Source organism: Phocoena sinus, chromosome 10 (genome assembly GCF_008692025.1).
Source record: "Phocoena sinus isolate mPhoSin1 chromosome 10, mPhoSin1.pri, whole genome shotgun sequence".
Classification (NCBI taxonomy): domain Eukaryota; kingdom Metazoa; phylum Chordata; class Mammalia; order Artiodactyla; family Phocoenidae; genus Phocoena; species Phocoena sinus.
Genome location: NC_045772.1, coordinates 93,061,455 through 93,205,633, shown reverse-complemented (window position 1 = coordinate 93,205,633; position 144,179 = coordinate 93,061,455). Strand labels below are relative to the sequence as shown.

At 45.4% G+C, this 144,179-nt stretch overlaps 3 protein-coding genes across 3 annotated transcripts; 1 reads left to right on the top strand and 2 right to left on the bottom strand.

Moving 5' to 3' along the window:
* Nucleotides 1-15,041: 15,041 nt before the first annotated feature.
* On the bottom strand, nucleotides 15,042-40,372 carry HEBP1 (heme binding protein 1). Its single transcript, XM_032645263.1, is given in 5 exon segments — nucleotides 15,042-15,642; nucleotides 29,459-29,639; nucleotides 31,402-31,486; nucleotides 31,488-31,541; nucleotides 40,219-40,372. Coding segments are annotated over 5 exon segments (576 nt in total). The 5' UTR covers nucleotides 40,297-40,372; the 3' UTR covers nucleotides 15,042-15,464.
* Nucleotides 40,373-80,892: 40,520 nt separating this feature from the next.
* FAM234B (family with sequence similarity 234 member B) lies at nucleotides 80,893-117,243 on the top strand. Its single transcript, XM_032645262.1, has 13 exons — nucleotides 80,893-81,018; nucleotides 91,391-91,789; nucleotides 95,267-95,365; nucleotides 98,908-99,096; nucleotides 100,561-100,691; nucleotides 105,583-105,730; nucleotides 106,059-106,200; nucleotides 107,207-107,350; nucleotides 107,523-107,604; nucleotides 110,033-110,188; nucleotides 112,325-112,442; nucleotides 113,951-114,171; nucleotides 114,753-117,243. Exons 1-13 carry the CDS (start codon nucleotides 80,982-80,984, stop codon nucleotides 114,756-114,758), a joined length of 1,872 nt encoding a protein of 623 aa, XP_032501153.1. The 5' UTR covers nucleotides 80,893-80,981; the 3' UTR covers nucleotides 114,759-117,243.
* Nucleotides 117,244-117,891: 648 nt separating this feature from the next.
* On the bottom strand, nucleotides 117,892-133,424 carry GSG1 (germ cell associated 1). Its single transcript, XM_032646977.1, is given in 11 exon segments — nucleotides 117,892-118,062; nucleotides 118,064-118,200; nucleotides 118,203-118,257; nucleotides 118,259-118,367; nucleotides 120,293-120,404; nucleotides 121,281-121,433; nucleotides 122,248-122,295; nucleotides 123,819-124,140; nucleotides 132,077-132,251; nucleotides 132,488-132,639; nucleotides 133,395-133,424. Coding segments are annotated over 11 exon segments (1,332 nt in total). The 3' UTR covers nucleotides 117,892-118,023.
* Nucleotides 133,425-144,179: the final 10,755 nt, after the last annotated feature.

Below are 144,179 nucleotides of genomic sequence, written 5' to 3'. Positions count from 1 at the left end.
TAGGGAAGCAACGCTTTAATGCAATTATAGTCTGATATAGAGTTTGTGATTCAGCTTGATAAAAACACTGATATAAATTTCCAACACTTTCAATTAGATCAGATATGAGTGACAAAAGGATTTTTTTCTTTTTTAAAAAATATATTTATTGGAGTATAATTGCTTTACCATGTTGTGTTAGTTTCTGCTGTACAACAAAGTGAATCAGCTATACATATATATATATATATATATATATATATATATATATCTCCCCATATCCCCTCCCTCTTGAGCCTCCCTCCCACCCTCCCTATCCCACCCCTCTAGGTGGTCACAAAGCACCAAGCTGATCTCCCTGTGCTATGCGGCTGCTTCCCACTAGCTATCTATTTTACATTTTGTAGTGTACATATGTCAGCGCTACTCTCTCACTTTTCATCCCAGCTTACCCTTCCTTCTCCCCTTGTCCTCAAGTCCGTTCTCTACGTCTGAGTCTTTATTTCTGCCTTGCCACTAGGTTCATCAGTACCGTTTTTCCTTAGATTCCATATATGTGCTTTAGCATATGGTATTTGTTTTTCTCTTTCTGACTTACTTCACTCTGTATGACAGACTCTAGGTCCACCCACCTCATTACAAATAACACAATTTTGTTCCTACAAAAGGATTTTTTTTGTGGTGTTTAACTTTACTCGCAACTGTATTAGATATGGTCTCTGAGTTGGAAAATATATATATATATATTTTTAAATAAATTTATTTATTTATTTATGGCTGCGTTGGGTTTTCATTTCTGTGTGCGGGCTTTCTCTAGCTGCAGTGAGTGGGGGCTACTCTTTGTTGCAGTGCGCGGGCTTCTCATTGTGGTGGCTTCTCTTATTGCGGAGCATGGGCTCTAGGTGTGCGGGCTTCAGTAGTTGTGGCTCACAGGCTCAGTAGTTGTGGCTCACGGGCTTCAGTAATTGTGGCACGCGGGCTCTAGAACACAGGCTCGGTAGTTGTGGAGCACGGGCTTAGTTGCTCTGTGGCATGTAGGGATCTTCCCGGATCAGGGATCGAACCCACGTCCCCTGAATTGGCAAGCAGATTCTTAACCACTGCGCCACCAGGGAAGCCCAAAAGTATGTTGTTAATTCAGCTGTTTAAACTGGAAAACTGTAGAGGAATTACAAGCTTAGACAACAAATATGACCACAAAAAAGGACTAACAACCATGGTTTATTCATCATGAAGCTTTGGCACCTAAAGAAATTTTACTTGAACCTCACAAATTTATTGAAATCAAATGAAATGCCAGTGAGCAAAACCTTTAGACATATTTTGTTCAGATGTTGGAGCTGGCTATATCCACTTACGTACATGGTGGAATTCCTGGTTGCCAGAAGGTAAAATACTAAGCTAAGCATAATACATACACTCAGAAATAAGATGTAGATTTCTTGGATTGAAAAACTGTCTCATTTGGCAGATATATTTGGACATGGTATTCGGATAATAAAAGTGCACGTTTAACTGATTTTGGGACATTCTTAAGTACAATTTTGGAAGAAAATCATGATATATTTTAACATGTCAAACACATTCAAGGATTCCAAAAGATGTGGTGGTTTTAAAAGATGGCTGTAATTCATCAAGAGATGGGGTCGAATTCCCCTCCACTTGAAGCCCTGGCTGTCCTTAGTGATTCTCTTGTAACCAATAAAATGGGGTGGAGGTGATGATGTGCAAATTCTACCAAGGCTAGGTCAAAAGATGCCTTGCAGCTTCAGTTTTGGTCCCTTGGAATGCTTCGTCCCTGGCTGCTTTCTCCTGAGACACAGTTGCTTTGTTCTTAGAATCCCAAGCCACACAAGAGACCACATGTAGGTTCTGTGGTCAACAGCACCAGCTGAGTCCAGCCTTCCAGCCATCGTGGCCAAAGCACCAGACGTGGGAATGGAAAAGCTAGTTGGGAAATGGATCCTCTTGTTCCAGCGGTTCAGTTAAACCTTCTCTAAACAGGATTTATGTACATGTCAAATACAAGACTTACTTGCATTGCTTTGAGTTTTCTACAAGTTAAAGTTTATTTCTATAGAGTTCTAAAATAGCCTAGTCGAAGCCAAAGGCACACATCTTTATAGGATCAGGTAATCTCAGAGGCACCAGCATTCCATCAAAAGGAAGTTCATTCCAAAGTCTTTAAATTTTCCTTATAAAGAAGGTAATTCTAGCTGCTGTATGTTCCCAACATAATTGTAACACATAGAATGGAAGGTTATAAAGTCAGTTTGAATGAAATAAAGTTAGAGATATGCATTGCTACATTTTGCTTTTCTCTCAAGGTCACAATCATTACTTTTTCGAGGAAAATATGAAGCTTGAAAGAAAAATGTTTGAATAAAAGATCCATTTGAGGGACTTCCCTGGTGGTGCAGTGGTTAAGACCCCGCACTCCCAATGCAGGGGGCCCAGGTTCGATCCCTGGCCAGGGAACTAGATTCCACATGCATGTTGCAACTAAGAGTTCTAATGCCACAACTAAGGAGCCTGAATGCCACCACTAAGGCCTGGCACAACCAAATAAATAAATAAATATTTTTAAAAAATCCATTTGCTTTTCAAAACTGTGAATCAATAATTGAATTAAACTTGAACAATCAAGAGAATAAATGATTGCAGTTAATTCTTATACTGAAGAATGATAAAAAGACATTATGTTTATCATGTGGATTAAGATTAAAGAAAAATTTCCGGTGCTAAATAGAGAGTATTACTATATTACTAATCACAACAACCTATCTGGGTGAATTTTTAGGGTTTTCAATTTTGGTTGGATTTAAAAAGGGAAAGGACCAGGTCCAACAGTGTACCAGATGTACACACTGCTTTCTCCTCTGGTAGTCCATAGAATGAATTTACAAGCAGGTAAGCACATTTGTTCACTAAATAAAAATCATGTCTAAATTTTTGTTTCTGTGTTGTTATTTAAAGTTTTTATATTCTATATGAATAAAATACTATGCAATGTTGTCTCTGCTATGCTTTTTTAAATGACTTTTTATTATTTATTTATTTATTTTGGCCATGCTGCACAGCGTGTGGGATCTTAATTCCTCCACCAGGGATTGAACCCACGCCTCCTGCAGTGGAAGCACGGAGTCTCAACCACAGGACCACCAGGGAAGTCCCTAACAGACTTTTTAGAAAAAGCAGTTTTAGGGCTTCCCTGGTGGCGCAGTGGTTGAGAGTCCGCCTGCCGATGCAGGGGACACGGGTTCGTGACCCCGGTCCGGGAAGATCCCACATGCCGCAGAGCGGCTGGGCCCGTTGAGCCATGGCCGCTGAGCCTGCGCGTCCGCACACGGGAGAGGCCACAGCAGTGAGAGGCCTGCGTACCGCAAAAATAAAATAAAATAAAAGCAGTTTTAGGTTTACAGAAAAATGGAGTGTAAAATCCAGAGTTCCCATCCTCCCCCTTCCCCGCCTCCTACTCCAGTTTCCCCTGTTATTAACACCTTGAAATAGTGTATGGTACGTTTGTTGCTATTGATGAACTAATATCGATACATTATTATTACCAGAAGTCTATTGTTTCTGACGTTTACATTTGTTCTTTGTGTTGTAAATTCTATGGATTTTGACAAATGTATAATAGCGTGTATCCATCATTACAGGATCATATGTATCGTTTCACTGCTCAAAAAATCCCCTGTGCTCCACCTCTTCATCCCTCCCTCTCTCCCCTACTCTGCTTTTACTTTACCATTGGTAGCAATGGGAAATACCCTTTCATAAAACATGTGTTACGTGTGTGTGTGAGCGCTCGTTCTGGATTGAAAGGTAAAATGTATTTCTGATGCTGGGTTGGGATGAAAAAGAAGCTTGAAAAATACTAGTCTCATCAAATGAGCACTTGCTCACCCTCTGACTTGAGTTGGATGTTTGCTATGATCTTAGGCAAGTGTCTTGATTTCTTTAAGCTTAATAAATGTTTCCTCTTCCCTGTGGGTATATCTACATAACGGAAAAACTGATTTTTGTGATCATTTGATCTGGGCTGAGTTAGAGTTTTGAAAGCAACATGATGGTATGAACCACACCAAAAGTTAAGTAAGACTGCTTAGGCTAAGAGTACTACGAATTTTAAAGGACTTTTATACCTTAATTATCAGCGTGCAAAGTATTATGTTAAACTTGAATGTTAGGTCTTACACATTAAAGTAGCCCATTTATTTACTCCTAGAACCTCTCCCTAGAAATGTGTTGTTGGCATTAACTCACTCATGGGCTTGTTCATTCTTCTAATGACTTTTTAAAAATTTTTATTTATTTATTTTTGGCTGCGTTGGGTCTTCGTTGCTGCACGCGGGCTTTCTCTAGTTGTGTTGAGCGGGGGTTTCTCTTCATCGTGGGCTCAGTAGTTGCAGCTTGTGGGCTCTAGAGCACAGGCTCAGTAGTTGTGGCGCACAGGCTTAGTTGCTCCGCAGCATGTGGGATCTTCCCGGACCAGGGCTCGAACCCACGTCCTCTGCATTGGCAGATGGAGTCTTAACCACTGCGCCACCAGGGAAGTCCTTTCTAATGACTTTTTATGAGCATCTATTTTGTGCCAGACACCATGCCTGTGCTTGAGCTATTGTTACCAGGTCCAAGCTCATACTGCTCGCCGCATGACAGGCCAATAAATTGAGAGACGAGATGTTGGGGCAAGTAATAGCGACTTTATCTGGAAACCAGCAGACCAAGAAGATGGCGGACAAGTGTCCCAAAGAAACATCTTCCCCAAGTTAGAATTCAGGCTTTATACAAAAGGGGTGGAGGTAAAGTCCTGGTGCCTGCCAGACTCTTCCTGCAGCCGTTCAGATGTGGGCCTGGTTAGTATGTTTCTTGCAAGCTAAACAAAGGTGTCTTAGCTTAAATAAGTTCATTACCTGGGAGGCAGGGTTCCAAGAGATGGGCCATTTTATGTAATTTAAGCTCATAGGCAACATCCCTTTAGTGATTAACTTGTAATAGAACATAAAGGTTCTTCCCTATTACAATATCACATCACAAGAGGCTTAGGGCCCATCACCTGTATTCAAGTTGCTTACAGACTGGGGGTGAGTAGAGGGTAAGCAGGTAATGAAAACAGCAAATATTTTGTGTGTACACCAGTGAGGGGGTCAGAGAAGACGTTTCAAGAGGGAGAGATGTCTAAGCTGAGGGAAGCTATATGAAATGAGGGGTAAGAGAGCTCCAGACAGAGGAAACAGCCCCCATGATGACCAACGTGAGCCATGGCGAGTAGGTGAGTGTGGAGGAAGCACCAATGGTGTGAGAGAGATGGAGACAGAGGGTCCCAGGCCTTGTATTTTAAGGAGTACAGATGCTATTCGGAGAGTAATTTTATGTATTGTGTTTAAGCTTTATATTGCGTTGCATTTAATATATTTATTTATATATATATTTATTTACACATCATTATGGAGCATCTCTATTTCTTCTGCCGACCTGTGGCTATAGTGATGAACAAAAGAGACATGTTTCTCGTGCTCAGTGAGCTTACAGTTTGGTGGGAGAGCAGCCAATAAAACAGCAAAAAAAAAAAAAGAGTATATGTATGTATATATTTATATATAAATATTTACTGATTGTGGAAAGTACTATAAAAGATACTGTGATGGGGAAAAATGGAGAGGGGTGCCTCTGTTAGGGGGGGTCGGGGGGGCCTCTCTGAGAAGCAGAGACCTGGAGGATGGGGAAGAACCAGCCATGCCCATGCAGAGGGGGAGAAAGAGCGTTCCAGGCAGAGAGGTCAAGATGGGCAGGAGCCTGGAGGTGCCAAAGAGCGTGGAAATTTGAGAAATTGCGAGAAGCCCATTGTCTGCATCACGGAGGGTTTAGCAAAGGAGGAGGGTGGAGATGGAAGTGGGCATCAGATGCTACAGGCACTTGCGACCCAGGGAATAGAGTCTGATGTCACAGGAAACCACTAAAGGGCATTAAGTAGGGAAGATGAATTGTACTGTGAAAAAAATCACTCTGGCTGCAGACTGTGTAACCTCATAAGAAACACGAGGCATTTGAGAATGGATCAGGGGATCAGGATAGGAGGCAGGAGGCTGTCTCAAGAGTCCAGGTGAGCTGTGATGGCGGCTATGAGTTTCCTAGGGTTGCGTGGGGATGATAGAGAGAGCCAGTAAGATTCAAGAGACACTTTGGAAATGGACTCTCTGTCTGGCTGGTGGTTGGGAGACAGAGAATGAAGGAAAACTGGGCTCCTGATACCCATAAACCTGTTCCACCAGCAGCCTTCCAGCATTTATCGTAAATCCATCCTTCCAGTGGCTCAAATCAGAAGTCTTGGACTCATGTTGACTTTTCTCTTTCATGCCGCATGTATAGATCCTGTTGGTTCTATCTTGAAAATATATACAGACTGTGATCACTTCTCACCACTTTGATGTCACCAGCCGGGCCTAAGTCACTACCATCTCTTGTCTGATGGCTGCAGTGGCCTCCTAACTGGCCGTCTGCTTCCACTTTTGTCTCCCAACTGCAACCCTGACCCTAGACCTCTTACAGTGTATAATCAATACAGCAGCCAGAGGGGTTCTTTAAAAAGTTGAGTTTGATTATGTCAGCCCTCTGCTTAAAATCCAGTAGCAGGCTTCTCTATTTTATAAGAGGAAAAGCCAGTCTTTAAAGTGGCCTTTAAGGGAGTTCTCTGGCGGGCCCAGTGGTTAGGATCCGGTGCTCTCATTGCCATGGGCCTGGGTTCAATCCCTGGTCTGGGAACTAAGGTCCCGCAAGCTGCAGGTGCAACCAAAAAAAAAAAAAAACAGAAGAAGAAGAAGTAGCCTTTTAAGGCCTTAAATGACCAGGCCCTTCTCATTACCTTTCTGACCTTAGCCTTTGCTTATGCCGTTTCAGCCTCTCTGACCTGTTCCATAATGACACGGCTCGCCTTTCTTAGGGTCTTTGCACTGGCTGTTTCCTCTGCCTAGAATGTACTTCCTTCCCCCACAGGGCTGCCTTCAAGGCTTTGTTCCCTAAGAGGCCTCCCCTGACCATACGCGTCAAAGTTTCACACAACCCTCTCCATCCTGTACTCTCTAACGCTGCCCAATTTCTTATCCCGCTCTACTTTTTAAAAAATTTTATTTATTTATTTTTATATTTATTTTTGGCTGTGTTGGGTCTTCGTTTCTGTGCGAGGGCTTTTCTAGTTGCAGTGAGTGGGGGCTCCTCTTGGTTGCGGTCCATGGGCTTCTCATTGTGGTGGCCTCTCGTTGAGGAGCAGGGCTCCAGAGCGCAGGCTCAGTAGCGGTGGCTCACGGGCCCAGTTGCTCCGCGGCATGCGGGATCTTCCCGGACCGGGGCACGAACCCGTGTCCCCTGCATTAGCAGGCAGATTCTCAACCACTGCGCCACTAGGGAAGCCCCTCGCTCTACTTTTTAATTTTCCACAGCCTTTATTGCTTTCTAAAATATAACGTAACAAAGACTTGTTCACTCTCTCTATTCCCTACCCTACAACGGCAAGGGTCTTTGTCTGCTTTGTTCACCGATAAATCTAATCGCCCAGAACAGTGCTTGGCCTATGGCAAGGGCTCGGGAAATACCCGTGAAATGAATGAATGATGAGAAGGAATTCAGAAGGTGTTTAGCCAGAGGGCGAAGCCAAATATCACAAACAATAAGCACAGGCTAAAGCAGGGCGAAGGGGGAAGACTTAGAGGCGGAGTCAGCAAAAGGCCTGCGCGCGTGCGCTCTCCCAGAGGCCCACTCCTGACCGGGCACGGCTGGAGGCCCTGCGGCTGACTTCCTGCCGCAGGAGAGGGTCCCCACTCCTCCCCACCCGCCCCTCCATCTCCTGGAAGAGACGCTGGGAGGCCAAGCCATCAAGGTGAAATGGGGGCTTTCCCGGGGAGGGGGGCGGGGAATGGCCCTGTTGGCAGGAGGAATGTTCTGACCTCAGATGATAGCTGCGTGGGGAGGGGAAACTGCCTGAGGACAGTCCAGCAAATAAGGAAGATTTGTCTCTTAGGATGAGTTCCTGTTTTTGTTTTTTTGCGGTACGCGGGCCTCTCACTGTTGTGGCCTCTCCCAATGTGGAGCACAGGCTCCGGACGCGCAGGCTCAGCGGCCATGGCTCACGGGCCCAAACGCTCCGCGGCATGTGGGATCTTCCCGGACCGGGGCACGAACCCGTGTCCCCTGCATTGGCAGGCAGACTCTCAACCACTGTGCCACCAGGGAAGCCCCGGGTTTTTTAATTTTTATACTTATTTTTTTTGGCTGTGTTGAGTCTTCGTTGCTGCGCGCGGGCTTTTCTCTAGTTGCAGCGAGCGGGGGCTACTCTTCGTTGCGGTGCTCGGGCTTCTCATTGCGGTGGCTTCTCTTGTTGTGGAGCACGGCCTCTAGGTGCGTGGGCTTCAGTAGTTGTGGCACGTGGGTTCAGTAGTTGTGGCGCATGGGCTTAGTTGCTCCGTGGCATGTGGGATTTTCCCGGACCAGGGCTCGAACCCATGTCCCCTGCATTGGCAGGCGGATTCTTAACCACTGTGCCACCAGGGAAGCCCTGATTTCTGGTTTTTTGACTTGAGCAAGTTCATGAATGGTGGTGCTATTTAGAGAGTCGAGGAAGATGGAGGGAGGAAAAGGTTTGGGGGGATGGAAGAGTCTGAACCGAGACTTTCTGTTCTGGGCATGTTGAGTCTGAGAAATCTGTGAATTACTTGTGTGGATACATCAAGCAGTTCGTTGGATCTGTGCGTCTGGAGCTTATAGATTTATTTCTGCCTTGTTGTACTTTTTTTATGTCCAACTTCCTGTTGGCATCGTAGATATACACCAAGCTGGATAGCACACAGGTGGACTGGCTATCCCTCTCCATCCTCATTTCCCAGCTTGCTTTCAGCAGCTGCAAGAATTGGGAAATACAATCATTCATTTATCCATCCCACAGTCATACACTGAGCTTTTACTGGGAGCTGAGAGAACAAAAATGAATACTACTGAGTATCAGCTCTCAGGAAAATCACATTGAGTTGGTGAGACTTGCTGACAAATACTTGAGATTTATGTACTCTGAGATGTGCGTAACTTAAAGAATAAATTAATACTTCCACCTCCTGCCAGAAAGAGACCCTCAAAAGAGAATGGATCTTAGCAGTGCCTTATGAGACCTTACAAGTGGTTATTTCAAAGTTTTTATGCTTTTTGTCACAAAACATGCAGGACAAAACTTGAGGGACAGTTCAGAGTATGTCTGAGCAATGAACCCATTTCTTATTTCTGCATGCCTGAGGGTCACATTTTGAAAGGAGATGGGATGCATTTAAAAAATCAAGTCAGGAAAAGAGATGGGCTGGAAATGAACGCTTGGGAGTCACCGGGACATGGATGGTCAGAGAACCAGTGGGTGTGATCTGCATCGTCACAGATGGGCTCATCTTGGGAGAGTGTGCAGAGTGATGTGATGCGGTAATAAGAGGACAGAGTATGCCATCCTCCCTTCCCCCACCTTGGAGAACGCCAACATTTAAGGGCTGGGCGGGAGACAGAAGCCAATGAGGGAAGTAAGGAAGTGGTCAGAGGTAGGTGCACCTGGAGATTGACAGGTTACAGGTGCCAAAGGAGGAACTCAAGGGGGAAGGAGAGGTGTCAATGTCCGCTGGTACAGAGGAGCATTCAACCCAGTGGGGACCAAAATGTGCCTGCTGGACTTTGTGGATGTAGATCAGTTTCAGAGGAAGTACCTGTCTATGAATGGAGCGAAGGAGACGGACATTCTGTGCACGGAGTGACTTGTTAGGCAATTTGTGGGGGAAATGAGAGCCCTGACATGGTGCCTGGAAAGCCAGATGGGACTGAGGCAAGGTTTTCGTCTGTTCACATTGGAGCGTGCGAGTGGGCATGATTATGTGGTAGGAGGAAAGCGCCACGGAAGAGGGAGAGACTGAAGTCATGAGGACAGAGTAAAACAGACGGGAATTCCGAGGGAACGGAGAGAACTGGCTCCCAGCACAAGTGACAGGATTCACCTTGGCTGGCAGGTGGGACACCTCATCCTCGAGAGAGGCAAGGAGGCAAGGAAGGCGTACTCCACTGTGTACCAAGCTGCTTCTCCTAAGAATGAAACCGACTCCCCAAACCCTCCTTCCTCCACGGAGCCCTTGCAGATGCGTCCAAGTGCTGAAGGATCCTCCGGATTCTTAGAGTGGCTGAGGCTCTGCTGGGCTCTGCCTCTGCTTTAGGAGACCCCGTTCATTTGTGGGTCTGCGCACACGGCAAATACCCTGCGTGAGTCCACAGCGTGGCAGCTCGGAAGAAAGGACTCTGGAAGTGGAGACAACATGATTACATACACGCATTATATGTTCAGAGGCACGTATGCCGTGGGGTGGGGGGAGAGGGGATTGGATGAAGGTGGTCAAAAGGTAGAAAATTCCAGTTATAAGTAAGTCCTGGGGATGTCATACACAACAGGATAAATATAATTCTCACTGATGTCTGTTACACAGGAGAGATGTTAAGAGAGTAAACCTGAAGTTTTCTCGTCACAAGGAAAATATATATATTTTTATTTCTTCAACGTTGGTTCTTTTTTTCTTTTGGCTGTGCCACATGGTTTGTGGGATGTTCCCCGACCAGGGATTGAACCTGGGCCCCGGAGGTGAAAGCCCAGAGTCCTAACCACTAGGCCACCAGGGAGCTCCCATTTCACGTTGTTTCTATATAAGATGATGGATGTTCGCTAAACTTATTGTAATAATCATTTCATGATGTATGGAAGTCATTATGCTGTACATTTTAAAGTTCTACAGTGCTGTATATTAATTATATCTCACTGAAACCTGAAGAAAAAAGAGTCCATATTTTGTAGACATTATTTAAGGTGGGACAATGGTCCTGTGTTAGTACACCAGAACTTCTTTTAGCTCACTTTTTTTTTTTTTTTTTTTTCGGTACGAGGGGCTCTCACTGCTGTGGCCTCTCCCGTGGCGGAGCACAGGCTCCGGACGTGCAGGCTCAGCGGCCATGGCTCATGGGCCCAGCCGCTCCGCGGCATGTGGGATCTTCCTGGACTGGGGCACGAACCCGTGTCGGCTGCATCGGTAGGCGGACTCTCAACCACTGCACCACCAGGGAAGCCCTCACTTTTAATCTATAGAGGGAGAGAAGACAGACAGGGCTGCTGCTGTGACAGGGAGCAAATAGGTTGCTGCTGGGTCTCCGTGCTGTTTCTGGAGTTGTAAGTTCATGGAGTTTGTTTATCTACATTCCAGGCAGTGGCATATGCCCTAGGGACATAGGGATTATATCACTGCCCCTGTGGCTGAGCCTCAGAATAAATGATACAGGGAAGAGGGAGCACCCACCCAGTACACTCACTTGTAGAGTCACATTCTGCCTCATTTCCTATCTTGCCAGACAAGGAAAACAGACATTGAACTGAGTGTTTAGTAGTATTTGGTCTTGGAGTTAAACTGCCTGCGTTCCAGTTCTGGCTCAGTTGGGTACCATCTGTGTAGCCTGGAGCGTGTTAATGAACCTCTCTGAGCTGCTCCAGTTCATCTGTAAATGGGGAGAGATGACAGTGCCTGGGACTGCCTCATAGGACTGTGGTGTCTAATAAATAGGGTAATTCGTGTAATGAGTTTGCACAGTGAATGCTTAATAAATGTTAGCTATCAATAACTCTTATTTTTAAAAATTCAAATGGATCTACATTAAGAAGACTGAGCGTCTACTGTACACATTCCCTTATGCTAGGGGGTGACGTGGGGACTCTAAATCACTAGGAAGAGGGGTGTAAATGGAGGGATCAGGGAAGAATTCAAAGACTCTTGAGCTGGGACTCGAGGGATGGGTAGAGGATGGATAGGGAGACGTGGGGGGGGATTCTAGGTGTGGGAACAGAGCGAGTAAAGGCGAGTAAAATGGGGGACAGTGCAGGGGAACCAGCATTTATTCTCATTCTGCTGGAGGGTAAGGAACCCAAGAGAGAGGAAGAGGCATGGTATGAGAAGCGGCTGTGTGGGCCAGCTCATAAACTGACTTTTTGATGAGGGTCTAATTAATTCATTGCCAGGGAAAAGGTAATTCAAGTTGTACCTGATGCTTGATTACTCAATAGCTCTACACAGCCCACACCAACTCCTGCCACACCTTCAGTCGACTCTGGCCATTTTCACCTTACACGGATTGGTTCTTTTTTCTTTTTAAGATATTTTTGATGTGGACCATTTTTAAAAGTCTTTACTGAATTTGTTACAATACTGCTTCTGTTTTATGTTTTGGTTTTTTGGCCACGAGGCAGGTGGGATCTTAGCTTCCCGATCAGGGATCGAACCCACACTCCCTACATTGGAAGGTGAAATCTTAACCACTGGACCACCAGGAAAGTCCCCATGGATTGGTTCTTTTATTTTTTTGCAGTACGAGGGCCTCTCACTGTTGTGGCCTCTCCCGTTGCGGAGCACAGGCTCTGGACGCGCAGGCTCAGGGGCTATGGCTCACGGGCCTAGCCGTTCCGCGGCATGTGGGATCTTCCCGGACCGGGGCACGAACCCGTGTCCCCTGCATCGGCAGGCGGACTCCCAACCACTGTGCCACCAGGAAAGTCCCCTTGGATTGGTTCTTGATTCTGCATTTGTAGATACTGCTTGAGACTATCCCCTAATTCCTAGAGAATTCTGGTTATAATAGAAACCAAATACTTCAAAGGAAAAACCTAGAGTTTGTCAAGGATATAAATTCAAAGGCAAAACCCATGGCACTCGACCAAATCAATACCCATCCACGTGGCATGCTATGAAGCTCTAATTACTGTGTTCAAGATCAACGTAACATTACTCAAGAGTGGAGAAGCCAAATGTAAATGAGGGAGGTCTTCCTTAAACAGGTGATGACCAACTCCCTGAGCTCAGCCAAGAGTCTCACGGTATTTATACACAATCACCTGACGGCCTGTAAGCGCTCACATAAGCAGGAAGGTGTAGAATTGTGGTGTGGTACGTGCAGGACAAAATTGGAAGAGAGGCAGCAAAGTGCTCCCGAGCCATTTGCATGGGCTCGGAAATGAAAATGCAGAATTAAAACCTTTAAGATCCTCTGCAACCTGGCTTCAACCCATCTCTCCAGCTGTCTCTCACTTCTCACCTTCCCTAACTCTTTTTTTTTTTTTTTCGTTTAAGTACACCTATAAACCTCACATAAGGAGCATTCAAAGACAGCACTACTGTTATCGATGGATTAGTATTAGAATCACCTAGATGGCCTGCTTCAGACTGACTCAATAACTGCAGATACTGCCCAGGAATGTGTATTTTTAAAAAGCTTCCCAACAAATTCTGATCCACAACTGGGATTAAAGATACTTTAACCTTTTTTGCCTTGATGAACTGGGACTTTTTTTTTTTTTTTGCGGTACGCGGGCCTCTCACTGTTGTGGCCTCTCCCGCTGCAGAGCACAGGCTCCGGAGGCGCAGGCTCAGCAGCCATGGCTCACGGCCCAGCCGCTCCGCGGCATGTGGGATCCTCCCGGACCAGGGCACAAACCCGTGTCCCCTGCATCGGCAGGCAGACTCTCAACCACTGCGCCACCAGGGAAGCCCCCTTCCCTAACTCTTGATTCCAGATGTACACACCTAGTCATCATCCCTTTGCAGAAAACCCTGGAGATTAGCTACCCCAAAGCCATTCTGAAAATCATTCTCCTCTGCTGCTCCCCACCATAGAGGCTGAAAAGCCAAACACACACACTTTCTCCATCTCCGTGGCAGGTACGGGTGGCTCCAAGTGTCAGTTCTGGTCCATTAGATGTAGGTGGAGATCTGCTAGGGCAACTTCTGGGAAAGCTTTTGTTTCCTCATAAAATGGGACAGAAGCAGCTAATACAGCCTTTCCTTCGCTCCCCTTTTCCAACCTGGAACATGGATGGGATGGCAGGAGCTTGCAGCCATCTTGTAATCATGAGGGAAAGAGCAAGGCGAGTACAGAGACGTAAGCACTTAGCCACTGACCTATCTCTAGATGTCCTGCTCCATGAGAAAATAGAATTTTATTAGCTTAAGCTACTGCTGATTTAGTTTTCTGTTACTTACAGCTTAATTCATTCTTAAACAATGGATGACCCTGAACTGAGTGCTGGGGATATAATGGAGAACAAAGCAGGTGCGGACCTCTTTCCTATCAAACATATTATCAAGTGTGAGAGATGGAAAAAAAGGAAATGAGTAAGTCCAAACATTACAAATGTTGGGACTCTCAGCTCCTCATGTGCGTGGGGGTCATGACAGCACCTCCCTCATAAGGTGTGCATGGAAGGCACCCAGCATGGCCTCTGACAGCAGTCAAGGCCGGTAGCCACTGTGATTTCCCAATGATCTTCAGAAAGGGGGAAGCCCATCCCCTAGAAGAGAACACTGTTTTGAAAGGTGGCCAGGAAAGGTGAAGACATAGCTCTCATTCCTCTTTAGCAAACCCCATGGAGAGCTGTTGACAGGGGTGGTCCTGAGCACCCTGGAAGGATGGCACGCCCTCCCAGTGCTGTGACCCACTGGCTCTCATCCTTACTGGCTCACCCAGGCACTTGGTTCCAGCTTAGCTACTTTCCCCACCGCCCCTCACAGCCTCGAGTCCCCTTTCCCTCTCTTCTGGCCAAGATGCACATTGATTCTTTCACTTCTATCCTCTTCAGTTAATGAAACTGGACCCCAGATTTTCTAACCTCATCTCATCATCCTGCATAAACCCTCTGGGCAGGTCTCCAACCCATTATGCATCTGGGGTAGTGATTTTTCTTCTTGGTCTATCTTTGTGGTCCCTGGAACCCTTTGTGGCCCACAGCTGCAAACAGTTTCCTCAACTTCAGAGCGTGGAACCACTGTGACACGGTCACGGTAAGTGTCTGTGGTTTAGAGACGATCAAGCATGTGGTGCGTGTCCTCCTTCCCTGGGATCTTTGGGCTTCTATTCTGAAGGACTTTGGAACTGTAAACACGGGATTCCTGCGACAGTAAACACCATCAATAGTATCTATACACCTGTGGAATCTTGGAAAATAACTACACTTAGGATTCGTCTCAGCTGTTTAAGTCAAAGATCTTTATTTCCAGTTTCTTTTTAAAGAAAGTTCTTATAAGAATCAGAGATGAAAGATCACACGTAAATCACACTTCTTCCTCAATAACAAAAATACGGTTTCAATAATTTTTAAAAATCAGTTTTTAGGGATCCAGAGAGCGGGGAAAATGCTGCTGGGTTTTTCTGGTCTACCACAGAATTTTCTAAGTCATTTAGAAGGACGCATATGTATCGTGGGTGCCTTATTTCTCTCCACGAGAACAAGAGCCTCAGGATCTGGAACGTGCTTATTTCAGGAAATTGGCAGTGACTGATTGGCTCTGAAGGAAAGTCGGCCCTGCTGGAGCTGCACAGGGAACTTCATTTCCTCCTGGAGGAAGTGGGCACAGACGCAAGCATCCAGGGAGCTCTAGTTCAGCCAATTATTCATTGCTCTTCACCAGCCAGACCTCGTTGCGACGTCCGTAGGGCTTCATGGGAGGGTCATACCCAGTGCAGAAGTAGAAGTCACTCCTGCAGGTGGCTGTACCCTCCAGGGTGGCGCGCAGCTCGGCGGCATGAGCTACGTAGTCAGTTGCCTTGGCATAACCGCCAAACTGCCTGAGGACACAAAGCAAGTCACTGGTTCAGAAAGAACAGGGTCTCAGAGAGATGGGGGGACTTCAAAAGAGTCACTCACTACTCTTATTATGACAAGCATGTTCTAGTTGTTAAGACCTCAGATCTGCCCCTTCCTACAGGGGTGGACTGAATCTCACCGAGCATGAGCCTCGTTTGTAAAACAGGGATATGTTTCCTTTTTCTTCCAATCGGTTATGAGCATTAACTACAATCACGGATGTAAAAAACTCTAACGCAGGGCCTGAACCACACTACATTCGGCCCTCTGCATCGGGGGGTTCTGTACCCGCAGATTCAACCAACTGCAGATTGAAAATATTTGGGGGGAAAAAAACGTTCCAGAAAGTTCCAAAAAGCAAAACTTTAAATTTGCCACGTGCCATCAACTATTTACATAGCATTTACAGTAATAGGTATTATAAGTCATCTAGAGATGATTTAAAGTAGGTGGAAGGACGTATGTAGATTATATGCGAATACTACACCACTTTAGATAAGGGACTCCGGCATCCTTGGATTTTGGTATCTGTGTGGGTCCTGGAACCAGTCTGGAACCAGTACTGTAGTCGGTACTATAGGCGAGCTTCCCTTCCCTTTCTGAAATTTCCTGAAGGGATGGGAGGCTGACTTTTCCCAAAGCCATGTCTTTACCCTTTTCTCTAGCTTCCCCTGCTGCCCCAGTCGTCTCTCTTCCTGTAGCCAGCTGGCGGGGAGGAGAACCAAGGGAGTTAAGGTGGAGCTGGAGCTCAAGTTTCTCCCACTGCAGAGCAGTTCTAAGGACAAGTAGCAGCTTTGTTAAAAAACAGAGCTACCTTGTGACCACCTAGAGGGGTGGGGTAGGGAGGGTGGGAGGGAGACTCAAGAGGGAGGAGATATGGGGATATATGTATATGTATAGGTGATTCACTTTGTTATACAGCAGAAACTAACACACCATTGTAAAGCAATTATACTCCAATAAAGATGTTAAAAAACAAACAAACAAAAGAAAACAGAGCTACCAAAGGCAGGGCCCCTAGGCAAGCTTTAAGCATGCCTACCCCAAATAAGGAAGTCACTTCAGGGCTTCCCTGGTGGCACAGTGGTGGAGAGTCCACCTGCTGATGCAGGGGACACGATGCGTGCCCCGGTCTGGGAAGATCCCACATGCCCCGGAGCGGCTGGGCCCGTGAGCCATGGCCGCTGAGCCTGCGCGTCCGGAGCCTGTGCAAAAGAGAAATCACTTCTAATAGATCCCTTCTCCTGCTCAAATCAGGAAGGCCTTCTTTTTCTAGTAAGTAAAGATGATTTTTCCAAATCAGGCTTTCTCTTGATGGCAGAAGGTGGAGATAGAGAAGCAATAAAGTTTGTCTTTTCACGACCATTATTCTCTACGTCACCTGCCTTCGCTCCAAAATTCATCCTGTGACCTACCCTAAACATACCACTCTAAATCTGGGGCTGCATTACAGTCTTTACTAGCGTCAAACACATCCCCATTTCTAACGAGCTTTATGACTCAAAGGTCTGAATCTGCACCAAGCCAAGATTCGGCCAAATGCACTATTTTGGGTGGGGTTCTCTGACTCACGCTTTGCTCTTTTATAAGCGGTTAGTCATGCTCGCTAAGCATTCAGCACATTGATTACAGGGTTACTGCTTTGAAAATACCCAGGATTTCATCTCTAAGGAGTTGGTTATTCTAATGTCTAGACAATAGCTACAGAACATGGACAGGGCTGAGACCAATTTGGGAGACAGGAGGCTTGGTCCTTCAAGTCTTTTGAAGAAAGATTATAAGGCAGATGGAGAAAGGTGAGTCCTAGCTTCATTGAGGCTCAAATGAGATAAAACTGGATTAGGAGGCAGGGGATGAATATTAAGGAAGGATTGTTCTGACAATAAAAGCCTGTAAGACACTGGGCTTATTTTTGAAGAATGTCTATAGATTGAGGACCGCCTGTCTGAAACGAATCAGATGCTGGATGGGGGTGGGGTGATCAGGTGTTAAATGCCTCTGCAGCCCCCTCTCACGCTGTGATGCTAAGCTGTTTTCTGTGTAAATCGATGATGTTGGCTCTTTTAGCTACTGGTTTCTACAAACATCCAAAGGAGTGGTCCTCAAATACCTTCATTCATCAGTTGAGAGGCAAAATGGCTAGTTGTGTGCTCACATCCTACCTCTGCCACCGTCTAGCTCATGGTCTTGGGCAAATGCTTGCAGTTCTCTAACCTTCAGGTCCTTCATCTGTTCAGTAGGAATGAGGGCATCAATTTCAGAAGGCTGTTGTAAAGATCAAAAAAGAGAAAACTACCGCAAACTCCTCACTCAGCCTCCTGCTGTCATGTGGGAAACGCACAGCAAACAGTAGCTATTGTTACTTTGCAATTTGCTCAGAACAGTCGTTCAGTTCCCTGATGCCCGAGGTGAGAGACATAATGGTGATGTAAAGTAACTAGCAAGAGAGCTTAATGATGAAGAACTGGCTCAATTAACAACCTCATCTTCTCCATAAGGTCTCCTCTAAAAATGCTTTCAATCTTGTAACCCCACTCCCCTTCCCCATTCCTCCTTTCCCCTCCCTTCTTTCTTTCCTCCCTCCCTCCCTTCCTCCCTTCCTTCCTTCTTTCCTCCCTCCCTCCCTTCCTTCCTTCTTTCCTCCCTTCCTTCCTTCTTTCCTCCCTCCCTCCCTTCCTTCCTTCTTTCCTCCCTTCCTCCCTCCCTTCTTTCTTTCCTCCCTCCCTTCCTTCCTTCTTTCCTCCCTCCGTCCTTTCCTATCCTTTTCTTTCTTCAGAATGTCTCACCTTCTAACATACTATATAAAAGTTATTCATTGTTTATGATCTGAGGCCCCTGGTAGAATACAGGCCCCAGGAGGGCAGGGATCTTTGTCACTCTTTGGCCACTGGTGTATTCTGAGCACCTAACACACATATTAGACCTCTTGGCTAAATGAACCGTCTGGGAGAAATGACGGAAGTCGCTGTCTTCATGTTGATAGGCCTAAGGATGAGGGCAAAGTCTGTTGGCCTCCATCTTCACTCACCCACAGAATAAAATCTGAAGCACCTACTAAGGGCACAGTGGTGGGGATTCAAACAAAGTGGATGGACTGGGGCCGTGTTGGAAAGGGCCTTGAAGGGCACGCTAAGGACTCTGAGCCTGACCTTAGATGCAGAGATGGACTCAGGAAGGGGTTTTAAAGTTAAGGGACTGCCGTGATCGGACTGTATTTTGGAGAGACCCCTCTGGGGTTGGGCGGTGGAGGGATGAGGGGAAGGGAGTCATGGGAGGCCAGGAACAGCTGCCGGAGAGATGACGAAGGCCTGGACAAAGGCCAATGTGGGAGGTGAGCGTGGGGCGGGGAGAGGCCAGGGCGGGGGTGGGGTGGAGGGAGTCAAGGATTCTCCAGGGCTTCCAGTTAAGTCTCTGAATGGAAACTGACACCGCCAACCAGAAGAGGGAATCAGGACGGGTGGGTTTTTCATCTGGTTTGGGGCATATTTCTATGAAGGTGCCTCGATGAAACGAATTCGTGCAACAATTATTGAGCCCCTAAGTGTGTGCTGGGCACTGCGAAATCTCCCTAGACTTGGGCAGGAACTGGAGTCAGAGATACGACAGGGGAAAGAGACGGGTCTAGCGACAGAAACTTGGGCGTCACCTGTGAGTAGGTGCCGGCTCTGGTCACAGCAAAGAGGGCGATGGGGCCCAGGTGGTGAGCGTACAGAAAGTCGGCAGGCTGTTCTCAGAGATCCTAGTCCCCCGCTGCTGGGAGGAGGATGAAGACTCGCAAAGGCCGCTGAGAAGGACCCGCCTGAGTCCAAGGAGACCCGTCAGAGAGTGAGGCGGAGAACGTCATCATTCAGGGATTCTTAATCCATGACCACAAAAAAGAAAAAAAAACCCTTGACTTTTTCTATTTTTTCCCAGGCTGACTAAGATGCTGATAATGGGATGAAAATGTCCCTATTGCTTCATCAAGGAAGCATTCTACTGGGAAACGAGCAAAGCTGGATGAGCTGCGGAACAGATCCGCGTGTGCTCCCCGCTGCCAGTCTAACCAGCTGACCCGAACCACCAACACAGAACCGCACAAACAAGCCAGAAAGCCAAACCCTCCCAGGCGCTGAGCCCTAAGATGTGAAGGAGGCCCAGCTCTGGCTGCCTTGTTCCCCAGGGCTCAGCTTCCACGCAGCGCTCGGAGGATAACCATGCTGCACCCCCAGCTCTCCAAGTCCACAGGCACATCTGAGTCTGAGTTAAGGAATGCTCGTAAAGTGCTCTGAGCTTCTCAAAGGAAAGAAACAGGACGTCTGTACATCATTTCTGCGAGCCTGTTAACCAGTGTCTAAGTCTCCCTCTTCAAAGCCGCTCAGCACCAGGGCTCTGTAGTCAGAGCTCAGTATTCCCAAGAATTTGGTTACCATGGGGACCGAGGAAGGACACACATGCCCTGGATTCCAGAAATACAAAAGGAACTGTCTATGTCACGAAGAACCTAGGGGTAAGACAGGAATAAAGACACAGACCTACTAGCGAATGGACTTGAGGATATGGGGAGGGGGAAGGGTAAGCTGTGACAAAGCGAGAGAGAGGCATGGACATATATACAGTACCAAACGTAAGGTAGATAGCTAGTGGGAAGCAGCCGCATAGCACAGGGAGATCAGCTCAATGCTTTATGACCACCTAGAGGGGTGGGATAGGGAGAGTGGGAGGGAGGGAGACGCAAGAGGAAGGAGATATGGGAACATATGTGTATGTATAACTGATTCACTTTGTTTTAAAGCAGAAACTAACACACCATTGTAAAGCAATTATACTCCAATAAAGATGAAAAAAAAAATAAAGGAACTGTCTAAACAGGTCTGGAAGAGTTGGGGTGTGGGGGGGATGATGCAGGTGTCATTGAGGCGGGTTAACTGACGGAGACTTTGGTCCGAGGTCCAAAAAATCAGAACGTGTTATCTTTTAGGGAGTGCTTGGAGCAGGCAGGCAGCGAGAAAGAGGAGAGATGGAATGACTCTGAGCCTGACCATCCGACGTGGCCTAGAACCTTCACAATCAACAGGTCAGCACAGATCTGTGGAGAGTCTGCCACGCACATGGCCCTGTGCTAAGCAGGAGAAGCATAAGCCGAAGAGCTGGTAATTCCACATCAACAGGAAAGAAGCTTAACACCCTGTGGCATTTCATTCAGTCAGATTGAACCAGGCTTATCGAGTTGAGCATCGCTCAAGCGGGAAGCACACGCTCTCGAGAGCCATAGAGCCGTAAAGACGACGGGGAAGACTGTCTACCCGGGCGAGGTCTCACTGTAGTGGCCAGGACAGAGACACACATAAAGATTAGGCAGGGCAGGAGAAAACACCAGAACGGAGGTACACACAGAACGCTCTGGGGGCAGGGAACAGGGACGGATTGGTTCTGACTTAGAACATGAAGGGGAGGATGCTACGGACGTGATATCAAGCTGCTATCTATCTCTTGAGCGTCTCTTCTGATGGCGGCAATGAACAACGACAAAAATTCCTGCCCTCACAGAGCTTGCAATGAGCAGAGGTTGGGGAAGGGCTGAGAGGAGCTGGGCGAGTGAGTGAAGGTCTGGGAGTGGATATCGTATGTGTGTGTGTTTGAGGCAGGGCTTGGGAGGTGTGGGTGGGATGCTCTGAGGCTAGGCGGACCCCTGGAGTGGGGCTGTGTTGTGGAGGACAGTACACGCCACAACAAGGCATTTTACTAGGCTTCACTGCCCGGCGGCCAAACATTTGGGGACCCAACCCAAAGTCCACCCATCCCCCTTCTTATTACTAGCTTGGCCTTGGTCCCAAACCTCAGATGTGCCTCGGGCAGAGCCCAACAGCAGGGGGAAGTAGTGCGGTCGGTCCTGTGCTTTAGGGCTGCCGGAGACAAAAGGACCTCTCAGCAGAGGCAGAGCTGGAGGGACGAGAAACGCTAAGGAGGCCTCGTCAACGGTTCAGGCAAGAGGTGATGAGGGCCGTGGCCGTGCGGATCGAGGGGAAGGCACAGCCAGGAGGTGACCAGGACTCGGCCAACACTGAAGTTGAAGACGAAGGAGTCAGGATGGATGTGGACGGGATGCGTAGGATGGAGGGGCCTCTGGGAAGACAGAACACTGGGGGTCAGATGTGGGAAGGAATGTGAGTTCCATTCGGACATGCTGATTTGGGAGCCGCCCCAGGAGGTTTACACGGCGATGCTGCCCAGGGAGCTTGGGATAAAAGGCAGCAGCACTACCGTGGTGATCGGGTTCAGCCACCTGGAAATAGTGACTGAAGCCCCTTCCAAGTACTAGACTAAAGGGACAACTGAGCAGCTGTGGGGGGAGTGAACGGTGATGGATTAGGTTTTAGTTACAGAATCTTATCCCTGGCGGGGCGCTCAGAGGGGAAGGGGCTTAAATAGCAGAGGTACCCAATAAACGTTTGTCAAATCAGCCAAACTTGCCACTTGGGACAAATGTTGCGTGCAGAACTGTCGCACATCCGTTCAGATGGTATCTGAATTCCTCCAGGGCTAGGGCTTCAGCACCTCATCATCTGTCCATTTCACTCTGAGACAGATTATGCCAGAAGGTATCTACACACGTATTTATTGATTTTATTCTACTTTTTGTTTTGGCTATGCCGCATGGCATGTGGGATCTTAGTTCCCCGACCAGGGATCAAACCTGAGCCCCCTGCATGGGAAGTGTGGAGTCTTAACCACTGGACTGCCAGGGAAGTCCCGAATGTATTTATTTATTTATTTATTTTAATTTTTTTTAGATGTTGGGGGTAGGAGTTTATTAATTAATTAATTTCTGCTGTGTTGGGTCTTCGTTTCTGTGCGAGGGCTTTCTCTAGTTGTGGCAAGCGGGGACCACTCTTCATCGCGGTGCGCGGGCCTCTCACTATCGCGGCCTCTCTTGTTGCGGAGCACGGGCTCCAGACGCGCAGGCTCAGTAGTTGTGGCGCACGGGCCTAGTTGCTCCACGGCATGTGGGATCCTCCCAGACCAGGGCTCGAACCCGTGTCCCCTGCATCGGCAGGCGGACTCTCAACCATTGCGCCACCAGGGAAGCCCCCGAATGTATTTATTTTTGAGTAGAAAGAGGCTTTCCTATAATTTCAGTTCAGATACCACTTCTTATCTCTGGAATGACGCTGTCCTGAAATATCTCGAGGCATTTGCTTGTTGTCTGTTTTCCCCACTACAATGTTTTTCCCACCTCAAGGGGCAGACGCTTTGCTCGTTCCCTGCTATATTTTCAGCACCTAAAACGCTTCCTGGCACAGAGTAAGTGAATGATGAAGATGTGATTTTTCTGAATGAATGAATGAATGCGTAAATGGCCTCACCTTTGTCTTCACATTGAGTCTGAGGAATGGTAAGACGTTTAAGGGAGCTGGATGGAGGTCAGGTAGGAGAGTTACTGATGGAAGGGTGACAGCTGAAGCTATCGGGAGGGGCCGAGATCTTGAGGGAGGAGAGCAGGAGGCAAGGTCCAAGACTTTCATTCATTTACTTATTCATCAACTTTTCTGTTTTTAATTTAAAAAATTTTTTTAAAGAGCCCTCAAATCCCCCTTTTTGTTCTGTTTTATTTTAGTTTTACTTTTTTTGGCCGCATGGCTTGTGGAATCTTAGTTCCCAGAGGAGGGATTGAACCTGCGCCCTCGGCAGTGAAAGCGCAGAGTCCCAATCACTGGCTCGCCAGGGAATTCCCCTTATTTACCAACATTTTTATTTATTTTTTTTGTTTGTTTTTGGGGCTTTTTTTTTTGCGGTATGCGGGCCTCTCACCCCTGCGGCCTCCGCCGTTGCGGAGCACAGGCTCCGGACGCGCAGGCTCAGCGGCCATGGCTCACGGGCCCAGCCGCTCCGCGGCATGTGGGATCCTCCCGGACCGGGGCACGAACCCGTGTCCGCTGCATCGGCAGGCGGACTCTCAACCACTGCGCCACCAGGGAAGCCCTGGGGCACTACTCTTACCCCCATCTCACGGATAAGGACACTGAGTCACACAGAGGCTCGGTGAGATGCCAAAGGTCCTCTGGCCATTAAGCGGTAGAGCTGAGCGTGGAGCACAGGTCACCCCGACAATGAGCTCCTTGTTTCCAACTCTTTCCTTTATACCCAGACATTTCATTAAGATCATGAAAGTCCTGTTAACACCATCGAACGTCTCCGGCTGTGGGTCTCTGTTCAGTTGCACTGAGGAGGCTGAGCTCTAACCTAAGTGGCCTTTATAGAGCACAGAGGGAGGACAGTGGTCTGGAATGAGGCCACTCATCGAAGTGTGAGGACAACTCTGTTGCCTCTTGTGAATACTGAAAAAACTCTGATCACGTTAATTTTTCATAGCCTTCTATTCATTTAAACAGTATTGGTAATACTGTTTAAATTATTATCCGGAGTACTTTGGTAAAGTACTTTGGACATCCCTTCACAAGGTCATAAAAAAGGAAGACTGAGTTAAGGATGCACTGTGTATTTGAAACAGCACTTGTGCCTTTTATTATGTCAACTCTGCCTTCCACAGGAAGGTACTTTTAAACGCACACTTGACTGTGCAGTGACACCTAGTGGCTAGTTGAGGAATGAACAGATGCTAACTTAGGAGCAGATGCTAACAGGTTAAAAAGAATTCATTGAGCCAGGCTAGATGCCGCCTTTGTCACTCTCCTCTCTGTTTAGGTTGCAGTAAGGAAACTTCGACAGACCTGGCTTGAATAGTAGCTTTTAAAGAGATTCCCGTTTGCACTATAAGGAACCAGGGTTCCTTGGAGAAATGGCTAATTCCAGCTCTAGAGCAAGAAATGTCAGGATGCGCTTGAAATATCCTGTCCTACCAGAAACCAAGGAAGTTACTGAAGATTACCAGGGTCATGTCAAAAGGACCAAGAAAGCAACTTGAAGAGGTTCCCACTGGCCAAAGATGGGACAGTTTGAGCATCAGTGAGAAGAATAACCGCAAAGAACTGAAACACATCAATTATGTTTGAATTCATATGTTTATATTGGTACTCAAAAAACAGAGATCAACACTGCCTCCCCTTTGGAGGATGTTAAGAAATGAAATCATTATTCTGAAAACTGATAAAGAGAAGGCATCAAGCTAAAGAGAAGGTATCTGGCCTTTTTTCTGCAACTCTATCTCAGGGAAACCAAATAGTGGATGAAGGGAAGTTTCTCTTTACCAAAGTACTCTGGCTAATAAATGAAGAAGGAAAAACAGAGAATATTATCATTTGACAACCTCTAAGGAAACATGGCGTCTGGGAAATGGTGATCTAAGGTCACTAATATCACAAAAACAGAGGCAAGCATGAGCCCCTGATGGAGATACACAACACCATCTTTGAAATATCCTTGCCCCAAACTCAAACTTGAATCTGATTATGCCTCTAGTTCTGACTACTAATTTCAGGCAGTACAGGGACAGAGAAACATGTTAAAATGCCACAGTAAGGAAACCAGCAAAATTCAGACTGTGGGAAACACTAGGATAAATGATCCATAAACGGCAAGGAAAAATGAAAACGTGTGGTGGTGAGAAAACCAACTGATAAATAAAAGCTTAAAAGATGTACCAACCAATTGCAATGGATGCATCTTATTTGGAGCCAGATTCAAACAAACTGTAGGAACAAATTATGAGCCAGTAGGAGAAAACCGAACACTGGATATTTAAAATGATTATAACAGTAATGAATTGTTAAAATTTTAGGAATAATAAGATATTATTTTTCTATTTTTAAATAGTCTTCAGTAGTCACAATAAAATATTTATGAATGAAAAATATAATGCCTGGAATTTGCCTAAAAATAATTTAGGGTCGGGACCAGGTTGAAATTGTGAGGATACACATGACACAAAATTGGCCTTGAGTTAATTATCATTTAAGATGAGTGATGGGTACGTAGGGTTTCATTTTCTTATTCTATCTTTCTATAACTTTGAAGATTTCCCTACTAAAAAGTTAAAAGGCAAAAGAAAAAAATGGGACCAAGTTATTATCCTGGGTTTGGAAAAAGAAATTGATTAGAAACTAGTCCGTTCTGCTTAAAGTCTTATGTGACCTGATTTAATCATGTCAACCTCCTTTCTTGTGAAATAAGAAGGGGCAAAGAGAAAGAATTACTGAAACCTACTACAGGTCATACACATTAAGCAGTTTATAAATAGCATCTCAGTAAATACTGCAAGATAGTCTCTAACAATAATACTATGAGGTAGATGATATTACCAGCACTTACGAGATGGGAAAACCAAGTCTTATAGAGGCTGAGTAACTTCCCAAGCGTCATCCAGGATTCAAACTAAAATATACTTGTTCATCATATTACACCAGGCTGCCTCCCAAGATGCAGGAAAGAGGATGGAGAGGATAGAGTGGGAACTAGGATGAGATAGCTGAGACGCCTGGGGCTCAAGATTTAAGGAGGTACTCACTCTCAGGGCCACCCCTACATACACTTGGACAACTGTGAGACTGAGTGTCTCCTTAAATTTTGCACAACAGGTGCGCCCGCTTCCTTACCCTAGTCCCAGCCCTGGGAAAAGATAGTCTAGGTATTCTTTAAATAGAGTTTGCTTTCTCTGCAGCCTCTGCAGTGAAGGCTGGAAAGTCTGAATGAGGGCTGGAACAGAAGAGGTGGAGGCTGCTGTCACACAGGAGGATTTTAACAACTGGGGAGTCACTGATTATCTAGAAGAGACCTGGCTTCTGAAGGGAGGTTGAGGCCTAAAGGATAAAATCATGCAACCACTTGCACCTGCTATTCTCTAAAATCAAGGGAACTGGACCCCAAGTAAAGCCCTGGAAACAGAACTAGAACAATAGGAGGCACATGTGCTCTGCTGAAAGGCCACAGACCATGAATAACTAAGGCGGTAGCAGTCCGGCTCTGGCAAATGCTCCCTGCCCTTCTGCCATTCAAGGGGAGTGTGGGGTAAAAACGAAGTATCTCTAGCCCTTTATGCTCCCCAGATATTCATGACCCCAAACTACAGATTGACTTAGATATTCTCTGAATCTCCCAGAACCCTGCTGTGGCTAATGTAGATGTTCAGCTTAGGCTGAGGGGATATTCTCTATATCCAAATCAGTTTGGCAACTAGCAAAGGCGTTTACTTAGATACAGTGCAAATGTTTGTGTGCTGTAGGCTGAAGAAATTCAAGAAGAAAGTCAGTACTCAGAATTTCTTAATTCGTCAATAATATGAATTTAGAAAGAGAAATTAAGAAATAATCCTGGGCTTCCCTGGTGGCGCAGTGGTTGAGAGTCCGCCTGCTGATGCAGGGGACATGGGTTCGTGCTCTGGTCCGGGAAGATCCCACATGCCGCGGAGAGGCTGGGCCCGTGAGCCATGGCCGCTGAGCCTGTGCGTCCGGAGCCTGTGCTCCGCTACGGGAGAGGCCACAACAGTGAGAGGCCCGTGTGCCACAAAAAAAAAAAAAAGAAAAAAAAAAAGAAATAATCCCATTTACAATTGCATCAGAAAGAACAAAATACCTAGGAATAAAATTTAACCAAGGAGGTGAAAGATCTTTACACTGAAAACTATTAAGACATTAATGGAAAATCTGGAGAAGACACAAATAAATGGAAATATATTCCATGCTCATGGATTAGAAGAATTAATATTGTTCAAATGTTCATATTACCCAAAGCAATCTACAGATTTAATGCAATCCTTATTAAAATTTCAATGGAATTTTTTACAGAAATAGAAAAACAATGTTAAACTTTGTATGGAACCACAAAAGACCCTGAATAGCCAAAGAAATCTGCAGAAAGAAGAACAAAGCTGGAGGCATCATATTTCCTGATTTCAAACTATATTACAAAGCTATCATATCAAACAGTATGGTATGGCATAAAAACAGATACAAAGATCAATGGAACAGAACAGAGAGTCCAGAAATAAACCCAGGCATACATGGTCAACATAATTTACAACAAAGAAGCCAAGAATGCTACCATAGGGAAAGGACAGTCTCCTTCAATAGATGGTGTTGGGAAACTGGACAGCCACATGCAAAAGATTGAAACTGGACTACTATCTTACACCATACACAAAAATCACTCAAAATGGATGAAGAAAGACTTGAACATAAGACCTGAAACTGTAAAATTCCTAGAAGAAACCATAGAGGGTAACCTCCCTGACATAGGTCTTGGCAATGACTTTTTTTTGTATTTGACTCTGAAAACACAGGCAACAGAAGCAAAAATAAACAAGTGGGACTACATCAAGCTAAAAACCATCTTGCACAGAAAAAAGGAAACCATCCACAAAATAAAAAGGCAACATATTAAATGGGAGAAAATTATTTGCAAATCGTATATATGTAATGGGTTAATATCCAAACTATATAAAAAACTAATATAGCTTGAGAATTAAAAAACCCAAACAATCAGATTAAAAGTGGGCAGAGGATCTGAATAGACATTTTTCCAAAAAAGATATACAAATGGCCAAGAGGTACATGAAAAGGTGCTCAACATCACTAATCAGCAGGGAAATGAAAAATCGAAGCCACATGAGATGTCACCTCAACACTTGTTCAGAATGGCTATTATGAAAAAGACAAGAAGTGACAAGTGCTGGCAAGGATGAGGAGAAAAAACGGAATCCTTAGTCACTGCTGGTGGGAATGTATATTGGTGCAGCCACTATGGAAAACAGTATGGAAGTTCCTCACAAAATTAAAAATAGAACTACCATATGATCTAGCAATTCCACTTATGAGTATATATCTGAAGGAAATGAAATCACTAGCTTGAAGAGGTATCAGCACCCCTATGTTCACTGCAGCTTTATTTACCATAGCCAAGGTGTAGAAATGACATAAGGGTCCATAGACAGATGAATGGATAAAGAAGATGTGGTACATACATACAATAGAATATCATTTAGCCATAAAAAGAAGGAAATCTTGCCATTTGCAGCAACATGGCTGGACTGTGAAAGCATCATGCTAAATGAAATAAGTCAGAGAAAGGGAAATATTGTATAATCTCACTCATATGTGGAATTTAAAAAACAACAACTGAACTCACAGATACAGAGAACAGATTGGAGATTGCCAGAGGGTGGGGAGGTGGAGGGTGGGAGATCTAGCTACAGGTGGTCAAAAGGTAGAAACATCCAGCTATAAGATAAATTAGTTCTGGGGATGTAATGTACAGCAGTGACCACAGTTAACAATATTGTACATTGTATCATATATTTGAAAATTACTAAGAGAGTGGATCTTAAAATTTCTCATGGGGACTTCCCTGGTAGCACAATGGTTAAGAATCCACCTGCCAATGCAGGGGACACGGGTTCGAGCCCTGGTCCGGGAAGATCCCACATGCCGGGGAGTAACTAAGCCCGTGCGCCACAACTACTGAGCCTGTGCTCTAGAGCCCATGCTCCGCAACAAGAGAAGCCACCGCAATGAGAAGCCCGCGCATCGCAACGAAGAGTAGCCCCCGCTCACCGCAACTAGAGGAAGCCCGCATGCAGCAACGAAGACCTAATGCAGCCAAGTAAAAAAATAAATAAATAAATTTGTAAAAAAAAATAAAATTTCTCATCTCAGGAAAAAAATTTGTAACTTTGTTTAATGAATGATGTTAACTAAATGGTGGTAATCATTTCATAAGATAAACATGTATCAAAGCATTATGTTGTATTTTAAACTAATGCAATATTATATGTCAATTCCGTCTCAAAACTGGAAAAAGAAAATGCAAATGCTCACTGCAGATGACTCAAGTGCTACCCTACGCCTAAAGAATAGTTTTCCTTACGTGGAATAGACAGTGATGCCTTCTCTGTCTTCGATCTTAATGCTGTCATCGCTGGGAGCCGGTGGGTCGCTTTGAAACTCATTTGGAATCCGGAACCAGACTTTTAATTTCTTCTGTAGGGACCCATCGGCACTGGGGAATACGGCAAAGGAAATAGGAACTGTCATCCCCATCCCGATTCCTGAAAACACAAAACCCCACAGAGGGACGTGGGTGTTAGAGACAGAACCTGCTCAGGCCCGTGGACCATCTGCTGGTCTCATTCTTCTTCCAAGACGATATTTGTTGTTCTTGAAATTCATAATAAGTATTTCAGGCATTAAAACATATCAGACACAGACAAAATGCCTCTTGTTTGTATATATTGGAGGTAAGAGCATAGTGATTCCACTCGTCTGGAAAAAATTATTTGGTAACATATATTTAAGACTGTAAAGATATCAGTATCTAATTACTTCCTATCTAACTGTTGATTTTAATGAAATAATCCAAGATACGGAAAAGGCTATAGGTAATAGGATTTTCCTTGCGGCAGAATTTATAATTGTGAAAAATTGGGATTCATGTAAATGTTCAAAATAGGAATATGTCTAAGTAAGTGATAGGCACACGATGCAATTTGATTTATCTATTAATGGTTATGCTTAGGACTGTTTAGCTACAGTATAAAATAATATGAAATATGTGACAGAAGCAGGATGTATTGCACGAACACTATGATTACATTTTAAAAACCTATTAAAAAAGCCCTAAAAAATACATTTGAAGACGACAATGATTATATTAGAAAAGATGGATTAGGGGTGCTGTTTTGTTATTTTCAAAATTTTTTAATGAGTTTATAATTTTTACACATATTTTCTTCTAAAGAAAATGTTATGACAGGTGCTAAGAAGGAAGAGATTTCTTCTTGACCTCCTACTGGTCAACTTATGTCAAAGCTGATTACTTTGGTCCTAGTAAATGTTACTAAGGTTAATACCTAGTTTCTAACTTTCTCAATTATCAACTTGAGATATATCCTAAAATTCAACACATTCTCTCTTTTTTCACCTTGTGTTCTGACCCATTTTGGGTTTGCACTGATTCCAAAGTGCAGGACAAATTAGAGACCTAAAGAGTTAAATTCGTATTTAACTATTGGTTTACATGCTAATAGGCACACTGACAACTTCAGGCCTCTCATTTTAAAAACAAGGAGGCAGCCAGCACAGACTGCCGAAGTCTTTTTATTTTATTTATTTGTTTGTTTGTTTGTTTATTATTTTTAGGCCATGCCATACGGCTTGTAGGATCTTAGTTCCCCGACCAGGCAATCGAACCTGGGCCCCCGGCAGTGAGAGCGCTGAGTCCTAACCACTGGACCGCCAGGGAATTCCCATGGACTGCCAAGACTTTAGAGGGGGAGCAGCCTAAGAATCTCAGGCTCTTTATTTGCCAGAACAGAGCCAGGGACCCTCCATAATCATCACTCACTGATCCTCAGTATCCCCACACAATCTGAGCTACCAGGGGGCTGACTCTGGAGATTTCCAGCGTGGGGGCAGAGGTCTCATGTCAGAAGCTGGCCTTGTTTCTGTGGCCATGGCTTATCATGGGCACACCTTACCCAGTCCACTAACCCCCAAAGACATGATAAGCACTGTAGGGTTAAAAAAATACAAATAAAAGAAACAAACAATCAGCGTTGTGTCTCCACACCTGCAAGAGAAGCATGAACTCAATGCTACTGAGTGGGGATCCCACAAAGTCGGGGGAGACTGGCATGAAGTCCCGTGGGTCTCCCCAGAGCCTCCCTGCCCACGGAGCACAGCAAGTTCGCGTGCCACTGAAACAGGTAGTGACAGGGGCCTTGTGGTCCCTCCCCTGTGTTTTCCATCGAGGACGTGAGACTGTGCAGCCCTGGCCTATGAGACCAGAGCCAATCCTTCAGGGATACTCACCCTTGTCATTGGTGCCTCCCACATACTTCATGACTTTGGGCATTGCTTCCCGTAGTGCCTCATCCACAGGCTTATCAGTCACTTCCCACTGTGGCAAACTTCCCACCTTCACAGGCCCTCTCCTCATAGGAGACCTCTCCCTACAGGCAAGAGAATATGCAGCACTTAAGAGATATAAAGTAGCAACCTGTGATGACTCTAGAAACAGTGAAAGTCCAGTTACCAGAGGCACACACTGCTAAGGAACCTTCCATAAAAGCCCAACTAGGGTGACAGGCGAAGAGACAGGCCAGAGTATGAAGGGCCATGACAAACAGATTCTGAGATTTCTTACAGATGTAGAGACAGCAGAAAAAACTTCATATATCAATATTCACAGAGAAATAACAGAAGATATTACAACCCAAACACCGAGAACATCCCCAGAATGCTATAAAAATAGACCAAGTTCTGAGATCAAAGAGTCTCTGGAAATTAAAAATATAACAGACAGGAAAAATTCAGTGGAAAGGCTGGAAGAGAATATTGAAGGAAATATTCTAGAAAGTCAAGTAAAAGGCAAAGAAGTAGAAAATAGAAAAGAAAATCAAAGGATCAAGCAAGAGACCCAACCTCTGAATAATAGGAGACCCAGGAAAAGAGAAGAGAAAAATTGCGAAGGAGGAAACAAAGAAATACAGCAACCATCCCACAAAACTCTATGGCCCCAAGATTAGCCTCAATCTAGTAGAAGGGCCTGCAATTCAAGAAGAATCAGAGTACTTCTTTTCACACTGTTACTCCCAGATGCAATTCCTCTTCCCAATCTGCCCCTCAATGACCAGCTGCACTGTCACTTCCCCCGCAAACCCTTCCTCCTGGCAGTGATCCCCTCCTCTGTGTTGAGTCTCTGTCCTAAGGTCATTACCCTTTCCCTATAGACCCACACAGCTCTCTTTCACCCCTCTTCCTCTTCTTCACCATTTGATGTCTCATATGAAAAAATTTTGTATTCCTGAACATACTGTAAGGCAGCGCTTTCAAACTTTAAGAAAAAAAACACAATCCATAACAAGAAATATATTTTTACACCACACCCTATCATGAACATACACGTTTGAAGCAAAGTTTCACAAAATAATACTTTACCTTTATGGACCGGATGCATTATGATACATGTCTTTTCTTTTTTTTTTAAATTGAAGTATAGTTGATTTACAATGTTGTGTTAGTACAACAAAGTGATTCAGATATATATATATATATATATATATATATTCTTTTTCAGATTCTGTTTCCTTATAAGTTATTACAAAATATCAGATATAGTTCCCTGTGCTATATAGTAGGTCCTTGTTGGTTATCTATTTAATACATATAGTAGTGTGTATATGTTAATCCCAAACTCCTAATTTATCCCTCCCCCCACCTTACCCTTTGGTAATCATAAGTTTGTTTTCCGTGCCCGTGGATCTATTTCTGTTTTATATATAAGTTCATTTGTATTATTTTTTTAAAGGTTCCACATATAAGCGATATCATATGATGTATATCTTTGTCTGACTTACTTCACTTAGTATGATAATCTCTAGGTCCATTCACGTTGCTGCAATGGCATTGTTTCATTATTTTTTATGGCTGAGTAATGTTCCATTGTGATATACACTACACCTCATTTATCCATTCAACTGTCGATAGATATTTAGGTTGCTTCCATGTCTTGGCTTATTGTAAATAGTGCTGCAGTGAACATTGGGGTGCATGTATCTTTCACAATTATGTTTTTTTCTGGATATATGCCCGCGTAGGATTTCAGATCACATAGTAGCTCTATCTTTAGTTTTTAAAGGAACCTCCATACGGTTCTCCATAGTGACATGCCTTTTCTTTCTATCCTGTTTATTTCTATTCTGCTCTACTCAAGTGAATTTTAGTCTAGTCCACTAAAAGAAAAAAAACCTTGATCTATATTAATTTTACTATCAGGCAATGGAACACCAGTACAGTTTGAAAAATCTGCTAGGTCTTTGTGGACAGAAACTATATCCCAGAGCTTTACATGTTAGATGCTCAAAAGATATTTATTTATTGATTAAGGAGGTGCCTCTCTTACTAATGATTATAAAAAATAGACACATGATAGAGGACCTGGCTGCCCTGGGCTGGTCAAACAGGCCTTCCTACAACATCTTAGACCGAAGATTCAACTTCCAAGGGGATATAATGAATCTCTAGAGGAGGGTAGGACTGTGAGTGGCCTATACAGTCTGAAAAAGTACACTTAATATTATAATCTTATACCTAGAATGCAAAAACACCTATTGTTTTTGTAATGCAAAATTGAAGGAGAGTAGTGAGAAAGGGTCAGGGAAATCTGAACATAAACCCTGAGTGCCGATTTTATATACTTCCCTCCACATGGGGCAGGGGAAATTGCACCAGACCAAGAATCGAGAGGCCACAAATTGGCCTCGACTTTGGGGCACTGTGCCTACTAATTCTGAGGACTGCTATGAGGCCCTCCCCTTAGTGAGTCTGACACTTCCAAAGAGCCTTCAGTAGCAAATTGTGTTATGTAAACTCGGGGTATTTTGCTCTTTCTGGCTCCTTCTGTCATAGCAGAGACCAGACCCAGCCTTCTTTGGTGGTCCCACTGAGTCTTTGCCACTTAAAATGTTTTAAATTCCAGAAGTGTCACTCTGTGAGTCACAGGATTTCAGCCTGAAAGAGGTTTCAGTGTTCATCCAATCAAACTAATTTTACCAAAGAGGAAATGAAGAACCAGAGAGACTGAGTTGCCCAAGACCACACAGCTGCTGGGTGGTGAAGCTGGAACCAGAATTCAAATCCCCAAACTCTGGTCTAATGCTTGCCACAAGGCTCTATGCTCCACAGGGGATGAATTGGGTATTTTTTTAAACCTCTTTCTGTAGCTACTGAGGTAGTTATTTACGACAGACATTTGTAGGTTCGTGTCACACTCAGAACAGGGCCATCAAAAGTCATTCAATGCAGCTTCTTCTCTTACAAATGAAGAAACCAATGACCAATTCTCACGGGAGAAAGAGCTGGCTGGCTCTCTCCTTTGTTTTCTTTCCTTCCTTTATTCATTCAACCAACAACTAAAGAGATGAAAGACATGGTCCCTGACATCAGGAGGCATGGTCTAATAGAAGTAGCCAGGAAAACAGGTTATAACCTGATAATATGTTTAAGGGGAGAGGCGCTCCAGGGCAGTGTGGGAGCATGGGAGAGGACCACCTAGGTTAGTCTGGGGGACATGGGTGTCTGTCGACTAGTTTGGGTAGGCCAAGCTGAATTTGAGGTGCTTACAGATCATCCAACTGGACATTCAGTCACCGATGCATTGATTCATCGAATAAACATCTACTGAAAACCTCTGCCAAGTGCTACAGATTTGGAGATTAATATGATACGGGCAGTCTCGTTGGATGGTGAGAAGCATTACATAATTATTATATGGTGTAGTAAATGCTCTGATAGTTTAGGGAGGGCAATTTCAGGTAGCGGGCACCCTAGGGGTAAAAGCAAAGAGCTGAAGAACTTTATGATGACAGTGAAAAATATAAGTAATTCACTGCCACTGGAGCAAGAACGGTCCAGCAGGGCATGGCCAGAAAGGAGGCCGGAGACTCTGGCAGGACCCAGATTTCCGAACATCTGAAGGCTCTCACAGGGAGTTGGATTTTGGAACCATTAGTCCAGTGATGGTGATCTGACAGCAAGTTCATTTCATCTACCCCAAATTAGTTCACCCTACTTTTGTAATCTAAATATAGGGTTTTGCAGGTGTGTCTGAGTCTTGAGTGAGCATGTTCTCAGCTTGTTCCCCGAGGCAGAAAAGTCCACGGCCAGAAAGGAACGGCTGCAGAGAAAGGAATCCAGTTTGATTCGGGGAGCCCAGCCCCCATGATAAGTTTACCATCCTTTAAGGCTGAGCTTAACTCTACCTCTTCTTCCTGAATGATCTTGCCTTCCCATGAACTTCAAAGACAGGTGACACTAGAGCTGGAAGGGTGCTTACAAATCCACTGGTTTATCTGTCTCCTGTTACAGATGAGCAAACTGTCCATTGTACAGTTGGACACATGGGTCTGGACTCAGCAGGGGCCTGGCTCAGTTAGGATGCATCAGCATAAAGGGCAACCAAAGCTGTGAATGAGGCTGTGTTGCCCGGGGAACATACACAGAGCATTCTATATAAATTAATCACGTTAATTAATCCCCCGCCTAAATGCTGTCATTCACCAAGTTCTTAACTTATCTGTGATGGTCCAGGCACCACTGAGCTTCTTCCTACTTTGCCGGCCATACCCAGAGCACCTCCTCACTGGCCTTCTGCTATTTGCTTCAATGCCACGGTCATTCCTGCCCCAGGGCCTCTGTACCTGCCTCTTCCTCTGCCTGGAGGATTCCTTTCCTGTCTCTGCCCAATGAATCCCCACTCACCCAACAGGTCGCAACCTAAAAGTCACTTCCTCAGAGAGGATCCCAGTTTAAAACAGGTTCCCCATGATATTTTTATAGGCCCTTGTATTTTCACAACATAGTATATTGTAATTGTAATTACAATGGAATTATAGTGGAATATAATTACAATGGAAATTGTAATGGAATAATAGTGTGTTTAATCTCCAACTGCAATCGTAAGCCCCATGGGGTCATGGACTGTCTGTATTGTGTACCGCTGTATCTCCCAGCATCTAAGACCACGTCTTACACATATATATAGTAGGCCCTCTCTAAGGATTTGTGGGAAAGGAGGCCGTGGAGTGAAGCCTGGCTTTACTCTAATGAAAAGGAATATGGTAGCCATAGCTGGCTGGAGAGATGAGAACCTAGCCTAACTATATATATCCATCCTGGAGGAAGGTCGCGCCACATTGTCTGAAGGTGGTTCTCCAACAGGTACTGCCTGTTTTCACAGCATCTGTGTCTGTAACTTCTCATTTGAACCACTGCATCACTATGAAAATTTAGCTTTGAGAGATGGATATTATCCAACTATTCTGATTTTCCAGGGAGCTGAATTTAAATAGAGTCCTATTTCTGCAGAAAACAAAGCACCTAAGTTAACACGGTTAGCACATGTGATTCTTCAAGTTTAACATCTTGACTGCATTTCCTTGTTACGTGTAACAAAATAATGGCATAATGGCCTTCCCTCACCCCACAATCAGCTAGCTTGTGCTCCCACGTCAGTAACTAGATGAGGATGTCAGCCAGTGGCCACAAATAGAAGTTTTCAGCATTCAGTTGGAACCCTGGTCAAGTTCAAGTCCCAGACAGAGATGTTGCAAGAATGCCTCGCAAGGTCCCCTGCAAGGCTGTTTTTTTTTTTCTCTTGCCACCTGCTGTGGTTGGTATACATGCTGATTTTGGAAGCCAGCTTTCTCACTCTAAGAAAACAACAGTAATTATTATAATAATGATCAACCTAACTGAGTACTTTCTATGTGTCACGTATTATTTTAAACAACCCTGTGAAGAAGTAAGTGTTTTTATCTTCATTTTCAGATGAAAACAAGAGGTTAAGTAACGTGCCCAAGATACAGTGGCAAGAGGTGGGGTAAGGATTCCAAGCCAGGCAGTGGGGTCCTAATCGATGTGCACAGGCTGGAAACAAATCCCATAAAGATGTCCATTACTAATATCAGTCCTACTCTCAGTACCCACAAGACCCACCCAACCCCACACAGAGAGCTGTGCATCTTTCTCCCTCCCCAAGAAATGCAGAAGGACCTGATAAGGTCTGCAGCAGCCTGGGCCTCCCCACCAGGTGCCTGGAATCAGCCCTGAACATCTGGTTGAGTCTGACTTTGAGCTACGTGGGGCACCCTGTGTAATATATTCATTTACCCAGGAAAGTGAACAATGGTTTCTGACCCAGACTCTTTCCAGGAAGAGAGAGATCATTTCAGAAAGAGGCTCTCTTCACAATAACAACACCCTGAATTTGTATATTTTTTTTAAAAAAAGATTACAAGAATCTTTGACTGTTTAATTAATTGTCACATAAGGCACTGTCATTCTCATCTTGCAGCTGAGGAATTTCAGGGTTCAGAGTGGTTGAGAGGTTAAGTAACTTAACCCAAATTACCTGGAAAACTAAGGGCAAGTTAACAAGTGCTAGGTATTTTGTTGAACAATTTATAATTGGTTTTCTCCTTTAAATTTCAAAACAATGTTATAAGACGTGGATTATTATTTTCTCTCATGATTAGCATCAGAGAGGTTAAGTGAGCTGTGACCACGAAGCTAGTAAGAGTGGAGCTGAAATGAGTTCCAACATAATATTATTACATTTGTAGGGTGTATTAGTTTACAAATCATTTTCATGTTTCTTAAACAATTTAATATTTCTAGCAACTCTGGGAGTGGATGGGGAAGATACTTTGATACCCTTTCTACAGTTGCAGGAACTGAGGTTCATTCAGGTTAAATGATCTGCTTCAGCCTGGTAACAATATCCCGTATGGCTCCATATTCTTATCAAATGTTGAGGGGAGATGCTGATCAGGGAGCTGCATTTATCCCTGGAGACACCAAATCAGTGGCAGGTGACACTGTACTATAAGGGGCTAACAGAAAACCAAATGGCTGGAGTATTCTGAACAGAGGCACCTTGATTCAGAGAACTGATTTCACAGATCATAAAAGAGCTGAGATGCCCAACAGGGACAGTGAAGCAACCCTGAGGTTAGTAAGCGCCCTACAGAGGTAGAGGGAGGGTGATCTTTTACCTGAGTTCAGATACCTGGATCACTTGGTGAGAACCCAAACCATGGTGGCCTGGCTAGCAAGAACTGGAGCCCCAGAGAAGCTCCTGCTTCCAGAGACCTGACAGGGAAGAAATACCCTGGCCTCTCCCTTCTTCTAGCCCTCCTATCTCTCTCTAGTGCCTCCCACTGGGAGCCCAGACCCTCAGCCTGCACTGCAAATAATTGTTAACGCCAAAGACAAAGTGAGCCCAATTCTACTACAGAAAGGAAAGTTCTCTGCAAGCTGTGGGTAACACGTGGATTCCTGTGCTCCGCAACGGGAGAGGCCACGGCAGTGAGAGGCCTGTGTACCACAAAAAAAAAAAAACCTGACACAGTTGTCCTACTTAAAACCGTAGCCTCACCCCTAACACTCTCTAGTCCCTCCTCCCCTTCCCTGCTTTATTTATTTTATTTTTTAATTAAAAAATTATTTATTTATTTATTTATTTATGCGGTACGCGGGCCTCTCACCATTGTGGCCTCTCCCGTTGCGGAGCACAGGCTCCAGACGCGCAGGCTCAGCGGCCATGGCTCAAGGGCCCAGCCGCTCCGCGGCATGTGGGATCTTCCAGACTGGGGCACGAACCCGTGTCCCCTGCGTCGGCAAGTGGACTCTCAACCACTGCGCCACCAGGGAAGCCCCCCTGCTTTATTTTTGATCACAGCACTGATCACCACCTGATATATGAAACATTTGACTTACTTGTTCACTAGTCGCTAAAAGAGAAGTTCCATGAGGACAGGGATTTTTGCCAGTTTTGTCCACTGCTTTATCCCCGATGCCTATAAGAGTACCTGGCCCACTCAACAGTTATTTGTTGAATGAATAAATTTTAAATTTAGAGATTTCACATGAAGAGTCTGGATTGCTGGTTTTCCTTAAAAACCCAGCAACCCTGGTTCACATCACTGCATGACAACTGCCTGGAATTACCCTTTGCAGATGGGGACTTGAGTTCTCTGTCTCCAACTTGCCTCAGTTCGCACCCTGCCTTATAGTTTGTCACTCATTTTCATTATGTGCCTGGCTGCTTGTAGGCACCTGAATAGGTCACCTTTGATCAGGGCTAAAGTGCTTATTCTATGTAAGGCTAAGGAAACAGATATAGACAGATGAAGTAACAGGTCTCTGGCTATAGCTGCTTCAAGAGTCCAGACTCTAGTTGAGGGCTTTTGTGTGATGATCAATGTAATGGGCACCTGACTTTGGCCCCCTAGACAACACGGTCCTTTAACAGACGAAGCACTGGGCAGGGAGCTGAGTATACAGCCGCGAGGTGCGCAAAGTACCTGTCCACAGGAGATTATCATCTAGTGGCAGATTTGTTTTCAGGGGGCAGTCCAATTTGCCTGGGTGAGCACTAATGTTAATTTGGGGGAAAACTGCAATGATGCCCTCCTCACTCATCCTGTATTCTAGGACTCCAACTCCCATAGGCCAACAAGCCATTTGACAGCTCTGGGCCTTTGCACGGGCTCTTCTTGTTTCTGTGCATTCCTGCACATCCCGGAGGCCTAGCTGACGGCACCTTCTCTGCGCAGGCCCCACTATCACCCGTTGGCTGAACGCACTGCTCCTTCGCCTGCGCTCCCGGACTTGAACAGTTTCCTCCTTCGCAGGGCAGATCTTGTTCTTTTATATTCAGTTCTCCACCAAGGACAGTTTGGGAGTTTCTCAGGGACAAGCACTTTTCCAGTCTTTCCTGCAACCGAAGGCCTCTCAGCGAACAAATATTCATAAAGTTTGGAATGTTTAAATGGACGCATGCACTCAAGAGGCGCAGTCCATCTCGGTAAGCTGGGATTCTCCCCTCAAACCCATCCTGCCTCACTGTCTCCCCTCCTCCCAGCAGAGCCCTTCGCCTCGCTGCACCCGACCTCCTACTCCCCTCCTTCCCAGTCCAAGCGCTGGGCATCGGAGGGCCGTGGCCACGGCAGACGCCAGAACGCACAATCCCGGGCACGTTCCTGCCCCACCTGTCCACGCTCCAGCCGTGAACAGGGTGCGGTGGGCGCGGCCCCCTTCCGGTCCCCGGCAGCCCTGTGGGCCTACCTTGCCCCCTTTGCTCAGGATCTGCCAAGGCCAAGTCTCTACGCTCCCAAACAACGAGTTCTTGATCATGCCCAACATGGTGTCGCCGCGGCGCTCTGGATGCACGGGTAGAAGCTGGGTGGCCGCTGCGGCTGGCGTCAGCTGGTCTACCCGGAGTGGGTGGGGGGGAGGGCGGGGCGTGACGGATGGGCGTGGCGACCGGGGAGGGTGTAGCGTGTCGAATGGGCGAGGCGGGCGCGGGGTGGGTGGGCGGGGCGCCTCGGGCTCCGCCCCTCGGAACGCGCTCGGGGAGGTGGGACTCGGCGGGAGGGGCGGAGCAGGGGCCGCGCCCTGCCTCCTCGCGGCCGCCCGCCGGGGTCGCGGATCGGTGGGAAAGCCGGTCGACCTCTGCTCGCCCGTACTGACTCTGACCTCTTCCCTGGCGGCCTGAAACAGATGCGCCCCGGTGTGGGATTTAGGCAGAGGTGGTGAACACCCCTCTGCCAACCCTCCCAGACTGTCCCCCGCCGTGTCCTCTCTCAGGTACCTGGGCGCTAAACTGCAGAACTTTCGGATTCCTCGCGTGCTTTGCCGGGCCTCCACCCTCAGGCCCTGTCCCCAGGCAGGTGTTATATCAGGTTCACAGGCTTTGTAGCCGCCGCCCTTAGGGACTCCTGGCTGCTGCATCTCCACCGACAGATGTCCTATTTTGCCCTCCGCCCCTGCCACCTCTCATCCAGACGATTGAAAAAGCATCTTAACTAGTTTTTTACTTAGCACTTTCTCCAGCCCGTTTTAATCACAGATTCTACGTTAATTTCCCAAATCATAGCTTCGCTTCTTCTGTTCAAAACCTTCTAACCAATTTTATTACCATTTATTGTCTGCTCTTCCTGCCAAATATTTTACAAATATTCCCTCTCCTCCTCACAGCACAAAATGTAAGTATTTTATAGTCATTTGACAAAGGAGGAACTGAAACTCAACATAATTATGACTTTCCCAGTAAAGTGACTTTAAAAGAATAAAGTGACTTTCCCAAGATCAAAAACCAGTGTGAGGTTTGGTCAGGATTTGAATCTGACTGTGGTTCAGTGTCCATCATGCTTTTGTGGCACCCCTGTCACCCAGACTTTTACAGATCTCCATACACCCTCTGAATTCTGCCACTGTGCCACGCTGCCGCCTGCATCAGGACGTCCTCCCCTTCTAAGTCACCCCTTGAAATTCGACTTCTCTGAAAATACAATTTTCACTGTGTTTCCAGGAACAATGTGCTCTTTCTGTCTGAACTCATTGTACCATTTTGTTTATTCAAATGTTCTGTCCACATAAGGGTTCTTTTTGCACATTTCCCCACTGGTTACACTGTCATCTGAATTTGTTAAACTAATTGTTAGCCTAATTTGTGCAGGCTGCTCTGACCCAACGCTGAGGAGCCTCTTGCTGTGCCTGCCTCTTGGGAAAGAAGACCTTGAACCTGAGCCAGACAGTAGGAATCAATAATGGTGATACTGATGACCTCCAGTTTTGTGGTAACAGATATTAACTTTATTACCTACGGATAAAACGATTTACTTTTTGGCAAATATTTGTTGATTGCTGTTAAAGAAATGGCTATTTAATTATTTTATATTTTCTTGGCTCTTATATAAGAGGCTATTGATTATAAGAGGCATGTTATTTTATGTGCTATTAAGATAGCAAACAACTGCTAACAAGTAAACTGTGATGTTCAATTGATTTTACAGCATCCAGAGATATTAAAATATGAAGTAGCATGCAGCTTACAATTCATGAGAAACTATGTTGCTTTGTAAGAGTCCCTGAGTATTTTTGCTGCTCATAGGTATGTCCCTTTATTACAGACGAAGCTCTTAAAAGGGCAAAGATCTATTTTTCTTTAGCCTTTTCCTCTCTTACCACACCCAGGTATTGCTTAACAACTGTTGAATGATTAACAAAACTGTTCTTGATATTAGAGCTAATCATCTATTTTAGTTACTAAACTAGGTACAGTGAAATGGGGCCTAATTCTCCCTGGCGTCACGTAGTGAAAGCATTTGGAAATCAGAGGACATATGGTCAGAAGATTACAGGCCTCAGTTTCTACACCTGCAAAGTTGGGGTAATAATGTCACCTCACAGTACTGCAGAGTGGATTAAAAGAGCCTGTCAGGCACTTAAAAGCACTGTGTACACTGTTAAGAGCTAGACTGTCTCCCTCCCCTGGTTGGGTTGGTTCTGCTACCAAGAACTGAACCCAGCTACTTCAAGAGCATGGCATAAATGCAGCATTTTAAAGCACAGATTATTAGGTATTTTCCTTTATCTAAAGACTTTGATGTGGTATGAGACACTTTCCTTTGCAATTTATTAGGTGTTATGATTGAATAATGTTCAGTGTGTGTGTGTGTGTGTGTGTGTGCTGTAGGCACATGTATGTATGTATCTGTAGACAAATGTATGTATTTTTGCAATAGTTTTAATAAAAATATTATTACAATGAAGCAGAATTTGGTAGGAGAGAAATAATAATAACTTATACTTATTGAGGGCTGGGTATGAGCTGGTAAGCATCATAAGTGCTCTATTTGCTTTATCACATTTAACCTTCACAGTAAGCCTAGGAGGAAGGTACTATTATTTCCCCAACATTGCAGATTAGGAAATTGGGACTTAGAGAGGGTAGGTTATCTACCTAAGAGCAGGCAGCTAGTAACAAGCCTGTGCTTTTACTCAAAGCTTCTCTCACTGCCTAGGGCTGTCAGGGCAGGAAGTTGAACTCCAACTTTCAAATCACCAAGTGCTGAAAACGGTGGGAAAAAAGACACCAGAGGACTTTACAGTTAATTAGAGCAGTTGCTGCAACTCTTGTATTTGTTTCCTTGGAAATGGTACCCAGGGAAAGAGATTAGTTCAAAAGATCAGGGTTGAACGAAATAGTGCCATTTGCAGAGATGTGGATGGACCTAGAGATTGTCATACAGGGTGAAATAAGTCAGAAAGAGAAAAACAAATATCGTATAACATCGCTTATATGTGAAATCTAGAAAAATGGTGCAGGTGGACTTATTTGCAAAGCAGAAATAGAGTCACAGATGTAGAGAACAAACTTATGGTTACCAAAGGGGGAAGGGAGGGATGGGATGAATTGGGAGATTGGGATTGACATATATACACTACTGTGTATAAAATAGATGACTACAGAGAACCTTAAAAAAAAAAAAAGACCAGGGTTGATGTCTGCAACAGAACCCACTCCAAATATGGAGCTTGAGGGGAGGAACTTTCAGAAGCAGAGCCTACCTAGCCCGAGAGTGAAGTCACAGAAGTCGTAATATGTATGTGTAAAGCAGAATAAAGCAGAACTCTGTCCATAAAGCTGCATGCATGTTAGTTGTCTACGAAAATTTTACAAGGGGAAGAAAGCAAGACCGTGATGATCTTCCTATGGGAAGAGATGCTCAGGGGTGAATGTGGTAAGGAGAGAGAGGGAATTCAGCTGCTCAGGAGAGAGGAAGATTTTGAGGCAAGTGACTGGACAGGGAAGCTTTCCTTTCTGATACACAAGACAATTGCCTCCTCTGTCTCTGTGGGAAATGTTCATCAAACCGACATACTTTCTCAAGGCAGTGGGGTTGTATGGGGCCAAGTTGAGACTGGCCTTAAGAGGAGATAAAATGAGCAGAGAAGATTCAACCACTTTGGGGTTACATCTCGTCGACCTTGATTTTTACCTTTATTCTTCCTTTGAGTTGAAACTTAAAAAAGGCTATCTACTGAGGTGGTGCCATTTTATACGGTCTTTCCCCCTAAATAAGACTGAGGAATGAAACCTTATTCTTCCATTTTTGTCTGTTATTGCGATCAGGCCTGATGCGCCGTTTCCCTTTTGGTTTCCCCCCTTTCAGAATGGGCTTTAATGTACTGTTTTAAAAATCGCTCACACATTAAAAAATTGACATTTTAGTTGCCAATTTTTATTCATGATGGGTGGGATGAATTGGGAGTTTGGGATTGACATATATACACTACTATGTATAAAATAGATAACTAATGAGAACCTACTGTATAGCACAAGGAACTCTATTCGGTGCTCTGTGGTGACCTAGATGGGAAGGAAATCCAAAAAAGAGGGGATATATGTATAAGTGTGGCTGATTCACTTTGCTGTACAGAAGAAACTGACACAGCAGTGTAATGCAACTATAATAAAAAAAACCCAAAAAACAAACAAAAAAATTCACAATGAATATGCTAACAACACCACCAGTAACATCAATGCAATGAAAGTAGACCCTAACCTTTGGCGTCTTTACTATGTGACAATTATAACTTAGTTTTCCCCAAGAGAAAATGTGCTGCCGCTCTGAGTGTGCTGGTAAACCAAGTTTCTGAGCCTCAAGAGCTGAGGCTGAGAATTAGGCTCAGGACTGTGGTGTCCCAAGGGAGAGATGTAGGTTGGAGAAATCGATATGAAAGTCATCAGCATCTTTGGCTAGTCCCGGGCACCTCGGAAGTGATGAAATTGCCCAGGTAGAGTATGTAGAATAGGAAAACAGAGCCTAGGACGGGGCACTGAGGGATGTCAGCATTCAAGGGGACAGGCAGCGGGGCACAACTGCACTAAGGAGGAGGAGGAAAAGTGGTGACACAAGGAGGGGGAAATCCAGGGAGCCACTGAGCCAAGTCCAGAGAAGAGGATGTTCCAAGGAGGAGTGATGGACAGTGTCGAATGCTGCCAAGAACTCAAGTGGGAAAAGGACTGGGAAGTGGTGATTGGATGTAGCAGTGAGAATGCCTCTGACCTTGGCCAGAAGAGTCACAGTGCAGGCTGGTGGATGCAGACCCCAGGAGTGAGTGGATGGTAAAGAAGTAGACTCAACACAGTTTGGCTGTTAAAAGGAGGAGGGAAACACAAAGCAGCTCAATGAAGAGGTGGGGCCAAGATACTTTAAAAAAATTTTTTTTAACTTGGGAAATACTGATGCAAGCTTTAATTTTCTTTCTTTCTTTTTTTTTTTTTGCGATACGCGGGCCTCTCACTGTTGTGGCCTCTCTCATTGTGGAGCACAGGCTCTGGACATGCAGGCTCAGCGACCATGGCTTACGGGCCCAGCCGCTCCGCGGAATGTGGGATCTTCCCGGACCGGGGCACAAACCTGTGTCCCCTGCATCGGCAGGCGGACCCTCAACCACTGCGCCACCAGGGAAGCCCAAGCTTTAATTTTGAAAGGAAGGAGCTAGGAAGAAGGAAGATGTTAAAGATTCAAGGACAAGATGGTTGACTGAGTGATATTCCTGAGAAATTAAAAACAAATGTGAATCAGAACATGGGAGGTTGGATATAGCTTTCATTATAAAAAGAAGACATACAGATGGCTAAAAAGCACATGAAAAGATGCTCAACATCACTAATTAGTAGAGAAATGCAAGTCAAAACTACAGTGAGGTATCACCTCACACCAGTCAGAATGGCCATCATGAAACAATCTACAAACAAGAAATGCTGGAGAGGGTGTGGATAAAAGGGAACCCTGTTGGTACAGCCGCCATGGAGAGCAGTATAGTGGTTCCTTAAAAAACTAAAAATAGAGCTCCATATGACCCTGCAATCCCACTCCTGGGCATATACACAGAAAAAACCATAATTCAAAAAGATACATGCACCCCAATGTTCATTGCAGCACTATTTACAATAGCCAAGACATGGAAGCAACCTAAATGTCCATCAACAGAGGAGTGGATAGAGAAGATATGGTACATATATACAACGGAATGTTACTCAGCCATAAAAAAAGAACAAAATAATGCCATTTGCAGCAACATGGATGGACCTAGAGATTGTCATACTGAGTGACGTAAGTGAGATAGAGAAAGATAAATATCGTTTGATGTCACTTATATGTGGAATCTAAAAAAAACTGTACAAATGAACTTATTTATAAAACAGAAATAGAGTTACAGATGTGGAAAACAAACTTACGGTTACCAGGGGGTAAGGGGGATGAAGGGTTTAATTGGGAGATTGGGATGGACATATACACACTACTATATCTGTAAAATAGATACCTAACAAGGACCTACTGTATAGCACAGGGAACTCTACTCAATACTCTGTAATGGCCTGTATGGGAAAAGAGTCTAAGAAGAGTGGATAGATGTATATGTATGACTAAATCACTTTGCTGTACACCTGAAACTAACACAACATTGTAAATCAACTATACTCCAATAAAAATTAATTTTAAAAAAAGGAGGGAAAGAGGCACAGATGCGTATAGGTGTACAGACTTTTGTAGTTTGGAAGTGGGAGGTTTTGGGAGCTCATGTTGGAAGCCTTTCATTTTCTCTGTGAAATAGGTTATGATGATGATGGAACAGGTAGGAGGATAGAACAGGTACTGGCTGTTCTTTCCATATTAGCAAGGCACAGGCTAATCCAACAATAATTGGCAGTAAGGCATCAGAATACGGTTGTCCTAATACTAAGAAGGCCAGAATTTATTGTCAAGGTGATGGGGATCCATCCCTCTAAGATGTTTACATTTTACATGGCTAAATAATTGGTATTCCTGCCTCACATTAGCAGAGAGTGTCTTCTGGTGCCACCAGGACTCTTGGAGAGCGCCGGTCCAAGAGTGTGAAACCCAGGGAGGGAGTTCCCGCCTCATTACCCTCTGTCCTCCATCTGCACGAAGCCTACCTTCCCGGTTGGTCAGCGTTGCTTATGCAGCACGGGCTTTGTACCTGGTGTTGATTATGGACATGTTGCAGCCTTCAGGAGACACCGCCTCCCTGGCCATCACAGTAGTGCTGGTCTCACCTCTGTCTCCTCTTAGAGAACAGTGTGTGATCAGTACCACAGACATCCATTCTCCAGGGAATCACCTCCTTTCATTTTTCCTTCCAAATTACAAGATGAAAGTCATCTCCTTTAATTTTCAGTGCTTCTTCAGGTCTGGTTTGTTTAGTCTTAAATTCATTTCACATGTTTGTCTGTTTGCTTGTTTATTTTTAAAATTGAAGTATAGTGGATTTACGATGTATTAGTTTCAGGTGTACAACAAAATGTTATACATATGTATATGTCTATTCACTTTTAGGTTCTTTTCCATTATAGGTTATTACAAGATATTGAATATAGTTCCTTGTGCTATACAGTAGGTCCTTGTTGTTTATCTATTTTATATATAGTATGTGTATCTGCTTTTATAACACTATAAAATAGTGTTTGGTACACACTATTTTATATATAGTGTGTACCAAACTCTTGATGTATGCCTCCCCGAACCTTACCCTTTAGTACCATAAGTTTGTTTTCTATGTCTGTGAGTCTGTTTCTGTTTTGGGAATTAGTTCATTTGTATCATTTTTTTTAGATTCTACATATAAGTTAAATCATATGATATTTGTCTTTCTCTGTCTGACTTACTTCACTTAGTATGATAATCTCTGGGTCCATCCATGTTGCTGCAGATGGCATTATTTCATTTTTTTAATGGCTGAGTAGTATTCCATTGTGTATATATACCACATCTTCTTTATCTGTTCATCTATTGGAGGCAACTTAGGTTGCTTCCATGTCTTGGCTGTTGTAAATAGTGCTGCTATAAACATTGGGGTGTATGTATCTTTTCAAGTTAAGGTTTTGTCTTTTCTGGGTATATGCCCAGGAGTGGGATTGCTGGATCATATAGTAGCTCTATTTTTAGTTTTTTAAGGAACCTTCATACTGTTCTCCATAGTGGCTGCACTAATTTACATTCCCACCAGCAGCGTTTAAGAGGGCTCCCTTTTCTCCACACCTTCTCCAGCGTTTTATTATTTGTAGACTTTTTGATGATGGCTATTCTGACCGCTGTGAGGTGGTACCTCATTGTAGTTTTGATTTGCATTTCTCTAATAATTCGCAATATTAAGCACCTTTTCATGTGCTTGTTGGCCATCTGTAGACGCGTTTATTTAATACCTGCTATGTTCTCAGGTAGGCTCTGGGGTTATAAACTGTAGCAATGAGCAAAACAGACAAAAATCCTTGCTTTCTTGGAGTTTACATTTCAGTGCAGGAGACAGGCAGTACATAAGTGCACTAATAAATATATAATAGGTCAGGAGGTGTGGGTAGAGACACAGGTGTGCCAGCATATGCCGCTTTAGGTGGAGAGGTGACATCTGAACCCAGACCTGAAGAAATGAGGGCATAATCAAGGAGATAGCTGGGGGAGAAGTTTTCAGGTCAGTGAGAAGTGCATGTGCACGGTCTTGTGGGGGGAGGATACTGGTATGTTGAGGAAAGTGGGGAGGCTGGTGTGGTTGACGTGACAGAGAGGGAGAAGGTAGTAGCGAGGATGGCTAAGCCTGGACCCTGGAGCCTAGCTGCCCAGGAGCCAAGCCCCAGTTCTACTGTATGAATTGGGAGTCGTTGGGCAAGTTGCTTGCCTTCTCTGTGCCTCAGTGTTGGCATCTGTAAATGAGGATAATGATAATATCTTCCTCATAGGCTTGTTACGAGGATGGATACTTGTAAAGCCCTTGGAACGGTGCCTGGCACATCGTAAGTCAAGGAAGATCTGTATGTATCTATGTATCTCATGTAGGTTCATTTCTCCAGAGAGCCCTGGCTAATACAGATGGGGTGCAGGGCGGATCTTGTAGGACCTTGTGGGTGTGAAAGGAAAATAGACTTGGAGTCGGTATTGCTAAGAGAGCTCTCTCTCTAAAATGGAGCCAGGAGGCCATAGAGGAAGTATGACTTACGCATGTCAGCCTGGATGGAATCTGGCCTTTTGACCACTTATTGTCCCCATGCAGGCATCCAGAACATCTGCAAAATGTTCCAGAAGCTCAAGATACCTATCAGGCCCTTACCCTAAAGTAACTTGTGACAGTCTACCTGCTTATTAGACCCGTACCCTAAAACAGCGCGTGGCAGCCTACCCCTTAGGACAAATATTTCTTTTTTTATGTCAGGCTATAGCTTTGTGGATTAATAGGCCCCCGCCTCATCTCTTCCCTGGAACACTCTTTCAGTTTTACCCTAATTTGTGTCTCCTGAATTGCAATTCTTAAGTCCCCAGATAAACGCTTTTCTTATTTGCAGCTTTCTGTGGGTTTTGGTTTGTTCGCTTCGTGTTATTTTTTTTTTTTTCACATAGGTCATTCATAAGGACTTTGGCTTTATTCTGAGCAGGATAGGAAACCACTGGAGGGTTTAAAAGGGCCTCTGTTACCCCCTAGGCGGTAGGGGCAAGGGCAGAAGCAGAGAAACCAGGAAGCCAGCCCTTGGGTGATGCAGTGAGAGACACTGATGCTCAGACAAGGGTGGGGTCTGTGGGGATGGTGAGGAGTGGCTTTGCTCTGGATGGAACAGCTAATAGGATATTTGCTGGCGAAATGGGCTGTGAGGTGTTGCGGGTGACTCCAAGGTGTTTGACCTGAGCACCTGGAAGAATGAAGAACTTTAAAAATCCGGCAGGTGGGACAGCAGTGGTGGGTGATCTTTACAGCCCTTCCTCAGCAGTGGGTGCCGATGCTGTCTGTCCGTCTCCCTCTCCTGAATTCTTCTTTGCCTCACATATTCACCTCTGGGTTGCAATTGTTCAAATAAGGACAAATAGATCTCCCCCAAATAGCCATTAGTTTTTAGCTACAGTACAGTCTAAATGGACATTTTTCCCCCCGAAAAGAGATGGTCTACAGAGCCAGCCTCGGCTCACACACCGACCATGCATTTTCTCAGTGCTCTGACGTCTGGTTCCTGGGAGTCGCAGATCCTCAAACACTGTCGTTTCCCACCACGGTTTCTGCTTCACGTTTGCTAATCTAAGTTGCCCATTTGAGCAGTTTTCCCCAACATAACAGTCTGCACCAGGAGGGCATTTGAGCCTCTAAGGTAACACGCACACACTCACACACACACACACACACACACACACACGTTTGCAGTGTTTGTAGTGAGTCTTTCAGTATGTACCTTTCCTGATAATGGTATTTAAATATTTTACAGTCAGATTTCAGCCAGCGTTCAGTCTCTTCTCCACACCAGCAGTCATAGCAAGGGGCACTTTGTCGGGAGTAGCTCAGCCCTGAGGTCATGACCGAGAAGGCCGCTTCCTCCCTGCCACTCCCCCTCCATGTTACATCTTTGCCCCCTGAGTCGGTGGCCTGGACACTTCGTGCCGTGAGCAGGCTCAGCCCAGGACTTTGGCTGACTCGTGTTCTGGAAGTCTGCCCAAGTTCTAGTCCTCCCTCAGGGGTGACATTTCTGAGTCTGGACAGAACACAGCACAGCCACGACCTGCTGCAGAGGGAGACGATGTGCGTACATGGTTGGAAGTGAGGACCCAGCAATTCGAGAAAAGTCGGTGAGCTCGATGTGCCAGGTGCTGGAGTAGAATCACCACCCTGCATGTGCATCCAGGAAGCTTCTTGATCACGGAATTTCATGCTTGTAAGAATTGGCGAGGATTTATGTTCCCTCGTCATAGACTGAAAGAGACACAAGACATGGCAACCAAATGCATTGTAAATACTGTCTTTAGACCCTGATTTAAACAAAAAGTTTGAACATTTTTCCAAATAACCCAGAAAATGGAACCCAGGAGTTATTGTCTCTTTTGCTGGGTATAAATTAATGTGTTTATGTTTAAAGGGTTCCTTTGATGAGGAGTAAGATATCTACATGCTCTCAAAGTATCATTCCACAAAGAGTAACAATGCAGTGGAGAAACCAACAATACCTTCCCCCAAATAATCACAATTAACATTACCAACAAGGGATAGCGTGCCTCTGGATTGATGCTCTGAGAACACAAAATCACCCATGGGGCTTTCCAGCCATAGATTTGTAACCTGAATCTAACTATAAAGACATCAGTAAAACCCACATAGAAGCAATGAGCTTACTTACAAAACAAACAGTTACAGTTGTATCAATAGAAAACAAACTTATGGTCACCAAGGGGGAAAGGGGCGGGGGGAGGGATAAATTGGGAGATTGGGATCGACATATGCACATTACTGTATATAAAATAGATAACTAATAAGGACCTGCTGTACGGCTCAGGGAACTCTATTTAATACTCTGTAATGGCCTATATGGGAAAAGAATCTAAAATAGAGTGGATAGATGTATATGTAAAAAGAAATTTAATAAATCCAATCTGAGATAAGCTAAAAAAAGCAAATTCTATGAAATTACTGACCTGTATTCTTTTAAAGTGCCAATATCTTAAAAAACAAGTGAAGGCTGAGGAATTGATTCAGGGGCAAGGAGACGTGACAACTAAATGCTGTCTGTGATTTTGGACTGGACCTTGGACCAGAAAAAATGCTATAAAGAACCTAGTGGAACAGTTGTTTACCTTGGAATAAGGACTGTGGATTAGAGAAACGTATCAATGTTAAAGTTCCTCATACTGATTACTGTATTGTGGTTGTGTAAGAGAATATCCTTGTTCTTAGGAAATACACACAGAAGTATTAAGGGGTAAGAGGCCATGATACATGTAACCTGTGATGCAGTGGTGTAGAGGTGAGTTATAGTACGTATCTACACACGCAGCCGCCTTCTTTTATCTAATATTTTAGTATCCTCCTCCTAGTTTACTGTACTCCACCCGTACTGATCTTTGCACTCCTCAGGAACGTAAGCATGCTGGAGATTAGAGCTTTTGCACTCACTCTTCCTCTGCTTGGAATGTTCTTCCCCCAGAAATTCACGCGGTTAGCTCCTCTTCATTCAGGTCTCAGGTCACCTCTTCAGAGAGACTTTCCTTTGACTACCCAACCTAAAGTGTTCCGTCTCCCCCAGAGCACTTATTACTACCTGAAAATATATAATTTATTTCTATGCTGTTTTCTTTTGTTTGCCCCCTTCCACTAGAATGTACACGTCATGGGAGGAGGGACCTTGATCAGGACTCTGTCCCTGGTAACTGGAATAGCGCCAGAAACATAAGTTCTCGGTATATGCTCGTTGAACGAATGAAAGCGGGACAGGATGGGATGGTGTGGGAGAAGCAGGACGCTAGGAGGAAAGTTAGCACCATGAACATGGCTATTGGAGAGATTCGTGTGTGTGTGTGTGTGTGTGTGTGTGTGGTGTGTGCGTGCCAGTGTCTGCCACTCCATCCTATGCCAAGTACATTTTTTAGAAGGGAGAAGGAAAAAAATTGTGCACAATTCTTATTTGAACCTTAAAGGTTGATCATCATCAGCAATTTTGGAGAAAAAGAGGAATCCAAAGAGAGGAGCTCTATTGACATGTCTGTAACTTAATTGTCACATCAGCTATTTCTTTCTGATGACACAGTCTATATTAAAATTGCAGTCAGAGTGGAGAAGGGATCTAGTTCTCATTTACATCTGCCTGGATGGATTGTCCTTTATTTTAGAAAATTCCCCTTCCATCTTATCCTATTGAGGACAAGGTTATAATTTCCCCATTCTGAGGGACGAGAGCCTGGATGTCATCTTTGGTTCTCTTCATCCTCATTTCCTTGTGCTTCCACTTTTATAATAATTTTATATGTGGACCTGTGAGGTGGATTTATGTTACTCACGGTGTGCTCCTTGCATCTCCTGTATCACTCGGGAAACCTGTTAATAATGCAGATTCCTTGGCCCCAAATCAGAATCTCTGGGAGGGGACAACAGGGAAACTAACTTTTAAAATTCCATATATTTTTGGAGTAAAACATATATTTCAAAAATTAAAAACATACTGAAGGATGTGTAGTAAAGAATTTCCGTCTAGCCTCTGTTTTCCAACCACCCATTTCCCTTTCTCAGAGGTATGTCTTGTTATGTTAGTTTCATATATATTTTTCCAAAGATTTTTTTGTACACAGACAAGAAAATACATGCATATGTTTTTCTCCCCTCTCCCTATTACACAGATGGTAGCCTACTATACTCATGGTTTCTGTACATTGTTTTCTTTCTGTGTGCCTATATATCTTAGAAATTATTCCATATTGGTATATGAGAACTGTCCTCATTTTTTTCTGCAGCTGTATAGATTCTCATGTGTGGATGTGCCATACCTTACTGAACAAGTAGTCAATCAATGGACATTTACAGTGCTTTCAATCTTTTGATAGTAAGAACAATGCTGTAATGAATAACCTACTACATATATCATTTCCCTTGTTTACAAGTTTATATAAATAAAAATTTCCTGGGCTAAAGGATAGGTACATTTAAAATTTTGATAGATCTTCCTAAATTATCTTCCATATAGGTTATTGAATTCACCAATGAAGCCATCTGGGCCTTGTGATTTATTTTTTGGAAGGCTACTAATTATTGATTCAGTTTCTTTGAGATAGGACTATTCAGGTTATTTATTTTTTCTTGTGTGAGTTTTGGTAGTCTGTGTCTTTCAAGGCATTGGTCCATTTCACCTAAATTATCAAATTTATTGGCACACAGTTGTTCATAGTCTTCCTTTATTATCCTTTTAATGTCTATGGAATCAATAGTGATGAGCTCTCTTTCATTTCTTTTTTTAAAAAAATTTTATTGGGGCTTCCCTGGTGGCACAGTTGTTGAGAGTCCGCCTGCCGATGCAGGGGACACGGGTTCGTGCCCCGGTCCGGGAGGATCCCACATGCCGCGGAGCGACTGGGCCCGTGAGCCATGGCCACTGAGCCTGTGCGTCTGGAGCCTGTGCTCCGCAACGGGAGAGGCCACAACAGTGAGAGGCCCGCGTACCGCAAAAAAAAAAAAAAAAAAAAATTTTTATTGAAGTATAATTTATTTACAATGTTGTGTAGTTTCAGGTGTACAGCAAAGTGATTTAGTTATACATATACATCTGTCCACTCTTTTTGAGATTCTTTTCCCATGTAGGTCATTACAGAGTACTGAGTAGAGTTCCTCGTGCTATATAGTAGGTCTCTGTTGGTTATTTTATATATAGTAGTGTGTATATGTCAATCCCAATCCCCCAATTTATCCCTCCCCCGCTTCCCCCCCGGTAACCATAAGATTGTTTTCTACATCTGTTAACTATTTCTGTTTTGTAAATAAGTAAGTATGTACCATTACTTATACGGTATGTACCATACCAGTAAGTATGTACCACTTTTTTTAGATTCCACATATAAGTGGTATCACATGATATTTGTCCTTCTCTCTCTGACTTACTTCACTCAGTATGACAATCTCTAGGTCCATCCATGTTCCTGCAAAAGGCATTATTTCATTTTTTATGGCTGAGTAATATTCCATTGTATATATGTGCCACATCTTCTTTATCCATTCCTTTGTCGATGGACATTTAGGTTACTTCCATGTCCTGGCTATTGTAAATAGTGCTGCAGTGCACATTGGGGTGTGTGTATCTTTTTCTTTCATTTCTGGTATTGGTAATTTGTGTCTTTTTTCCATAGGTTGGCTAGAGGATTATCAATTTTACTAATCTTTCAAAAGAACCGGTCTTGGGCTTCCCTGGTGGCGCAGTGGTTGAGAGTCCGCCTGCCGATGCAGGGGACACGGGTTCGCGCCCCGGTCCGGGAAGATACCACATGCCGCGGAGCGGCTGGGCCCGTGAGCCATGGCCGCTGAGCCTGCGCGTCCGGAGCCTGTGCTCCACAACGGGAGAGGCCACAGCAGTGAGAGGCCAGCGTACCGCAAAAAAAAAAAAAAAAAAAAGAGAACCGGTCTTTGGTTTTGTTGATTCCCTTTATTGAGTTCCTGTGTTCAGTATTATTTCTTTTGTTCTTTCTGCCTTAGGATCAAATTTTGCTCTTCTTTCCCTAGTTTCCTAAGATGGAAGTTCAGCTTATTGGTTTTAGAGCTTTCTGCTTTTCCAACATGGGCGTTCCGTTTCCCTATAAGCACTGTTCTTGTTGCATCTCTTAAATTTTGATAAGTTGCATTTTTATTTTCATTTAGTTCAAAATATTTAAAAATTTCTCTTGAGACTTCTTCTATGACTCATGTGTTATTTAGAAGTGTGTTTAATTTCCAAGTACCTGGGGGATTTTTCAGCTATCTTCCTATTGTTAATTGCTAGTTTAATTACACTGTGATCTGAGAAATTCTTTTGTGTGATTTTTAGTCTTTTAAATTTGCTAAGATGTGTCTTAGGGCCCAGAACATGTTCTTTTGAGGTGAATGTTCTGTGTGGGCTTGAGAAGAATGTCTGCTCCTGCCGTTTTGAAGGCAAATGATCTATAATGTTAATTAGATCAAGTGATCGACAGTGCTGCTCAGGTCAACTGTCCCCTTACTAATATTCTGCCTGCTTGATCTACCAATTGCTCACAGGAAGATGCTGAAGTCTCTGACTGTAATAGGCAATTTGTCTGTTTCTCTATTCAGCTTGGAGTTGAACAGCTTTATGATTGGTATATCTTCTTGGAGAATTGATCCCTTGATCATTACGCAGTACCCCTCTTTATTGCTGAAAATTTTCCTTGTTCTGAAATCTGTTTGTCTGAAATTAATAAACTCTTCTAGCATTCGTTTGGTTAATGTTAGCATTATCTATATAAATATATCTTTCCATCCCTTTACTTTTTTTTTTTTTTTTTTTTTTTTGCAGTACGCGGGCCTCTCACTGTTGTGGCCTCTCCTGCTGCGGAGCACAGGCTCCGGACACGCAGGCTCAGTGGCCATGGCTCACGGGCCCAGCCGCTCCGTGGCATGTGGGATCTTCCCGGACCAGGGCACGAATCCGTGTCCCCTGCATCAGCAGGCGGACTCTCAACCACTGCGCCACCAGGGAAGCTCCATCCCTTTACTTTTAATCTACCTGTGTCTTTATAATTAAAGTGGGTTTCTTGTCCTGTAGACAATATATAGTTGGTCTTGTTTTTCTTATCCACTCTGACAGTCTCTATCTTTTAATTGGTGTATTTATAGATATATTTGCTTGAATATCCACTATGTTTGTAACTGTTTTCTATTTGTTGCTAGATGTTTCTTTTCCTGCCTTCTCTAGTTTTGACATCTTTGTTTTTTGGCCATGCTGCTTGGCTTGCGGGATCTCAGTTCCCCGACCAGGGAATGAACCTGGGCCACAGCAGTGAAAGCCCGGAATCCTGACCGCTAGGCCACCAGGGAACTTCCTGCCTTCTCTAGTTTTAATTGAGCATTTTATGTTATTCCATTTTTTATCTACTCTCTTAGTCTATCAATTATACTTCTTAAAAAATTTTAATGGTTGCCCTAGAGTTTATAATATACATTTTGACCTGTCTAAATATACCTTCCAGTAACACTAAACCATTTCCTGTGTAGTGCAAGTGCTGTCCTTACGTTATGGTAATTATGCAACTCTGGGGGAGTTTTAGAGGTAAAGGAGTGGGAGAAAAAAATGATCTACTTGTTCTTTCATGGGTGGAAAAAGGTTAAAAATTCCCACTGCTATTGTGTTTCTACCTATTCTTATATCACCTACAGGTTTGTTTGATGACTGTTTGTGCAATGTGATTTGGTGCATAGACGCTGGTAATTGTTATATCTTTACTGTGAGTTACATCCTTTATCATTATAAAGTGCTTTAAAAAATCTTAATATTGTTTTGTTCTGAAATCAATTTTTATATTAAGATCATAGCCTCAACTTTCTTTTCAGTTGGATTTTTCTGATATGCTATTGCCATATTCTTTTTTTAAAAAAATAATTAATTAATTAATTATTTTTGGCTGTGTTGGGTGTTTGTTGCTGCGTGCAGGCTTTCTTTAGTTGTGGCGAGTGGGGGCTACTCTTCGTTGCGGTGCGCTGGCTTCTCATTGCAGTGGCTTCTCTTGTTGCGGAGCACGGGTTCTAGGTGCGCGGGCTTCAGTAGTTGTGGCACATGGGCTCAGTAGTTGTGGCTCGCGGGCTCTAGAGCTCAGGTTCAGTAGTTGTGGCACACGGGCTTAGTTGCTCCGCGGCATGTGGGATCTTCCTGGACCAGGGCTCGAACCCGTGTCTCTTGCATTGGCAGGTGGATTCTTAACCTCTGCGCCACCAGGGAAGTCCCTGTCATATTCTTATTTTTAACTTTTCTGAATTTTGAGCACACATATTTGAACTATGGACAAAGAATCCTACCTCTGGCTATATTAATGCACTTTATAACTGAACTCACACTCTTCATATATACAGAGATGCATTCATAAACATATGATCAGCACCAGAGAAGTTTCTAAGTGAATTTGTGACAGACGATGTTGCATATTCAATGGTAATATGGGCCAGGTCATCTTTTTCTTGGCTTAGCTCCTACTTAGCAACTCAAGATTCATTTTCAAATAGACAAAGCAATAGACACTAGGATAATCCTTTTAGGTGTGTCCTTATGCGTAGCAGAATTTTATTCTGTGATCCAATCTGAAAACCTTTTCTTTCAAAAGGTGCATTTAGTCATTTCACATTAAGTCAAGGTTAACGTTTGTTCTTGCTTTGTCATAAATTTTTAAGTGTATTTTCTGTTTTCACAATTCATAGATAGCATCTTTGTTTTTATGTGTGGGTTTCTTGTGTTAACACTCAAGTATTTGTATTTTTATACAAGTGGTTTACTTTATAACACACCGTTTCACCTGTATTTCTTGAGATAATGCCAGTTAATTCCCTGCAATGATCAATGGTAAATTTAGTATATTGGTTCTTCCACCTCCCTTCTTGAATTAGTGTGCTAGGGCTGCTGTAACAAAGTACCACAAACTGGGTGACTTAAACAGCAGAGGCTTATTGTCTCATAGCTCTGGAGGAGAGAAGTTGAAGATCAAGGTGTTGGCAGGGCTGGTTCCTACTGAGGGTTGGGAGGGAAAGATCTGTGCCAGGGCTTTCTTCTAGCTTCTGGTGGTCTCAGACATCCTTTGGCAGGTAGATGGCTTTCTCCCTGTGTTTTCACCTCATCTTCCCTTTGTATGTGTCTGTCTCTGGTCCAAATTTCCCCTTTTTATATGGAGGCAGTCATATTGGATTACACCCCAAATTACTTCATCTTAACTTGATTATAATTCATGACAAAACGTTTGGTCTAAATTTTCATCAGGTCTATAGAAATATTTTTCTGTTGTTTTTGACTCCCTCTTTTTTCTGTTCCTCTCCTCCATTTTTTTCCTTGCTGTGTCTCTGTACAGCTGCTATCCTAGTTCCAATTCGATTACTCAATTTTGAATGGATTTCCCACACCTTCTCACCCCCATGCAGTTGTATATATGAGAGATGAATGCATTTCTGTCATAGATGCCATAGAAAAAAATTTCAGGATGGAGAGCTTAAAGGCATTTCAGTTAAAAACTGACAAAGACTTGCGTAGGAATGTCTGCCACTGTGCCACCTGAAAACAGCCTGGGGCCTGATCTTTTTTGTCTCTGGGCCCCTGTCTCTGGATACAGGAAGGCTGAATACTATTTTGGGGGATTTTTAAGATTTTAAATGCAGCATCAGAGAGAGAGAGTCGGAAGTACCAGTCAGTGAAATCAAAAGTTGATTCATTGAAAAAATTTTTTGGAATGGATTGAGTTTTTACTGGATCAGCTGTTCATGGAATGTCAGTGAGAGAGAGGGGTAAGAATATGTATCAAGTTAGGGATATTTAAAAAAGCAATTCGGAGATATATGTGAGAATTCATTTGGTCTCCCCCTCCACTCCTTTCTAACCACATGAAATCAGTTCACAATGTAACTTGTCTCTTTTCTTACTTCCTTATGGACTGAGATGATGATGATGATGATGATGGTGATGAAGAGGAGGAGGGCGGGGGAACATGCCCAGTCCAAGGGATTCTTCTTTAAACCTACAGCCTATATATATATATTTTTTTTCTTTTTTTTTTTTGCGGTACGTGTTCCTCTCACTGCTGTGGCCTCTCCCATTGCGGAGCACAGGCTCCGGACGCGCAGGCTCAGCGGCCATGGCTCACGGGCCCAGCCGCTCCACGGCATGTGGGATCTTCCCGGACCGGGGCACGAACCCGTGTCCCTTGCATCAGCAGGCGGACTCTCAACCACTGCGCCACCAGGGAAGCCCGAACTCAGCCTTTGAGTCATCCCAGCCCAGGTACCAGACATGTTGGTGAAGAAGACTCCAGCTTACTCCAGCCTCCAGCCATTTGCGACATCCCCACTTATAAGGCTTTTCAATTGAGCGACCCAGACATTGTGGAGTAGAGACAAGTTATCCTCACTGTGCTCTGAATTCTTGATCCATAGAAGCCCTGAGAATAATGAAATGGCTGTCGTTTTATGTCACTAATTTGGGGGAAGTTTAGTCTGTAGCAGTAGACAATCAGAATGCCTTATGATACTGAGCGACCCAGACATTGTGAAGTAGAGACAAGTTATCCTCACTGTGCTCTGAATTCTTGATCCATAGAAGCCCTGAGAATAATGAAATGGCTGTCGTTTTATGTCACTAATTTGGGGGAAGTTTAGTCTGTAGCAGTAGACAATCAGAATGCCTTATGATACTTTTGCACAATAAAACTTGAGGACTGTTGTTTATAATTTACATGGAACTCAAGAATGTTGGTGAGGTGTTTGAACCTAGCTAGAACTGCATTTCTTAGAATTTCTTTCCCTGTGTGGTTCCAGGTTGGGGTTGGTGACAAAAGAAACTTGTCCAAGTTTCTGAAGGGTGGAGGGGAAGAAGCAGCCATTTTTAATGCTCTCAGGGTCAGTGTAGGGCGTCAGCTGATACTGCAACTCAGATGTGTTATCCCTGATCTGCTGGTTTACCTTGTTGGCCTGGAGCAGAAGCCTGTATCTCCTTCACCTTCTGAAGGACCTTTTCCTTTGACTGGGGTGTTTTGGGTGTAGGAAAAAAATGCAGCTCCATGATGAAAGATGCCAGAGGCTGGGAGAGTGAGCATACCCCTGGGACAAAACAGTGAATGAGTACTGCTGTCCATCCCACATAAAAAAAAAAGCTTTTGGTCCTCTTTATTGCTAGGAATTGAAACGAATGCGCTTGCCAGGTCAGTTGTGTATACCAAGTGAGAGAAACGATGTTGTTCTGTTTCAGTAAAGGTATCACATCTGGTATAGCACTTGTGATTGGGACTACCCCTTGCTTAAGTTTATATCAGTTTATGGTAGTGAACGAGCAGCTGTTTTTTTCCTTTTCTTTTTTCAGGATTAGAAAGGTAAATTAAACTGGGACGTGATGGGGACCACCGTCTCTGCTTTCTTTAATACTTTGAAGGTGGTACTAAGTTCTGAAATTCTTCCCAGTATGTGGTATTCTTTCTGATGTACTATCATGGCTGGAAGAGGAAACAGGTAATTTCAGAGGCTTTCACTTGGCCATTTCTACCATAATGACTCTTACTGAACAAGTCAAGGAATAAATATGAGGGGTTTTCCTGTTTCTAAGTATATCCATCCCAGGAATGCACTCAGGGACCTGACAACATGCATGCACACATTGTACCTACCGTGAGATGAACTTGGGCTAAGACACCATTTCTCTCCTCGCTTTCATAAGCTTCACTCTCACTTGGGAACTATGATGGCATGTTAGGTCCCATGACATCACTGTCACTCCAGACTGTGTATCCAGTAGGTCTGGGTATTCCCCTTTCCCTAGTGTGTCTAGAAAATGGCTGCATATTACTTTGGGGAAGGAATAGGGAAATGCTTATGTATGTATTTGATGTGGCACTGCAAGGACTTTTATCAAGGGGATTAGGCATCCTTTTCAGTCAGTAGGCTCTAGGTCTCAGGACTGTCCTAGAACTGATAAATGAGAGTGTAAGTAACCATTGTAGTGACTGCTATCAACCTTTTTCTCATTAGCTTTCAATTTTTGTGTGGTTACATAAACCAAGTAATATTCCAATCTGTTGTCCATCTGTTTTGTTCCTAGTAACACCCTGGTCTATTAGCCATTGCCACAGGTCCTGGTAGTGATAATAGAGAGTTTGACTCCGTGGCAGAATCTCCTGCAATCAGTGGTGTCGTACAGGGGCCGCTTACTGCTGGACTTCTCGAAGATGCTGGTGCCCCATGACCAGTGTCATCTCTTGTTGCTCTTGTGATGGGAGTGCCCTCTGGGCCTTCCTGGGGGACCTAGTTAGGTATCAGGTTCTCCGAGTCGTATAGCAATCATTCTAACATTTCTACTTTCCTGAACCTTCCTCCACACTCTGTCAAGGCAGTTCTAGCATTTCTATCTCATGGCCAACCAACACTGTGTTCAAGCTTGAAGGAGTCATCCCAGCAGCATTTGAGGACGGATTCAGGTGCCCTTGTCAGGACAGTAAGCCCCAGGTCATGAAACAGTGCTCCCATGTCAACAATTGCTCCCTTATCCTGCCTTTCATCTTTCCCTCTCTGTCGAACACCCTTGAGTTCCATGTCCATACATGCCCCAGCTCCTGTTGCTATATGCTGGCCAGGTATTCATACTCACAGAGTGCGTATACAATATTCTTCCAGAGGAGTAATTCCCCACTTGGGTTCCACTCGGACCTGCCCCTAGTCATGGGTTTGAAGGCAGGTAGGGAAGATGGAGCCAGATCTAGAAGAGAACAAGCATCATTTTGTGAACTACCTCCTCAGGTGTGGTCTTTTGGGAGTCTCCATTTTAATGGAGGCTGTTCTCCTTTAGCAAGGGAGGAGGAAGCTGCTTTTGCCAACCTGGAAGATTAAGAGGTATCGGGGTTCAAGGTGGTTAGGCTCATGCACCCAGATATCCCCATGGTAGGTCTCTGATTCTCAGCATCAGGATATCGGATCCTTGAACTTGATGTGAGACCTGTTTAGACTGTTGTTCAGTACTCTTTGAGCTCTGCTAGCCTAGCACTTAAATCCTGGACTTGATTTTCAGGCCCCTGTGAAAAAGGGTAAGAACCTCTTTAAACACTACCATGGAGGCTTTCTCACTTTCACAGTATGTCTAGAGTTGTCTGGTTAACCTGAGCCCATCTTTTTAAATTTTTTTTCTTCAAGGCCTTTAAGGCCATGAACAAAAGTCAGCCAAAGCCATAGTCTTTCTTACTTATCACCAGTAGTGGAGTCATTACTGACGTTTGACCTATCAGTGACCCAGTTCCAGAATCTCCTTCTGAGGGAACAACTTTTTTTTTTTTTTTTTTTCTGTGGTACGCGGTCCTCCCAGTGCTGTGGCCCCTACCGCTGCAGAGCACAGGCTCCGGACGCGCAGGCCCAGCGGCCATGGCCCACGGGCCCAGCCGCTCCGCGGCATGTGCGATCCTCCCACATCGGGGCACGAACCCACGTGCCCTGCATCGGCAGGCGGACTCTCAACCATTGCGCCATCAGGGAAGCCCGGGAACAACTTTTGAAGAATGCTAGGTTCTTCAAAAAGGCAGAGCCTGCGACAAGGACTTGCATGATGGTCATTGTTTTGGGAAATGATCCTCCAAGGAGCAGAAGAAGGGAGACTGAAGCAGGAAAGGAGGAAAAGATAACCTGAGAGCACCTCACTGAGTTGATCCCGCTGTGGGGAACTAAAAGTTCATCCTGCTAGGGACACCCTGGGAAGTCATGTAGAGTGCCCGTGAAGAACTGTTGCTTGAAAGAGAAGAAAGGGGTATTTACACTGACTCCTGTCCTTGTAGGAAGCTTGCTTCGTGGGGTATAAATTCTCTTGCATTTCCAGTTTTTAGAAAAATTATTTGGTTCTTTTGTATCCTCTAAAGGTGATCAATGAGGTTTTTAAAAAAGTATCATTATAAACTTGTGGATTTTAACATATTTTATATGTTTCACTCTACTACGATCATTATTCTTATTGATAATGTTCCATCTTTGGCTATTGGGAGCCCCTGCAAATTGTTTCAGTTTTGACCATTGGGAGCTCCTTCAAACTGGTTCCCGTGGACTTTTTTACATGACCCCAGTGAACTTTAATCGCTTCCTGTTTTCTAGTATGACTAGGTATTCCAGGCTCATTCCTGCTTCTGACAGGAATTCATCCATTTTCCCAAGGAGCCCTGGTTCCTTTTCACGGGAAATGTTATTTAGAGAATACAGTCTGGGCACTAGGGGTCCTCACTGGCCTGGTCATTGCTTCTAGGTCGTTTCCTTGGGCAGAGCTAGAAGCATTTATTCTTGTATTCTAAGTTAATACTTGTATTTCCAATTCAAATAAAATATCACATTTTCAAAACCTAACTTCTTTGATTTTATATTTGTGTCTCTTTATGCTTACTCATTAGCATAATTACTTAATTTGCCTTAGTTTATTCTATGTGTATATTAATAGTTTCAAACATCATTAACGGATTACTTGTTTTATCCTATTATATATATGTGTGTTTAACAGTTCAATTTTCAGGATTAATATTTTCCTATCTTGATTTATTTTTGTTTTATAATTACATAAACCATTCACATGGTTTCTAAGTTAAAAGCTATAAAGCAAAGTATATTCAGAGAAGTTTATCTTCTAACCCTGTTTCCTCAAACCTGCTTCTTCCTTCCTCCTAAAAGTAGTCATTTCCCATTTCATTTTAATTTATTCTTCCATTTTTGAAAATATATGCATTTTCTCATTTTGCCTCCCTTTTTAGGTAAAGGTTCACACACTGCTATACACTATCCTGCACCTTGCTTTTTTCACTTAGCTATATGCATCATGGAATCACTCCGTAGTGGTACATAGGAATCTTATTTTTTTCCCCACAGCTGCATAGTTCTCCATTGTATGAATTTATCCAGTTATAAATGGAGGACAGCACCAAGAGATTTGGAATCAGTATCTAGAAGAATAGAATTATCACTTACTGTAATGGGGAAGACAGCAAAAAGAAGAGGTTTTGGGGGGAATATCAAGAGTTTGGTTGAGGACACATTTTGTTTGAGATGCCTATTAGACATCCAAGGAGAGTTATGAGTAGACTGTTCTGGATAGACAAGTCTGGAGTTCAAGGGCAAGGTCCAGGCTGGACATATAATTTGGAAGTTAATAGCCAGGTATTATGGTGAAGGGGTGGAGGAGTAAATGCTCCAGGCTGGTCACGTCACCCCTGTGTTTGTTAACTCCTAACTCTAGCTGAGATTTTGGTTGCCTGATTTTACCCCCCGGACCCCTATTTCACTGATTTCCCTGATGGACAAGAAGGCAGTCATTGCCTCAAAACAGAGTGTGGAAGAGGCAGGAGGGAACGTCAACTTGTTTTCACTAATGTATTTCTCCCAGCCAGTCTTCTGCCCCAGGCTCTAGCCAACCCATATGCCCCCACCCCTTTCAGGTAGATAAACCACATAAATGGTTTATGTAATTATAAAACAAAATTAAATCAAGATAGGAAAATATTAATCCTGAAAATTGAAAACAAAAAAATCAAATATATCAAGTTGATAGCTTAACTATACAGAAAAGAATTAATTCAATAACTTCAAAATACAGCAATGTGTACCTTCCTTGTAAGGTATAGTCTAAAGGAAAAATAGAATTCCCTTTCAGGTGCACTGCTTCTACCTCCCCAGAGGTTTCTTACTGTCGATGTCATTAGTTCCTGGAATTCATGTTCTCTTGAAGCTTTTCCTTGTTTGACTCTGGGGAAGAGAGCCAGCCATCTGTGCCAGTTCACCATCTTTGCGGGAACCAGAAATTCTATTTGAGTTTTAAAATTAAGCAAGGGAAAAGAATATTTATTTTTTTAAGAGGAAAAAATATGGGAGAACTCTAGTTTATCATCCCTTTTCAAATAGCCTGTGAAAACATCCCAAAGAGATTGAACCTGATTAGAGTCAGATTCAGGAAAACAAGGATTCAACAAAGCTAGGAACTGCAAACTGAGTGAAAATATAAAAAATTGACTCTTTATGAAGAAATGTTTTAAGAACTCTGAAGTGCTACTATGGTAAATGTGTAATGTCTCCTTAAGAAGTATTTCCCTGATCTATAGTATGCATGGGAAAGATGTCAAAGTTCATCACTGACTATTTCATAGAAAAGTTACAATCAACCTTAAATATGATCACCATTAAAATAACAAGACGTAGATTATGAAATGAAACTAGATGACATAATTTGAGGTTAATAAAATGTAAATAGTTATTAGAAAAGAATTTCAATGGAAATTAACATCTACATTTTATATAATTTCTCTTGATTGATTCTAGGTTCTCAGTATATTTTCTTTTTTCTTTTCTATTTCTGTTCTGGTGGCAACTTTAACATTTTTTAGAAGAAATATATGCTTATTATCCACTTATACAAGTGAATATGGAGTCAGAAGTGAAAGTTCTCTTATAACACTTCCTCTCCTTTCATGGATACAATGCAACACACCTCCCACAGATAATCATTCTTGACAGTTTTGTGTTTATCTTTCCTGTCTTAGTCCATTTAGGCTGTTCTAACAAAAATACCATAGATTGGGTAGCTTATAAACAACAGAAATTTATTTCTCACAGTTCTGGAGGCTGGGAAGTCCAAAATCAAGGCGCCAGCAGATTTGGTGTCTGGTGAGGGCCCACTTCCTGGTTCATAGAAGTCCGTCTACTTGCTGTGTCCTCATGTAGCAAAGAGGCAAGGGAGCTCTGTAGGGCTCTTTTATAAGGGCACTAAGACCTTTCAAGTCCTCACCTCCAAATAACATCACATTGGGGATTATGTTTCAACATGTGAATTTCAGGGGGACACAAATATTCAGCCCATCGCACCTTTTATATACATTAATCATTTTTACACGCACACACGCATAACACACAGTAGAGCATTATCTGAAATTTATGATGGGCATGTTCTCATATTAGTACATTTAGATCTATGTCATTATTTTGAGTAGCTAAAATTAATTTTGTACACATATTAATAAATTATATTTTTATTTCGTTGAAATGATATACACAAAAATCCAATTGAAATGAATTATACCTTCTTTTAAATTAAAACATTGTAAATATAAACTGAAGTAGTGGGACTTCCCTGGTGGTGCAAGGAATACTTTTGTAACAGAAGCAAATAGACTCTTGCATCCCTGATCTTTAAGACTGGGGAGTGGAAGAAGCTATATTCAACAATTTTTCAGATAAGAAAACAGAGATGCAGGATTAAAATTAAGGTTAAAAAAAGAATTTGTAAGGTTAAAAAGAATTTGTAAGGTTAAAAAAAGAATTTGTAAAAAGAATTTATGTGGACTAGGCAGAAAAACTTCATGTAAAAACCCTTTCTCTAAGGTGCTTTCTCTTATTTAAGGTTGGTCTTGTAAAGAAGAAAAAGAGCTTCGTTCTTAGACATGAGAACAAAACCTCAGGTCTTTATGGTTAACTCAGAAAAAGAAACAAGGAGAGAGTTCTGTGATGTCATAGGTAGCAGTAGCTCCAGGTACATTCTCTTCTCTAAATAAATTTTTGCTCTTCACTGGGCATTTTCAGCTTTTAGAATACATGTCTAATATCTAATGTCTTTAAAGATTTAAAGCCCAAGCAGTGAGAGAAAACATTTCTGAGGGGAAGGAGGAATTAATTCCATAAAAAAACCTTCTCCCCTAGGAATGTGAGTGTTGACTACTGAAGGAGAAATTAACGTCAAAGAAAACCTCTTGCGTTGGTAGACAAAACTTCATGTGCTTAAGAGAAAGAGAAAGGAGGGGGGAGAGAAAATATTTTTGATAGAAAGGAGGAAATAACTTCAAGCAAACATGCTTCAGTATTTCAGGCCTCTTAAGGGTCGCCATATGGAACAGGGATTAGGCCTTGTTTGTTGCGGCTTTGGGAGGGAAAATTAGCTTTGCGGGCTGGTGGGCACAGGCAGCAGTCACATCACCCAGCAGTGGATTTCGGCTGCGTACCACGAGCTCTCGGGAGCTGATGTCCAAGCAGGGGTGACGTGACGGAGGATTACAGAAGCCATTCCTACTCGGCGGGGATTAGATTTGCAGAGCTCTGAGATCCTGTCCAACATTGAGATCCAGAGCTATTAAAAGAAACAAACACACACTCTCAAATCCCCTTCAGCCAGGCAGACACTGGACACGGGGGTGGGAGTGACACAGGATGGCTCTGTTGCCATGGAGAGACTGTTGGCGGATGGGGGCAGAGGGATGACCTCGGGAAATATTTCTAGCAGGGCTTCAGCAATATAAAGAGTTTGATTTAAAATGAATGGCAGAATTCGTGGACATGTGGGTGGAGGCAGGGTCAGAGAGCTCCCCTAAGGACAGAAACCGGAGCTGGCACGGCCAGCTCGGCCTGAATGGCCCACATGCTGGAGGAGATTTAGAACATTTCCATACAAAGACACTTCAAAGCCTGGGGAGCCCGGAGGCATAGGCTCCCAACAGAAGCCCCCTTTGCCCCCATGTTCTTTCCTTTGAAATTGCCATTCTGGATTTGCATAGAAGGCATGAAGTTAAAGTTGGTAGATGGGGAATTCCCTGGCGGTCCAGTGGTTAGGACTCCGTGCTTTCACTGCTGAGGACCTGGGCCGGATCCCTGGTCCTAAGATCCCACAAGCCGTGAAGTGCGGCCAAAAAATAAGTAAATAAATAAAAAATAAATAAATTTAGTCGATGAACAGCATCTGAGGCAAATATATTGAGTGTGATAAAGATTAAAGAAGATTTTTATTTATCATTCCAGTTTAAACTAAATTTTTTTGCCAAATTTTTTCCTTTAAATTAATACTTACAAATATCTAGCTTACCATGTACTAGAAACTGGAAGAGATGGTGTGTCATCAATGAGATTATTATTTTAAAACTTGGATAATGATGTAATGGAAGACAGATTGGAAATTAAATTGTCACTCCACTGGGAAAGAATTACATAATATAAAGCCAAAGGTAATGAAATGAAATTCTTCAGCATCTAATATTTTTAGCCCTAGTTTCAAGGTAAAAGAGAAAAGACGTACACAGATTTTCTCAATAAGAGAACTCGATCATTATGTATTGAAGGCTGAGGAAGAAAGAAATTTGTCTTCTGAAAGAACAAGTTAATATTGTGTGAAATATCCTCTATCAGAAATCTACTTGTCTTAAAAGATTTTGTTAGTGAAGGAGAGAGTAGTTTTGTGTAAATAAAAATCTCTGGAATAAGACAACAGAGTTTCACAACTTTAAGGCCAAGGTATTAAAGAGAAACATAAAAATAAACATTTTTCACAGGAATGAGAAAGTATAAAAGAATCATATCTTACCTCTGAGGGTGGTAGAATGAAAATGAAGTGTATGTGATGGTAATAAGAAAACAGCTTCCTGTAAATCTCCCTAAGAATACTACTAATAGTCTTTAAAGCTATTGATAAGGCAAAAACTACAAAGACAGAAACGCCCAAGGTCTGTAACTCCAAGGAGAAAGAGAGAATGAAGAAGAAATATGTCTAATGTCATGGACGAGTAACCCCATGCCATATCATCTCTCCAAAAACTCCTCCTTGGTTTTATTTTTAGCCTCTTCCCAAATTAGGACAAGTGCCCTTTCTCAGCTGGACTGTACCTTGATGCTTTTGATCTTGAGATGGAAATTTCAGACCCCAATAGCCAGAGGCCATCAGAGGATTTCTCATCAACTTTGTGAGCTTTGTGGCTCCTGTTCTCTGCCTGAGGTTGTCTTCCTTAAAGCTCCCCGTGGCCCTCTGCCCAGATTCAGTGTCTTCGTCCATCAGGACATGAATGAGAGAGGGCAACTGAGCGTCTGCAGGCATGACCCGGTGACATTTCCAAGGACTTAGATTGTTTTTCACTCCATGTGTTACTCTGCTCAGAGCAGATCCTGTGGGTTCATGGAGGTATCCATATTCTCTACTTCATTTGGGTCACCAAGGGGCAAGTTTATTCCTATCCTCTTAGAAACATGAAAACATACACACATGGTTTTTCCATAAAGAGAGGCTTTTAATGGTGCAGTTGTAAAAAAATTCTGACGCTTGTGTCAGACGTTCAGCCTGGCTTCTGGGAAGAGGTTTATGAATCCTGTTGTACCTTGTTTAAGAACAATAATTAGGAATTATTAGGTCTGTGAATCCCATCTGCTTCCCAGGAGAAGAAAGAATCACTATGGGGCTGGATTAGGGTCCCTGGCTTCACACTGAGGTATCTATACCCCCTATGGTGGGTGTTAAAAGCCAGACTAGAGAAGAAGAAAGTAGCTTGGGGGAGAATCTTTCTAAAACAGGGCGGGAAGAAGAGAAAATAATATTGGGGAAACCTACTATATATAACGAAACAAAACTTCACATCTATCAAGCAGAGATACACAAAAAGAATTTTTGAGATCGTTGAAGCTTTTGGGGGCCAATAAATTAATACCCATCTTCCCTGCATAGCTCCGATTGAAGGGAGAGTAGACCAAAGAGATACGCAGATGAAGATAAAAAGATCAGCTTCACTATCGAAAGCTAGACTGAAAAACGTGGCTTAGATTTGTGACCAAAAGGGCTTGCAGCTTCTCTCTTTGAATTAGAGAGGCTTACTCAGTCTGGCATAGCAGGAGAACTGCAGGCTCGTTAAGCGGCAGCAGAGTAGACCGAAATGCACGCCCTGAAAGCCTGCAGATCACTCCTAGTCTTTCCTTCCTCCACCTCTCTGTAGCATTTAAACAATTGATTAAATACCGCACCCCTCATCCCCAAACACTTTTTTCTCTTGGTTTCCTGGACACCAAATTCCCCGGGTCATTCTTTGATCTCACTGGCTACTCCTGCTGGTTTCCTGCTGGTTCTCCCTCTTCTCTGTGAACTGTGAACGCTGAAATGCTTCACGGCTCACTCTCCCCTCCCCTCCCCTCCTCTCCTTTTTCACACTCACTCTTTTAGTGACCTCATTCAAATATGGACTATATGCTAATGCCTCCCAAATTCACATCTTCCCCTAGGACTTCTCCCTGAACTCCAGGTTCTTATATCCAGCTGCCTAGTTCCCACTTCCACTTGCACGTCCGATTGGATGTCCACTTTAGCACATCCCAACCCGAAACCCTGACCTCCCTTTCTAGCCTGCTTCTCCTCCAGCTCCCCTTTTCCAGTTTTCCAGGTGCTCAGGCACCTGGAGGCCTCAAAGCCTCCTTGGTTCCTCTTTCTCTCACATTCAAGTCATCAGCAATTCCCATGGGGTCTAACTTCAAAATAAATTACTTCCCCCCTCCTCCAAAGCCACCACCCTTGTCTGAGCCACCATCAGTTCTCGGCTGGATTATTGCAGTGGCCAAAAGCTATTCATCACCACTACCATCCTGATCCAAAGGGATCCCTTTAACATCTAAGTCTAATTATTTGTTTGTTTGTTAATTAATTAATTAACTTTTATTGGAGTACAGTTGATTTACAGTGTTGTGTTAGTTTCTGCTGTACAGCAAAGTGGGTCAGTTGTACGTATACATATATCCACTCTTTTTAAGATTCTATTCCCATATAGGCCATTACAGAGTATTGAGTAGAGCTCCCTGTGCTATACAGTAGGTTATTATTTGTTATCTATTTTATATAGAGTAGTGTGTGTATGTCAATCCCAATCTCCCAATTTATCCCTCCCCCTGCCCCTGTCCCCTTTGGTAACCATAAGTTCGTTTTCTATCTGTGACTCAATTTCTGTTTTGTAAATAGGTTCATTTGTTCCATTTTTTTTAGATTCCACATATAAGTGATAAAATCTAAGTCTTTTAAAATCAACACTTCTGTGTCCCCAAACTTTAAATAGCTCCCGATTTCACATAGACTAAAAGCCAAGGTTTTTGCTTATACCTGCAAAGTCTACATAACCTGTTTCTCCTCTGGCCATATCTGAGCTCATCTTTTGTTAATTTCCCCCTAGACCCATCCTTTCCAGCCACATTCTTCTTGGTCTTCAAACAGTCCAGGCATGCTTCTGCCTCAGAGGCTTTTCACTTGCTATTCATGCCACCTCCATAAATCTGTGTGCAAGGGTCACCCTCTTACTGAGGCCTTCTCTAGACATCAAATTTAAAACTGGGGGCTTCCCTGGTGGCTCAGTGGCTGAGAATCTGCCTGCCAATGCAGGGGACACGGGTTCGAGCCTTGGACTGGGAGGATCCCACATGCCGCGGAGGAACTGGGCCCGTGAGCCACAACTACTGAGCCTGCGCGTCTGGAGCCTGTGCTCCGCAGCAAGAGAGGCCGCGACAGTGAGAGGCCCGCGTACCGCAATGAAGAGTGGCCCCCGCTCACCGCAACTAGAGAAAGCCCTCGCGCAGAAATGAAGACCCAACACAGCCAAAAATAAATGAATAAATAAATAATTAAAAAAAAAAAGATAAAAATAAAATGGGTCCCCTCCCCCATTGCCAGCAAATTTCACACTTCATTCCCCCTTCCCTATTCTATTTTTCTCCATGACATTTATCACCACCCGATACACTATATATTTTATTTATTTATCTATCTTCTCCCCGACCTGGCTCCACTATTTTGTTTGATCTTACATCCCAGCATCTAGAATAGAGCCCAGAAAGTAGCAGTCACTCAAATATTTGTTGAATGAATAATTTAAAAAGTAAATAAATGAATGAATGAATGGAGTCCCAAAGAGGAAGCAGCTATGCTAACATGCCCTCCTTCCTTCTTCTGATCTCACCAATCAGAAAACTCACTTCTTCCATGGTGCTGTAGCAGAAATGCCTCCATGTGGAAATATGGGACTGGGAAATAAGTGTTCCCTCAAAAAGTGATGGGGGAAAATATAGAAACCCATTACAAAACATCTCCTCAAATCAGACCAGTGCTGGCTTTTAAGACTGGGGAAGTGGAGGAAAGATTAGCCTCATGCAAAATCTTCCAAGTGAAGAACAAAACTCATGTTTCTAAGATTAACTCAGAGAAAGAAATAAAACGAGACAGTTGTGTTAGGAAGGAGGAAACAGCTTTATGCAAAATCTCATCTCTAAGTGCCCACCTGTGGTCTTTAAGACTGGGGTAAAGGAATTTAAAAAAAGTAATTACTGGGCTTCCCTGGTGCACAGTGGTTGAGAGTCCGCCTGCCGATGCAGGGGACACGGGTTCGTGTCCAGGTTCGGGAAGGTCCCACATGCCGCGGAGCGGTTTGGGCCCCGTGAGCCATGGCCGCTGAGCCTGCGCGTCCGGAGCCTGTGCTCTGCAACAGGAGAGGCCACAATGGTGAGGAGGCCTGCGTACTGCCAAAAAAAAGAAAAGTAATTACTTAGATGAAAGAATAAAATTTACAGGTTTTGATGACTCAAATAAAATTTATGAGAAGGAAGAAGTAAAGAAATGAATGAGATCTGAAGAACTGGATAAATAAAAGGCAGCTTTATATATACAGTTTCTGGAAATTTTCTCAGAGCCTTTAGTTCTTTAAGGACAAACACTTGGAAGGAAAACAAAGTAAAAGAAAAAAGAATGAATGAAAATATTTGTGGAGGCAAATGTCGCGTAGATTATTTGTCTCACAACCTCTGACCAGTCTGTGGCTACATACATCCTCTCGGCTCTGCCACTGCACCTCTCAGAACCTCAGATAACATCCTAGTGATGAACTAAGCATCACATCAAGTACTGTGTTATATTAAACCCCAGGCTGATGAACCAAGCTTGCTGCCAAACCTAGAAGGATGGCCAGAAGTACCTGGTGATCAGGTTTTGTTAGTTTATTTTAGAGGCAATATTATAATAAAAATATTTAAGAAATAATTAGAGGATGAAAAGTATGAAATAATTTTTAGGTCAAATATTTGAGAAATAATTTTTAGGTTATTCAAAAGTTACATTATTATAATGTGCTTCAAATAAGGAAGACGGAAAGTGTTAATTGTACAGGGAATGTGAATAATGGCTAGTATTTAACATGATTGTATGTTAGGGAGAACTTTTTATATAGTATATCTCATAGGATGGCCATTCACCTTCCTTTTGTGACAGGTTTCCATACGTTTTGTGTTGGGCTGTCATCTAAGGCGATAGCTCCACCTAGCTGGGGGCATCCCTCAGGGCAGCGAGGTCCAGGGAGCCTCAGTGTCTGTGTTTATTAGGTCCAAGGGATAAGAGCCATCTGTGGCTGCAGGGAACCTGGCTGTTGGAGCAGCAGGTATGCGTCAGACTGGGGGTAGGTAACTGTCCCATCTACAGCCGGGCTCACAGGAGAAGGAATGTGAGTTCTGTAAGCTTCAACAGGTTGTGTGATAAGAGGAAGATAAACAGCACCCATATTTTCTTTTTTGCCAGAACAGGAAAGCAGGTGGAAAGTCAGAATTTGTGCATACACTGTGTTCGAGAGACAAAAGCATGAGTAACTGAATCCACCATGACCTCTTTCTTGTAGCTGGTCTCCCCAGCTCCACTTTTGGTTTCTTCCAGTTTATTCTCCACGTAGCAGCCAACTAGGATCATATCCCTTTTTTTTTTTTTTTTTTTTTTTTTTTTTATGCGTTACGCGGGCCTCTCACCGCTGTGGCCTCTCCCGTTGCGGAGGACAGGCTCCGGACGCGCAGGCTCAGCGGCCATGCTCACGGGCCCAGCCGCTCCGCGGCACGCGGGATCCTCCCAGACCGGGGCACGAACCCGTGTCCCCTGCATCGGCAGGCGGACTCCCAACCACTGCGCCACCAGGGAAGCCCGATCATATCCCCTTTTTGATCAAAGGTCTTTCTAGGTCAAGGCCTGGAGGTCACTTGCGTGATCTGGCTGCTGTTACCTCTTGCTTCTCACCACCAGCTCTCTGCACAGCTGTCCTCCAGGGCTGCTGGTTTCCGCCACAGAACCAAGCTCTTTTCTGACCCGGGTCTTCACACAGCCAACTTCTGCCCATTCTCCGGGCCTCAGGTTCTCAGAGAGCCATCTCCTCGCCCCCTCTGCCCCCGGCCTAAGCTGTGTTCTCCCTGTAATCGTCTCTCATGGTACTGGCTTCCTCTCAGTCATAGTACTTATCGCCATTCGTAATACTGCGCTATTCTTAACTTGCTTCATGTCTGTCTCGCCCACTAGATTGCAAGGTCTTTGAAGGCGAGAATCTTATTGGGTTTGTTCACTATTTTATACGCAGCTCTGTGGAAACAACTGGCCAGGAACAGCCCTTGAGAAGGATATAACCGGCGGACCCCAGGGCCCTTGATATCAAGTGTCAGTGTTGCTTATTCTGTTATTATGATGCCCATGGAGACGCAGAGATGAGATGACCAGAGGAAATTATCAGAGAAGCTGAGTCCACCTAACTGGAGGGCAACCAGGAGGCATGTGTGGAGTGTATAAGCATTCCTGGGGGATAAACATTCAGAGGGACTGGGTTCCTGAGGTCAAGTAGTCTGGGTGCTTGGACCATGGCACTGGTATGAAGAGGCGCAGTGAAAGAACTTGAGAACATTTGGATTACAGGAAGCAAGGACTGTGACCTTAGAAAAGGAAAGTCTTATTAATTATAAGAAGGTCTCCCACCTGTTTAAAAAAATTTTTTTTTTCTAAATGATTTTATTCTTCTCTCATAATGTGATAGTCATTCATTTATGAATTCAAGTTTATCCAACAAACGTCTGGGGCAATGTGCTTTGCATCAGATAGGGCTAAAAAAGATACAAAAATCTCACTTTTTTTTGGGCCATGCCAGCGTGGCTTGTGGGATCTTAGTTCCCAACCAGGGATTGAACCCAGGTCCACAGCAGTGAAAGTCTGGAGTCCTAACCACTGGACCACCAGGGAACTCCTTCACTTCTATTCTTAAAGAACTCAGCATTTAGTGTGGGAGTTTTAATATGGTAAACATATATTCAAATCATTACAACACACAGCTGCCTATGATAAGTTCTCTAAGAAGGGCAGAAAAATCAGGTGTTCTAATAGTATGTCGGTTACACAATCAGCAGTACCCTAATTTATTGACTTTCAGAACATTACTTAGGACTTAACCAGTGAACTAGAAGTGCAGAACCAAAAAGACTCAACCAGGGCTTCCCTGGTAGTGCAGTGGTTAAGAATCCGCCTGCCAATGCAGGGGGCACGGGTTCGAGCCCTGGTCCGGAAAGATCCCACGTGCCGTGGAGCAACTAAGCCCATGAGCCACAACTACTGAAGCCCGCGCACCTAGAGCCCGTGCTCCGCAGCAAGAGGAGCCACCGCAGTGAGAGGCCCGCGCACCAAAACGAAGAGTAGCCCCTGCTCGCCGCAACTAGAGAAAGCCCGCCTGCAGCAACGAAGACCCAACACAGCCAAAAATAAATAAAAATAACTTAAAAAAAAAAGTCTAAAAAAAAGAAAAGGACTCAACCAGGGGTGTAATCCAAATATTAACAAATCAGTACATGTCCTGGCCAATCAGAACATGTCTGACTAATCAGCTAGGACTCCCAACCAATTAGAACAAATGTTGGCCAAATATCAGCCACACTCAAACACTGAACACCTATCATGAATCAAGTACCGTCTTTTTAAAAAAATAAATTTATTTATTTATTTATTTTGGGGGGCTGTGTTGCTGTGTGCGGGCTTTCTCTAGCGGCAGAGAGCGGGGGTTACTCTTCCTTGCAGTGCGCGGGCTTCTCACCGTGGTGGCTTTTCCTGTTGTGGCGCACAGGCTTAGTTGCTACGGTGCATGTGGGATCTTCCCGGACCAGGGCTTGACCCTGTGTCCCCTGCATTGGCAGGCGCATTCTTAACCACTGTGCCACCAGGGAAGTCTGCCTTGAAGGGGTTTTTAGTCTGGTTAGTATGCTATAAGTGAAGCAGGGATTACAAATAGTTTTAAAATTTTAGGCTGAATCAAATTGATAGATAGTGGCTCCCGGGAAAGCTGGGTTAAGGATTCTAAAGCTGTGTGTAGGCTCACGGTGCAGGGTGTGTGATTGACATGTGCCACGGATGAAGAAAGGCCAGATGAGTAGCACATGTGCCGTGTTCTTTCTTATGATTAAAACAAAACCTGCATTCAAATCCTCCTTCAAGCGCTTAGCAACCCTGTGCCTTTGGGCAAGTGGCTTATTCCATCCATGCTCACAGATCCTCATTGTTAGAATCGGGTGGTGATACCCACCTTGTAGGATACTTGTGAGTATAAACCAACATTGTGTGAGAATTCCCTTGTATGAAGTGACAGCTTCCATGAACAGATTTTGCCCACTGTAGGATGGGGATGAGATTCCAGCCTCCTGTGGAGGCGAAAGGCAGCAGGAGGCAGGAAAGAGAAGGGGGGAAAGCCTGAAAGTGGGACAGACCCAAGAGGGTCCTCGTGGAGGAAGACATAGTGGTGGAGTGGAAGCAGAGGCCTGGGAGAAGAGACGCGCCTCATGGGTTTTTTTGTGAAATGCTATACGCCCTGTGACCCCTTCTCTCTCCCCCTCGAATCTTCAGGAAAACTACACAAGTCACAATATGCTTGGTCCATTGGATTGTATTTTGGAAGCTGGTGAAGGGCTGGGTTTTGGATCAAGTTTGGCAAGGGTCCAAAACAGTGTCTTCTCTGTAGGTGATAAGTGCTCAGTAAATGGAACACGTAGGAACAAACTATGATGAGGGCCTAGAGGAAGGAGGGCTACAGTGGCCTGGGTGAGTCTGTCCTTAATTACACTGTCATTCATTCATTTTTTTTTAAACATCTTTATTGGAGTATAATTGCTTTACAATGGTGTGTTAATTTCTGCTTTCTAACAAAGTGCATCAGTTATACATTTACATATGTTCCCATATCTCTTCATTCATTCTTAAATATACATTCCAGCCAGAGACTTGTTAAGCAGCATTTGTTTCAATCTCAGGGCCCAGAGGATGTTTTATAGTCTAGGCTAGACTAGTCCTAGCAAGTTTTATAGACTGGAAGTCTGTATGAGTCTAATCTGGATGAGCCCTTGTGTTTTATTAGGGATGCTCTGGGAACATAAACCCGTTTGTCTTCGTGATAAGCCGTGCAACTCCTGGTGTCAGGTGTCTTCGTGATAAGCCGTGCAAACTCCTGGTGTAGGTGACTCCTAGAGTCAGGTTCTCTGTGATGAGACGTGAATATGCCACTTGGACCTGCCCTTTTTGAACTTCCTGATGCAAGTGCAAGGCTGATGTCACAGGATCCTTGACATTTGCATCTCGCCCCCAAATCTTTGCTGAGCTCCTCTCTTGCTTTTCTCCATCTCCCTGCTGTCATTGCTATTTGCTACAGTATTTTCATTTTGCTTTTTGATCTCATACGTATTGCTCCTTGATTCAATCTCTTTGGCACCCCTGTAGCAGAGGGTACTGCTCTGAGCCTGAGGTGGGTCTACCAGTGAGTTCAGACTTGTCCAGGCCCTGCTGACTGATACAGGAACGGCCACCCTTGGAGGGGCTGAGGAGCCTCCCGGGAGAGCTTAACTTTAGACACATGGCAAGTCCTAACTCAGGACAAGCTCAGCTCAGGAACAGAGCTTTGGTCCCTAGAAGAGAAGGACAGTTCCAAGTAGAGCAGAGCCTGAAGCCCCTCCCCTTCACCAAGAACTTAGGTCTGTATCCTATAAATATGTGGGGTGACTAGTGTAGCAGAGACTGGCTTGATGCTCACCAAACTGTTTCCTTTTCTTCCTGGGCCCATACCTCCCTGGCACACATATTTTGTGTCTAAGTTCTGGCCAGATAAGTGTGGGTAGAAGTCACATATACCACCTCCAGCCTGGCCCATAAAACTTCCTGCATGATCAGGAGATGCAGTGGGGGAGTTGAAGGCCCTGGGATGAAGAAGCGCCAGGCAGAAGGAGCTGGGCCCCTGAGTGAACTGGAGGAATAGAGAGTCTCAGGGCTGCCTGTCCCTGCCCTCACCTTGACCGTGACATGAGCAGAAATGAACTCTTATTCTTTAAAACCACTGAACTTTTGAGGTTGTTGATAACAGCAATAACCTTGCCCCGATTGACTCACTGGGTAAAAATAAATAGCACTGTTTCATGAAAATACTGCATTTGACCTTGAAGAATAGGCAGCACAGCATTTATTTTTCTAATCAAGTGTAACATCAAAAGAAGAAAGAGACAGTCTTCCCCAGTTGTCACTGCACTGAACAGCTCTGACATTTCACCAGCACTCAGATATGACGTGGCAGTGACTGGTGGGAGATACAGGAAGAAGTAACGGTTTTGAAAGGAGGCAGAAATGCCCATGAGGCTTGTTATGGCAGCGCTGGGAGGGAGGGGTGGCAGCTGTTGTGCACACAGTGGTACTTGTTCCAAGAGGAAGTGCCAAAAGCTAGTGGGAGGGCAGGACCAGCAGAAGAGGCCACGGTGTCTAGGGAATGGGAAGTACCAGATGATCAGATTTGCTTATGAGCCCATGTAGGACATTTGGAGATTTTTGAGCAATACTTGGGGCATCACAAAGGTTATAAGAACCAGTAAATATGGCTTCCCACCACGAACCTTGGAAGGTTAGGGAAGAACAATCCCACTGCAGATCCTTGTAGGGAGAAGAGCCTCTTCTGGCTTCAGTTGTGATCTTCAGATGCAGAGTTTCTTCTCTTCATGGCAGGCACAGTGGTCAGGCAGGGTAGGCTGTCCACAGGCTTGTCCTCCCCAGCCCACCCTTGTTTCACTCCTCTGGGAGGTAAGCCAAGTTGGGAAGTCAGGAAGCCTGGGCGTCCTCAGCGGGTGTCTGTGCAGCGAGGCACTCAGTCAGCTAGACTAGAGAGGATGTGACAGCTTTCTTTAGGTTAAAGGCTAGGATTCTGATTTGTTTGGTGGCCGCTTTGAATTTTTTCCTTTAATTGAAGAAAAGGACATTAAGTGTAAGAATCACTGTTTTAAAGCTGTGGTCCCGGTGTTAAAATGGAAAAAAAAAAAATGTGGAGGGGATGGGAGAGATTTCCGGAGGGGGCCACAGTGTCAAAGAGGAGGAAACGTCAGGGAGCCAGAGGGGAGGGATTCCTGGCATCTGCTTCCCCCTGAAAATCATTTGGGCAAAACTGGGGTGATGATTGGGGGGGGGAGAGGAAATGCCATAAAGATTAGGCATGGGGCTTCCCTGGTGGCGCAGTGGTTGAGAGTCCGCCTGCCGATGCAGGGGACACGGGTTTCGTGCTCCGGTCCGGGAAGATCCCACATGCTGCGGAGCGGCTGGGCCCGTGAGCCATGGCCGCTGAGCCCTGTGCGTCTGGAGCCTGTGCTCCGCAAGGGGAGAGGCACAAAGATTAGGCATAAAAAGGGGCTAGAGATGTCACATCTAGGGGATGCATATACCCTTACACATGTTTATGTGTACACATGTGTGTGTACCCACACGGGTGCTTTGGGTGACGATACAGTTTGCAACAAAGTTTTAATCAGACTTTGTACAATTTTATTTTACTTTTGTCACATAAGAAGGGACTTTCCCTAAGAAAAGTGGACAGATTTTTCTTTCCTTCTCTCCTGTGTAACCTTGCTGTTTCAGTCCACCTGCACCCTCTCCTAGAAACCCAAGTTCCTATTCTACAGCAAAAACAGATCCTACTCACCTTAAAGGTTATTTTTTCTCAGGCTTCATATCTCAAGAATGTGTTCCAGTTAGCTAATCTGATTTCAGGCAAGCCTCTACTGGTTTATTGTGACCTGTAATGGTGCTTCTCTTAGATGACCCTCATAGATGTAAAATGTTTTTTTTAATCATACCTCCAGAGAAGTGCCAAACAGTAGAAGTTTCAGGTATTGTATGCAGAAAGAATAAACAAATAAATTACTAACCCATTAAAGTGTTTTTAAATTTATTATTAAGTTATTAAATTGTCAAAAATAATAAATTGTTAATAAAAGAAGTGCTAACACTTATAAAACACGAGGTGCCACACACTGTTCTAAGTGCTTTGCATGTGTCCATTTAATTCTCGAGACTACTTCTGTGGAATAGGAACTATTTCATCCCCAATTTGCAGATGAGGAAATCGAGGCAGAGAGAGATTAAGCAACTAGCCCTAGATCTGGCAGCTAGGAAATGGTGGAGTCCATTTGAACTCATGTGGCCTGGCTCCAGAAATCTGCGGCTCAGTCGGAGTGAGTGACATTTTTGCATGGGGAAAAGGGTGGTGAGGATTGCTGTTAGAATCTCTGGGACTGTAACCGTGGCACTGTCCTAGGACAGTTTCCCACGGGAATGAAGCGGTCCAAGTGACAGGTATCTTAGAATTTTTGTTTGACACTGAGAAGTCACATCACCTTTATAGAGCTCAGTTTTCTCTTTAGTAAAACAAGGAGACTCTAAGGTCCGTTTCAGTTCTAAGATGAATAGTATCTTCAGCATTCCTGGAGTAAAATGCCGATCTCCTGGTGCCTGTGGGGAAGAAGCAGGTCTGTTCTTGCTTCCTTAGACCCTTCAAGCTAGAAGCTGCGGGGTAGGGTGCTGTGTGGATTACCTGGAAAGAACTGGTAACCAGAGATGAGGCTTAGAGCTCCAGGAAACCTCGACTTTTACCTAAGAAACATAGAGAAACACATTTACTAGGTGCCTACTGTGTGCTGCGTGTTTTAAACAGATTATATAATTTCATCCTCACAATACGCTCATGAAGTAGGTGGTACTGTCTCCATTTAAAAAATGAAGCTGAAGCTTAGCCATACCGAGTGACTTGCCCAAGATGGCCCAGCGAGTGATGGATGCAGGCAGGATTCAAATCCCGTCCGACTCCAAAGCCTACACGCATTTCACAACCCGGCCCTACTTTACTATCTATTGTCTCATTCCATGCTCACTGCAAGCCTATGCGGTGTATTATTTCCCCATTTCACTGAGGAGGAGAGTGAGGCTCCGAGTGGTGAAATGTCCTGCCCAGTAAGGGGTCTGTCCTCGAGGGGGCGGAGTAGAGCGGGAGGAGTGCTCACGTGGGCGCGGATGCCGGAGCCCGGCCCCACCTCCCGGCCCTGCCTCGCGGTCCGGCTCCCACCTTTTCCAGGTCCTGACCCCGCGCGCCCCGACTGAGAACTACACTTCCCGGCAGGACGTGAGAGCGCGCACGCGCAGCGGGGCCTCCGCCATGGCGACCGTGCTGTCCAGGGCGCTCAAGCTCCCGGGTAAGAAACCGCCGCCCCGCGACCACCCCGCCCCCGCCGGGCCTGGGTAGATGGGGAGCGAGACTCCGGGGGCGAAGCCGATCGGGGTCTGGCCCCAACCCGGGCGCAGCTGCCGGCGCGGGGAGGCGAGGCGGTGCAGCCCCCGCGGGCTGGGGTCCACGCGCCACCAGGGGGCAAATGAGGCGTTCGGCGGGTTGGGGGTCGTCGGCGCTGGGCAAGCCTGGGAAACACAGAGGGAGGGACGCGGGAGGCGCGTGTGGATGGTGGCTCGGCGCTGCGGCGGCGGCGAATGTCAGGGCGCGCGTCGCCACTGTCCCCAGGGGAGGGCGGTGAGGTTAGCCTCCTTTCCCGAGCTACGCGAAGGAGGTACCGCAGGGTCTCCGACTCCTTCCGTCTTGGGCTGGACCTGGGCGGGTCAGGGAGCGGCAGGATGGCGAGTGACCCCTTGGAGCAGCCTCTCCACTTAATGACAACATTGATGCTGCCTTGAGGTATGTGGGACAGGCATTTCCCCTCCTAAAAAATGCGTTATTTGGCAAATTGACCTGTCCAGGGTCGCACAAGCAGTATTGGAAAAGCTTGGACTTGAACATGGGGGGGTCTTCTGACTCTAGATCCTGGGCTTTTGGTTCCACTTGTTTGGCCTCTGGCTCTGGAGCCTGAGTATTTATGAGGGAAATTATTTGGCACCTGCAAGTTGCAGATAATGGATGGAATATTCTTTCAGGAGGCACTCGTGGTGATGTCAACTTCCAGAGCTAATTCAGTACTTTGGGCAGCAGCTCCAAGTTTTTTGTTTTTGCTCTTAAACCTCCAGCATGGGACTGTGCTACTAGAAACATGCTATTTTAATAAAAGTATATTTATTCTGCCCAAATACATTTTAGACGTTAAGGCTTTAGAAAAATTTATAGTTTAACGTAAATAAGTTTTAAATATTAAGCTATAAACATTTGTTTGTTGGTAACTTAAGGTGTTAGTGGGAAAAACAGTTGTTTTGCCCGCTTGGGTAGAAAGTGCTAGTTGGGTGTCTGGCGGACATCCAGCATAAGGCTTCAGGGGGATTACTGGGTCCTGTTTCTCAAGGAGTTTCCAGTCTGCTACATTGTGCCACGGATGACACTGGGTTGGCTATGAATTTTCATTTCTGTTCCCAGATTTCATGACCTCAGACACCTTTTTTTTTTTCCCCCACATGTGCTCATTAGAACATCGGAAGGAACACTGATAATATCTCTCTTGGAATGTGTATGTAACATTGGAATGAAATGGGGGACATGTCCCTCTGCCTGCAGCATTGACTTTGAAGAGAGTAGCCTTATGTATCCTTAGTGTAGGATGATATCCTCCCAAGGGGTGATGGGGTGTCAGACATATTTAGCTTTATTTCTTGTTTTCTTTTAGATTCCTTGCCCCCCTGCTTCCCCTCCTGCATAGGTAATTGTCATTCTCAAAGGCTGAGAATCTTGCTTTCGAAACTCTTGAGCTCTTTTGCATGCGGAGGCTTTGGTATTATTACTCCTGGAGTATTCAGTTGCAGTAACTTGGTCAGCCGACAGGGAAGGGAAGCACAGTCTGGTCGTTGGGCCTGTGTTTGGGTGGCAGCAGGGCCCTCAGCGCTCAGGAGCGTTTGATACTTTTAGGCCCAGGTACAAAGGCCATATGTTCTTTTATGTGACGTGGGTTTTTTGCTTTTTGCTTGTGCTTTTGCTTTTCTCCCTCCTGCCCTTTTCTCCCCTCCACCCCAAATACAATTTTTAGGTAGAAGTTGCTTTCTTAGAGCTCTTTTTGGATGCCCTGTAATTGGATCTGTGAAGCTACTGTCCTGTTTGGGCTACTGTATCATGTTACCTTAGTTAACATTCTCGCTATTTTTTTTTTAAATTGAGTATCATTGACCTATAACATTATACTAGTTTCAGGTATACAACCTCATGATTTGATATCTGTAGACGTTGCAAAATGACCACCACAATGACATCCTCACTATTTTTACGTGTAGGGAAGCAGAGTAGAATGGTGGTGAAGAGCACGCGACAGACTTGGGTTAAACCCACTCTTTATCAGATTAGTTACTTATTCTCTTTAAGCTTTAGTTTCTTTGTACGTAATAATAATGTTATTGTGGAGCATACACTGTATGTCACACAGGAGGGTGATCTGACGTAGTGAACGTAGTGAAAGAGATGGATGTCCTCAAGAAGTTTGTTGACCTGTGACATGTGTTAAGTATTCAGTAAGTGTTAATTAACCATTCTTATCTTCATCATTAGCACCATGATCTTTACAAATGTGTTACCTTGAGGAAGACCTGATGTAATGTGCGTATGACAGATGTCCATCAACCTGGTGAAGAAAGAACAGTTGCTGGGGATGTATTTCAGTCTCGTACCCTTTCACCAAGCTCAAGATGGAAAGATGTTTGGTCCACAGGCATAGAATGAGGTTAATTAATAACAGAAGGGCAGTGTGACAGTCATAAAGCAGGGGGTGGGGCAATTTATCTCTTAAGAATATATATTTTTAGTCTATTTAAAAGTTTAAAGGTCAGGGCTTCCCTGGTGGCGCAGTGGTTGAGAGTCCGCCTGCCAATGCAGGGGACACGGGTTCGTGCCCCGGTCCAGGAAGATCCCACATGCCGCGGAGCGGCTGGGCCCGTGAGCCATGGCCGCTGAGCCTGCGCGTCCGGAGCCTGTGCTCCGCAACGGGAGAGGCCACAGCAGTGAGAGGCCCGCGTACCGCAAAAAAAAAAAAAAAAAAAGTTTAAAGGTCAAACACTGAAGGGAATATAAGAGCATAATGTTATTGTAATGGTTTGTTTCATTATATGTAACTTGGAGAGGTTATGTGCCCCTGGATAAACTAGTTCATGATGCGAATGATTTACCTTTAGTTGCAGTAGAGTGTATAGGATAGTCTGTGTAAAGTGTAGTGCATGTCATAGAATAGTATGTATTATAGTATGCTTTCCTGAAAACACTTGGGGGTGGTACAGTTGCGTGTCTTTCCTACCGATGTTTTCCTCTGTCCCATTTTGGGAATGCTGTTTACCTAGTAACCCCAGTCTTCCTATAAGGAAGAGTGACAGCCATGGAAAGCTCATTTATGTTGATTTATTCTGAAATCAGTGTCTCCTCTTTATTCTTTGAAAGCCTTTCATTGACTAACAATGTGAGTGCTGGCTGAAATCAGCAGACAAGAGGGTGGGGAAGCTGAAGCAAGGATTTGGTGTCTACTCCTCAGCCTGAGGATAATTTTAGGCAAGTCAGCGTACTGTCTACCTCTTTTTCTGTGAATAGACAGAAAAAAAATATTTACTTAGGTCTTCTCTAATTAAAACTTGCAGTCTGTAATAATTAAGCTGGGGCTTGTCTTTGCACTTTCTGGAAACATATATATTAATAGTGTTAAAGTCAGTACGTGTCTTCCTCTATAATTTGGGCACGAACACGTGGCAACCTGCTGCGATCCCTTAAAGAAAGCCTCTGCGGTCTTGCATGCGTGCCTCTACTTCAGAGGTGTCGTGTGGGGTCAGTTCTTGGACTTGCGGCCCCTCTTCTTTCTCTGAGGATTCTTCTATTTTGCCGCACTGCCGTTTAGAAACGTACGTTACTGTGGAGAAGGCAGCCTGATTTTTGTCCCATCGTTAGTGACTTGATTCTTTTCCCCTTGACCTGCCTGCTCATGGGATTCCTTCTTTGTCCTTGAAGTTCAGTGCCTTTACTAGGATATGTTTCAATATGGATTATTCTTTTGTTTATTTATTTATTTATTTTGCGGTACGCGGGCCTCTCACTCTGTGGCCTCTCTCGTTGCGGAGCACAGGCTCCGGACGCGCAGGCTCAGCGGCCATGGCTCACGGGTCCAGCCGCTCCGCGGCATGTGGGATCTTCCCGGACCGGGGCACGAACCCGCGTCCCCTGCATCGGCAGGCGGACTCTCAACCACTGCGCCACCAGGGAAGCCCTTAAATGTCATTTTTGGTTCCATTTTCTTTTCTGTTCTCTCCTTTAGTTATGCATATATTGGATCACTTTTGTTCTTTATATCTATCCCTTTCTCTCTAGTCCTTTTAAAAGCTTTGATCTTTCCCATGGGAAGCACAGAGATAGTTAGTCCAGGCTTCAGGCCAGACTGCCTGGGTTTGAATCCTTGTACTATCACTTACTTGCTATTTAACTATGGGCCAGGTACTTACACTTCCAAACCTCAGTTTCCTCATCTTTAAAATGGAGATAATACTGTGTCTACCTTTAAGAGTTGCTATGAAGATTTACTGAGCTAAGACAGTAAAAGGGTTTGGAAGAGAGCATAGTAAGTACTCAAAACTGCCAGCCACTGTTGTTATTTCCATTTCATCCTGCTTGATTTTCACAGTCTATCCTTTAAGTCTCTGACGCTGTTTTTTAGCCATGTCCGTTCTTTTTGCTGACCCCAGTAAGGATATCCTTTCTAAAATTGTTTTTTAAAAAGTTAATTTATTTTTTTAGGCTCTACCAGGTCTTAGCTGAGGCACACGGGACTTTGCTGCGGCATGCACGTGGGATAGAGTTCCCCGACCAGGGATTGAACCCGGGCCCCCTGCATTGGGAGCACGGAGTCTTACCCGCTGGACCACTAGGGAAGTCCCTAAAATTGCTTTATTTTCTTCCATCATTTTCCTGAGCTCTCCTTGTTTACTTTTCATCTTCTCTATTGCATTGTCATTTCTTCTTAGAAATACTATATTTTTCTTATGAGCCCTTATTTCAGAGAAGACTATTTCTTGAATTTCTCGGATCCCAGGGGGAAGTGTAGGTTCATTATCTCTTCCGTTTCGTGGTATAATTTGTCCAGCCTTCGTTCTGTAGCCGGTTTCGTCCGCTAGGTTTTGTTGTAACTTCTTCCTTAGGTATTTGTAAAACTTTGCAGTAGCTTATGGACCAGGTACTAATGATGGCTCCTCTCTGATTCCTCTTCATATCTAAATGGGTGGCTGCTTTAAAGCCGGCTATTGGCTGACCCGTGGGCAGGAGCTGAGTGAGCTGGGGCAGCTGGAGGCTGGAACCTAATGTAGGCTGTCAACTCAGATCCCTTTCCCATCAGTGCTCTTCCTTTGCGAGTGTTTCCCTCCCGGCTGGCGTTTGTCACAGGGCCTTAGAGTGCTGGCTAGTGTTTACTTCTCTTCGCTTCTTGTGCCAGTTATCAATTTATTGCCCCTGAGCTACATATTCAGTTTTGTTGCCTGATCTGTGAAAGTGGATCCGGACCCTTTAAATACCAAGTTTGTCCTTCCTGGGATACAGTCTCCGCATCCTAGGATACCTTTTGGATTTCTCTTCCCACATTTACATTTACTCTCCTATCACTGTCTAATAGTTCTTTATATGAAACTGTCCTCTTTGAATTACCGTCTGCTTTCGGTCTCCCTGTTGGACCCACACTGTCCAAAACATCCTCCAGTCGAGAACTGACGGTACTCCAGCGCTTGTTCTAACCTGCCGTGCTGCCAGCCTGCTTCTTATAAGGAGAGAAGCTTGTGCTTTTTCTCCTTCAGTCTTAACCTCGCCTTTGACTCTGTGGTGTTGAATGGGGCTCATTGGTGCTTCTGGGACCCCAGACTTTGTCTTTCTGAGCAAGAGATTATTTGGTTTGGCTTTATATCCGTGGAACAAGGGAGGCAGCATAACTGATTGGTTAGGACTGTGGACTCTCATCAAATTGCCTGAGGTTGAATCCCGGCTTTTCTTGTTAATTCTGTGATCTTAGGCAACTTACCTCTCTCTCTATTTTCATCTTTTTGATGAAAATGCGAATAATAATAATACCTACCTCTTAGAGTTGTTGTGGGGATTAAATGAGTTAATCCCTGTAAATGCTTCGACCAGTGCCTGGCATTGTAGCTCTCAGTACATTTCCAGTTGACATCCACGTCATCACCATTATTAATTCTGTGAACTCTGCTCATTGCTGGAGACTTGAAATGTATGTCCCTGTTCTTACTGTACTTCCTCAGTTGGATACAAGTTTCACTGCCTTTGGCAATGGTTTTCCATAAATTCTAGTTTGGCAATGTGGCTGTTTCCCTTCCCCTCCCCCCCCAATTTTATTTCTTTTTATCCCCCCGCCCCCTGGTTTTAGGAAGAGACAGACAGAAAGGCCTTCCTTTGCCATCATTAACTAGAAGCACATAATTTTGTTAGAGGGATCAGTTCAACAGCGGCTTGTTTTCAAAGAATGACAAAGTGAGAGAGAGGCATGGACATATATACAGTACCAAGCGTAAAATAGATAGCTAGTGGGAAGCAGCCGCATAGCACAGGGAGATCAGCTCAGTGCTCTGTGGCCACCTAGAGGGGTGGGATAGGGAGGGTGTGGGGGAGGGAGACGCAAGAGGGAAGAGATATCGGATATATGTATATGTATAGCTGATTCACTTTGTTATACAGCAGAAGCTAACACACCATTGTAAAGCAATTATACTCCAATAAAGATGTTAAAAAAAAGAAAACAAAAAGAATGCCTGCAATTTATTTTTATAGATTTATTAAAGAATTTACAGATCTCTGCAGCGTGTGCAGTCGAGCTTTCTTCCTGCCTGTGATAGTGTATCATACAATAAAAGTGCATTTCCTTTAAACCGTTTTGTTTGCCGGTATTTCATTCATGATTTCACTTTGGCAAAGGTGCTGTTTTAGGCTGTGTTTGTTGCAGGGTGGAAAGTGACTAGCAAGACTGAATTCAGTAAGGGTCGATGCTACATTTTTCACTAAAAATTGTGCAATTACAGGACAGCTTGAGTGTGTGTAGAAAGTGCGTGGGAGTTTTAGTTGCATCAGTTGTGTGATGGGGCTACCAAGGAAGCTGGCCTGATCCTAGGTTACAGGAATTGAACTGTAGTGTCCTCTCTGACTAGGGAGGACACCGTTCTGCTCTTCTCTGCCCTGGTCACACTGCAACCTGGGGACTGTATTCACGTCTGGGAACCATCCTTTAAAGAGCACAGACATGTCACTTTGTGTCCAGAGGAGAGTGACCAGGATGTTGTGGAGCATCTGAAACAATGCGTCTTCAAGTAATGGATTGAAGAGGTAGAGGTATTTAACCGGGGCTGAGGAGATTGGGTCAGGCAGTGGGGAGATAGAATGCCAACCATAATAACAGAAGCTGAAATTTACTGAGTGTGACCCTAAGGCAGCACTGAGAACCATGCATATGTTATCTTATTTAATCCTCGTAACAGTCATATGAGGTAGGAACGATAATTATCCCATTTCACAAATAAGGAAACTGAGGTTACTAAAGTGAAGAAATTTAATTGAGGTCACACAGTTAATGAGAGATGGAGCGAAGATTTGACTTAAGGTTGCTTATTGTAAGGACTTGAGCTTGTAAATACCGTATCTTACGTTTCTTATGATTGGTATCTTCAAGTATTATGCATGGGGAAGAGGGGTCCCAGAAATTAAAACTAAGACAGGTAGTTGGCAAATGCCCAGACGTAGATTCCTGAATCAGAGTAAGGCGCTGCTTTCTAGATGGGAGGGTAGTGAGTTCCCTGATAAGGCTTCCGCTGAGGTGTACGCTGAGTGTGACTGCCTGGTGGGCGTTGGTAAGGAGGCGCATATTTGGAATACGGGTGGAGGTGGATTATGTGACCTTCAAAGTCTCTAAGAACCCTGAGATTTGGGGCTGCTGTATATGTTTTCCTCTTTGTCAAGTGTATTCTTTTTTTAACTTGAAATTTTAAAAATTGTGGTAAAATACACATAATAAAATTTAGCATCTTAACCATTTTTAAGTGCACGGTCTGGTTAAGAATACTCACATTGTTGTACAACCAAGCTCCAGAACGTTTTCGTCTTGCAAAGCTGAAATTCTATACCCACTAAACAACAACCCCACCATGGACCTCTCCCTCCAGGTGCTGGAAACCACCATTCTACTTCCTGTTTCTGTGAATGTGACTACATATAAGTAGAATCATACAGTATTTGTGTTTTGGTGACTGGCATATTTCACGTAACATAATGACCTCAAGACTCATCGGTGTTGTATGTAGCAAGTGTCAGAATTGCCTTATTTTTGAAGGCTGAATAATACTCCACCATATGCAGGCAGCACATTTAAAACATTCTGTCAGGTGTATTTTTTTTTAGCAAAAAAAAAAAAAAACTTATAAAAGTGTTAGAGTTAATATTACAACAACCTATGGTTCTGTTTGCAAACTGTTATAAATAAAGTTATCTGAGATGGTTAGGGAATGATGGGCCCTAATTAATAAAACCATTTGGTTCATAGAGGAAATATAAAAATTATGGGAATCAGCTGCACTGACTCTCTGGCATATCCTGGAGGTACTATTTTGCATTAAATTTCTAATAATTGCTTAATTTTCTTATAATTTAATACCTTAAAAAATCAAACTCAGTATTTATTGGACAAAATGAAGTGACATCACCAAGATCCCAGTGACCAGAGGCAGAGAACATGAGAAATTCTTCCTTTTCCCCTTTTAAATATCCAGGTTGTATTTTCTTTTTTATATGTCTTCTTAACAAAGGATTTAACCATAGAGTTTACATTAGTGATAGCTTACCAGGTAATTTCCAAAACCAGCAACTTTTTCTTGGTTTTTATTTGGCTATAGCCTAAAATAAAGGCATAAACTCATCCAGTCGCTGGCTGCAAGGGCCAGGGGTGGCTCAGAAAGAGGTGGGCTTAAGCCCCCTGTAATGTCTGCCTCTGGCCACCCCTGCAAACATATGGTCTCAGTCAAACCAGGGAGCTTGTTGTGTAAACCAGCCTCAAGACAAGTCCTTCACCTCCTTGTGCCGGCTGGATCCCACCCCTCTGGGCATGCAGGCTCAGAATAGCAGTTTTCAGGTGACTACTGTTTACTGAAACATGTACTGAAAGGGCGATAGATTTGCAGGGAGGTTCTCAAAAGTAAGTTTTTGGTAAGACGTCTCCAGATGACTTTCAGCATTTGACTTTCTCCGTGGTTTCCATAGCAACAACTGGGAAGTCACACATATTGGCCAGTGAGGAGCAGGCCAACTGTGCAGAGAACAGTTGTTCTAAAGGTTTAGTGGAGGGAGTTACCTGGTGGTCCAGTGGTTAAGACTTTGCCTTCCAATGCAGGGGGTGTGGATTCAATCCCTGGTCAGGGAGCTAAGATCCCACATGCCTGGGGGTCAAAAAACCGAAGCATAAAACAGAAACGATATTGTAACAAATTCAATAAAGACTTTAAAGAGGGACTTCCCTAGTGGCGCAGTGGTTGGGAGTCTGCCTGCCAATGCAGGGGGCATGGGTTGGAACTCTGGTCCGGGAAGATCCCACGTGCCACGGAGCAACTAAGCCCATGTGCCACAGCTACTGAGCCTACGTGCCACAACTACCGAAGCCCGCATGCTTAGAACCTGTTGTCTGCAACAAGAGAAGCCACCGCAATGAGAAGCCCGCGCACCACAACAAAGAGTAGCCCCTGCTCGCTGCAAGTAGAGAAAGCCCATGCGCAACAATGAAGACCCAATGCAGCCAAAAATAAACTGAAAAAAAAATAGACTTAAAAAAAATGGTCCACATCAAAAAACCTTCAAAAAAAAAAAAGGGACTTCCCTGGTGGCACAGTGGCTAAGAATCTGCCTGCCAATACAGGGGACATGGGTTCGAGCCCTGGTCTGGGAAGATCCCACATGCCATGGAGCAATTAAGCCCGTGTGCCACAACTACTGAGCCTGCGCTTTAGAGCCCGTGAGCCACAACTACTGAAGCCTGTGCACCTAGAGCCCGTGCTCCACAACAAGAGAAGCCACCACAATGAGAAGCCTACACACCACAACGAAGAGTAGCCCCTGCTCGCTGCAACTAGAGAAAGCTCGCTCACAGCAACAAAGACCCAATGCAGCCAAGAATAAATAAATTTTAAAAAAATGTTAAAAAATATAGTTTAGAGGAGTCGCAGGAAAGATCGGAACATCACCAATCTAAGATAATCAAAGGAAGTATGCACATCAGGTGTATGGAAGGTTTCATAGAGGAGCTATGGTCTATTTCGTCAGTCACACAAATTAAGAGAGGGCTTTTTAAAAAAAAAAAAAAAACAGCTAAAATGTATTTGAAATTTGCCACTTTCTCTGTTTCTTTTCCAATGTTCTTAAGCTCATGAAAACAATAATTCTAGAGCACTAATTTTCTTTTTTTCCCCCATTCTTTCCCCCTTTTTGCTGGAATCTATTTTATAGACGGCTCCAAGGTTCAGGCTTGTCAACGTAGATTTGTTCCGTTCTGTTCTGTGTGTTCTCCTAGGTGTTTACTGTTGCTGTGTGTTTGCCGAAGGTCCCTCCTTCCAGGTTCTCCTTGACCGTCTGGCTTTCTGTCTTTTCAGGGAAGAAGAGCCCAGACCTGGGGGAGTATGACCCCCTCACACAGGCCGACAGCGACGAGAGTGAAGATGATCTCGTGCTTAACCTGCAGCAGAAGAACGGAGGGGTCAAGAACGGGAAGAGTCCGCTGGGAGAAGCACCAGAGCCCGACTCGGATGCTGAGGTCACTGGGGCTGGGAAGCCCCATCTCTCGGAGGTCACCACGGAGGGGTACCCCTTGGAGCCCCTGGGGGCCCTGGAGCAGAAGGCGGCCTCCTCCATCGTGTCCTACGTGCGCACGTCCGTCTTTCTGCTGATGCTGGTGATCTCCATGGTCCTGGTGCTCGTGTGTGCCTTCCTGATCCCCTGTCCCCCCCGAGACCTGCACAGCACGTGGAGCCGCCACTTGGGCCCCCAGGGAGGTGAGCTGCGGGATTTTTAGCTCTAAGTCTGTAAAACTTCATGATCGCGTGTCATTCCGGCAGGCTTCTGATTACGTTGAAAATTTCCTCCAAGTCTTTACAAATTAACGTGTGTGTCATCTAGCATTTCTCCCCCTGTGTGTGGAGGTGGTTAGGAGGTTAGGATTTGAAATGAGACAGAAAGATGGATCTGTATGGCTCCAAAAACTTGGGTGGATCGCTGCGCTGTGTGTCTCTGGGGAAGGTCTTAATTAGACGCAGGGAGGAGAGAACCCTGGTTTGCTGAGTCTTGCTGTGCAGCCCAGCCTGCATCAGGGGAGAGCAAAGCTGTGGGAAGGGCGGTTTACAGAGAAAAGTGAAGCTCCCATCCTAGCCAGGCCAGAGGCCACAGCTCCTGTAGGGCCCTTGGGGTTTTGTTGATTGTAGAAGCCTGATCTAAATTGAATTTTCAAATAATTTCTTTTTTTTAATTTTCTTTTTCTTTTTCTTTTTTATCGACGTATAGTTGACTTAACAGTGTTGTGTTAGTTTCTGGTGTACAGCAAAGTGATTCAGTTTTGTACACATCTTCTTTTTCATATTCTTTTCCACTATGGAAAAGATTTGTTACAGAATATTGAATATAGGTCCCTGTGCTAGACAGTGGGACCTTGTTGTTTATCAAATAATTTCTTTTCAAGGAAAAGAGAGTTGCTTCCTTGCTGCAACTTTTCTTTCTTGCTCCTAACGGTTGGGATGGTGCTACCCAAGGAATTTTGTCTCATTTTGGAGCAGGTTTCTTTATTTTTTTATTATTATTATTTTTACTGAATGAAAGTCTTAAAATTTTACCGTACTTTCCAATTTTCAAAAGTTTCACACACATGATTTCTTGTAAATCCCTTTTTTGTAATCCCCTACCCCTGCATTGCCCCTCCTCCTTCCCTCTCCCCACTGGTAACCACTAGTTTGTTCTCTGTATCTGTGAGTCTGCTTCTTGTTATATTCAGTAGTATGTTGTATTTTTGAGATTCCACATATAAGTGATGTACGGTATTTGTCTTTCTCTGTCTGAGTTAGTTCACTTAGGATAACACCCTCCAAATCCATCCATGTTGCTGCAAATGGCAAATTTTCTTTCTTTTTTATGGCTGAGTAGTATTCCACTGTATATGTGTACTGTATCTTCTTTATCCATTCATCTGTTGATGGACCTGTAGGTTGTGGAGCAGGTTTCTTTAAAACAGCTTGCCCTGGGTCAAGATTGGGGATCCCATCTAACTGTCGGTGCTGAAAGGTCCTGTCCCTCGAAAACTGCACCAGGCTGAAGGGGCTCAGAACACACCAGCCCACCGTGGCGCTTTGGTGTATTGACTATTTTGAGTTAAAGGCATTTGACCAATAGCAGGTGCAAGCGGGCCACTCTGACCTTCGATTCTTCCCAAAAGCAGGAGATGAAACTCCCAGGTGAAAGATGCCCTCCCTATTCCAGGAGGAAAGAACACTCTTATCACCAGAGACAGGGGGTTGAGGCAGAGAGACATTTGTACAAACAGACCTTGTTAGAGTAACCCTCATCTTCCTGTAGTTCCCTCATATATTTTAGTTACTTTTCCAGTCGCCACTCTTTGTGCTATGCGGAATATAAACACTGCGGTTTAGCCACGTCTTTGGGTCTTCATTTAACTGTGGGAACTCCCATGCACATGCCCAGTTTTATTAAATAAAATATGAGTGCTTTCCCCTTGTTCATCTGTCTTATGTCAGTCTCAGCTAGAAACCTTAAGAAGGCAGAGGAAAACTTTTCCCTTCCCTACGGTATGCCCACACCCCTGCATCATCTTGATCTAGAAACATTTTCTCTCTGACCCTTCTCTGATCCCAGCTGAATTAGCTTCTGATGAGTTCTTCGTTCTCATCTTTACTTTCTCTTAAGGCAAAACTGGGTGGATATGTCTTACGATATGTTCCTACACATAGAATGTCTCTCCCTCTCTTCCTTCCTTTTTTGTTTTTTCTAAGTTAGCTCTTGTAATATTTATATACAGCGTAAAGACTAGTAATGAATTCTTGGTGTATCTACCACCGAGTTTAAGAAATAGGACCTTGTAAAGATCTTTGCAATTCCCCATGTGTCGCTCCTGACCGTATCCCCCTCTCCCCGCCAGAGGTTTCTCCTCTCCTGAGTTTTGTGTCGTTATTCCTTTACTTGTGTTTAAAGTTTTACCACATAGATATGCATCTCTAAATGATATATTCTTTAATTTTGCCTGTTTTTGAATTTCATATAAATATTGATATAATCATGTAGTTGTCTGTGACTTGCTTTTTTGTTCAGCGTATTTAAATAATATGTTGGAGGTTTATCCGTATCAATGTACTGTCACTGGAGTTTATTTTCACCACTAATTTTCCATGGTACGAATGTCCTATGGTTTATCGATCCACTTCACTGTCGATGAGCATTTAGGTGACTTCTGTTTTTTAAAAAATAAGTAATGCCGCAAAGAAGATTCTTCTGCGTGTTTCCTGTTGGAGTGTGTAAGGATTTCTCTAGGGCATAAACCTGGGGGTGAAATGGCTGGGTTACAGGATATGTGCATGTCCAGCCCTAGGAGTTTCTCTTAAATTATCTTCCGTAGTGGTTGTACCAGTTTACACTTCCACTAGCCATGTGTGAGTTCTCTCCGAATTTGGAAAGCATCCTCTGACTCCACACTGTTTGGAGGTGTGTGTGGGCGGGTGGTGGCATGACACTACCTACCTTGTCACTGCCGGGTGGAGATGGAGGTCCAGGCTCCCATCAGGCCTCTGCTGACACCAGGGCTGGGCGGCTGCCCCGTTAATGCTTGGTGGGGATAGAACCGTAGGCTTCCCTCGTGTATGGAGGCCTGAGTGCTGCTAGGTGGGGATGGGAGCCCAGCCTCCCCACCCGGCCTTCTCTGACCTGATCCTGGTGGGGTGAGAGGGACCTTGTTACAGCCCGGCAAGGGTTTCCTCTTGGCCTTTGCTATGGGGCTGGCTGGGACCACAGTTTTGTCTGTGGCGTTTGGTCGGAGTAGAGCAGTTCTTGTGGAAAACTTTTCTGTCTGGCTAGGCTGTGCCTTTCCTGTCCTTTGGCTGGGGACCAGCTCTTCTGGGGCCTTCCGTGTGTCCCTGTTGGCATTTCTGGGTCGCCAGCTTCTGCAGCACCCTGTCTGGGATATGAGGCCAAAGAAAACCCAGGGGAGCCACCAGCCTGTCCTTCCTTGGGTCTCGCCGTCCCCAGCCGGTCTGCCTTCTCTCTGCCTTCCAGAGTCTTCTCATGTTTGTTTTATGTTTAATGCCCAGGGATTCTAGCTGTCCTTGGCGAGAGGCACAGGCAGAAGTGGGTGTGTGTATCTTTTCTAGGACCCAGAAGTCTGCCTAGTTCTTACGGAGCATTCCCTTTCCAGCCTGGAGCAGGGAGCTGGTCTGTCTAACTTGCCGCGGACCCTGTGTTTCTCATGTGTCTATCAGGTGGGGACCTGTCTCCACTGGACCTGGCAGACGTGAACGGAGACGGCCTGCGTGACGTGCTTCTCTCCTTCGTGACATCAGGGAATGGGAGCACCGCTGGTAAGAGGGTGTCTTCGGAGGCCTCGGCGGGAAAAGCTGGTTGAGCGGAGGGTGTGAGCTCAGAGGATGCACTGGGGCTGCCTCCTGAGCGGGCTGCAGTGAGGAGAAAGCCCTGGGGGATCCGGCACGCGCGATGGGCCTCGTCGGGAGGCTCCTGCATGTACATAACGCCTGGTTCAGGGAATCACAGAGCATGAGAGCTGGAGGGCGCCCCGGGACCAACCTGAGACCCAGGGAGGAGGTTCCTTGGCCGCACGCCTGCCCTGAACAGCGCCAGCACTTAGGTTGCTTGAGTTTTCTCTGAGTCGGTTCTCCCTGGCCTCTTAGATGATGGTAAACATAGACTCTATCTACCTTCCCCTCCCTGGCAGAAAGCTTTTGCTCACGTTCTGACGTATCTTTATACACATACCTCTTGGCTGGGTGTTTTCCTTTGACCCCGTCTGTTTGCTCTTCCATCTCTGCTCTCCATCCTGCTCCCCGCGGGATGGGAGGCTGACCCGTACGCATTACGTCAGGTCCCAGGCCTGCAGACTTCCACTGGGTTTGGCCATTGGGGAGCACAGGCCAGAAGCGAGAGGAGAGGAAGAGAGTGACCAGCGGGTGTTTATTCCCCTGGCTCCCCTCTGCCCGGGCCACCTCAGGCTGGCTACATCCTTGCTCAGAGGTCACAGCCTCTCTCAAGGTGGTCCTCTTACAGGACTTTCTTTTTCTCGATTCCAGCAAATGCTTCCTCCCCCTGTCTCTTTGGGCCTGGGCATGGCAAAAGTTCGGAGGGGCTGTACTATCTCTTGTGGTTTCCCTACACCTCGACCACATCTTTGTAAACAGTCTCTTTGTTAAACCTCCACAACCTACCCTAATTGAGTGAGCTGGGCTTTTTTGGGACCCCAGCCGATACAAGTCAACTGCAAAAAGAAAAAAAAAAAAAAAGTTGCTTTTTCATTATAGGTACATGGGGGCTTTTGGTTTGTCCCGCAGCCTCCATTTAAGTGCATTTGAACTGAAGTCTGTAAACTGATACAGGAACTCTGGTTTGAGGCTGAGGATGGCCTCCCAACTGTTTTTTAATCATTCAGGCCTTGGAATAAACATTTAGGTATGTTATAGAGGATTCTAGGCTGCATGCCTCTCTGACGTTATTAGAAATACCTTTCTGGGGCTTGCGCAATATGCGGGAGCAATTTGGGCATAGCTTTGTTTATGGGAAGAACCTCCAGCCTAGAAATTGACTTTTATACGATTGAACCTTACTTATGCCTATGACTTACTAGCCTTTGAAGTAAAAATTTCCCCCTTCCACTTGCAGAGATTTTTTTCAGTCATTTGGTATTTTACGTGGTTTGCTACATATCAGGACTCATGATGGCAAGGCCGTGAGTTGGGACGCACTATGGACCAGCCTGATTTGGTTATAGATTATAAAAGCAATAATAGCGCTAACTAACACATGGTACTTTGTATGTGCTATGCACTGTTGTAAAAGTACATAACATATTATGAACGAGTTTATCCCTCAGTGTACCTGTAACGTGGACTAATATTATTATCCCCTTTTGCAGGTGGGGAAAGTAAGGGATAGTGAGCTGAAGGAACTTGATCAGTCTCACAGCTGGTAGCGGTAGCGCTGGGATCCAAACGGTATAGCCGGTAGACTCTGGAGTTCCTGCCCTTGACCCTTATTGCTGTCAAATTGCTGTGCCCACAGCCCCAGCCAGTGGGTTCAAAGATCTGTGCCACTGACCATGAGGAGGATTGTGTTTCTTATTCGTTTGTTCATTCATCCAACAACCTGCTGTGCACCTTACATAGAGCTGCACTGGTTCTTTTGAGCTAAACAAGAGGAGTGTGGTCTCTGCCTCATGGAGTCGTGGTGTGAAGGGAAAGGGATGACCCATCACCACCGGGAAAAAGACAAGTCACGCAATTGATGTGGAGTCGAGAGGGCCATGAAGGAGGGAGGACAGCACAGTCTATTAATCAGAGCATCCCTGGGAAGTCCGGGGGGTAACATACATCGCTGAGATTTGTCATGTAAACCGCTGCTTCTGGCAACAAGGTCTGAAAGGGCAAACCAGTGTGTCACTCGTTTTTAGGTTGTATGTTTAATTAGCAGTTCTGAGGAATAGGTACAAGGAAGCTCTAACATGTCCTTATCCTTCTTAGCTGTTGCTAGAAGTGAAAAGTGGAAGTGTGTGAGGTGGGCCGTATCCCTATCCTGAAAGTGGATGTGAAACCGGCACGAGAGAAAGTTATTATTCTGATAGGTTAATTGAGTGACATAAAGGGCTGTTTGTTAAAGAGGTGAGCTGCTCGAATCCTTTGCCAGCTAGGTATAATGGTTGCCCAAGTATTCTTTCTTGACTGGGGCTAGATCAGCTGATTCGCTGGAACTCTAGACCAGGAGGACCTCCTGATCTTTGCTAAGTATAACCTTCAGGGTTTTTTGTTTGTTTGTTTCACTTTTTGGCTGTGCCACTCGGCTTGTGGGATCTTAATTCCCTGACTAGGGATCGAACCCATGCCCGCTGCATTGGAAGTATGGAGTCTTAACCTCTGGACCACCAGGGAAGTCCCCAGGTTTATTTTATTTATTTATTTATTTAACATCTTTATTGGAGTATAATTGCTTTACAATGGTGTATTAGTTCTGCTTTATAACAAAGTGAATCAGTTATACATATACATATGTTCCCATATCTCTTCCCTCTTGCGGCTCCCTCCCTCCCACCCTCCCTATCCCACCCCTCTAGGTGGTCACAAAGCACCGAGCTGATCTCCCTGTGCTATGCGGCTGCTTCCCACTAGCTATCTATTTTAGGTTTGGTAGTGTATATATGTCCATGCCACTCTCTCACGGTGTCACAGCCTACCCTTCCCCCTCCCCATATCCTCAAGTCCATTCTCTAGTAGGTCTGTGTCTTTATTCCCGTTTTGCCCTTAGGTTCTTCATGACCTTTTTTATTCCCCAGGTTTATTTTTTAGAGATTGTTTTCTGCTCTCAGGGAGCATTTGCTAGCGATGATTAGAATTCAGGTACTTTGCTTCCTGCTCTATACATATTCTAGATCAGTGTCAATTTTCTGAGCCTAGCTTTGCTTCCCGTTTTTTTGTTCGTTTGCAACCCCTCCTTTTCCATATTCTTGATGTTGCTCCTTTTATTCAGAAAGCACTTGGCTGCTAGATATGATCGGCGCTTTGCAAAGCACTGAGGATGCAGAAATGAACGTGATGGGCTTTAGCCTTAAGGATATCCCTGTTTAGCGGGGGCTAAGGTGACAGACACATCAACAAGTGTGGTGGGAGAGTAGAGGTGCACACGGGTTGCCTGCAGGATGTCGTCTTACATGAGAGATGTGTTGAACAGATGTGACAGGTACTCTGTTTGCAGACCTTGTTGCCAGAAGTACAGGAGGGAGCTGAGCGTACAGGTCTGAGCTGCTGCCTTACCTCTATTTCCTTTTGGTTTTCTAGACCCCTGCTCAGCTCTCCCTCTTATCTCCTCTGCCTCCTGCCCTTTCTTGTCTCTTGTGTGCTTTTAGGTGTCTCAAGGCCACCTGCTGTCCTCGTGTGCCTTTCGGGGATGAATGGCAGTACGCTCTGGTCTAGTCCCCTCCCCGAGGAGGCCCGAGATATTACCTGTCTGGATCTAATGCCAGGGAGAGTGGCCGAAACCGTCTGCCTTGTGACGGGGACACACAAGATGCTCAGCGCATTCAACGCGACATCAGGTAAACATCCCTGACTGCGGGGCTTCTCTGGTGGCACAGTGGTTGAGAATCCGCCTGCCACTGTAGGGGACGCGGGTTCTTGCCCGGTCCGGGAAGATCCCATGTGCCGTGGAGCAGCTAAGCCCGTGCGCCACAACTAGTGAGCCTGTGCTCTAGAGCCCGCGAGCCACAACTACTGAGTCCGTGTGCCACAGCTACCGAGTCCGCGTGCCACAACTACTGAAGCCTGCGCGCCTGGAGCCCGTGTTCCGCAACAAGAGAAGCCACCACAATGAGAAGCCCACGCACTGCAACGAAAAGTAGCCCCGCTCGCTGCAACTAGAGAAAAGCCCGCGCGCAGCAACGAAGACCCAACACAGCCAGAAATAAATAAATTAAATAAAAAAAAAAAAAAAAAAAAGATCACTGACCATGAGAGATCCCTGTTCCTGGGAGGCCTAATCTCAGGTTAGAACAGTCTGGTAGGGAAGGGACCGTTCCACTCTCCCAGTGGGAGGTCTGATTTCCTGCTCTGCAAGGTGGATATTAAGGGAAATAAGGAGAAAGGGTTTGAGCAGAGTGAGTAATAGATCCATGGTTCAACCTGCTTGGTGATAGGATGGGGCTAAACTCAGTTATCCAAACAGAACCTATCCCTAGGCTTTCAGTTTCTAAGTAATCTCCCTTCTCTGTTCTTTGTATAGAAGACCATGGAGCTTTTTCTCTTTGTTTTCAATATTTGACATACAAGGGTTCATATGTGAACTTGGGCATTAACCACTGAAAAATATGCCAGGGAAGAATCTAAGGTCTGTGGAGGCATGTTGATTTGGCCTCTTTTATCTTTTTATCACATTCAGACATATGTGACAAAAGGAATGGAAGAGAGTCATATAATGAAGGCTCCTTACAGAGCCTTATACTTCCAGTGTGCCCATTAACCTTCGACCTGAGTGAAGCTGAGTTAAATAGCCGCCTTCCTCGTTGTAAAGGTTGGAGTTTGGGAGTGGGGTTCTTCTGAGTGAAAAGAATTTCTGTGTGAGTTAACTCTAGCACTGAATTCCTCTTGAAAACCTTTTATGATTTCTCTACTTATATGAACACGTGGTAGAAGGAGCGAGTTGGGCTTCTGTTTGGCTGCCCCTGGATGGTTCCTTAGGAGTTGGAATCATCTCTAACAGATCAATTCCTCCATCCCAGACAAGTGGGCTCTTCTTTCTTAGAGAGTCTTCAGCATGTCCACGTTACCTAAAAAATCCAGGTGTGAAGTTATTACGTGGGCTTGTTAGCCAGATACTTGAGGATTTCAGTTCATACTCCCTGCTCCATTTCTCCCCAGTAAGATAAAAATGAAAGGAAAAAGTGTGTAGGAGTTGCTGTCTGTCATTCAGCCCGTTGAGTCTCATTTCTGGCCTGGGAGCATTGCACCTGCCTTTGGCAGAGGCAGAATCCCTAATTGTGATGAGTGTATTTATCTTTCCCCAGGGAAAGCCATTTGGACTTTAGACCGACACTACTTACCCAACGGTACCCTGGCTGCCCCAGGCGTGGTGCTGCCAGACCTGGATGAAGATGGCATTAGAGATCTCGCAGTTCTGGTCATTGGGGAATTGCAGGTATGCTCCGTGTTAGGTGGTCCTTGTTTCTTACAGGGAAAGTGTCAACTTTGGTCATTTCCTAGTATCGTCATTAGAAACGCTGCTTGAAACCTTCTCATTACAAGGGCTTAGGTTTAAATAAATTCTCTTTGTGAGATTAAGTGAGTAAATTACCATTATGAACCCATTTTCCAGGTTCCGTTGACCGGTGTGGCAGAGCTTGGGAGCCAGATAGGTCTATGTTTGAATTCCTGCTCTACTGCCCTGTGGCCTTGGGCAAACCACAGAGCCCATCCCAGCCCTGGTTATTTCGTATGTAAAGCGGGGATGTTATCCTACTTGCAGGATGGTTATGAAAATTAGAACTAACATATATGAAATGCCCAGAGTGGTGCCTGTTTTCCACCCAGCGTACACATTGTCGGTTTGACTATATATATTTAACTTTTATTGCAGCTATAAAACAGTGAGACAGACGGATAGAAAGCTCATAAGATATATAGAGAAAAAAATTGTAAGTCAAACAAGTAGCAACAGCAGAGCCCAAAGAAAGAGTCGTTCAAGCTGTGCCTGCTGGTTGTGGTTCTGGTACAGTGGTCCCTAAATTATGCTTCTCAGTTATGCTTTGCTGGAACTCCAGTGACCTGGAACTAGTTATTCTCTGCACAGATAAAATAATAGTAGTTTTGTTGTTTTTTTTCCCCGTAAATCACAGGAAAGAATGTATTAATGGACAGAATTATCTCAATTTTAAGTTTTTATTCCTGAAGCTTTTCTCAGAGCTTCTATCAAACTTTCTCTTAGACTTTTTCTCAGACTGTCTAGTGTGAGTCTGCCAGGAAAGGCTCGTGGACGACAATCAGCCTGGAATATTTGTGGGAAAATGTGCCTACCGATCATTATGCCTCATTTGATGGCTTATTTTAATTTTACTAGACCTGGTTGTGATTTTTTTTTTTTTTTTTGGCGGTACGCGGGCCTCTCACTGTTGTGGCCCCTCCCGTTGTGGAGCACAGGCTCCGGACGCGCAGGCTCAGCGGCCATGGCTCACGGGCCCAGCCGCTCCGCGGCATGTGGGATCTTCCCGGACCGGGGCACGAACCCGTGTCCCCTGCATCGGCAGGCGGACTCTCAACCACTGCGCCACCAGGGAAGCCCTGGTTGTGATTTTTGTAATGTATATACGGAGTGGAGTTACAGAATCTGCAAGTAAAATTATTTAGAATGGAATTAAACCTATCAGTACTTTACAGTTTTCTGTCAAGAGCACCATAAACTAACTCAGAGAGCTCCACCAGTCACAAGTTTCAGGAGCCCTGCTCTAGTGCCTCAGATGAGACTTTACGTTGGTGAGGTGAGAGAAAAGAAGATAGACGGTGAGGGACAATTCCGAAGGCTAGTCGCTTTTAGGGGTCCTTTCTGTTTGTTTTTCTTCAACTGGTCTCAAAGTAGACTGAACCAAAATGTCAGGAATTCTTCACATAATCTTTTTTCATTCCAGTCACTGTGAATAAAGAGACCTGGGAGTAGGGAACATTTTAATGATTACATCCATCAGGGAATGATTCTCAGAAGGTCCCAAAGTGGAAAGTATGGGGAGTTTCTTTTTTTTTAATTTAATTTTTATTTTATATTGGAGTATAGTTTGTTTCCAATGTTGTGTTAGTTTCAGGTGTACAGCAGAGTGATTCAGTTATACATATATATTATATCCATTCTTTTTCAGATTCTTTTCCCATATGGGTTTTTTTTTTATCTTTACTGGAGTATAATTGCTTTACAATGGTGTGTTAGTTTCTGCTTTATAACAAAGTGAATCAGCTATACATATACATATATCCCCATATCTCCTCCCTCTTGCGTCTCCCTCCATCCCACCCTCCCTATCCCACCCTTCTAGGTGGTCACAAAGCACCGAGCTGATCTCCCTGTGCTATGCGGCTGCTTCCCACTAGCTGTCTATTTTACGTTTGGTAGTGTATATATGTCCATGCCTCTCTCTCACTTCGTCCCAGCTTACCCTTCCCCCTCCCCGTCTCCTCAAGTCCATTCTCTACATCTGTGTCTTTATTCCTGTCCTGCCCCTATGTTCTTCAGATCCTTTTTTTCTTAAATTCCATATATATGTGTCAGCATACGGTATTTGTCTTTCTCTCTCTGACTTACTTCACTCTGTAGGACAGACTCTAGGTCCACCCACCTCACCACAAATAGGGGAGTTTCTTTTTAAAGGAATTCTGGTTGTTGGCAGAAGCATAGCAAGACAGTGAACAGGTTTGTGTGTCCCGAACAAGTTTAAAAATCTTGGCCTTGACATCACATCTGTCTTCTAGCCAGCGGTGGTGGACGGGATGACAGTTCAGGTCTGACTGAGGGACCCTCCCTAGCAAGGGGGCTCTGTTACAGGAATGGCTTCTCACCGGCTTCTACTCTGTGCCTTTTTTGGTGGTGGAGGGAGGGGATATGGTGGTGGAGGGAGGGGTATGGACTAGTCTCCATTCTGCCTGGAAAGTGATAGTCAAGACTAGAAAAATCTTGGAGAAGTGGTGGGTTCAGAGCAGTAGCTTCATCTTCATACTGACTTTGCTGACCTCTGTACCAGCAAAAAAGAACCTGAGGAACGTGTTTGCTCTGAGCTGCAGATGTGGAAGGAGGAATGAGACGTATTAGGTCTATGATATAGAGGGGCGGCATTCTTGGATCTGGGGCTGGAGTGAGGCGGGCTTGGGACACCTGGACGTGGTTGGGGTTAGAGAACAGAGCTGGGCTAGCAAGTCAGTGGGAAGGGACCTTAGAGGCCATGAAGTTAACCCTCTCACACTGTGCTACAGTCGCTGATACGCTGTTCCAAATACATTGGCACCCATTCCCTCTGAGTCCTCAGGCTGATGGCAATGGTGCTAATTTGTGAGACAGTCCATTTTGTTCCCGGCCCACTCTAGAAAATTCTTATTGGTGAGAAATCTGCTTTCTCATAGCTTCCATTCATGGTGCCGGCTTCAGCTCCATAGAATACTCTGAATCTAATCCTCTTTCTACATGAAAGCCCTTTTGCTGGAAGCTTGGTCCCTCTAAAGCCTGCTATTCTCAAGGCTAAACAGTCCCAGTTTCTCACACTGTGCCTCACGCAAGTGATCCAGACCCCTCTCTTTCTCGATTTCTTTCTTTTTTCACTACACTTCGTCCGTACCTCTTTTATAATATGGTACCCATAAATGAAAACAGTGTTCTCTTTGTAATATAACCAGTTATATCAACATAAGGAAATTGTTGCTTCTTTTGATATAGACTCTGTTTATCTATAAATGCAGCCAAAGGCTGTGATAGCCTTTCTAAGAATCAGTTTTTGTTTATAACCCGTTAAAATACCCACGTCTTTTTGCCCTACTTCTTTCATTTTTTTCCTTCCAGTTTTATTGAGCTATAATTGGCATACAGCACTGTTTAACGTGTACAGTACAATGATCTGACTTACGTGCATCGGGAAATGGTGACCACAGTAAGTTTAGTGAACATCCATCATCTCGTATTGATACAAAATTAAAGAAATAGAAAAAAATTTTTCCTTGTGACGAGAACTCTTAGGATTGCCTCTCTTAACTTTGGTATATAATGTACAGCAGTGTTAATTATGTTTCTCACGTTGTGCATTATATCCCTAGTACTTACTTATCTTATAAGTGGAAGTTTGTACCTTTTGACAGCCTTCATCCAATCCTCCCTCCTACCATCCTTCCCTCTAGTAACCGCAAATCTGATCTCTTTTTCTGTGAGTTTATTTGTTTTTGAAGTATAACTGACCTACAGCACTGTGTTAGTTCCTGGTGAACAGCTTACTGATTTGATATTTCTGTACCTTTCAAAATGATCACCACGATAAGTCTTGTTCCCATAAAATACCCACGTCTTAATTAATGGCCTAATCTTTTCTTCCAGATTTCGATCCGTCTTCCAGTCTAAGACTTTTTGGAATTTTGAGTCTGTCAAGCAGCATATTACCTATCGCTCTCAGCTTTGTGATAAACTTGAATTCTGTTCATTTAGGTCTTGGATAAGAATGATTAACAGGAATGAGATAATAGCTGGGTGCTGTGCCATTCCACTGAAACCTCCCTCTGGGTTGGCACTGGCCCTTTCTCGGGGTACACTGAGAACCACATTTCTTTATCTTGTCCGTAAGAATTCATGATGATAAACTCTGTCAACAGCTTTACTGAAGTCAAGATACCGATGTAGTCCTTATACTTCCCAACCAGTGACTCTATTCCCAAAAGAAAATCCTCTAGCGCAGGGGTTGGCAAACTATGGCCTGCAGTTCGTTTTCATAAAGTTTTATTGGGACGCAGTCACGCAGTCATTCATGTATTATCTATGGCTGCTCTCACGCTAGAGTGACAGAGTAGAGTAGCTGCTATGGAGACCATCTGGCTGGCAAAACGTCACATATGTACTGTCTGGCACTTCACAGAAAAGGTTTGCGGATCTCTGCTTGGTAGTGAGGTTGATGGTGGCCAGGCCGGATGTGTATGTCGTGACGGGGGCACACTGCCTGCGCTGATTCTCCTGGGACCAAATGTTACTGGGGATTTCTGGGTATGGGGGTAGAGACCGGGGGTCGGCTGTACTCTGTTTAGCTCTAGGCTAGAGTTCTTTGCCTCAGGAGACTGAGGCAACAGCTGTGCTTTGGAGAACTTGCCCGAGCTACCATCTAACAAGGGAACGGGGCATTTGCCCCACTTTCTAACTTCCAGGGAAATAGAACGAAGTGGGCTTGGCTTTGGGTTTTCCAACTTTGGGAGGTGTTTCTGACCTCTTAGCTAATGAAGAAGCAATGACTAGCTAGAGAAACGATTTGATTCGGAAACGATAAGGCGTCTATGGAGTCAACACCCGTCTTTCACTTCGTCAGCCAGATCTGTGCTTCCTGCTGGTGTCTGGCCGGACGGGGAATCCCGTGGGCCGACCCGTGAAGTACAACATCGTCGGAGTGGGGAATCTCATCGGCCCTCAGGTTTACATCACCACCAACGGGGCTGCCTACATCCTGTTTGGCTTTGGTAAGAAGCAAGGCTCATTTTTGCTACTGTCCCCATGGGTGTATGGTGAGGCCCTCCTTATGTGACGTAGAGAAAGCCTGGAGTCACTGACACCGGCCCTCTGTTACCTCCTCTGCCCGGGCCCCCTGCCGCGGGGCATTCACTCTTCTCCAGTGAGAAGCTCTGCCCAGCGTCCACTTAAGCACTTCCCCACTAGTTCCCTGCTGGGCCGGGCGGGCTGTGTTGGACCCATCCACCTGCCCAGGCTCTGGGTCTCTCACTCCCATCCTCACCCTGGGAAAATGCTGTAAAGTTCACCTTCTCCGTGTTGGTTCTTCTGTGCTGCTAGGAAATATCCAGGCTGTCGCCCTGCGGGACATTTTTGTTCAGGCCCAAAATCGAGACAGCTTACCACCTTCCCTGCAGATAGACGAGCCCGAGTGGGAGAGGCGGAGATCCATCAACCTGTCTGAGCTCATTGACATTTACAGGTGGGCAGCCGTCTGGCCCCGTCACAGGGAAACCGAGTCATTGTCTGGTTGGGCTGGTGACACGTGGGCAGACGTTTGCGGGGGAAACAGTGCTGGCCTTCATATACCACCTTCTGACCTGGTTAAGGGGAGTTACAAGGGCTCTTCTCTGGGTGACGTGAAGCATTGACGTCTACGTGTGGGTGACCATGGCGTGTGATCACTTCGCACCTGGGCGGCGAAGAAGGATATTTGTTTGGCGTGGCAGTCAGAGCAGGGCAGGGTGAGACTGGGGAACCGCAGGCAGGGAGATAGATTTATTTAGCACAACTGCTTGTAAAACTGCTGAAGGATCGGCCTTACTCTTCGCCCGTATTTTTCTCTTAGTTGAAGAATCACTTTGGCAGAAGCAAAGGCAGCATCCGTGAAATCTTATTTTTTTTCTTGTTTATTTCTTAACTAAAAGCATGTTGTTTGTTATCTGCCGTGGATTTTACTCATTTCACCCCAGGCCTGGGTAATAATTGTCTTCGTTCTTTTCCTCCCAGAAGCTTCAAATCATTTTCTAGCCTTTTCTCAGGCAGTATCACATTGTGTCAGTGCATTTGACAGATGTTACATAGAGTGGTCCCGGTTGTACAGAGGGAGAAGTAATTGGATGCAGTGTACAGCGTGAGCAAGCTGTCCGAGCTTCATGACAGTTTCAAGCATCCTGTCCCGACCTCCGGCCCCTTCCCTGCCACTGTCCTCAGCTCTGTTACCTTTCCCAGAGCATCCAGTGTGAGATGCACTTCTCCTGTCAGTTCCTTCTGAACTTGCCTGAATTTTCTAGGGCTCCTTGGTTTCTACAGAAACCAAGAAAAGGAGCTTCAACTGGAATGGCAGAGCGCCCTGCCTGACAAGACACTGGTGGAAGACAAACGCAAGGGTCTATACAAACATGTACGCCAAGAGGAAAAGCCCCGGTAAGCAGGGCAGGAATCTCACCCAAGCCTGAGACTAACTGTCGGGGTCTTGTTTAACTCAGCGATGGGGTGGAGCTGCTCCAGACGGTGAAGGTGCCGGGTTCCAACAGCAGCAGCCTTCTGATCACAAGCAGCCAAGGCCTCGTCCTGCTCCAGGGGCAAAACCTCACACCTTCCTGGACCTTGAGCCTCCAAGGCCTGCACAGGTTGGCAGTGTGCTCCTCACGTCTGCTTTTCGTTCCACTTGCCCGCGTTGCAGAATCACCCAGAATGATTGCTCGACATCTGGGGCTAGTGCAAGGGAAGGGGGCGGGAAGGAGTGAGGTTCTCCTCTTCTTCTCCTTCGCTTCCTATCACTCACGTTGTTCTCACTTGCAGCCAGCCTACTCCTGGGTATTTCACGGATGATGAGACGTTAGACTTCCTTCTGCAGATACCGAATGGAGTTGGGCTGAAAAAGGTAAAACCTGGGGACTCAAGATCAGTCAAAACATACATCCAGTATAAACTTGGTGTCCATCCCTGCGCTAGGCATCGTGGGAAATGAAGAGAACCTAAAGTATGGTCTCTTCCTTCAAAGAGCTCCAAATCTAGCAGAATGGATAAAATGAAAAGTCACAGTGCATTGCTAAACTCTACAGCATCAGAAGCTTTTCTAGCTGCCCTCCTTCCTGTGCAGGAGTTCATTCTGGATTCTCAGTGTACAGGAGCCTTCTGAAGTCTCTTGATGGGGAAAGGCAGGTATAAATAAATGTGCTACTTCAGTACACGTACTCCTAGATTCCACAGAAGGTGGGCAAGCCGGGGTGGCTAGGATGTTACGGAGGACTTCATAAAGGCGGGGAAGGTGAGCAGAGCCTTGCAGCTGAACTGCGTTTCTGGAGGAGGGTGGGCAGGCAGGCAGGGGCAGGGGCTCCAGCTCCCTGAGATAGACGGTAGGGTGTGTTCCAAGGACACACATAGGTCACTCTGATTTTACGTCAGGTTGTACATTGTGAGGATTTAATGACTGGATAGACAGTTTTCATTCCTTTAACATTACAGGCAGAATTCGAGTTTTTAAAATTTCTTTTTTTTCGTAATCGACTGAGCGTTTTGGTTTATCTTCAGCATGAAATATGTATTTATATACGATTGTACCCTGTTCCCTGAGAGTGACTTCAGCAAACACTTAATCATTGCCTCTCATGTATGCCAGGTTCTGTGCCAGGTGCACAGATGATGGCTGTGGAGACACGGCATCAATGAGAACAAGCCACTGCCTCGTGTGGTTCAGTCACCGGGGTGCCTGTACCTCGGACGTCGTGGTGAGTGCTGGAACGGAAGTTCGCACGATGCCACAGGGACGTGGGGAGCAGATGGAGGGAAGGGTGTCGAGAGATGCTTCCCGTCATTTGGGCGTTAGATGTGCAGAGTCACGAGAGCAGAGGTTTGCTGGATGGATATAGGAGGCTGGGCAGAGGGACCTTCCTAACAGAGTGGTCAGGACGCGCTCAGCTGCTGGAGGGCCTGAAAGCCAGGCCGCGGAATTCAGATGAGGTGTAGAGCCTAGGGTTATTTAGTCAGGAGTAGGGGACAGATCTGAGGACATAAGTACCACTTCGGGGAGAGTCTTCAGGCAGTGCTAGACAGGAAGGAAGCAGTGTCTGAGTGTGTTTCAAAGATGATTCAGGTAGAGACTGAAATGTCCGTTGGCTTTCCCAGCAGGATGAAGGAGGAAGGGTACATATGGGTTGGTTTAGAGCTGAGATGCTGAGGGCTCAGGCTTGGGTTTTAGTCCCTGACTCCACTACTAATTGGTGACCGTGGGCAGATGACACAGCCTCACCCAGCTGTAGTTTCGGCATCTGTGAAACGGGAGTAATAAGACCACTTGCCTTCATAGGGTTGTCGTGACGGCTAAATGGAACAGTATGTGTCACTGGCTAAAGTGTTTTAGTGCAGTGTCTCTAGACTTCTTTTCTCCCCGAGACTAATGAAGGGAATCTTGGACTGCTAGCCTGCTTCCCCTCTGCTTGCTCTCGGCGAAGCAGAGTCTGATCCTGGGCAGAGAACAGCAGGCCCAGGACACTGGGGGCACAGGGAAGGGACTGTCGAAGGAAGTGCAGGGCAGAGACACTGAGGAGAGAGGCCGTGGAGATGCTGGGGCTGGGGGTGATGGGGGAGTTTCTTGGGAATTTTGGCAAAGGAGAGGCTGTTTTGTTCTAGAACTGTGCGGTGTGAGGTATTTGGGGTGACAGGAGATACAAGTGTTGCCGGGGATTATAAATCTAATCCCCTTAATTATCCCTTGAGAGATGCAACTAAGGAGTGAATTTTTCTCTTAATTTTATGTTTTTGTGCCTGTTCAGACTATGCTCTTTTAAATTTGAGACTCCCTTTGGGCTGAGCTGCACCTGCCAGGATGCACACGACAGAGTCAAACTTGTAAAGCTTTTAGCCCAGGGGACGGGACAGAGCTGTTGCCGAATCACGTTCCCCATAATCGTAATCGTGGCAGCTGCGTCGCTGGAGGGAAGGGATGAGGGTCGGGTTTCAGCCCCTCCACGGTGGGATGGCTGCTCCGTCCAGGACTGTCCCGAACGCAGAATAATCAGCGTCACTTCCTGTCGCCGAGCCTCCATCCCCTCATCTGAGGACGCGAGGAGGCCGAGATGACTTACAGTGTCCCTTCTCACCTGGGAAGGCTGCAGTTCGTTAGACTCTATCTAGGGTCCTGGGCCTAGCTGCTATTTAGTACTCTCTGAACACCCCGTTGTTTGCATCTGGTAAGCTCCGCCTGTTAATGTATGTGGTATTTGCACGTCCATGGGTTTTTGTTTGGGTGCGCGTGTGTTTTCCGCTGTCTCTCTGAGGATGGCCTGTGCTCACCGTCTTCTCTTTTGCAGGTGATGGTGGTGGATGGGGACTCTGGCATGGTCGCTTGGAGTTACAGCATTCCGTGTCACATGGAAGAAACTCCGGCCACCTCAGCAGCCGCTGTGGACCAGAAGTCTGTCTTCCTCTTCTGGGCTGAAGGGCTGTCAGCTGCAACGCCCAATCCTGTGAGTGAGCCTGGGAGGGTCCCTCTGTCACTTTGTCAGATGGCAGCAGCTCTCGGGGCTGCCGTGCCTAGTCTGCAGTGGGCAGGGAGGGTTTCATGGGGGCTGAGGCTGGGCTTTGAGGTGAATAAGCTGAGATTTCGGAAATGGGCGGGGCCGCAGGGTGGCAAAGCAGGGGCGTGGGGATGCTGGGCTGAAGGTGAAGGTTCACCTGGGGCATCACGGGAGAGAAGCTCCGATACACGGAAGGCAGGTTTGAGCATGTCTTAAATGCTATCCTGCAGCACTTTAACGGGGTTGAGGAGGCACGGGGCCGCCTCTACAAGGTGCCTGGGGATTTTGAGTAAGACTCACCCTGATTTAGTCCAGTTAAACACAGCTGACCAGCACCTACTGTGTGCCAGGGACCTCGGGGTAAACTAGGAACAGTGCTGCCCTCTGCAGGAGAAGACGGATGGTCCCTGGCGATCGGGTAGCCTGACAGAGGGAGAGTCCTGCGTTCCTTAGCCCTGTGCTCTAGGACTTAACTTTTTTGAGTCTCATGCTCTTCATCCGTTAATGAAGATGCTAATATGGTCCCTGGCTTTCGGATCAGATTTCCATAAATGGTTGTCCTAACTCTGCAGTTCCCTGACATGTGAATGTGGGCAATCTACCTAACATTTAACTTCCCGGTTTCCTCCTTTAATAAAATGAGGGGCTCGGATCAGATGACTCTCAAATGTACGTGTCTATAAATGACCACAAAACAAAGGCATATTACCAATGCTGTAATAGAGGTGCACATAGGAAGTTTAGATGGAAGCACAAAGGGAGGGGGGTAGTCATTTTGTTGGGGGCGATTAGGGAGCTTTTCCTGAACAAGGTGGCATCAAGTTGGGGACCTCCAGACAAGAAGTGTTTTAATGTGTGGAAATGGGCTCACGAGGAAGACGTCTAAGGGGGGAAATAAGATTGGCCAAGGTCAGGTAAAGTCAAGTGAAGCATGTGTTTGTTTCACAGATGTTCTTAGAGCGTGGGGTGCATAGGCATATAATCGTAGGAGGCCAAGGAAGGCAGATTGGGGTTGAAAGGCATAAGACCTTGGTTTTCACGCTAAGGAGTTTGGGCACCATGCCGTAGGCAGTGAGGAGGGAGTTGGGCTATTTTCTTGTCATGTTAGCTGAGCCGGTGCTGGGATACTGAGGTGTGTGGGAAAGCCCTCTCCTGCTCTGTGACAGTGGTGGGAGCGCACCGCGAGCTTCCCGCACGTGTCCCCTCCCCTGCTGACAGTGTGGAAGCAGGGCTGACACTCACTTCAGTTGTGTCGAGTGGTGTCTTCTCTTGTTGCGGAGCACGGGCTCTAGGCACGCGGGCTTCAGTAGCTGTGGCTCGTGGGCTCAGTAGTTGTGACTCATGGGCTCTAGAGCGCAGGCTCAGTAGTTGTGGCACGTGGACTTAGTTGCCCCGCGGCATGTGGGATCTTCCCGGACCAGGGCTCGAACCCATGTCCCCTGCACGGGCAGGTGGACTCTCAACCACTGCGCCACCAGGGAAGTCCCTGATGTGCATTTTTTTCTGCTGTCGGGGGTCAGGAGATTGACGCTCAGACCTTGGAATTTTTATATTACGATTAGTGAGTTCTGTTTGGTCCATTCCTGTTTATTTCAGGAACAGATAAGATTTTTGTGACTTTTTTTTTTTTTAGCCTGACTCTTGCGATTGGCTTCAATATCCAGTGGAAGCAAATGTCTTTGGCTCAATATATATTTTTTTAACATGCAGATTTTGCCTCCACGAAGCCCCCCTGCCTGCTGTCAGGGAAGAACCTCTTCCTAATACTCCGTTGGCACCAGACTGCGAGGGCCCCCATCAGTTTCTGTCCTGGGGCATGCCCATTTCCTTTCTTCCTTTCTTTTTCTTATAAGCGAGAAAGCATTTTCTAGCTCTAGTGGTTTGAAGAAGTTAGTGTTTAATCAGTGTTTTCAGCTCTTGGAAACGACATGTCTCTCATATGTGGGAGTTTCTCTCAAACACACCCTCATAGTTGGGATCGCAGGGGATGAGTAATCACCACCGTCTTCCACCACCCTTTCATCTGAGTGACATCGTACGCCGGTGTGTGGACTGACCTTTGCTCTCACTGGTGCTTGTTGTCAGGATGTCGTCCTAGGAACCGAGCCACCCAGCCTTCACCACCTGTACCTCCTGCATCCAGCCTTCCCCTCCATTCTTCTGGATCTGGCCAATGCCACCGGCACCGTGACGGCTTCAGAGGGTAAGTCCCAGGGACGGTGGGGTCTGTGTACACAGAGGAGGGAAGCGGATGTGCTGGCTGTGGTGAGGGTGATACCATCGTCCCACCAAGGGGAGGGTGTGTGCCTGCAGACGACAGCAGGACGAGTGCACCGCACTGCTCCCTTGCATTTCCCCTGGTGGCCCCGGTTCCCCGGGGCCGTCGCCCGAGTGTACCCTCCCAGCACCTGGCTCACGGGGTGAGGGCCCACGGCCTCCAAACATGCTGGAAGCTGCGGGGCAGTGTTATCCCATCCCCAAGGGTCCACGGAGCTAATGTTTCAGCAGATGTTTACTGAGCATCAGCCATACACCGGGCGCTGTGCCCGGTGCTGGGAATACAAATCAGACTAGTTTCTCGACCTTGTAGAAGCTTAGGACCTGGAATTCACTGCAAAGGATAAAGCAGAGGCAGGACGTTTCCTCAGGGCGTTCGTTTAGGCTCAGTAGAGACTTTCTTTGGACTAAAGAGCACATGACCATCGCATAGAAACTGGCACCAGGAGAAAAAGGGAAAAAGGAAAATCACCCGTAATCTGACCACTCATAACCGCCGTTAACATTTGGAAGTGTTCTACTTTATATGTGCATCTAAACGATATCACAGAGCAAAACTGGGATCACATGTTAGAGACCTGTGATGCAAAGCCCTGGAAAGTCGGCCACCGCAGCTGGTCTGGGATCGTCCGATGGTCCCTTCCTTGGAGGGTCCCATCCCACACTGGCCTCTGGGAGTCTGCAGTCCTGCTGGGGCCAGCCAGGCCGGCCATGGTTCCTTTCTTTACTCCTTTTCCGTATTCCCTTGCCATTCAGAGACTTGTTGTCTCCTTACAAACTCGTCTGCCTTGACGGTGAGGTTGCCGCTGTGACTCTGGGCCCACTGGGCTACACTGGGAGGAACAGCTCACCTGGAACTTGCAAGTACCCCTGCCCACTGGCTTTGTGCGCAGCAGGGCCACGGTGGGGAGGTGTGAGTTTGCAAAATCCTGCGACTGGATCTAAATGACCTCCTTTTCAACAGTAGCATAAATTGTTATTCAGTGAACGTTACGTAATGGTAGTTAAGAATCAAGACCATTTTTATTACAATACCTGGTTTATAGATGAGGCAAAATAAACACTGGCTATGTACATAGCTTATGCCAGCAGCTACCGACAGTCTAGGAATTGTCAGAATTTCTAGTTTGTTGTACTCACTTTTCTACCAAATTGTCGCCACAGTTGGCCATTCCTCTCCCTTCCTGATCTGGGGCTTTCTGAGAAGTAGCTTCGGAGAAGCACAGGTACAGAGGCTGAGAATTTGCTGCTTTGCACCCCCTGGCACCCATCGTCTAGTCAGTGCCTTGCGTTGATTAGGTGCTCAGTAAACTTCCTCTGTGAATTAGCGAAGGAGGAAATGAGTGAATGAATCCAATTGCCGAACCAAACCACTCTCCTGTTAGCTGAAGTCTTCTGTCCTTGTTAACTGCTCTTGTTTTTGTCTTTCCTCAGTTGGGATCAACGACCTCTGGAAAGATGCCTTTTATGTTACCAGGACAACAGGGCCAAGCTCTGAAGGGCATCCCGCACCCCTGGTGGTCAGCAAGCTTAGTCTGCGGTGGGCACTGATGGAGGGCCAAGTGGTCCAGCTAAAGGAGACGGCCCCCAAAATTGGCCGCGGGGAGCTGCGAAGATTCCTCTCTAGGATAAAGTTCGTTGACTCTCCCTACCAGGTGAAGAGCTTGTGAAAGAAATGTCTGGTTACTACTGAGGGTTGAAGACACATCATACCAACCCCGAGTCTGCTCTTTAGAAGATTTGGGGAGTGGGAGCCTTCTTGAGTAGCCGGGTATCAGGAAACAGTTATTTTCAACCAGTGTTATTTTGTAAGGGTACTTCATGACCATGAACTACCGCTCAGCTGTTTTGAGCTGGAAATGGTACCGTCTCTCTTAGGAGACATTTGGAGGTGAGGGCTCCTGGCTTTTACTGTTACCCCTGGCCTTTTCCGGGTAAGGACTCGTTGTGCCAGCATTGTGCAGGGCTTCTGACAGTTACATACCATGAAGAATTCTCTTACTCAAAGTGCAGCGCTCCCTCCCACCCCTCTGAAAATACTACGGTCTAGTTCGGTGTTTAAGAACGTATCATGGAAAAAGGTAAAGTCTCTGGGCCTTTCTGGAGGGACGCTTACACACCACTGGGGCTAGACAGAAGGACAGGAAAATAGAGGGATGTTCTGACATTTAGGGTCCCTCCATGTCTCCCCCGTGAAAAAAATGAAAGTCATTGATACTTGCACTCTTCTCCCTAGATCTAGGCTGCTGGACTCTTCAGTTTCAGAAGAAGTGAACTGAATGGTACTGTCTCTCTCCAGCTGGAGAGGACGACTTCTGTCACCCACTCCACCACGTCTGCGTGAATGTTGCCAGACACTTTGGAAGGCACTTGGAGGTCTTGGATAACAGCGCGATCCGTTTGGCTGGGGTGCTGCCCTTCCAACCCCCTAATTAACCCCTTCTAGGTGTTCTGAGTGGATAGTTTGGAAATGTGAATCTTGTGTTATTTTTTGTGTGTCTAATTTATGAACCCTTGCTGGGACATTCCAGTGAAGTCCTTCCCTGGAACATTTTGTTGTGCGTTACGCCCTGAGTGTGTATCTGTTGGTGTGGTGATGAAACCTTCTCTAGATAAGTATGTCCTAAGCTCCAGGGACCCAGGTTCTCATCCGTCCGAAACACATCTGGTTGGTTTGGGCCTCTTGAGACTCCCAGATAGCCTACCTCTGACTTGGAGGGCCCCTCAGCATTTCTCCCCTTCGTCTCCCCCTACCTGTACCTCGGCTACAGCAGAGAGAAAGACTGACACGGGGATGGCGCGAGCCACCCAGAATCCTCATCTCTTCCTTGTTTTGTGGCTCCTGTCTCCTCTCTCCTCACATGTTCCTTTGCTCTGTATTCAGTGACCATAACAATAACCCTGTTCCTAACAGAAGGGGAACAGGAGAAGTTTAAACGCCCCACCTCTGACAAGGTCCATAGGTTATGGACGTGGTTCGGGTAGTTCCTCCAGTCACGAGCGTTTTACTGTGGTCACTTCGGACGTGCTCAGGTGTGTACCGTCCACAGCTTAGAGGAAAACTCAAGTCAGGAATGCCTGAGGCTGGCAGCCTCATCCCCTTTATCTCCGCCCTGCTTTCTCAGCATCTTCTCCTAGTGGGCGTCCTCCTTTCTGCCTCTCATTTTGCTTTTTATTCAGGGATATTTTTGCTTTGCTTGCATGAGAGCGAAGCTGTTTCTGGACTTTGGCTCCTCGAGTCCAGCATGCAACCATTCTGCCCTGTACCCTCCCTTCCTTGTAGAGCCTTTGAAGCAGAGTATTTTGAGAATATGTCTGTGTAAATACTATAGCTTTTTATAAATGGAGAAGTTCTTTAGAATTATCTCCAGAGCTTATTTCTTCCTTCTTCATGAATATGTTACTTTATCAGGTTGTCCCCTAAACTTCCAGGTCATTGTTTATATAGCAGAGAACCCCACGTTAGCTGGGGGAGAACCGCTGTTCTTCTCGAACAATTTTGATAGGTCATCCCTGAGTGCGCTCGGGTTCTCTCTTTACTTGAGCCCTTGTCTTTTTAGCTTGTGTTACTAAAGAGATTCCAGAAAATCGGGGTGCCAGATTTAAAGGGGTATGTCTGAATTGCCCACTGGTAGGCGTTGTGACGTAACCGAAGGTTGGTAGCCGGAGCTGTAAGCAGGCATGTTGCCTGGCCTGTAGACTGGCCTCGCCAGGTTTCTGCCCCCTTCCCGCCTGAAGTCCCTGAAAGCAAATTTGGTTTCAACACTTTAGAAGGCACGTGTGGGTCCAGCTTCTTGTGGACTTGGGAGAACAATTAGGACACACCCAAGAGTCTGGGATTGATTTCCAGATTCACTTCTAGGGTTTGAATCTGCCTGGGTAGAAGGGCGTAGGATCTAGTTGAGTGTAACAGAGAAGTCTAAGGGCTGATTCATAGTCAACCGAATGCCTGAAGCCTGAGTGGCGGCCTGGGCTGGGCCACCTCGTTCTCTACCACGTGGAGTCTTTCAGGGCTGCCAGCCACTTTAGGCAGGAGTCAAACGCAAAGTTGTTTACGGAGGATCTGGTTTGGGAGGACTGTTTGGGGCAGGAGACTATACTTATGCTGGGCGAGTCCCAGAAACACCTAAGCAGCAGCTAGGGAAAACAGCGGCCCTAAGTTCTTTGTGGTGTGTTTGCAGACTAACTTCACATAGATTGTTTGGTCTCTGATCGGTTTGAATCTCTCTTGCTAAACACAGGACACAAGCTCTAGGTTTCTTCTTCCTCCTGCAGCCAGTACAGGGGGAGTAAATGGTAGCTGAAGGTCGAGGAAGCTTCACCTGATCGGTGTGGGTGCTGGTCTCGTCCAGTGTGCCCCTAAACTTCCTTCTCCTCGCAGGCAACCCCCCAGCCGGACGTCAAAGATAGGAAGTGCTCTTCTCTTTCGGGGTTGCCAGCAGAGCCAATCAAGCGCTGCTTAGAAAGAGGATTGGCTTCAGTGAATGCCGGGGTGTTCCTTCTCCCAGTCTCTCCTCTTTCCTTCCCGTGCAAGCCCTCTACCCTAGACGACATCCTCCCACCCCCAGAGGGACTCTGCTCCCCCTTCTAGTGTGGTTCCCCCCACCTCGACTGTGAATGGCCGCCCTTACTGCTTGTGTTAGAGAAGAGCCGGCTGGTAAGTTGTCAGGAAGCGCTGTTTAAAATGTGAATTGTTACAGAACAAATAAACACTGTGTGTAGGAGCATACGTGTGTGCTGTTCTCACTCTTCTCAGCCATCAAGGATGGCGGGTTTTCCCTGACGGAAAAGAGAAAGGGCGAGTGGATGGATGCAAGGAGGGGCTCAGAGGGGAGTGTAGGCTGCAGCCTGGTTGCTGGGGAGCTGTCATCCTGTCCGCGTGGCCTCAGTGGGCCGTTCTGGGGGTGGCCTGTCCCCGCAGGCTGCAGGAGCCTTCTCGTGTGTCCTAGTCTCCTGATGGCTCTGAGGATAATGTGTAATTAACGTGACGTGATACGTTCCCTGTCGTGGGGATGCAGGACACCGTGGTAGGCAGTGCAGAGGATGCCTGTTCGACGGGTCAGAGCTCCTAGGAGAGCCTTCCAGTGTGTGGCTTCCAGGAAAAGTCAAGTGCACCACGGAAAGCTGAGCCACCACCAACTACCCACCTCCATTCTTCCAAATCCAGGACAGATGGCCAAGTTGGTCGGCCTCTAAAGCGCAGGAACTATATTTTACTCCTCTTTTTATCTCCCAGAACCTGGCATATAACCAACAATCAGAAAGGCAAGAAGGGACTTCTGAATGAGTGACACGGGGGGCGGGGGTGGGAGATTGGAGTGAGACCAAGCTGTGACAGAAAAGGGAGCGAGGGCACCGGGCATATGCCCCCTGGACTTGGACTTTAAATACCCTTGTTCTTAACCTCTGAAAATCACGCTCAAGAAACAGACTTTGGCTTAAGCACATGTTGATAACAAAGCAACACGTAAGGTAGGGCTCAGCCTGCTCTCCAAACCCACTAACTTCTAACACTGTTCTTCCTCTACAGATGACCCGGCCGCCTCTTCTGAGGCTCGCAGCTGGTCCCGTGTTGGAATTCCTTGTGTGTAGCTCTGAGGAGAAGTCCACTCCTCTGGAGTCGGAGCGGACGGGCTGATGGTGGTACTGGGGGTGGCTGGTCAAAGGCCCCCCGGGTGGGCTGTGCACGCCAGGTCCTGGAGGAAACATAGGTGGTGATGCAGTAGGCAGCTCGGGGGCTCCTCTGAAGCTCTTACTGTGCTTGCACTTGAACTCCAGCACCAGCCGGGTGTATGCGTTGAAGGTGGTGACAGCTGACGCCATGCAGCTGGTGAAGGAAACCCAGGCCGTGCTAGGGACAAATACACAAAAAAAAAACTGGATTGTAAGACTCTGACTTCCTTACGGGTTTGAAAGAAAAATACCGGGATCCCTTCCTACTAGTCAGCTGGGCCGATGCCGCCTTAGGGATTTAAGGATCTCATGGTGTTGCCTTCCACCACGTTGCAGGTAAAGAGCTGTGGGCAAGAGGACTGAATTTGGTCTGTCTTAGGGTAGGTTCTGAATGTTTCCTAGTAAAAGACAATGACTCGTATAGTGTTAAAGTCAGGCTAGGAGTTTAACGGATTCATTTTCACTGCACTGATTAGTGCTGTGTTCTTTTATACCCGGTGGCATATTTTTCATGTTTGTGTATACACACACACACACACACATACATACACACACTCACTCCCGCCCTGCCATACAATTTTTTGGACAGTTGTTTCCCAAGCTACAGTTACCCTTGTATAATCTCCAAGCTTCCATAGAGCTGTAGCTCAGCTGGACACAGTGGACACAGCCCGAGGCACTACATCCCTCCTTTCCCTGACACACATACTTCCTGCCAGATACCTCTTCCATCGTCCTTGGTTTTGCACCTAGCTGTCTTAGGGTCCACAAAGTTGAGCCTCTGAGAGGCATTCAGGAAATACTGACTACACATCTAGAGGTATTATTCTAGGCCGCTCTAGTGGAATTTGCCTACTATGGGAACGGTGTGGTTCTTGGCTTACGGGAGTTCGTAAAGGACAGGAGAGATGCTGGAGATGAAGAGAAGCTGGATGGATCCAACAAAGAGAAAAAGACACCAGGGAACTGTATCAAACACATTCCTAAAAGCTGCGGAAGTCAAAGCCCTAAGTCTTCCATGGTCATGGGAAGCCCAGGGCACCGGCAGTGGTGTGGGCTGCGTGTGTGGGGGTGTTTCACGAGGCCAGGTGACGCTTAGAGGCTACGCGCTGCTGCTGCTGTTTCTCTCCGCTGCCTCTGACGGACCAGACTCAGGCTAAGGATGCTTCTGGTGGGAGTTTCGAAGTCTGAGATCTGCAGTTGAGATGCCCAGAATGGCTTGAAAATGGATAAAAGGTGAGAAACGATGAGTCTGGAAAATGAGCTAAACTGATTGGGTGGCTGATGGAGAGATCAAAGGCCCCTGAATCCAATAGCACATATTACACCATGAGAAAAGGGGAGGAGATCCTGCGACGGACACATACAGGCTTCCATGTGCCTCTTCAGCACGGACTGCCTTTCCAGCACTGTTAAGCGCTTAGCACTCAGCCCAGACGGTTCATGTAGGTCCAAGTCGGCACCTGTGCAGCGAATGGAGGGCGTTCCTCAAGGGAGAAGGTGAGGAACCCAAACAAAGGGGGTGTTTCCCTTGAATGTGTGTGTTTCATCATGGTTGCTGTTTCCCTCTTTTAAAGAGAAATCTAAACTAACTGCGCCCTTAGTTCTTTAAGGGTTAGAGAGAGACTGGTAGGGGAAGTTTCACTTCTAACACAGTTGGATGGAATAAGAATGGGAGCAGGATGAAGCCGCTCTTCGTCACAGGAGAAGAGTGAGCCATTCACAGGGATGGACTCCGATCCAGACTGCAAGGCTAATGCTTCGTTTCTCTGTCTCCCAATACCTTGAATCATAAAATATATAAAACAGAGAGCATCATTTCCGTAAGCCATGCAAAATTAGTCTCATTTCCCAAGGGCGTCATACATATCGGGTGAAGAAGCACTTGTTACAGCTTTATCAGTGGAAAAAATAAGCCCTAGGAATCCACTCTGTACCTCCTCAGAAGGTGGGGGGGGGGGGAATGGGCGTGGCCTGCCGGTCCAGCCCTCTGGGTGACTAATGGACATCTGGGATGAGGGATGAAGAGAAGGCAGAAGGACACAGAGCAAGCATCTAGTTAAGGTGGACCAGGGAATAAGAGAAAGGTGAAGGAGCATCTACTAAGAGGCCCGGCCATAATTCCAAGCATGGGGCCTCCAGTGTTCTGGACCCAAGTCGGCCGTTGCTTGGAAGACTTGTGACTACATCATATGGCCCACCATCCCCAGAAGGCCTGCAGAGGAAACAGGAAGGCAGTTCCCTTAGAGACAGGCTGGCATTGCCATGTACGGGGAATACAATTTGGGAGCAACCTCCTCATCTGGCATCAGGTGCAACCTGTGTCGAGGCGTTCCATTACCCCGATGCCACCACACTCCGGGGGAATACTCTGCAGTGGGGGATTCCCCTTGAAGGCGTATTTGCAGTCGCTTCCGCGGATGTTTGGTTTCAAGCTGTGGGAACATTTCTGAGTCGAGGCTGCACACAGGCTGCTGCTCCCTTTACTTCTTTCCCACCTGTATCCCCAGTATGGGCCCTGTCCTTCGTCTACACGCATCTCTCACTTTATCCAACAGAGTGTGGAAAAGCTGTGTGGATGTCACGACTCAAAAGTAAACCAGGGGCTTCCCTGGTGGCGCAGTGGTTGAGAGTCCGCCTGCCGATGCAGGGGACACGGGTTCGTGCCCCGGTCCGGGAGGATCCCACATGCCGCGGAGCGGCTGGGCCCGTGAGCCATGGCCAATGAGCCTGCGCGTCCGGAGCCTGTGCTCCGCAACAGGAGAGGCCACAACAGTGAGAGGACCGCGTACCGCAAAAAAAAAAAAAAAAAAAAGTAAACCAAACTGTATTGTACATAATGAGAAAACTTGCAACTAAAAAGAACCTAGAGAGAAATCATTTAGCAAAGGACAACATTTAGCAAAAGATAACATTTCGCGTGTTATTTCAATTTAAAATTAAAGACGCCTGTGCTGTTATTTCCCGGCTCCATTCTTTAGACCGCCTTGGGGCTCCTTCTTCCCTTGGGACAGAGACTCCAGCCTTCCGGCTAGTGCTTCAAAGGCAGCGGAGAACACCCACCCTCCTCTCCAGCTCTGGAGATGCTCACCTGACAAGACGGAGAGGATGGCGGTGAAAGTGCTCAGCTTGAGGCCACAGCCGGGGTTCCCCGGGAATAGCAAGTCCATCAGTAGGAGGAGGAAGCTGATGAGTTCAAGTCCGATGTAGGTGAATCGGACTCCCAGTGATAGCCGTAGGATCTCTGTCAGAAACCAGAGGAAGAAGAACCCTCACCCTGACAGTTAACTAACTGAACCGGCGGTGAACAAATGCTGCCCGTGAGAAGCGCAGAGCCTCGTTGCGCCAGAGAAGGAGACAGAGCTGAAAGCAGCTGGGACAGCCCTTAGCCTGGGGCTTTGTTCTCACTCTGCTCAGTACCCAATACAGAGCCAAGTACACCTGATTGCCTGTAAAGACTCTTAGGGAGGTTTGAGAAGAAATCATCCAAGTTTCACCAAATCTTGCAGGGATATGACTTTGCTAGTTATCATTTTTGTTTCTCCTTTGTTTTAAAGTTTAATGTTGGAGCAATCCATTTTGTTTCCCTTCTTCCTCCCCCCATCCCTACCCCCGCCTTGCCCTCTTTGACTCCCTTCTTTCTATGTTACGATAAAATTATCGGGGGGGGGGGGAGGGGGGGAAAACCCAAGCTTTCTACATCGTTACTTGGCAATTGGAGTAGGTTAGAGCTGTTGGTGGATTTCTATTTGTGGACTTTATTTGTCCCTGCTGTTCCTTTTTTGCATTCCTGCATAGGAATGAGGGTCAGCCTAGCAGGAGTCTGTGTCACCCTGTGAGGCTCAGAAGAAGAGAAAAGCAAGAGATCACAGTACAGTTTAGATACTCAGAGGCCCAACTCAATGGCAACTAAATTTGTTATCAAAGCTACATACTTGCCCCAAGCCCCAAGGGAAGGTGGGGGATGAAAGCCTTCTCCATCAACCGCTTCCCTCCAAATCGGAGAGAGGGGTGACATGGGTCTTGCAACGTGGCAAATTCCAGTAATCCTTTCTCACCTCTCTTGGTTGGTGGTGTGAGTTCAAGGAAACTTCGGCACCTCTCTCCTGAAACAGACAAGGTACAAGGTGATGAGGTGCTGCCTTGGATGAGGGATGCAGACTTTTCCCCAGTCCCATCCCAGGTACTGCTCCATTTGGTCCTACACAGGCCTGCCCCGCAGGTGGTAGGCAGGCAATAAATGTCTCTTTGGAAGCAGGGAAGGATGCAGGGATGGATGAACAAAATAGGCCAGAGTCATCCAAGATTAATTTCTCTCTCAAGTCCTGATAATGAAGAGTACACTTCCCTGAGTCACCCTGGGGAATGTCCCCAGCACTGGTTCACCAGCACCTTTTGCTCCTGCTGTACCACTGGGCTGCAGGGCTCTAAACTGCTTCCGGGACTGGAGTTGGAGCAGTGCTAAGTGGCACAGTAATAACTCAAGTATAAATGTAAATACACACGAATTATAATCCTGTCCCGTCTCCTCTTCCCCTTAGCCTAAATCGGGAGAAGCAGCAGATTGCAAACTGTACACAGTTCTGGGCTTTAGAAAAGCTTCACGACCAGGGGAATCTTTGCATGCTTTGAGCAGGGAGGAGGGGATGTCCTCAACCCCACTGCTCCCCACCCGAGGACGACCCTTACCTAACGGGCTGGCACAGCGCCTGCTTTGCGAGTGTGAGACCCAGCGGCGTGAGACATGGGAGGGTCTGTCTGGGTCCAACTTCCACAATCTAGTTATTTTCTCTGGGCTTCAGTTCCCCTACCTTTTCTTTTCTTTCTTTCTTTTTTTTTTGTGGTACACGGGCCTCTCACTGTCGTGGCCTCTCCCGCTGCGGAGCACAGGCTCCAGATGCGGAGACTCGGCGGCCATGGCTCACGGGCCCAGCCGCTCCGCGACATGTGGGATCTTCCCCGCCCGGGGCACGAACCCGTGTCCCCTGCATCGGCAGGCGGACTCTCAACCACTGCGCCACCAGGGAAGCCCTCCCCTACCTTTTCAATTGTAGCAGTAACACTTAGAATGAGAACACCCTTTTGGGGTCTTATTTAAAGGCGATCTACACTGATCCCTGAATCTCACAAATGAGAAAATCAAGGCCTGTAGGAATGAAGTTCTTCCTATAAGGTCACAGCTGGGCAGAGCCCCGGCTCTTTCTATGATATTCTCCTCGTTTTGTCTAGGCAACTCTAGCTCGCTGGGATGGACATTCTCATAATGTTAAAAGTCTGCATGAGCACAGGGAACTCTCTACTTCACTTTGCTGTACGGTAGAAACTAACACAACATTGTAAAACCACGCTACCCCAATTAAAAAAAATAAAAAGTCTGCATGAAACCCTTTAAGGGTCATGCTATTTGAAACCAGCGAGACTGGAGGTGAAACGCCAGATGGTTGGACTTTGGACCTTATCACGAGGGAGTCTGACGGGGAAGGGACACAATGCAGAGTGGGGAGACCCCGAGGCGGAGGTGGGGCCCGGCAGGGTTGAGTGAGGGCTGTACAAAGAACCCCACTGATTCTTTGCCTGCATGAGATCCCTGGTGGGGAAAAGATATCAGGTGGGTGGGGTGCGGGGCCACCTGGGTCTTCCACGATTTCCTCATAGGAGAGCTACATGCCACTCCCGAAGGCATGGAAGGTGAAGCCATCATCCCCAGTCTCCCAGCTGTACTGCACCACCACCTCCAGAGATGATACATTTGTGCTGCTCCCATCCAAGGGCACCGGCACATCAAAGCACTTGGCTGGCAGACCTTTCCCGCACAGGGGCTTGGGCACCTCCTGTACGCCCACAAACCAGTAGTTGCTAAGCAGGGATGCGGTGGAAAGGTTGCGTGATAGCATGTTGAGGAAGGCAGATAGGCATGTCCATTGGTCAGAAAAGGCCTTCGGGAGCTCCACCTGTAACAGACAAACACAAGAGCGGAGCCTGATTTCAGAGCCTCCCCGGAGATCGGTGCCCTCCCCTGCAGCTCCCTAAGCTCGAGCCACTTTCCTCCAACAAGACGGGCACAACGAGCCACTGGGAGTCTTCTCCAAGTAGCCGTGAGGAAGCTCAGGCTCCAGGAGTGGCCCAGAGTAGGCACCGTAGTGATGATGTTTATTTAAGCCGGACCTTATTATATTAAAACGCTTATTGGGGATAATCTGAATAAGCATCGGATAGTAATGAGACTAAGCCACGGAGCTAGTACATATCTGGTTGAGAAAAAGCATTGGGAGCTCTCCACGTGCCCCTGCCGGTAATTTTCGGCTTTGTCTTCCTTGAAAGGTAGCAGCACTGACTTGTGGAGGTGTTTGTTATTGTGACAACGTAAGTTTTGGATGTCTTCCTCCCTGCATTAGATTCCTCTGAGAGGAGTAAAGGGGCATATATCCTATCAACGAATGTTAAAGTGGATCCTCCCTGGGGGAGCAGAGAGAGGCACTGGGCCCTTGAGGATAAGAGGGCAGTGGACCAACTGGGATGTGGGGATGCTGCAACCTTTGGAGAGGAGATGAAGCTATGGGTTCTCAGAGGGGTGGCGATATGGGTCCAGCTTCCATCCACTGCCCCCGAGATGACAGAATCTCAAATGCCAGGTGGCTGCGTGGTACCCATGGAGGCTGGACGCCGAGTGCTGTGACCTTGGAGACACGGGAGGGTGCCCTTGGTGGGTGGGGACAAGGAACGTGCAGGGGCGGCCCCACAGCCTGATGCAGCCGCAGTGCCTGACTCCCGGGGGTAACCCAGTGCGTGGCTGCAGAATGACTGTTGCCCGGGTAGGTCTGGCTGGAGGCCCTGACCTCATCATTTTTAGCCTAAGAGAAGAGAAGGGCGAGCTGAAAAAATCCACTATTAGATATTTCAATGTTGGGGAGTGGTGGCTTGGAGCCAGATTTAAGCTGATTTAGAAAAAGAAAGAAATCTGACAGGTCTCAGATTTTGAGACGTTTGCATTACGAAGCAGTTTGTACTGTTATATTAATACATACTGAATGGAGAAGAAGCCCATACTTAGTTGCTGACAGACATCTTCTTAAAGTAAACCATCTTGAGCTTTCTAGGCGATCGCTCATATCAGGATTAATCAGACCCAAATCTGCTTAGCTTAAGAGATGTAAATAAAACCATAGCTAAATGAGACAGGCCCATCTCCTCTCATCGTCTCCAGCTTAACATTTTCTACATTAAACAGGGAACTTTCTCTTAGAAACATAACAGTTTGTTCTTCAGAATTTCCAGGCACTAAAACCGTGCATACCACAAAGTGCAGGTTTTCTTTTTTTTTTTAATGGCAATAAGAAATATACCAGATTCTCATGTATATAAAAAGCCAGTAAGCAAAACGTATGATGAAACAGCTTCCGAAAAGCAATTTGCTAATATGATTTTTTTTAAAGCACTCAACAAATTAACTCCATCAAGAATTTTCTGGGTGACCCTACTGGGGACTCAAAAGCCATGGCATCTGGAAGGGGGACGATCTTATATTGCCAGATAGGGGAGTCATTATGAGGCCCCTTTCTTCCTGCAAAAGAACGTTTTATTCTTGTTTTTAGTTATGAAAATCCTATTGGTTTTTGTCATTGTTCTGTTACTATGAGTTAGTTATTCTTTCTTTTTTTGTATCCATTGCTTGACTAGGAAATAGACTTCAGGGTGAAACGTCTTCCTCAGTCATCCTGCATAAAGGAAGGGTTTATGCAAGTCTACATTTTTGACAACTGTATTTTCAATCACTTACGGCTTGGAGATTTATCTACTCTCACATCACGTCAGATGTTAATTCTATCCTCAATCCATTTCAGATCATATATATTTGTAAGTTACTCTTCAGGTTGTTCCGAAATAAGAATAATGAACCACTCTGTAGCAGCACTAAGCTGACAACCAAATGAAGGAATTGAGAAACAGAGGATGAAGAAGAGCTTAGAATGAAGCCCAAAGAGGTTGTTTCCAGGAGCGTCCGCCAAGGAGCCTCATTTAAGAATTATCTTGATCATCGAATGAGAACCCATTCAAAAGGCTTTTCAAGAATTGTCTTCAACACCCACTGTGCCATGCCCTTCATCACGTATTTTATTCCTCCCCCCAAAATATGCCTTTTCTCACTAGGATCCAGATACTTTTTGAATTGGAAGAACAATCTAATTTGGCGACGGTCTCCTTAAGGGGATCATGGAGAAGTAGCAGCTAGAAGACAAGTTCTGTCTTTGCGTGTATTGATAAGCCCCAGGCCAAGGGGACTCTTTAGTCTCTAGAAAAGGGACAGGGTGTGGCTTCCCTGCTCAGATCTACTAGGAAGTACATAGATGTGAAAATGTCAGTGATTCTTCCACTGACATAGGTTAACAGAAAACAATCAGATTTAACTTAGGCTAGTATGGAGAGCAAATTGATGAGACTGGCACATCTCTTAAAAGAATCAGGTGCAAAAAAGCTACGGAATCTATGTTCTGAGTAATAAGAGAGGGAAGCTGGTTACCTTGGCCATGGTCAGCATCCTGTGGTTTGTCCAGAAGGACTGCAGGTGTCACCTGTGCTCCAAATCCCTTTGGTTTAGTGTTGAAAGAAGGAAAACTCCCTTTCCACCCTCCTCTCTCCCCCTCCCACACCCCTCCCCTCTATCTCATAGTTTTTGGAGTACCTCCTGATTAAATGCTGCTTGCAGGGAACTTGGGCATTTAATAATTGCCAATGCCATCATGACCCAGCTGTTCTGGGAGATTACACAGGAGAGCTTGCCAGTGGGGATCTGGGATTCAGCATAAGAAGCAAGGACTTGGACCTCTGCATGTGCAGAGGGAAATTTCTTTAAAGAGTACCTGATCACCGAGTTTCCATCTCACCGCCATTCCCTAGGTAACTAGTGTGAATGGACTGGTCTTGATTTTATGGCAGACAAAATATTCCAGAGTCACCATTACTACAAAAGCTCCCATTCCCTTGTGTTGGGTTTTCCATCCCTTTAATAAGCTCTGTGAGCTGCAGTGTCAGGGCCTCATGGAGCCATGGGTATGAAAAGGCTTTCTGGTGTCGTGGGTGGTCTCCACTGTCCAGTTAGCGATATTAGTAAGGATTATTACAACATCCTGAGACCGTCAGAGTGTTAGGTAGGGTTGGAGGTGAGGATGCAGTTGGAGGAGGGTTGGAGAGAAATAAATCCCAGGGTCAGCAATGCTACCGCTATCTATCATTTCTCTCCCAATCTTTGGGCAAAGGGATAAAATTTTTTATCTTTTAAAAAATGATTTCTAAAACTTAAAAAAATAAAAACAAAGATACTCTTTCTTCTTGGAATGACTTCTTTTTTACCTGGTGATCTGCTTCTCATCAAGATTATTAAAGTCACTCATTCTTTGAAAATGTTGCTTCCTAAGAACAGTTCCCTTTTCTTTGTCCTTGTCACACTCTACCCCTCCCATGACGTTTTCTATATTCCATTCTGATTGTTTGCCTTGATTGTAAAGTCTTCAAAGGCTGCTGCTTGTTCAAGAGCAGTAGGTCTCAATTCTGACTGAGCATCAGAACATCTTTGCAACTTTGGAAGATATGCAGATTCCTGGGCTCCATCCTGAGCGGCTGTCGTGGTTCTGGGGTGAGGCCCAGGAAGCTGTCATTTTAGAAGGATTTTGGTACCCAACCAGGGATGGACTTCTGGTTTCCGGTTCTGCATGTGAGGACCTTGGGAGCCGCCCCTCCGACCAAAAAACAAGTAAAAAGCTGAACAGACTGAAAACTATATAGCCAGGGGATTAATGTACCATGAAATCACACCTCTTTGATTCACTTTGGGTTGACATTTAATGAAAGCCTCTCTACCCTGCCCTGTCCTTCTGCCACCTCATCCAGATTTGCCACCAACCAAGTCATGGTCTTCCCATCCTATGTTTGTGCAGCTGGTTTAGGGAATCAAAGGCAGGCTTCCCTCGGGGCATTTGAATTGGTCCACACTCCAGCCAAATGAGTCTGTCACCGCGTTTGTTCTCTACTCTTAACAGCACGTTTTACACATGTACTTCTGTCCAGGCGTGATGTCTGTATCACCCAAATAGCCCTTTCTGCACGGTGACAGAACTCCCTCTCCTTTGGGAGAAGGGAGCAGGGATGCCTGTGGTCACTTTTTACCCCTGAATTGGCTGTTGATCTGTAGGCCGCAGTTTTCATCTCAACGCTGGGTGGCGCTGTCTCCCCATATTTTCCCTCTTCGGACACAAGCTTCCCCCCCACCCCAGCCCCAGTTGGCAAAGCTGGGTGGAGGTGGCTGCCCGCTGGGCAGGCTGGGGCTCTTGCTCTTTGTTCTTCCCTTGGCCTCCCCACACACGAATCTATAGAAGCCGTACGTCAGCCTTCTGGAATTCAGGGCTCAGAACGAACTCTGGGGCCATCCAGCTGCTCCCTTGAGGACATCTTGTAAGACTGTGTGCTGTGGCACATTTTTTTGGTGGCCAGTTTTAGTTTTCAGTAACTCAATAGGTCCTCATATACTTCCCATGGGAAATACAGCTCCGCAGTAACAGAAAACACAGTTAGCCAATGTTTCCTGATGAGTTTTGCTCACATTTTTCTCTACTTAATCGTATCCTCATTCCCTTTCCACCCCAGAACAGTGAGCAATTCTTTTCCCTTCACTCTGCTTCCACCCTTCAAATACTTGGAGACAATTCTCATATCCCGCTTGAGTCACCGTTTGGCACAGTGCTCTTTGGGTTTTTATTGCCTCTGCTCATAAACCGTGCCCTCTGTGTCTTAATAGCCCGAAGTGTGCCTTCTCCAGGGAAAAGGGGATGGGAGTGGCAGAGTCTCAGGTGGGTCACATGAGGAGGTCTAGAGGTGGATTTCGAGAGTGTAGCTGATGCAACTTCAGCTTTGTGGTCCCCCACTTACTCAGGCCCCTTCCAAGATGCTGTTACCTAATTTGTACTTGTCATTTTGTGTTCTTTTTCTTAAAGAGGACCTCTCGAATTATATTATTTTAGCCCTTCCCAAAGCCTGAATCTACCCCTTAGGAGGCTGTGCATTTAGTGTGTGTGCTTGGCTGGCTGCCTCCTAGCTGTGCTCAGTGCTGAGACCACCCCCCTTCCCTCCCCAAGGACCCTGGGCCACGAGGTCTAATTTCCTCTTTTTGACAAAACATGAGTTTCTCTGCCTGGCCACAAAAATCAGAGCCCAGCATCCTACTCACTTCCTTTCATTGTAATTTGGGCATGTTAATCTATTTTTTTTCTTCTCTTTCTTCTCTTAGGACAGAAAAAGTAATCACTAGTCAATGCCACATAAATATAACTTGGTAGGCTCAGAAGCTCAGGATTCAAGACAGACGAGAACATTCCACATCTCAAAACAATATTGAAGGGCTTCCCTGGTGGCGCAGTGGTTGGGAGTCCGCCTGCCGAGACAGGGGACGCGGGTTCGTGCCCCGGTCCGGGAGGATCCCACATGCCGCGGAGCGGCTGGGCCCGTGAGCCGTGGCTGCTGAGCCTGCGCGTCCGGAGCCTGTGCTCCGCAACGGGAGAGGCCACAACAGTGAGAGGCCCGCGTACCGCAAAAAAACAAAAAACAAAACAAAGAAAACAATATTGAACTTTCGTGTGCTGGACTTCTACCGTCTCAGGATTGACCTCACAGGGATGTATGTGCAACTGAACATTTATGACATCACAAAGCCAAGGGCTGGGACTAACCTAGTCTTGCTAAGTTCTTAAGTTACCACGCCCTGCACTGTGGAAAACCACATTTACTAGGTATGAATGAGGAGAAACTGGTCTTGGGACACCCACATTTACTTTGTAAACAGGAATTCAGTTTGCTTTGTGACTACGCTGAAGATTAGGAGTGATTAAAACAATGCGTAAGAATGCTGAGATGAACAGTGGAAGATTGTATAGCATACCACTTCCCTCAGGTCCAAGCCTGGGGCTACAGGATCCCCATTTTTTTAAAAGAGTATATCCATTCTGGCATTTTGTCCCAAGAGAGGTGTGTTTGGGACAGATAGTAGTATCTCTGTCCTTCTCCCAGGTGTCAGATTTCTGACCCAGTTCCTGTTAACTAACTCCTTTCTGTTACTCAGTAGACAAAAGGCTGGAATGGAGAGTAAGTAAATGTTTCTCGGTTGTCACTGGCTCTGATCTACACCACCCTATTCTCTGCTCCTGCGCGTGTTCTACTGTGTGCCTCTCTCATGTAACTCATCATATGGTTTACTTGGCTGTTCTGCCCACTTGGCTAAGTTTCTAGATACAGTAGCAACTATGCTTTACTCATTGTTGATCCTCAGAGCCTAGCCCTAACAGCCACAAATGAATGGAATGAATGAATGAAGTGTGAAATGGAAACCAGGCTCATGAATACAATTAGAATACAATTAGGAAGACTGTGGGTGAAGATAAGATAATGAAGAAAAGTGTTCAAACAGCCTTCTATTGTAGAGGAAACACGAATCCTCCTGCTTCACATACAGAAGAGCAGTGTCCACAGGTCCACAGAAACACCCTATGCCTTTCTATACAGATGCACCCAGCGTTTCATCACACAGACCCTCTGCCAATACATTTCCTCCCACCTGTGGAAACACTCCTGCTGTTTGACCAGCCAAGCCCAGAAAACAGCAATGACCTCATGAACCAGTATTACCTTCAGTTCACGGACACCAGGGGACAATCAGATTGCTCACAAGCCAGTGACAGATTGGAAATGTTATGTCCTTTCCCAAGCTCGGTGATTCCCCACTGATTGGAGCCCTTTCGGCTGACATATCTTGAACCGTCCGAGCTTGCGAAGCTCTAAATTACAATTTTTACTTTAATGCCTGACATGTGACTCATTTATTAATGAAGATAAAGACGGTTCACACTGGACATTTTTGATATCTGCCTCCCAGCCCTAAAGGGAAGACTGATGCCACTAAGATGCCCATGCCGAGTATCCAAAATACTAACACCACTCTAGGACACTGAGCTCTGGGATTTCCTAGCGTCAGGTTAATTCTCATGTAACCATGCTTTATGTCCACATGACCCTAGGGGCTCACAGAATAAAAAACGACTCCTGTCTTCCTAACATGGGTCCCGGAGTTTTGGGAACACCTACTTATGTGCAGGGGGAAGGCCCAAAGAAAAGCATCTGGGGGCCTCTCCTCTCTGTGCCTTTTCCCTTTCCGCTTTTTAATGGAATTGTTTGAGGGCTTTTGCTAATGCAGTCATTTCCAGGAGAGGAAGCCGCCGTTCTTCCATGCCGCAAGCAGCTGGAGTGAATCAGGCGGGCAGCCCATCTGCACATCCTGTGGGGCAATCGCTCACGCTGGGGTGACAGAGCCCTCGTGGCCTGCTTGGGGCGGGGGTGAGGGTGGTGGTGGTGGGGTGGGTCTCGGGGACCGACGGGTGGGGCGGGGGGCTGACGCGAGAGGCCTCTCGAGGGGTGCTTAGGGCGCGGCCCCGGGCTGGCAGCACTGGGCTGCCCCGTTTCCATCCCGCGTGCGCCTCCCTCGTCCCTTTCTCTCCTGCCCTCTCTTTGTCCCCCTGGCAGCTGCGAGGCCCGAGCGTAGGCTAGTCACCGCCGCCACCCCGCAGCCCCCTCCCTCCCAGAGTAACACCCCAGCCCAAGGTTTACTACGCCTCCCGGTCGCCTAGCAGCGGGCGCGCGTTGTCATGGCGACGCGCGGGAGCGTGCTTTGAATTGTTTGGCTAGGCTCCGCCCAGCGGCCGAGCCCCGGAAGGTCCCGAGCGGGTGGGGCGCCCCGCCAGGGCCCTTGGGGCTCTCCATCTTCCTGCGGGGACGGGGGCGGCGTCCCGGGGTCCCTCCCAGGCGGGGCGGGCGGAGGGAATGCGGAGACCCTGCCCATCCCCTGAATACCGAACGCAGCCTGGTGGGCCGAGGGTCGGGAGGAGCCGGGTGCCGGGAGGAGCCGGGTGCCGTGGAATCCAGAGTCAAGGCTTTCCCCGCCCCCTGCCCTTCCCCTGAACTTACTCTCCCGGCTCCAGTTCTGCAGGAAGGCCGTGCCTTTGCCTCATTTCGTGGGTCCAAGAGGCTGAACTTCGGGGCCACGAACCCTCAGTGGATCAGAGTTCTAGTCACTGCTCCACCCACGACCCCAGGACGGGGCTAAAGATTTTGGCCAAGTTCTCTAATCTCCCCGAGCGACTGTTTTCTCAGAGGCGAATTAGAAAGAGTTTGACCTTCACGGTTCTGCTGTGAAGATCAAAAGCGGTGGAGTGAACGTGGAAAGGAAGAGGAAGGACCCCGTCCGTGTCCTGGACGGCTTACCAGTCCCTCCACAGACGTTTAATCTTCACAACCAGCCCGAAGGAGAGGCGGCTGCTCCGTTCTAGACGCGAGTCAGATTCCCAGAGTCTGACTTGCTCAAGGCCACACCGCCCGTAAATATTGGAAATGTCCTGAGCCACGGCCTGGCCGCCCTGCAGCAAAGGGGAGGCCCAGTCACCTTAACCATCGCCCTCATTGAGGCCCAGTTATGAGAACGCACACAGAATGAGGCGATGGATTGCGTACTTTAAACTTCGCGGATTTATACCGATAAACAGACTCTCCCATATTTCCTCTGTATCTCTCCTCATAAACCAACAAAATGTTTTTTCACTGTGGCTGGCTTTCCTGTCCTATGCCTATCCACTTCTGAGGGTTCTCTTATTTGTGATCTATTCACTTAGGGAGCTTCTGAACCAGGCAAGCGGACTGAGCCCACCATGAGCTCTTCCCCGCGGCCCCAGAAGGGTCTCTTTCCTAGAACCCGTCCTATCCTTTCTTCTGAGATCCCTAAATTCCAGACCTTGAAGAGCACACCACATTGCTCTGTGTGTTTTATTTCTCTGGCTAATTGTAAGCTTCATTTTTCTTTCCGGAGAAAGGCAGGATATAGGAGAATGAACGTTGCCTTTTTTTTTTTTTTAGTAACCCTGAGAGCTGCAATTTGGTAGTTCCCAACTTTCCCAAAATGGGAGGCAAGTCCCTTCCAGATGTGGATTCTACCCTAAACAAGCCAAGACATCTTTGCTGGCTGTGAGTGTCGTTCTGGGTCTGGAAGCATCTCTGCAGATTCTTTGAGACCGGAAAGAACCTGAGGTCATGCTGTCCTCCTTAGTTCCGGCAGATTTCCAATCAGAGCTGGCTTTCAGTGGGACCATGCGGTGCCTCATCGTCTCCTTCCGTTCACTAGGGCGATGCACATCTTCATCGCTGCCATGGTCGTTGGGCCTTCTACTGGGGACCAGATTTTGTGACAGGAATCATACAGATGGAGAGGAGAAAAGAAGAGCTAGAAGACGCTAAGCTGCCCTGGGAGCAGAGAGGGAAAGTATGATAAGAGTCAAAGGAGGAAGAAATGGAAGTTTTAATGGAAGATGATGAGAAAACAAGAGGCCAAGGTAGGGACAGCACCAGGTTTATCAATAAAAACTGGGCTTGAGTAACAAATTTTTACTGCATTTCAGATAATCCTACCATGTGTTCTCAAGCTCCTTACCCTGAGCGTGTGAAATAAGTTGATGAATTTGTATAATTACCAATATTACCAATCCAACATTAAGAGTACTATACATGAGATAGTCCTGAGATTTCAGCATTCAAGGTACCTACCTTCTGGGTGAGACAAACATTTTGAGTCAGCTGAGAGGAATTGCTCACTCACTTTTGAAGTTCTGAGGCAAAGGGGTTTCAGTGTTTCTTCTGCTCTGTTTTAATCGGTTGCATGGGATGAGTATGGAGTTGAAGATGAATCAAGGCCCCTCTTGCCAGCAGAGGGGTCAGGTGGTGTGAGGTGGGCTGGAGATGATGAAGAGGATATCCTGCGGCCCACCTCACACCACCAGAGGCTGCCTCTGTGACATCACAGTGGCAGCAGGGGTGTCCCTGCTGCTCCCTCTGCCTCATCCCCCCACTCTCAGAAGGACTGGGGCCACTCTGGGGTTACCTATCAGAGGCCTGGGTGTCTTCTCTGTCATCTGGATCAGTGCTTTGATTACTATGCATAAGAATCACCTGGGCATCTTAGTAAACCATCAGATTCTGAAGGTTGGGGATGGCTCCCACGTGAAAGTGACCAGACCACATGGGGCTGTAAGACCCTAGACCAGTGCTGACAAAGAGAAATGAGATATGACATAACTAAAAAATTTCTAGTAGCCACATTAAAAAAAGTAAAATGGACACACACCCTGCGATACAACAATGATATCTTATGCAGTGCTGTCGTCAAAGTCAAATGCAGTCCTCCCCCAAACGATAAAGTTGGGTTCAATGGAAAAATAATTTACACTGTTTCCATTTTTATTTATTTATTTATTTACTATTTTTGGCCGCACCTTGCGGCATGCAAGATTTAGTTCCCCGACCAAGGATTGAACCCATCCCCCCTGCACTGGAAGCTCGGAGTCTTAACCACTGGACCGCCAGGGCAATCCTGCTTCCATTTTTAAAATTTAAATTAAAATGAAATAAAATTAGAGATCCAGTGCCTCAGTTGCACTCCGCCGAGGACTCTGAGGACTGCGTATCTGCATGTGGCTAAACTGGGCTACTGGACAGCTCAGCTCTAGACCATTCCCAGAAAAGATAGTGATGTACAGAAATTAGCACTCTAAAGGACTAGTATCTGGAAACTAGTAGATGTTCACTAAGATTATTTTAATAAGTACGTAATGAGGATTTGGGGGCTGTTAACACTGAGACGTAACTCTGAGGCTTGAAGAGAGTTTTCCAGCCAAGGGTCTGGCTGGGGGCTTTCTGCCCTGTGAAGTGTCATGCTCAGTCCACCTCTGAGCTTTTACTTGGGTGCTCCTCACTGGGACTCCTTTTTCTTCCTTGTCACCCCACGTAAATCCTACATGACCTTCAGGGCACACGATTCCAGCCTCACTTCAGCCAAAAGTCTTGCCTTGTTATTCTAGCCCTCGTTTCTCTCCCTCTCCTTTGAGCTTGCATAACATGGGTGGTCCAGCTGCACACTGTGGGGAGCTTCTTTCCGTGAGCTTTTGAGCTGCTTGCTATGCTTCAGGTATGTTAGCCTGTCTCTCTCATGAGATTCTAAACTGCTGGAGGACAGACCTACTTCTTTACTTTTATTGTGCGTAATATAGCGTTAAGGGCGTAATAGCTGCTCAATAAATATTATTTAATGAGCTAAGATACCTAAGTAAATGTCCAAGAGAGAACATCAGATCTCAAAGTACCAATAACTTGAACAAAAGGAAAAACATGCCTCGTTCTCAGAATGTCTCAATTTGATCAAGATGTCAGTTCTCCCTAAGTTAATTTATAAATGTAATGGAACCCTAATATGAATGCCAATGAGCATTTAAAAAGAGACAGATTGATATTAAAGTTCCTGTGAAAAAACAAATGCCCAAGACTAGCTAGGAAAACACTGGGAAGAAGGAGCTCTGAGGGGGCATTAGCCCTAACATATTAAAGGATGCTAAGCCTCTGTAACTAAAACAATATGGTATTTACCGGTGCATGGCTAGACAAACAGACCAGTGGAATAGAAGAGAAAGTCCAGAAATAAACACAGCTACAAGTAGACATCCAGTATCTGACAAGGGTGATATCTATAATCACTGGGGCAAAGATGATCTTTTAACAAATGGTGTTGGCACAAACTGATAGCCATTTAGAAAAATGTAAATTGGATTCATTTTTGTACCCTATATAAGAACAAACTCGACATGAACTAGAGACCTGAATGCAAAAATGAAATTATACAAGTACCAGAAGAAAGCATGGGTAAATTCCTCTACAACTTGGGTGTAAATAAAGGCTTCCTAATGATCTGAAAATCCAGATACTAGATAAGAAAAGATTGATAAGTTTGACTACACTGAAAAACCAAACAAACGAAACAAACTGGGAGAAAATATTTGTAACACGTATGACAGATAAAAGACTAATATCCCTAATATAGAGAGTAATTTTAAAAATTAAGGGGGGAAAAGGGCCAAAATTCCTATAGAAAAGCGCAAAATTCAGAAATAGATGGTTCACAAAAAGAGAAATACAAATGGTCCTAAACATATGAAAAGATGTTCAACTTCATTTAAGAGCCATGCAAATTAAAACTATAAAGAAATCATTTCTTACCTGTCAGATTGGCAAAACTATAAAGCTTGACAATATACTCTGTTGATGAGGCTGTGAGGAAACAGGTCCTTTCATTCATGGCTGGCAGGAATCCAAAATGATACCACCCCTGTGGAGGAGAATTTGACAGTATTTAACAAAATTGCATGTGCTTTATCCCTTGACCGCAGAAATCCAACTTCTAGGAATCTACCCTGAAGGTGCACCTCCCACAGTGTGAAAATATATATGCACAAAGTTATTCACGGCGGCATTTTTTGTCATTGTAAAATATTGGAAACTACCTATATCTCCAGGCATAGGAGATGGGTTGAATAAAATATGGTATATACATGCAGTGGGGTACTGTGCAGCCTTATGAAGAAAACCCAAAAAACAAAGCAAGGGAGTTTTCTCTGAACTAGTATCAAATGATTTTCAGGAAATACTAGCTGAAAAAATGGAAAGTACAGAAGAGGATATATAGTATGCCATCTTTTGTGTAAAAAGGGAACGGAAATGAAACATACATATATCTTATTGTTACCAAAAGAAACACAGGAAAGATAAATCAGAAAGCAATAAACTTGATTACTTACCAGAGGGAGGGGATGGAAGTGATTCAGGAGGGAGTGACACTTCTACGTAAATAATACTTTTTGTATAGTTTGACTTTTGGAAGCATGTTCATCTTCCACATATTCAAAAATAAAATTAGAACAAGATGGGAAGGGAAAGAAAAGCCTAAAACAAAACAAACTGAGACGAATGGATACAATTGTATTTCAACCACACAAAAGAAAGAACAAATCTAAGTAACTCAGGAACACGTCGTTTGACTATTTATCTTCTGTCTTGGCTGAGGTTGAGTGGAGGAGGATTGTAATCAACTCCCGAACTTCTTAGTATATAATCTTATTCGTCTCATGGTAAGATGTGTCAAGAAATTTGGAAACTATTTTAAATGTACTGTGGCACTGGGCAAATGAAGAAATGTGTTAATGCTATTGGGAGTGAGAAGTCCCATATGGGAAATGGATATCAGAATGTGGAATGGGGAAGGCAAGAAGGCACCCTGTGGGGCTGGATTGGAATTAGAGGCATCAATGTGAACTCATGATTTCATGTATACATACATACACACATATGCATATGTATGTATACATATACACATAAATATGTATGCATGTATATGTATTATGCATGTGTGCATATATATAATATGTATATGGTATTATGTATGTATATAAACACATGCATATTTTTTCTAGCTTTGTCTACTGAAAGGGCCTAGAAGCAGAGACACCCCAGTAGCCATGAGCACCTACAACTCAAATCTTGGCCTCTAATTCCAAGAGCTCCTCAAAGAAATGGCCAGTTCCGGAGCTAGGACAAGGTAGGTACATGATGAGCTTGGAACATTTGGCCAGAAAGTAAAGAAATGCATGAAAAAAATGATGAGGGGCATTCACAAGGACACAGGAACCACCTTGAAGGGATTTTTACTGGTTAAATCTGGTACAGTTTGAGCACCAAAATAATTAAGTATAGCATTGAATAATAAACCATTGAAAAAAGTAGGAATTAATAAGTCCCTACTAATAAATAGGTAGGCAGATAGATAAACAAATAAATATATAACATTCTATTTTAAAAAGTTGGACTGTGTTCCTAAAAAATGTCAATGTCACAAAAATCAAAGAAAAGCTAGGGAAATATTTCAGATTAAAGGAATTAAAGACACATGACATTGCAGCACTATTTACAATAGCCAGGACATGGAAGCAGCCTAAGTGTCTATCGACAGATGAATAGATAAAGAAGATGTGGCACAGATATACAGTGGAACATTACTCAGCCATAAAAAGAAACGAAATCGAATTATTTGTAGTGAGGTGGATGGACGTACAGTCTGTCATACAGAGTGAAGTAAGTCAGAAAGAGAAAAACAAATACCATATGCTAACACATATATATGGAATCTAAAAAAAAAAAAGTGGTTATGAAGAACCTAGGGGCAGGACAGGAATAAAGACGCAGACGTAGAGAATGGACTTGAGGACACTGGGAGGGGGAAGGGTAAGCTGGGACGAAGTGAGAGAGTGGCATGGACATATATATACTACCAAATGTAAAATAGATAGCTAGTGGGAAGCAGCCGCATGGCACAGGGCGATCAGCTCGGTGCTTTGTGACCACCTGGAGGGGTGGGGTACGGAGGGTGTGAGGGAGATGCAAGAGGGAGGAGATATGGGGGTATATGTATATGTATAGCTGATTGACTTTATCATAAAGCAGAAACTAACACATCATTGTAAAGCAGTTATACTCTAATAAAGATGTTAAAAAAAAAAAAGGCACATGACAACTGAATGAAATACCTGATCCTAGGCTGGATTCTGTACTGAGGGAGGAAGAAAACTAAAGATAAAGGATTTTATTGAGTCAATTTATACCAATTGACTAAATAAAAGTATTGTATTAGTGCTGTTTACTAAAGTTGATAATTGCATTATGATTGTGTGAGAAAATATCCCTATTCTTACTAAATAAACAGTAAAGTGTTTAGGGGCAATGGGCCCTGATGTGAGCAATTTATTATCAGAAGGTTCAGAAAAATTGATCTATCTGTGAGAGAGAGAATGGGAGAGGGCACAAATGATACAGCAAATTTATCTATTGGGGGAAGGATAACAGTTCTTTGTATTATTTGTACTGCAATTTTCCCATGAATTTTAAATTACTTCTGTCCCCTGCCCTCACCCCTCCAAAAAATACTAAAAGTGTCTAGAGACTCCTAAACAGTTCTCAGCTATGCTTACAGAATAGTTGTGAACACATCCAGAGCTGGCGTGAAGTCCTTCCGGGACCAGGACTTTTGTCCCTGTGTGGCTCCTGGTCTTCGTTCTTATCCATCTCGCGTTTATCGTGTTATCGTTCATAAGGGAAAGTGGAACCACAGTTTCTTCTAGTTCACCTGGTTCATTCCTAGGGGCAAAGAACAAACCTTACTCATCTCTGAAATCTCCACAGTGTACTTGCTCAGTTATCGTTTGCAGACTTGAAATGGATTGAATGAACCCAGCTTGTCGTAGTATCTGAGACTTTTGTGTGGTGGTCTGGAGAAAAACCTCTTCAAGTCAAGGAGAGTCCTCTAGTCAGCAGCAGCTCCAAGATCTGGCGAAAGTGGCGTAAACAGTGCTGGGGGCAGTGTTGAGCAGATAAAGTGGTTGTGATATCCTCAAAATGCACTCCTCCCCGAAAAAGAGGATATTAGATATCCTAATCTCTGGAACCTGTGAATGTTACCTAATATGCTACAAAAGGACTTTTCAGGTATGATGAAGTTAAGGACCTTGAGATAGGGAGATGACCTTGGATCATCAGGGGGGCCCTAAATGCAATCACATGTATCCTTATAAGAGGGAGTAGAGGGAGATTAGACACAAAGCGAAGAGGAGACAATGTGACCATGGATGCAGAGACTGGAGTGATGTCCCACAAGCCAAGGAATGCTGGCAGTCACACCAGGAGTTGGAAGAGGCAGGGGAGGATTCTCCCCTGAGGCTCCAGAAGGAGCGTGGGCCCCTGACATCCTGATTTTGGCCTAGTGAAACAACCTTCAGACTCGTGGCCTCCAGAAATCTGGGAAAGTAAATTTCTGCTGTTTTAAGCTCTCAAGTTTTGTGTTAATTTGTTAGAGGAGTCTTAGAAAACTAACACAGTGGTAGAAACTGAACTTTCTTCAACTTCTGTCCTCACCCTCCAGCGCATTACATATTCTTTCAGGAAGGTGTGTCCTCCCTGAGCCTTATTGCTTTTAATTTACAGCATAGAAAAATAGAATATGTAGGGATACTGAGAGTAAAGGTCTGCGAAATACAACCTCATCATGCAAGCCTTTCCTTCCTCTAATACGGAAAGGTAGGTGGTTCCCAACCTTGCCATCTCTCTCTGATCCATCCAGATATCACAGGCACAAGGTGATCCAAATTGACTATATGAATAATCCTCCCTCTTGTCTTTTTCTCTCTTAAATCATTATTTGACTGAGAAAGGTTCTAATTCAGAATTTAAAAAGAAATCCAATTGCATGTACTTATTAGTCATACTCCCCTTAATAAAATTGAATGCACTTAAACTCCTCATCATTAATTTGGTTCATTGTCTCATTTAATCCCCATAATGCAACCAGGTAGGTTTATTAATATTATTTTACTGATGAGGATGACCTTGAGGATGTGACTTTACAGATGATGATTCATGACTTTCTGATAAGTTATGGTAGGATGGCAGATCTAAGGGGAGTTCTATGCAAGCACGGCCTGGACACACATTTTGCCCAACTTACTGGGGTGATTAGCAAATATGGCAGAAGTTCAGAGAAGGTGAATCTCCATGGAGGCAAACAGAATGGACAGGGCTCGCGGACAGGAATTCCTGTGGAATTTGGAGTTGGTGAAGTCATCAGTGATTCCAACATAACTAAGTCTGCTTAGGTTTCCAACTGTCTCTGGTATCATGTGACTTTGAGAGAGTCCAGGACAGGAGTTTTCTTGAATGTAGGTCATTTCTATCTTGGCTGTGAAGATTCTAAACCATCTGCATTCTCTACTGGGTAACGGGTAGGATTTGAACATTTGGAGGTGATATTACCCATGTGGCAAAGAACAGTTTAAAAAAATGCATGGTTAAAAAATGCAGCTGTTACTTCAGTCCCCAAGCCAATTATAATATCCTGGCTTTCCCTCTTGATGTAAGTAGTTGCTGGCATTATATAAAGATGACGGGATGGATGGTAGGTAGAATGGAATTGCAGGGTTAGTGCCAAAACTCTTAGGTTAAGTCATTGAAACTTTGAAGAAATCTGTTTCCTCATCTCTAAAATGGGGTTAATAAAATCCTTCCTACTTATTTCATGAGGATGTCGTAAAGCTAAAATGAGGAAATGTGAACTTCTTAAGAACTTTGGATTTAGACACATCTTGGTTCTAATCTACTTTTTCCGCTTAGAGAACTCTGAACTAGTCTAGTTCAAAGTTCAAAATCTAGTCTAGTTTCTGTGTCTGAACTGTTTAGATAGTAGCAGCTACTTCACAGGGTCTTAGAGGAAATTAAACGAGATAACAAGTACAAAGTATTTAATAGTGCCAGGCATAGAGTAAGCATCTCATTCATAGAAGCTCTGATTATATTGAGTCATAATTGACATACAAGGGATTTAAAAGGTTAAAAGGAACCTGTGCATCATCTTACTGATAGTAGCAGTAGTAGTTGGTACAAGGCTCGCAAAATCTAAGCATGCCTGTGAAATATGCAAATGTATTTTTATTTGTTAATGACAGTGAGCAAAGGCAAATATGCTTGTTCGGGCAGTTAGCTTTAGACATAGAAGTACGACCAAACCCTAATGAATTTTCCCCAGTTGAGACATTGTCCACCTATATTTCGACCTCAGGTATTTCTACTAATCCTGGCATTTTGTGAAGCCTTTTGCTCCATGTGTAACTCGATATGCATCTTCTACTTCCTAAGACTGTAAATTCCTTGAGAATAAAGACAGCATTTTCTCGGTGGCCATTGAGCTGGGTGGGCCCTGGTGAGGACGGCGTGGGTGTTCAATACATTAAGTACTGATCGGTGTTGGGGCATGGCAGGAATGGTTCACATTTCCACCCAGTGTGATTCTGGGGCATTGCGTGTAGGGGACATGTAGCAGGGGAGATGCTAATGATTTGCCAGGATTGGGAGCCTCTTATTCAGGAGAGCACACATGCTTTTCTCCCTGGGGCTTACATCCACAGCGGTATGAATGAAAGTAAATTCTGAAGCAAAGCCCAGAGGGCTGGTTATGGCTCCTTTCTTTCTCTTTTGAAGTAGTGGCTTACATTAATTTAGATACCAAAGTCTAGGCTCTGATACTTCCTAGCTGTGGGAGCTGGAGTGTGTCATTAGGTCACTTTGAGCCTCAATTTTCTTATTTTTAAAACCAGGGGCTGAGAAGTTACTGTATAGCACAGGGAACTCTACTCAGTGCTCTGTGGTGACCTAAATGGAAAGGAAATCCAAAAAGAGAGGGGATATATGTATACGTATAGCTGATTCACTTTGCTGTACAGTAGAAACCAACACAACCTTGTAAAGCCACTACACGCCAATAAAAATTAATTTTAAAAAATATGAAAGAAGGTAAAATGGGGTGATAATATCAGTTCTATTTGCTTCCGGGGTTGTCCTAAGCACCGATGAGAAGGCATACGTAAAGCTATGCACACTGATACACGGGATTGGGTACACACAGATACTATTATGATGTCACCCCCCCTACGGGCACCTTTGGGTGGCTTCTTGCCCAGAGATGACAGTCAGCTACATCTGAAGCACTGAGTACTCACTCCACTGGCTTCCAGGAGAGGCTGCTGTCCAGAGCACTTCAGGGGCTGTGCTCCCTTAGTGGCCCTCATCCTCCAGCTCACAGACTGTGCTGTCAATTTCTCCAAAGCCACCAGGGCCCAAACCTGGCTCTCCAGAAGCAGGAGGTGTGCATGAATCTGTTCCCCGAGCTCCAGCACTCATTTGTCAGCACTGACCAGTCACTGTTCTGCCCAAAGTTGCCTGCGGCCACGAGCAGACATTTAGACAGCACCTGGCTGTATTTGGTGTGCAGTCGAGGACCCCAGAACAGAATTTCTTGGTGGGAGGGTAACCATTCCCCCACTGTTCCGGCTTCCTGGTGCTTCCAGAGTCTTCTATAAGTATTTCCACATTTTTCCAGACTTCTCCTTCCAGAGTCTTTGCTTTAACTCTTGGGGTTGAGTGACCCACGTGTACACCTCATCCTTGGAGTATGACACTTGACCTGGCCGATGACAAAATCGTTGGCTGATGCGTCATAGGTCAATTATGTCTCCCCAGGTCCCTCAGGAGAAGGGACATTATCGGTTGTGACCATTACTACCCATCACCTCATTTTTTGAGGAAATTTCCAGAAGAGAGGGGTATATCTGAGACTGCTTTTGCCCCTCGCATTGGTAATCATCAGACGTGAGTAGACAGAGGTAATTTATCCTCTGGAAAAGTCTAGAGGCTTCCCTGCTTACATTTCTCATCTGCTCTTTTCCTTTTTACAAATACTCCAAGACACTCATGAACAAATTCCCTTCCTGCTACTCCCTCCACTTCTCACTTTACCCGGAGAAAGACATTTCCAGGGCAATTATAGCTTCCTTTACAATTTAATCACAGAATCACTGAACTTCAGAGTCAGTAGAGGCCTTGGAAACCGCTGTCCTAAGAGTTTCATGTGGACACACGTGGATCTGGGGGCTCAAAGAGATGAGGGGATTTAAGGGACAAGGTGGCTCCAGCTACATGCTCCCTGCTCTCTCACACTGCATGGAGTTGAAATTCCTCTTTGCAATAAACAGAGTATCACGAACTAGAAGGAAACTTGAGCGAGCTTCTGCTGTAGCCCCCTGATTGAGGCAGCACTGACCTGGCACCCAGACTGTACACAAATCTATTTACTTCATCTTCCTACGTGATGTTCTTTCACTGAGGTCTCTTATAAGTCTGTCTTTCACTCTGTCTTTTTTGCTTGTTTTTTCTCTTAATTCCTCCCTCCCTATACACTATAATTAAATATTACTATTTTAGTCCCTAGGCTTGTGATGTATTTTCTTAAGAAAATAAAAGGCACAAAGGAAAACAAAGCAGTGCTGCCGTGTGGCAAAGGCAACTGTACGTTTTCCGCCAGGCACATCGGGACACCAGGCTGGTCCCTGCTCATCCCTTCTGCTCTTCCCTCCCATTTGTTTTGAACTTAGATTCTTTCACCAAGTTCCCTAGACCCCAAAGAACACCCTGTTCAGAGAGCCCAGTCTGT

Excerpts from the sequence above, each read along its gene's own strand:
- FAM234B (XM_032645262.1), top strand. The coding sequence starts at position 80,982 with ATGGCGACCGTGCTGTCCAGGGCGCTCAAGCTCCCGG. Across the intron at positions 81,019-91,390 it reads CAGGGCGCTCAAGCTCCCGG|GGAAGAAGAGCCCAGACCTG; the intron begins GTAAGAAACCGC and ends CTGTCTTTTCAG. Across the intron at positions 91,790-95,266 it reads CCACTTGGGCCCCCAGGGAG|GTGGGGACCTGTCTCCACTG; the intron begins GTGAGCTGCGGG and ends TGTGTCTATCAG.